At 28.5% G+C, this 118,065-nt stretch overlaps 3 protein-coding genes and 1 non-coding gene across 10 annotated transcripts; 2 read left to right on the top strand and 2 right to left on the bottom strand.

Annotated features, from left to right (window-relative positions):
* The first annotated feature begins 26,599 nt into the window (after nucleotides 1–26,599).
* On the top strand, nucleotides 26,600–26,671 carry Trnag-ucc (transfer RNA glycine (anticodon UCC)). The gene has a single exon. It is a non-coding gene; the product is annotated as a tRNA-Gly (tRNA).
* Nucleotides 26,672–32,415: 5,744 nt separating this feature from the next.
* LOC129989298 (E3 ubiquitin-protein ligase rnf146-like) lies at nucleotides 32,416–41,171 on the bottom strand. Of its 2 annotated transcripts, none has more exons than XM_056097738.1 (5): nucleotides 41,042–41,171; nucleotides 39,422–39,458; nucleotides 38,090–38,235; nucleotides 36,952–37,121; nucleotides 32,416–34,568 (listed from the first exon to the last, which is right to left on the bottom strand). In XM_056097738.1, exons 2-5 carry the CDS (start codon nucleotides 39,444–39,446, stop codon nucleotides 34,292–34,294), a joined length of 618 nt encoding a protein of 205 aa, XP_055953713.1. In that variant the 5' UTR covers nucleotides 39,447–39,458; nucleotides 41,042–41,171; the 3' UTR covers nucleotides 32,416–34,291. The 2 variants fall into 2 exon arrangements, with proteins under 2 accessions (XP_055953713.1, XP_055953714.1); XM_056097739.1 differs by lacking the exon at nucleotides 41,042–41,171 and adding an exon at nucleotides 40,707–40,816.
* An 11,738-nt stretch (nucleotides 41,172–52,909) lies between these two features.
* On the top strand, nucleotides 52,910–70,093 carry LOC129987435 (BTB and MATH domain-containing protein 42-like). Of its 2 annotated transcripts, none has more exons than XM_056095419.1 (2): nucleotides 52,910–54,494; nucleotides 69,560–70,093. In XM_056095419.1, exon 1 carries the CDS (start codon nucleotides 53,004–53,006, stop codon nucleotides 54,477–54,479), a length of 1,476 nt encoding a protein of 491 aa, XP_055951394.1. In that variant the 5' UTR covers nucleotides 52,910–53,003; the 3' UTR covers nucleotides 54,480–54,494; nucleotides 69,560–70,093. The 2 variants fall into 2 exon arrangements, with proteins under 2 accessions (XP_055951394.1, XP_055951393.1); XM_056095418.1 differs by lacking the exon at nucleotides 69,560–70,093 and adding an exon at nucleotides 65,225–65,406.
* A 1,987-nt stretch (nucleotides 70,094–72,080) lies between these two features.
* LOC129988075 (ATPase family AAA domain-containing protein 2-like) lies at nucleotides 72,081–117,813 on the bottom strand. Of its 5 annotated transcripts, none has more exons than XM_056096187.1 (26): nucleotides 117,642–117,813; nucleotides 116,494–116,599; nucleotides 110,355–110,451; nucleotides 108,880–109,262; nucleotides 108,264–108,441; nucleotides 104,269–104,391; nucleotides 104,040–104,160; nucleotides 102,292–102,390; nucleotides 102,045–102,156; nucleotides 101,774–101,915; nucleotides 100,658–100,806; nucleotides 99,111–99,359; nucleotides 97,708–97,920; nucleotides 95,809–95,983; nucleotides 95,245–95,407; nucleotides 93,999–94,173; nucleotides 93,099–93,284; nucleotides 92,210–92,342; nucleotides 91,486–91,676; nucleotides 91,182–91,341; nucleotides 89,634–89,756; nucleotides 88,082–88,345; nucleotides 85,989–86,539; nucleotides 79,315–79,381; nucleotides 77,482–77,672; nucleotides 72,081–76,430 (listed from the first exon to the last, which is right to left on the bottom strand). In XM_056096187.1, the coding sequence occupies exons 2-26, from the start codon at nucleotides 116,515–116,517 to the stop codon at nucleotides 76,383–76,385; spliced, it is 4,317 nt and encodes a 1,438-aa protein (XP_055952162.1). In that variant the 5' UTR covers nucleotides 116,518–116,599; nucleotides 117,642–117,813; the 3' UTR covers nucleotides 72,081–76,382. The 5 variants fall into 5 exon arrangements, 3 of the variants coding, with proteins under 3 accessions (XP_055952162.1, XP_055952161.1, XP_055952163.1); XR_008785625.1 differs by lacking the exons at nucleotides 72,081–76,430; nucleotides 116,494–116,599 and adding exons at nucleotides 84,103–84,187; nucleotides 84,300–84,391 and having other exon boundaries at nucleotides 77,643–77,672; XR_008785626.1 differs by lacking the exons at nucleotides 72,081–76,430; nucleotides 116,494–116,599 and adding exons at nucleotides 84,103–84,184; nucleotides 84,300–84,391 and having other exon boundaries at nucleotides 77,643–77,672.
* Nucleotides 117,814–118,065: the final 252 nt, after the last annotated feature.

Raw genomic sequence — 118,065 nt, 5'->3', positions numbered from 1 at the left:
GACTATTTTCGTTGCACTTTCGACAAAACCTTGGATGCTACGAATTCCCAGATTTTTATTTTCAGAATCTAGCGAATGAGAGTTTTGTACTATGTAGTTTGGAGATATCTTCTTTCCGATGTATTGAAACCAAAATTTGACACAGAATTACAATTTCAGAAAAAGATCCCATAATAATTGTCATTTTTTTTAAGTCATTGTGTCTTTGAATTATCGCTTTTATATATATGTTACGGCCAAAGCCCGAAATCGGCCAGATCGCGAATTGGCCGGCCAATTCGCGATCTGGCCAACGTTGCTGTAAACTTACCGGCCAATGTCCGATCTTTTCTTGATTTCGGGCTTTGGCCGGCCAATTCGCGAAATGGCTGGGGACGATCGGCCAAAGTAGAAAGAAAGGAATCAAGAGCACATTGTTTTACACCCTGTTAAAAATGAAGTATTTAAAAATGAGTACTTCTGTGTACTGTTTTTTTTTTAAGTGCAACTGTTTCAGAAACGAGTTCAAATATAAGTGACACGTCTGAGTTAAAAATAAGCTTGTAATATATAAAAATATGATCTCGTGTTATTCTGTTCTCATATTAAAGCCATAATAGAAATTATTTAGTGAACGTGTATACTTTAACAACGTGATAGCGTGAAGATTAGATTTGCGCCCTTCAAAATGAAATAATTATATCTTGAGCAAAGGCGTTGCGTATCATATATGAATACAAAGGCAAATTGAGTATTCAGTTTTCAATTACCTTTAGGGTGATCCCTAGTCTTTTTCTGCTCCATGGACCTAATGTTAAAAATCCCAGATCACATTGTCTCCCGAAATGTCGCTTCAAAAAATATGAAATTTTTTGCAAAGGCAAATAACAAAAATAAGGGCTAATTAAAACAAATATGAAGGACATATAGTTTTGTTATTAATATCAGTTAAAGACATTTCTTTGTTGGCGCCATCTGTCGAATTTCTCCTACAACATGTCCTTATTTATATTTTATACATGGATGTCATTATATTTATTTACCACTAGTCGCCTTTGGCGACCAGCCGGTTCACCAGTATTAATCAATTTTCAATTAATTTTCTAAAATTTTCAATTAATGTAAATTGCTCTCTTAGTAGCTTTTTCTGCAAAATATTTTTGAGCTTCATATTTTGGTAGTTATTTGATTCAGTCGTAGTTTTATGTAGGCCTTAAACAGTTCTGTTTCATTGTACTACTTTCCCTAATGTTCTGTCAGTATCCATAAAATTTCTACTTTAAACTAAAGTGGAAATGTTAAACTGCAATCAATATAAAAGCTTTTTATATTAAAGTTAACCATGTCTTTTTTTTAAATATGAAAACTGAAATCAGAGTCGTTCAGCAGTGAAATCTGACCGATTTATGAAGTTTTTATGCATCATTTTTATAATCATAGGCCAATCACTGTCTAGAAACCCTGCAGAGGATTAGCGTATCTTCATTGAGACAGTTGGTGAAGTGGTCTAAAATCGCCAGTTTTTATTTATAGAAGTGTGATATTGAAATTTCATTAATCAGTCAGTTTTAGTAATTGATTTAGTTGGTTAGAGTTTAACAATTTTTATTAAAAATATTGGTGTCTCAAGAATATTTTGTTAAATATGATTCAAAGGATAGAGGACCTATGTAAAAATTTAAAATTCCTGATTCATCGGAGCATTTATTGACTAAAGTTATATTAAATATAATCATTTAGTTAATTTAGACCATTTTGTTAGCAAATGTATGCCCCAAATTAGCTGATGGTAGCTGATTAGAATGATTATCCTAAGTATATTAAACTATGTTTGCCTTAAATTAAATTGTTTTATTGAATTAATAATATAGGTATTGTCAAAGCTCATAGAAAACTTTTCCTCCTTTTATTTTTCAGAAAATATCTTATTTCATTTTTTTTTTTTCATTTTATACAGACACCTGCAGAAAATTACAATTTTGTTTATTAAATTTGCAATAATAGTTGATTTATTTTTTAATTTAAACTTCTATCAATGTGATGGCAACACGTTGATAAAAGATATTTTTTTTAATTTGACGTGCTCATGCAGATTAAATTTTAGCATAATTTAATCTAAGCATAATTTATAAATTAAATTTTAAGCTTTAATTAAAAAAAGCTTTAATTTGATGCAAAAATCGATTTTGTGCTGTAATATTTTCTGGTTATAGCGATAAAAAGCCGAAATTACGCTTAATTTTTAATTAAAATTCTAATTAAAAATTTTTAAAAATCGCTCCAGGGTGCACATTTTTGAACTCCAAGGTATATATATGCCAAATTTGATAACTGTTTGTCAAACGGTTTGCACTGTAGAGCGCCAACACACACACACACACACACACACACACACACACACACACACACACACACACAAACAAACATACATTGAGCTTTATTTATAAGTATAGATTATCACATCGGGCTTTGGCCAAGGATTCCCGGCCACTTCGCGAAATGGTCAGCCAAAGTAGAAAATACAACATTAATTGCAAGTATTTCGGACTTTGGCCAAACCTCTTGGCCAGTTCGCGAATTGGCCGGCCAATTCGCGAACTGGCCGTATTTCGGGCTTTGGCCGTAACATATATATGCGAATGTACAGTAGATGGTCAAACTCTTGAACAATTTAGTTCAAAATTTTATAAAAGTCTACATCTACACGTTAGATGCCAAATTTCATTCATTTAGTTCTTTTACGTTTTGTAGATTTTGTGTTCTTTTTTATTCGGACATCCGAACAGACAGACTTCCTGCAAATGGATTTCGTTCAGAATTTGATAGAAATTTACGTATTTGATGAAAAGTTCACACACCGAATTTCACCCGTTTTGTTCAAAGCATTTTTGACCTTTAAAAGCCCTAAGTTTCAAATTTAATACCGGACTTTTAAATCGAATTGTACACTTTCAGTTGGTTTGTTTTAATATTTGGCTGTATGTATGTTACCATTGCATCGTGTTCTTTTGAACAAAAGTTAAGAAAATAAACATCAGCTGTCAAAAATGTTCAAATAAAATGACATTTGATTTGCATGCCTATTGAACGAGTGACTTATTTTTAAAAAAAGTTTAAAGCTAATAAATCTTTAACGCATTTTTTTTTCTCCAAAAAATAAAAATGCTTTTGAAGTAGGTGAGTATCTTATTCAATTCCTACTATTAGCTCACACTCTCTCTATATATATCTTGTTAAAATTTTCAATAGTTAATGAAATGCTTTTTATTCATCCACTCAAGTTCAAATACATTTTTTTAAACTTGTAGTGGATGACACTTGATGTTAATACAGCTTTTTTCAAATATTAATTAATTAATTTAATTTGTCCAGTAATTTCTATTTGGTTGCCAAAATCACCAAATCCGTCGCCAAATGGTCGCCAAGTTTGTCATCAATTTTGTAATTATTTAATAAAAAGTAACTAAAATAAAAAAAAATTGTTGACCTAAGTAGGAATTGACTCAAAAAATTTTGTTTTATATATTACTTGTTTTTACTATAATATGATTATTTTTAGAAAATGCCTCTTTTGCTTGTAGAAATTTTTGCTATTTTTTTGTGAGTATCAATTTTGATACTTCAAGCTTACTAAAATATGTATTGTGATTTTTTTTAAAATTATTTCTCTCTTTATCTGGTTATTGCAATGTACACATTGATATTTTTTTTAAAATTAATTTGGAAAATCAGGCTTCTAAGTGCTAAAGTATCATATTCACGGACATGCATACATAAATACACATAAACATAATTCCAAAACGTGTGTTTTTTGGACTTAGGAAGACGAGCAGAAAAACTTCCCAAAATGTGAAGATTTGTCTGCATTTCATTTTAGAATTTTTTCACCATTACAATATTTACTCTTTGTAACCGTAACTGTTTTCCTTGGCCCTCTAGCGGCCGCTGCAATAAACAGTTCTCAAGTCTTGGAAGCAAGCGGTAAACATGATGTTACCCCCGAGTATAATTTTAATTTACATTTGTAATTAAATGTTATTGTCTCAAATAGTTTTGTCCCCTTGTAAATCATGTCATTTTATTTCATTAAATGTATTTTACCTTAATTGGCATGCTTTATTGACTTTAATCGTTTTCCCTGACAGAATTTAAATTTTGGCGCCCTTGCCGTCACATCTTTAAATACTTCTTATACGATTGAGTAACAACTACCCACATTGCAGATTTGCTGTGTGATTGCTGATTCATGATAAGAATATTGAGTTGATTGAAGATTTGTCCTGATTAACTGTTACTTTGACTCCGTTTCATTGGATTAAGTCCCAGTGTGAAGGGACATGGTAGCTAGTTTGGAATACCCACTGTTTTTGCAGAAGGCTCTTGAACCATCTGTCATTTAATCCAATGAGGCTGCATTTACATTTTCCCTTACTAAATATTTGGGAAGAAAAATAACTTAAATTTTCCATCTTTTTCTAAATATTGTATTTATTTTATTTTTTATTTGAAATCGTGCTATTGAATTATAAAATGGTTAAACTATAAAAATTCAAAGAGAATTTTTGAAGTCTGCATCAATTGCAACGCTTTGCTCTTTTTGGCATAAAGCAGTTTTTTTTTTTTTCAAATACAAAAGTTTAAATATTAAACTGACAGAGAATAGAAGAAATTTAAGAATAAATTAAAGATATATGACTAAATATATTTTAAACCAACTGTCTTTGGCGAGCCGCTCATTTATTGCGAATATTAACTGCATTTAATTTTAACCAGCTCTCCTGTGTATAACTTGAAGTTTATAATTTCTTCCATAAAATATTTTCAAGAATCCAATTGTGATAGACATTAAAGCCATGTTATTTAATAGCCTTGCACCTGTTTTGTTTATTGTGCACATGACATTTTCTACTACAGATAAACTTCATGGCATCATCGTGTCTTTAAAAACTTAAATATAGGGATAATCTAATTGCTGTATTTTGTGTTTATGTAATTCTATTTTTCTCATATAGACTTTTTCGATAATTAGCAAAATCTTTTCTTTCTAAGATTTCAAAAATGAAATACATTCATGCGATTAAATACCTGATGAAACAATGAAAAGCATTTTGGATTTTACTGCGACAATGAAATCTATTCTTAAGAATATTCCAAAAGAATATTTTAAAGCCATTATCAAAATTCAAAGAAAATTAATATGAAAATTAAATTCATACCATTAAAATTACAACTTTTAAAATGGTGTAAAAATCAGTTTTGTGCAATTATATTCTCGGGATTATCGCAGAAAAACGCCGAAATCTGTCTTCATTTTTAATTAATTAAAATTCTTATCAAAATTTCAAAAAAATTATTACGAGATACGAATTTGCATAAATGTACTTCCAAAGTACATTTATGCAAATTTAGTATCTCTAAGTCAAACAACATGTGCTAAAGAGCGCCAACAATCACACACTTACTAATTTCTTTTTAGTAGAAATAAATTATATTGATATCACGATCGCTATTTCGCGCCAAAACATAAACGCATTATCGGGAAGTAAATTCAGCCATTCGGAACACTGCCGACAGATCAATTTCGATCCAGCTGGCGTACACCGCGCAAACGATAATCATCACAACGGATTTGTAATCTGTTTCACTTCAGTTCAGTGCCTTAAATTACTTTTAACAGATCGTTTGAAAAGTATTGTTTGTCTCAGCAAATGCAGTAACTTTTCAATGAGAACAGATTTCGACAGTTAACTACCGGATTACGCAAACATTTTTGCAGCGGATTTCATTTTACTGTAGATTTTTTGAAGAAAAAATAGTTAACTTCCAAAATTTGCTATTAGTACCGAGTTTTGAGGGCATTTCCTAAAGAATCCTTTTTATTTATTTACTTAAGGGTTTAAGCAGTTTTTCGAATACCAAATATCATGATAAATGAAAAAACATTTAAATACAGACCACCTTAAGGGATATATGTTTTAGTGTCTCGCGTGTAAAAAAAGTTAAATTAAGTTCCAGATTAATTTTATTTAAATTGATAAGAAAGATTATAACGATTTTTTCAGCTCAATATAAACACGCTAATACAAAAGTTGCCAGAACTATTGTTTTATGAATTGATCAACGATCAAAAAGATCGCAATGATCTAGATGCAAATTATGCGAAAATGATACAAAATCTTAGGAATAAGGCTCTAAAATTTAAACTATACACAAATGTTATTTAAATCGAATTAAATCGAACGAAAACCCGGAATTAAAGTATGTGACTATGTTCTTGATAAATGTTTTGAAAACCGCTTTAAAGAATTTATAGTTTTGAATATTTGCATAGGAAAGATTTTAAAAAATATATATGAAATCATTATATATCAGTTAAATGATGGAGTATATTGTATAAAAGGGGCTTTTTTGAGAGGTTTAAAGCAAATTTTTTTTAGTTTCAACGTTTATCAAATGATTTTCTTAAAATTTTATTGATAGCTTAAGAAAAATATTTTACCTACTTCCTGAATTAAAAAAATAATTGTATTTCTATTAACTCTTTAAATATTGAGGTAACTCTTTAAATATTTTAACTGATGAATAAGAAGAAATTTTCATTAAAAAAATTTTTTTTTTCATATTGTGAAGCATTAATACGACTGTAGAATATTTATAAATGTATACGTTATTTATTCCTTAGTTTCAGGAATTGCAGAACATATTAAGAAATTATTATACCAAATTTAAACAAAAAAATGTGCTTTAGATTATGATTTATGAAGTTTTTCCTAAGAAAATTTTCCCGAAGATTTGAATTTGAAAAAAATGATTTTAGCGTTGTAAAATAGCATCAAAACGTATATAAATCCAATTATAAAAATAAGCTAAAAAATAAATTTAGGAAAAAATTCAAGCTGTTTTAAATAGAAAATTTTTCAAACATTAAGAATATTAAGTTTAAAAAAAAATCAACTTTTTTCAAAAAATCGACACTTTTCAACGTAATCACATATCTTAAATTACCTTGAAAAATAATAATAAAAAAAATCTTGCCTTCATCGTAATCTGAGAGGCTTCTAGGCAATTACCTACTTTAAATATTTATACATCCGACTCTGCAATAAAAGTGCAGTGGTAAATCTGAGAAGACTCGACCGGATTATCGAATAATCAAAATAAATCATTGCCTAGGGACCACACGACTTTGGAGGGCCCGGGCCTTCAAGATTTTTCATTTCATTCATGAGGGGATGATCATATCAACTTAAAATTAATCGTTTAAGTATCAGAACAATATTCGCAAAATTTTGTTCATGTTTTCAAGTATGTTTTTTTTTTTTTTTTTTTTTTTTTAAAGTTGGTGGACAGATTTACAAATCAACAGCGCTAACAAATTTTGTACCTGAGTATTTAGAATATTTTTAAAAAAAAAAACAACCATTGTAATGCTTGCAATCATTTTGAGTAAAATTACTTTTAAATTTAACATTATTTTATAGGCGAGATACTGACACCAAAGGCATTAAAGGTTTCCAATGTTTTGCCATTTCAATTTGTTGTAGTATTCATTATTTGAAAACTGCTGAGGGGCCGCGGTGACCTGGTAATAAGGTGTAGGTCTCGGAACAGAAAGGCTTCAGGTTCGTGACCCGATTCCATCGAAGAACCGTCGTGTAAGGGGATGTGGTGCAAGTTAAATCCGTCCTGCCGCTGGTGTGGTGTAGTGTGGAGAGAGGGTGCCAGCTCAGGTACCGTCCCCGTCATCTGACTGTGGTTCAAAATTACGAGGTCCGTCCCAAAATAGCCCAAGTATTACTTTAACGGGACGTTAATATAACTCAACTAAACTTGAAAACTTCTGATATGATGATGTCGTGTCCGCGTTACCACGGAAAGGGGATGCAGTAGCTTCTGAGGATCAAGACCCCTGAGCACCCGAGGGCAGAAGTCTGACTTCTAGCTCATATGAAGATGAAACTCACACATTCGCTTGCACAATCCCTTTTTACAGTGGGCCAAATTCACACACCTCATAGATAGAACACAGATGAAGAACAACCATGCCCGAACCGTGATTCGAACCCGGGACGCTCAGATCACAGGGAAGATGCGCTACCCCTATGCAAGGACGCCGGCAACTTCTGATATAGAGATTAAATTAAAATCAACAACACAAAAAATCTGATTTTGAAATTTACAGAAGGAAAAAAAAGAGAAGGCGAAATTTGTATTGTTTAAATGTCCTGATGCGACCCTGAATTTAAGCACTCATTATCTATATCATTCTGGCAATCTTATATGAGAATCGTACATAGCAGAAGATATAAGTATTCATGCTATGAAATTTTTGAAATTAAGAATCGACAAAACAAAAAGCGTTGGTTGAAAAAATACAATTTTTTAGTGTTCAGTTGCAAAATAGATGATATGCACGATTAGGCCATTGTTGCCACTAACGATCGGCCCATTGTTATCACTAACTATAAAAAAAATGGTTTTGCTCTTTTTGCATGACAATGTGCGCGTCTTCCCTCAAGGTCTCGACATCAACTATCTCTGTACAGACAATTACTTTAAAACAACAGCATTTATTGCCAAAATTTTCCGGAACGGAGGCTCGTATTTTATATCGTAACAAAACCATGACCCTGAAAGAAATTTTAAATCATTTTTTTATTTGAAAAAAAAGATAAGTTTTTTTCTCTGTTTAAGCATGCTAAAATTCCTATAAAAATTGCAAGCAGTTGTAAAACAGGGTGATCAAAAAGTCGTGAAGACAAATAAAAATCATTTAAAAAATAGTAATAATATGGAAATGAGGTTAATATTAAAATCCTCTTAGAAAGGAAGGGAAGGAGGACTTATTTTATTTAGTTAATTAATTTTTTTAGCCAGTTCAGAAACTTTTGCACTGCCAACTAATTCACTTTTCATTTTCTTATTTCTTAATTTCTTCAATTTGTTTTTCAAAATTTATCGTTAAAAAAAAAGATTATGTGTTTGCGTGTCGTTTCTCTACAAAATGTTAGATGTGGAGCCACCAAACTTATGCAAACTTCCCTAGCACAAATATGCTTAGGGAAGTGGAAATGTGCACTTTGGAGCAATTTTTTTAAAATTTTAATTAATGAAAAATAAAACGATTTTTTTTTAGCTTTTCCACAATAACCTGCAAAAATACTGCATCTTAAAGATATATTTAACATTATTTTGTAATTTCGAAAATTATCCTTTCAATAGCATCCACTTTTTAGGTAAAACTTTTTTTTAAAATTTTTTTAATTAATTTTCAAAAGAATATTTCATTGTTGAAGTGAAAGTCAAATTATTTTATATTGTTGGTACTAATATCTCCGCCTGGCTTTCTTACTATTGCTGATAATCAAGATATGAAAAGTCAAATTATTTTTCCCTGTTGAGTAATTTCAGAATAAGGCACGATTTTAATAAAATTTTTGAAATTTAATAATACTTATAATTAAGGTTTAATTTCAGAATCAAGCAATGCTAAAAAAATTTTCAAAGTGCACCCAGTTTTAAGCACTAATTCTCTGTCCTGTGGCATAATTAGATGTATAAAGAAGTAGACAGAAAATTAAAATTACTCATACTACTTTAAACTTCTAAAACAGTATGAATTATATGTTTGTTGAAATTTGAAGTATAATAATATTGTTACGAAATTTCGTTTGGATAGTGGGAGTTATATGGTGTGGAGAACACTCAATCAGCAGGCGGCAGTAGAAAATGAAACAACGACGTTTATTTACACGAAGACACACAGGACAGTACAAAGACGACAACTATATACAGCACAGAACACGATTATCTTCAGCCGAGACGTGCAGCATACAACAGACTCTACTGCAGTCAGTAGCGCACAGCTTAGTTCAGCACTAGCTTCAGTCCGTCGCTGCTCCGCTTATCTCTGGAAGGCCAGTTCTTTACCGTCGATCCCGACTACTCTGGTTCACGACTACTCCCCGGTAGCTGCAGCTCCTTTTATAGGTCTCAGGAGGCGGGGCTAGAAGCCTCTCAACCAATCAGGAACGTTCGAGGCATATCTCGGTTCCTACTGGACGGTCCGGGAAAATTCTCGATGTTTCGGGTATAATCTATTTTGGCGCCAAAGTCTCCAAAGTCGCCAAATGGTCACCAAGTTTGTCGCCAAGCTTTGGGACCTCCTATGGAACCAACTATGCTGGGAAGCCGCATCACAGATTCGTAACAATATCCTGTTGAAGAAGATATTAAAACCAATTTACACAAAATATTTAATTGAAATTTTTAGCAAACATTAATCTTCAAGATCCAAATGATTGTCATATCAGCTCATTTTAAAAGTCTAAATAATACTGATTAAAATAATAAAAAATAGTATTTTTAAAGTACAGAGCATGTGCATTAACGCAATATTGGAGACAATACACCCTGAAATGATATGCACGGTCCAAATTAATTTTAGATCGCATTCTCATCTAACAGGAGAATAAGACAACGTGAAGTTAGATGTTAGATAAAGTGTGCAATTCCATTTGCTAATTACGTCTCCAAAATTGACTTTGATAATAATATATTTATAATTTGATTTTACTTAATAAGATAAGATTCTACATGATAAGAGGCATCTTTACATCCTTATAAATACTACACTTTTTTTTATTTCTTTCGTATATAAAGAGAAAGCAACGCAATAATAATAATAATAATAAAATAATAATAATAAAAAAAACTCGAGACTTTGACGAATCAGACTTCTCTGAGACCGAAAAACACTTTTTTTTTTGTATTGGATCTGTCTGTGAACACAACTCAAAGGCGTACTGAGCTAGAGCGATGAAATTTGGTATGAAGTTTTTAACACAAAAATTTCAGATTTCTATAAAAGTTTGGACAATATCCGTCGACGTGAAGGTTATCTGTTAGTTCATATAAATGGAATTTAATATACATATGGATGAGATGTGGTATACAAATGCCTCATCAGAATTGTAAATCCATATTAAATTGTGGATCAAATTTATCAAAGCGGGGGGGGGTATTTACTGGTCTGTACTTTCGCGCGTATGTGAACGCGATTATTTAAATGGAATAGATAAATGAATTTTGGTTTGGTGTTCACACATATTTGCAATTTCATGCCAAAATTTCAGATATGCGCAAAGATTTTGAAGACAGCTGGAGGAAAAGAAAATTGTTCGAAATGCATATACAATTTTCTTCGTTATAGTACGCTACACAATGCGTGTCGCCGGCGTCCTGGCATAGGGGTAGCGCATCTTTCCCGTGATCTGGGCGTCCCGGGTTCGAATCCCGGTTCGGGCATGGTTGTTCTTCGCCTGTGTTCTATCTGTGAGGTGTGTGAATGTGCCCCCCTGTGAAAAGGGGTTGTGCAAGCGAATGTGTGAGTTTCATCTTCATATGAGGTAGAAGTCAGACTTCTGCCCTCGGCTGCTCAGAGGTCTTTACCCTCAGAAGCTACTGCACCCCCTTTAAGTGGTAACGCGGACACGACATCATCAACAATCCGCGTCATACAGCGCATATAGTGATACATAGAAGTCAAAGTGGGTGGGTCACTTCAGCTTAAGGATGGATTCGAAGATTTGCTCCATTTTTTTTCCTAAACTACTTCAACAACGCTGTACCTGCAGGGGTTACAGAGTAGAAAAGAAGGAAAAGGAAAGGAAGATGTTAGATTGTCTAAGTGCGCAAATTGAGAGGGAAACACTGCTACTTGCTTATGAGCATAATTTTATAACACAATGAAAATAGAGGAAATGGCCTCCGCAAAACTTTATAGCATACTCTCTAATAAACTTGTCATGCCAGTACTGGCATGCAATAATTACGGAATATTAACTTTTGGCGTGAAAATAGCATTTTTACTGAATCTGGCGAGTTTTTTGGCGATTAATCACTGGCATGCTGTTTATAGTATCCGAAAATTGAATTTATACTTTAGACACGTTTTTCTCAACGGACTGAAACACAAATTCAACACAAAACTGCACTTGTTGTCCCAAAATCCTATACTAATTTGATATACTTAAGTCATTGCGTTGTGAATTATCCCATTTACATGTTTCTGAAAGTACAGAGAGACAGACAGTCAACCCATAGTTGGATTTCGCTCTAAATTTGATAGGTGTTTACACTATAGATGTTAAATCTGTGTACCAAATCTTATCTATTTAGCTCTCATTATAATAATCGTGTTAACTTATATTCGGACAGTTCGACAGCCAGATTCTCAGAACAGGTTTTACTCAAAATGTAACAGAAATCTGCAAATTTGGTGTAAAGATCGTATACCAAATTTCAACTGTCTATATCAAAGCACTTTTTATTTATCTTTGTCATAGACAGACGGACGGGCATTTCTAAAAGATTGTTTTTAGAATCGAGGGAAGTCTAAAACTTGAAGATGTGCCAAAATCTCGAGTTCAAATTTTTTGACGGTTACTGTACTTCTTCTGTACTGCGTACAAGTTGGAAAAAAAATCTAGTACGTTAAAAAAAAAAAAAAGAAAGAAAGAAAAGAAATGCTCTTTCCATTCACAAATTTGGTAAAAATGTTGTTATACGACTTCAGTTTTAATTCAAAGACCATATGCCAAATTAAATTCGCCTAACTCGTGCTTAGTACACGCGGGCAAGCAGACAAGTTGTACAAAATAGTCCAAATATATCTTTTATTATTATTATTATTCAAAGCGAACTAAAATGCGGAGAATTCGTGAAAATCTCGAAATCGAATTGTTTGGAGGTCATAATTACTTCTCGATGTATACTTCCATTAAAAGAAACTAAAAAACAATTCAAAGTATTGTTTCATATGGATTTGTTTTATTCATTTCGAAAATGTGGATTCGAGTTGCACGATTTCTGCTTATTTGCTCAGTATTTTCTGGAAGCCAATTATCATATAAATCAAGACATCGCCCAAATAACACAGATGAATCATCAAGTGATATTATGTTGTTCGGTTGTTGGTTGTTTATTTCATAATTGCATAAAAAGCATTTAAAAATTTAAACCATGTTCCTAATTACTGACTTACAACTGTCTTATAATTGTGTGATATGACACTACCTTAATATAGTTTAGCAATAATAAAACAGCGCACCAATGAAACAGTGTTGAAATTTATTATAATGCACTAGCACTGTTGAAATTTGTTATAAATTTCAACACTATGTTTATATTTACATAACAAACTTGAACTACGCTGAGCGATAGCAAAAATTTGCATCGCTTAAATTTTTTATCTATATAAAAATAGTTTTAATAATTTAATTTACTCATTTATTTGCTGTGTTCCCATTTTAGCGTGTTTTCATCAAAAGATTTTTTTTATTCAATAATTTAAATGAAATATTATACATTTGATTGTTAAAAATAAATATTCCCCATTTTCTTAAATTCATTTATACAGAATTAAAAGTTAGTTTCTTAAAAGTAAAAAAAAAAAAAAAAAAATGAACAATATTTTTTAATGTGTAATGTTAAAAATTATGTAATTTTTAAGAACTGATCTGGACATAAATCTAAATTTTACAACGAGTAAAAATTAATAGTAAGGGACAAAAATTGAAAAATAATAAAAGCTATGAAAGTTAATCATTTTTATAACGAAATAAATTGACTTTCAACTAAAAAATTTCATTTAATTTTTAAGTTTTAAAAATAATTTTAAAAAAATTTGCATTAGAAAATTTAATATATTTTTTTCTTTTGAAAAAAAAAATGCTTTTGAAATTTATTTTTGACTTCTTTTATGAAAAATAAACGGTATGAAAAAAAAAGAATTAAGTACTGCTTAACGATTAATACTGTTTGTTGCTACTTATGGAACTCGCCATAAACAAGCCCGCTGACGAAGTGCAGTAGCTTATGAGGGCAAAGGCCCCTAAACATCCGAGGCAAGAAGAAGACTTCTAGCTCATATGAAGAGGACACTCACTTGCACAACCCCTTTTTACAGGGGGGCTCTTATACACACACCTCACAGATATAACACAGAGTACTGAATAACCATGCCCAAACCAGGACTTGAACCTGATCGCGAGGAAAACGCGCTACCCCTAGGCCAGGACGCCTGCTTAACGATTAATTACTACACGAAAAGGATTAATATTGTTACGCAATTTCCGGGGTTCGTTTGGATAGTGGGAGTTATATGGTGTGGAGAACGCTTAATCAGCAGGCGGCAGTAGAAAAAAAAAAAACAACGACGTTTATTTACACGAAGACACACAGGACAGCACAAAGACAACTATATACAGCACAGAGAAGACAATTATCTTCAGCCGCGAGACGTGCAAACAGCAGTACACAACAAGACTCTACTGCAGACAGTAGCGCACAGCTTAGTTCAGCACTAACTTCACTTCGTCGCTGCTCTGCTAATCCCTGGAAGACCAGTTCTTCACCGTCGATTCCGACTACTCTATTCTGTCGCTTTCGACTACTCTTCACCTTCACTTCCGACTACGACTATTCAATTCACGACGACTCCCCGGCAGCTGCAGCTCCTTTTATAGGTCTCAGGAGACGGGGCTAGTAGCCTCTCAACCAATCAGGAACGTTCGAGGCATATCTCGGTTCCTACTGGACGGATCGGGAAAATTCCCGATGTTTCGGGTATAATCTATTTTGGCGCCAAAGTCCCCAAATTCGTCGCCAAGTCACCAAATAGTCGCCAAGTTTGTTGCCAGGCTCTGGGACATCCTATGGAACCAACTATGCTGGGAAGCCGCATCACTTCGTAAAACAATATATTATTTTAAAGAACAATATTTTTTTTAATAATGATAATTAAATTGTAGCATAATTCTTTGCATTGATTTTAATAATTTTAACAATGCTTTCTATTTGTTCTAATTAAATGAAAACCAATTTTATTGTTTCATGAAAAATTTTCACTAAATTTTATATTGTTACTGATAAAATTTTGATTATAATACTTTTTTTGAATTTAACTCCAAGACAGAATTTTTATTCATTCATTTCTTTCGTTGAAATGCGTACTTTTATTATATGAAACGATTTTAATTATTATTCGAAATTTGGAGGAAAAGTCTCCAAGCAACTTTGTCTCATACAGCCTTCTAAAAGTGTTATCCTCCTCTCTCTTCTTCTGCATAAAATTGGGAATTGGGTTCAGACTGCGAATGCAATGAGTGCTCAGATTTTATTTTTTAGGGTCTCGTTCGTGAGAGTTTTGTATTTTATTGTAGAATGTAGAAAACCGAGTATGTGTTTTTATTTATTTATTTATTTTTGTTCAACAACTGAAACTAAAATTTGAAAGAGAAGTACAATTTTAGCAACGATATCCCATATCTAATTCCATATATATAAATTGTGGCATTTTGAATTTATATGCATATGAGAATACAGACTGATAGAACGATCCAGTTCAAAGTTTCACACAAATCCACAATTTAAATGTTAAAATTTTGAGTCAAATTCTATCCATCTAACATTTTATGTTTTGTTTCTAGAACTCCGGTTGTCGCTTTACCAATTTTGGTGAGAGAAAATGAAGACCAAATAGTATCTAGACTCATTCCACATGGTCAAAGTAAGAAAATTGAAAGATGTTTAGCTGCTGGACGAAGGGTGTGGTGAAAGCTTATAAGCCAGTTAACAGCTACGCTACCCGAGCAATTGCTTTTGTATTGTGGTCATGTTACTGGACTGCGAACCACAAGGTCCCAGGTTATATCCTCGCTCATATCAATTCGCCACATTGGTGACCTCGAACGATAAAACTTCAACCTTCGTACAGCTGTTGTGGTGCCATCTGCCCGCAATCAAAGTCGCCAGACTCACTTGACGTAGCAAAACGCATCAGCAACCATTCACCCACACACGTTCGCCATAATGCTTGGCGCTACTCAAATGGGTACAGGCGCATTAGACATAACCACCATATCGTTCGTCTCACCTCTGACTCACTGGAGGGAGAGTCTGTGATGAAAGCTTATAAGCCAATTAACAGCTACGCTACCCGAGCAATTGCTTTTGTATCGTGGTGATGTTATTGGGCTGCGAACCACAAGGTCCCAGGTTCTATCCTCGCTCATCGCAAATTCGCCACAAGGGTCAGACAACAAGGAAGAGGTCGAATGAAACTCAAACGAAGAGTTGCGGCGACTTCGGGTCACAGTAATCCCTAAAAAGGGAAAAATCAAGCTTGTAAATTCTCTATCCAATGGGGAATTCAGCCAATCTGGATAAAAACCGATTGAGTATTGAGTCGGGAAAATAGGCGGTAATAATAATTACAGAATCTGAAATTATTACCTTCTTGTTTCATATTTTTATATATTGAATCTGTGTCGCCAGTGTTAGTAAGTGTGTGGAATGTATTAAATAATTAAAAGGTAAAAGGGCTGATTGCTTAGAATAAGCAACAACATAAATGTGTATTTGATAGAAGAGTTGCAGCGGAAAATTCTTCAATAAGTTCTTCAATATGTTTAAGTGAATGAAAATGTTTTTTCCCCAATCAATAGTTTATATATCAGTATTTAATAAATATTAAAAATTAACAAAGACAAATATTCATATCTCAGTCATGTTGTATAAAATTCAAGTGAAAATCTTGACAGATTAGCGAACAGTGTAATCTTGACAGAGATTAGTGAACAGTATTTCCATCTCACCAAATTTTCTTAAATCTGTTTATTGAATTGCCCGTTTATTGGATGAATCTTGATAAACTGAGTTAAAAAAATAAATTCACAAATTCTTTAAGGAATTTACTTTGCTCCTTAGCGGTGAAATCGGATTAATTTCCGATATAATCCAAGAATAGTAAAGCTTAATTTAGTAAAATCTCATATATATATATATATATATATATATATATATATATATATATATATATATATATATATATATATTTTGGCGAAGGGTTATTATGAAAGTTCATGAAAAGCTTAAAAACTGATGAAGCCATTTATACTGGATTCATTATCATATCAAGAAATAATACACATGATATTCATAAACTTGATGCTTATAAAAAAAAACCCTGCATTATTCTAGTAATTGAAGCATGCATCTATAGCATAAACAAAATATCAATAAATTATTAAAAAAAACATGTTTGTAAAAGCGAAAGATCTCACTTCATATTAATAATTGAAGCATCTGCAGCATAAGCAAAACATCAAAAAATCTGTAAAGAAAAAAAAAAGAAACATAAGGTTTGTAAATTTGATGCTTGTAAAAACAAAAAGTCTCACTTCATATTAGTACTTGATGCATCTACAGCATAAGCAAAGTCTAAAGGTGTAGTGATGTTTTTAACTAGACAATGTATATCAAGTTACACAATATTGGAATTTCAATGTTTATACTAATAACGCATTACATTTTCTTTTAAATTTTTAATTTACTGAAATTTAATCATGGAATTAATTATATATGCAGGGGTATTTAATATATTTAAAACTTTTATATAATTCAATATAATTATTAAAAGATTTAATTTTCAAAAATCTCATTTCTTATGAAAACCTCCTCGTTATTTTACTTCTTTTAGAGAACTACTGAAAATCAGCTCACTGTAATACCGATATTAGTTTGAATCTTATAGTTAGTTATCTAACTGAAGCTTTTATATAAGTTGTCCTTTATATCTGGCCTTGAAATTATGAAAGTAAAAATATGCTATGCTATTTTTCGCACATGCACAGTTAAAAATTATTTTTTACAAATACCAGATTTTGCTTGGAAATTCAAAGTATTTATTTCAGCCTTCAATACAATGCTACGTTGATATATTGGCATGTATTCTATAAAGTTTTGTAAAATTTAATTAAAAATTCTGAGCGTTAAAAGCAATAAATATGTAGGCAAATTGATGAATTAAAAAAAATTACGTTATCTAGAATATATGTGTTATTTTTGAAATATACATACAAACATTGACCATAGAATTAATGAACATTCCAAATCATTACCGGCTTTCTGTAAATGTTTTATAGACTTAAAGAAAAAATATACTTTTGAAATGTACATTTCCAAATCTTTACCGGCTTTCTGAAAATGCTTTAAAGAAAAAATATACTTTTGAAATATACATACAAATATTGAAAATAATTAATGAACGTTCCAAATCATTACCGGCTTTCTGTAAATGTTTTTGAAAAAAATATACTTTTGAAATATACATACAAATATTGAAAATAATTAATGAACGTTCCAAATCATTACCGGCTTTCTGTAAATGTTTTTGAAAAAAATATACTTTTGAAATATACATACAAATATTGAACATAATTAATGAACGTTCCAAATCATTACCGGCTTTCTGTAAATGTTTTTGAAAAAAATATACTTTTGAAATATACATACAAATATTGAATATAATTAATGAACGTTCCAAATCATTACCGGCTTTCTGTAAATGTTTTTGAAAAAAATATACTTTTGAAATATGCATACAAATATTGAACATAATTAATGAACGTTCCAAATTATTACCGGCTTTCTGTAAATGTTTTTGAAAAAAATATACTTTTGAAATATACATACAAATATTGAATATAATTAATGAACGTTCCAAATCATTACCGGCTTTCTGTAAATGTTTTTGAAAAAAATATACTTTTGAAATATGCATACAAATATTGAACATAATTAATGAACGTTCCAAATCATTACCGGCTTTCTGTAAATGTTTTTGAATAAAATATACTTTTGAAATATACATACAAATATTGAACATAATTAATGAACGTTCCAAATCATTACCGGCTTTCTGTAAATGTTTTTGAAAAAAATATACATTTGAAATATACATACAAATATTGAACATAATTAATGAACGTTCCAAATTATTACCGGCTTTCTGTAAATGTTTTTGAAAAAAATATACTTTTGAAATATACATACAAATATTGAACATAATTAATGAACGTTCCAAATCATTACCGGCTTTCTGTAAATGTTTTTGAAAAAAAATATACTTTTGAAATATACATACAAATATTGAACATAATTAATGAACGTTCCAAATCATTACCGGCTTTCTGTAAATGTTTTTGAAAAAAATATACTTTTGAAATATACATACAAATATTGAACATAATTAATGAACGTTCCAAATCATTACCGGCTTTCTGTAAATGTATTATAGGCTTAAAGAAAAGGTGATGCCAACATTATTTAAGAAAATAAGATAAAATTATAACGGAATTAAAATTGCAATTTGCAGTATTTCAAATCATTTGGCAGACGATAATGTTTAAAATCTTACAAATAGCGTTATATTCTTGTATGTGGCAGCTGGCAGCTAATAATAATTTCCTAAAACTATTTTTTTAAGTATAAACCAGATTCATATAGACGTAAATTCACATTAGAAGCTAAAAAGAAAGTGATGACGTCAACACTATTTATGAGCTAATTAGATATACAAGGCTGCAATTCATCTTTCATTAATGCAGGCTCTATTGATTTGCATAACTAGATTCAAGCCAAAAAAAAAAAAAAAAGCGTCCCCACGTATTGATTTTCTTGCAACAGGTGGAAAAGCACTTTCGCTCAACAGGTGGGACGTAGAGAAGTCCATAAATTTGCTTGAATTGTCAAAGCCTTCGTTGTTTGTATATGCAAAAATGAAAATGAAAAAAAAAAAAAAAAGATTTATTAAATCGTCTAGCAAATCCTACTAAACATGTCACAAAAATTTATTCCGACTAAAGCGTTAAATTGCATGATTGAATCCGAAGTATTTCTGAATTTGTAAAGACGCAGATGTTTCTTATTTCTAATTCGCAAATTTTCTTTTGTAAACAACTCGAAAATGAAATAATAATAATAATAAGGTTCCTTTTTAATATACCAAAATACGTACAGAAAAATAGTAATAGTAGTGTAATTTTCAGTTCTATTACTATAATTAATAATAGAACTGACAGTTACTATTGTCAGTACTAATACTAATTGTGACTACAGTGATTGTCAAATAATTCTGCCTAGACATTTTGACGAATTTTTATGTTTTAGACCTCTTGTCCTTGAGCTTGAAAAACTCATCTTCAGAATTATGTATGTTTATCTGCGAACACGCTTTGAACTAAACGGATGAAATTTGGTGTGTCAAATTTGTAAATTTCCTTCACAAAATACAATTCGAGGAAGTTTATCTCTTTATTTGTTTGAATATAAGTAAACACGATTGTTATAAAATATAAAGAACTACGAAAATAAAATTTGGTACACATATTAATAATTAAAGTGTACACTGTATCAAACGTTGAACCAAATCCGTTCAGAGATTGATCGTCTGTCAGACTGCAGTTTTATATGCATCTAAACGCGATAACTCCAAAGAATAATTTTTTTTAAATCATGTCCAATTATATAATTTTTTTTAATTAAGTTTTGCGCCGTTCTATCTGTGAATATGAAAAATCAGAAACACTTTGCACTAGATTGATAGACTTTGGTATATATGAATTTCTAGATTTTTAGAAAAATTCCATACACAGAATATCTGTGTGAAATAAAGTGAACGATAAATATTAAATGTGAAAAGCTAGATACATAAAATTTCTTAGAGAGTTTTAACATCCAAATTATATTATTATCACATCAAATTTGTATCAGTTCAATGTTCAAGAGAAATGCAGCAAAAAAAAAAAAAAAAAAAAGGTGTACCTTTCTACAGAGACAAGAAAATTCTGAAAAATAGTATTGATTTCTTTTATGCAGTGACATGAATTTGTTTTGTAAAAGAGGAGAAGGTACTGCACAAAATGTTCATTTACCGACGGACAGACATGTAGACAGTCAGCTGAAGAATTTCCAAAATGATGCAAATCTAATAATAAAAATATATGCCAATTTCAGCTATGTTCAGTAATAGTTAAAATTGGAAAAACTTTTTGGAAAAATTTAATTTTGGTGATTTGATTCCTGATAACAGCATTAGTAGCATTATAAATAGTAATAGTAGAATCATTTGATATAATATCACACAGCTATATATCATTTAAAAAATAATTTAACCCAAAATGTAATGCATTGAATTATATTCAATTATCTTAATTTTTTAAAAAAAATTATAACTAAATAACAAGAATAAAGGAACGCATCTTACCTAAGTCATTAGGACATTTTTTTTCCCTTTTGAATGTTGCCTATAAACAAGAATAGATATCCAATAAAATGGCATCTTGTTGTAAATAGAATTCAAGAACTGGCATCTTGTTTTGGAGCTGAGTGGATGTTTGTTTTTCTTGAGTGCTATCAAAATGGTCACTGCTTTTTGCATTCTTCCATTTTGTGAATTGTCAAAACATTAAAAAAAATGTACAGAGAGTTGACTGATCACCCAAAAAACAATGCAAAAATTTATTGTTGCAGAAACAAGACTTTAATTATAATGAAATTAGACAGAAAATTCGTAGAAATCTAACTAAAGACCATAATTCTAAAATTTTCATAAAGAAATTCATTCATTAATTAAAAGATGAAATTGTTAAAAGCAGAAAAAGTGTCCTACGATAAGTGATGATAAATTAATTAAATGACTGTGTTTACGTATTGGAAGAAAATCATTTCTGAGTATACTGGGTGAAAAGGCACTGTAAAATGTGATATTGATTGCACGGGCCATTCCACTCAAATTACAGGAATATAGTTTAAATGAAGAACTTCACAAAAAAAGGGGTCATTTTTAAATGTGAAAAAAAGTAGTAAGTATTAAACCATGCAAAATCCCTTTGTTAACCCTTTAAAGGACCATTTTTTTCTAGTCATATTATGTTAAAATATTTTTAGGCTTGAAATTAGAATATGAAAAGGGATTCATTTAGCTTATTAGATCAATTTAATTTGATTCATTCATTAATCTGGTTAATTAGTAATTAAGTAACAAATCAAGACGCATCATTTTGTCTGAGATAAAAAACTAAAGCATCTAAGTTTCTGACTTACTTTAAAAAATTGTCAGAACTTATTCCAACCTACATAATTTCATACAAAGATTGATAAATTTGGTGGGAAGCATACTTCCCACGGCTCTAGAAAGGGTTAACTATATAACAGATCAAAGGAATAGTGTGATCTGGATCGATGAGATCGAAATTTCACTATTTGGTAACGATGGTATAAAATGCGTAAGTAGAAGAATGGGAGAAAATTTCCTTTTTTATTTATTACTGTCTCGTATACATAATATAGAAAAATTATAGTAATTGTTAAAAAATTCGAACTCGAGATTTTGACGATGATTTAGAGCTTCCTGAGTTTAAATAACACATTTTTAGACAATATACATCTGCTTGTCTGTGGCAAAGATAACTCAAAAACGCTTTGAGCTATATGTGTGAAATTTGGTATACTTCCCGACACCAAATTTACAAATTTCTATCAAATTTTCAGTAAAATCCGGTCAGTTTGGTTTAGTTATATTAACGTCCCGTTGTGAAGCAACACTAGGGCTATTTTAGGACGAACCTCGTCATTTTGAACCACGGTCAGATGACGAGGACGACACTTGAGCTGGCACCCCCCTTTCCACACCGCACCACACCAGCAGGAGGACGTTTGGTCTGACGGATTTAACGTGCAATATACCCCCTTACACGACGGTTATTCGGTGGAATCGGATCACGAACCTGAAACCTTACGGCTCACATGCCGAGACCTTACCACCAGGCCACCGCGGACCCTAAAGCTCGCTTGTTCTAATAAAAGTCAACACGATAGTTACAAAATGATGCGAGCTAGATAGATAAAAATCGGTACATAGGTTTAATATCTATAGTGTAACTATTTGTCAAATTTTTGGCCAAATCTAACTGCATCTGGACCGTCTGTCTGTCTGTACTTTCAGAAAAATGTAAATGCGATAATTCAAAAACGCAATGACTTAAATATATCAAATTTGGTATGGGATTTTGTGACTACAAATGCAATTTTGTTTTAATTTTTTGTTACAATCGGTTCAGAAAAACGTGTCTAAAATACAAATGGCTTTTTGGATTCTTTTAACACTTGCAGTGGATTAATTGCCACATAACACACCAAGGATAACACGATAGATTCAGTAAAAATGCTAAATCCATGCCAAAGGTTCATATTCCATAGCTATTGTACACCAATGCCATGCAAGGCGTTTTTTGGCATGGCAAGTTTATTAGAGAGTGTGGTGGATTGGAATGGGCGAGGATAGAACCTGGGATCTTGTGGTTCGCAGCCCAGTAACATGACCACGATACAAAAGCAATTGCTCGGGTAGCGTAGCTGTTAACTGGCTTATAAGCTTTCACTACAGACTCTTCCTCCAGTGAGTCGGAGGTCAGACGAACGATATGACTGTTGAGTGATGATGTATTAGCTGTTGAGTCTATTGCGCCTGTACCCATTTGAGTAGCGCCAAGCGTTATGGCGAGCTTGTGTGGTTGCTGTTATTGCGTCAAGTGAACCCGAGCAATTGCTTTTGTATTGTGGTCATGTTACTGGGCTGCGAACCACAAGGTCCCAGGTTCTATCCTCGCTCATATCAATCCACCTTCGTACAGCTGTAGTGGCGCCATCTACCCACAGCAACCCAAAGTCTGTAGTGAAAGCTTAAAAGCTTTCACTACAACAGTATGCGAGAAAGTTTTTGGGAGACTACTCCGGCTGATTATAACTACTGTTAGTGTAATGATCTTGGATTATGCGACTGAAAAATCCATGGGAAGAATTAATGTAATTAATGGGAATATAAATGCTCCAAAAATCGTGTTCATTCTTAAACTGTTTGCTGCTTTCCACATGTGATTTTTTCCACAAATAATGAAGAGCTCATCAGCTTTCATCACAATGTCATGTTGTCACTGTATGCAAAACCTGGCTTCAAGACAAACGCATTTCACTGCTGAGCCTGAGAATAGCCCATACCTGAACTTAATCGATAATCAATAGAACAGATTAAAGAAACTAGTTCAAAAACAACCTAGCAATAAAACCCAATAAATGAAACAATAATTCAATCATGACATCACAGCTGAGGAACTAAAAGCATGGGAAGACGTTTGAAGGATATGATTGAAACTCAAATAAGTATTAATTACCATATGTAAGAATTTTTGTTTATAGCATTATTTTTATGTTACTTTCTTTCTTTATTACTGCTGTTCCAATGTAAATACCCATTATAAAATTATTTTATTAAAACCTTGATTAAATTATCTTGAAAATAATAATTTTATGATATTTCACCCAATAAAATTGTTGTTTTGAGCCATCGTATCTCAAGAATGTATTTTTCAAAAAAAAAAAAAAAAAAAAAAAAAAAAAAGATTTATAAAATTTTGGCCAATACTATAGCTAGTAGTATTTTTGAATGAGCGAGTTTATATGCACAGGGCGGACAGACTTTCTTTCAGTGCATCTCCTCCAAAATTTGATAGAAATCAACAATTTTAGTGATAAAATCGCATATTAAATTTCCTTTGAATGAAAACTTTTAATGAACTCTTTAATAAACTTGTCACGGCAGAGAACGCCTTGCATATCATTGGCGTATAATATTTACGAAATATTAACTTTTGGCGTTAACTTAGTAGTTTTACTGAATCTAACGTGTCATCCTTGGCGAGTTATTTGGCAATTAATCCCTGGCATGCGGTTAAAAATATCCGAAAATTGAATTTGGTTTTCAGAAGCGCATTTCCCAAACGATTTGTAATGGAAAGCTTATAAGCTAGTTAACAGCTACGCTACCCGAGCAAATGCTTTTGTATCGTGGTCATGTTACTGGGCTGCGAACCACAAGGTCCCAGGTTTTATCCTCGCTCATAACATCCACTACAGATTTAAAAAAAAAAATCACCCATACCTAATTTGATACATTTAAGTCACTGCGTTTTTGAATTATCGCGTTTATATGTTTTTGAAAGTACAGATCCACCGATAGTCAAGGCGTTGTTGATTTTGGCTCGAAATTTAACAGGCGTCTACACTATAGATGCTATATCAGTGTACTTAATCTTATCTATCTAGCTCTTTTCATTTTGTAGTTATCATGTTAACTTATAATTGAACAGCCGTACAGATGGACATCCTTGAATCCATTTTACTGAAAATGTGATAGAAATGTGCAAATTTGTTGTAAAGACCATATACCAACTTTCAACCGTCTAGCTTGAGTTATATTTGTGACCGACAGACATTTTACAAAAATGTGTTTTCTGAACTCAGGGAAAATCTTAAACGTGGTGATTCGTCAAAATCTCAAGTCACAACTTTTTGACGATTACTGTACTTTCTCTATACTACGTATATAAGAAAATAAAAAGAAAATGTTAAATAATGTATCATTCGTATAAAAAAAATTTTCTTCTGAATCTGAAAGCAAAGCATTTGCATACAGAATAACATTCTTGGTTAATACTATTCGAATAATATATTATGCACAGCTATAAATTTATATGAAATAAGAATGAGTTTATTTAAGATTGTATTGATTTTAATTTCATTTGAATTTATATGTCTGAGTTCAATATACAGGTCATCTGTCATAAATTTTGGTCTGAATAAAATAATCTCTATTTATGCATTCAGTGGTTTAAAAACGAATTTCAGACTGGTGACGGCACTTCTTTTATAGGTTTTCTATTCTAATTTATTACTTAAGCTGAGAATTTTTACGTCGACAGCTTCAAAATATTTTTTTTCTTGGAAGTAATTAAATTTAAACTTTCTTTAAACTTACCAAATCTCCTTTGCGGAATAAAATTGTGTATACTTTTAAGCTTGCTTAAAAGATAGTTAAAAAGGGTAATAAACTTATACGCGTATATAACAAAAAAAAAAAAAAACTTTAAAAGTAACTTATGTAAAAGTAAAAGAATAAAATCAAATGTACCTTCTTTGGGCCTTTTAACGTTATCTTATACGATGTATGCTTAAAAAAAGTAATGTGATCGTCAAAAATAAATAAATAAATAAAATCAAACTTGATATTTTGATGAATCTCCACGTTTTAGACCTACCGAGTTTACCATGGAACTTTTTTGGAATCATATCTATGACCACAATTTCTAAAAATCACTCTGAGCTAAACGAAAGAAATTTGGTATAAAGTTCATTTTATTGTTCATTTAATCATACGCTTTCACTCCTCATTGACAAAACTCTTTGTTACATAAAGTTTTTTTTTTTTCTATTATTTTATTTTTTAATTTTTTTTTATTATTGTTTTATGTTTTTGTTATTTATTATTATTTATTTATTTTTGTTCCAAGCCTGTGTCATGCCTGATTTCTTTTTTTTAGTGGACCACTGTTTGCTTTAAGCAGATTTTAGTAACTAATTTTTATTTGAGTGTTCGTGAAAATTATCAATAGAAAAGATTCCACATAAAAGAAAGGAAGCAAATTTTTAATGATATTAAAAATTTGTATCATAAATAATCTTTTATTTTTATTTGTTAAACACTACGTCAATATGCATGAGATTTTCTATTACAATTTTTAATATGTGACAATCGTATCTCAAATTTCATTAATAAAATAACAAGCCGCCAAAATGAATACATTTTATAGTTCCAATAATTATCCAAGCCAAGTGATTTAAATTATTATATTTCAAGTAGTATTTCTACATATGTTTCGAAGCGTCGGTGGTATAACGGTTAGCATAGCTGCCTTCCAAGCAGTTGACCCGGGTTCGACTCCCGGCCGACGCAGGTTCAATTTTTCTTTTTAAACTACTCTTATATTATAAAATAAATTCTCATAAAAAAATCTATTATGTACATTTAATTTAAAGAGCAAATATTGCTTGGACAATTTTTTAAGTGTGCATAATTTTTTAATTCTCAGAAAATCCAGTTGGATATTCCGCAAATAATAAATATCTAATAGCAGATCGATTTTTTTAAAATTTATGTCTCATTGTAAAATATATATTATCCAAAATGAAAACATATCATTATAAATTTGCATAATTATGATTTTCTTTAGATCGTATCTTAAATTTAGTTTATCGAAATTAAAAAATAAATAAATAAAACTTTGAAGTAAAGCAAATTAGAAATAGATGAAAATCGAATTTTTTTCTCACATTTTGTCCAAAAAGATATTTATTTATTGAAGTAATGTCTCACAAAGGAAAATAAATAGTTGGGACAAGATGGTACGAAATAATTTTTCCTCCATATTGTCTTTTTTTCCCCCTCAAAATTCATTAGATTAATTTCATAACATATTTGCTACAAAATAATTGAGAAAAAAAAAGTTGCACATATAAACAGAAAAAGAGTCTTCGTAGAATTGTCTTTAAAGAGTTTAAGAATATGGATTTTTTTTCCCTTAAATATCTGTATTGAAATATTATACATATAAAAACTCAAAGCAGGATTTAACCAATAGAAATTCATTTAAGATTTCCATGGCTTAGTAGTTTGTGCTGCCATCTCGTGGAAAGTAATAATACCATAAAAATTATGCCATGACGGATCATCCGTATCCGTAAGTATATTTTAATTATATTTTCCATTTACAAATTTTTATTTTATTTCCTAAAATATTTACTTTTAAAGAAATAATAATTAAAGCATAGTTCAATTTTACATTCCGAATTGGTGCTCTTGAGTTTGACTCCGATATCAGGAGTGATGATATCTGGTGTTAAAAGTTACATGATATCTCTAGGTAAAGTCGATTATTCGGATTAACATAAGCTTTGATTATCCGGTCTAATTTCAAATTAACTTCAATACTGAGTTACTCCTAACAAGCCACTAACTAGATTTAATAACTGAATCGGGCATTATCTAAAGTAGTCATTTATCCCATCTTAATTTTCATCAGGATCACACATTGGCTTGTTATTATTTCAGAATTTCATGTGAAGTGTCGAACCTGTGGCATTTTGTAATGTTCAAATATAAATTTTTAATTTTTAATCCATGGGGGAAATATGTCGAAAGATTATATTGGGTTTTAAATGTACGTCAACAAAATTATTTTTCTTTAAGTCAATGGGAGTAATTTCTCCTAACCTTCTCTTCAGCCTTCATTCTAAAGATGTTAAAAATTGTGAACTTCAGCAAAACCGTGAGTATTCACGAGTGCTCAGATTTTTATTTTTAGAGTTCCGCACACGAACGTTTTGTATTATCACTTAAATAGAAAGGCCGACAGATATAATTTAAAAAATGAGTTTTTAGGATTCTCAGAGGTTTCAAGGTGAAGATTCGTCAAAATTTAGAGTTTAAATCTTTTTTTTTTAAATGATTAATATTCTTTATCTTTGTTATACTTCGTGAAACAGAAAATGAAAGTTATATTATTTCATTGATGAAAACAACTACATGCTACAATTACTTTTAAACATGAAAATTTTTCACTTCAAATTTTTGAGTTATTCCAAATCTGGCCGGAAGAAATTTCGAAAATAAAAGCGCTTTAAATTCGAAATAAAATTTAATAATTAAATTAATTATTAAATTTTTATAACTCTTCGAGACGGAGTTATATTTACCCGGGAAAGACAATGACAATGAAAATATGAAACCCAATGGACATGCAAGTTTCACCCACCCCCCACACCCATCTTCAACTTTCAAAGCAAGATATTTTGTGCAGATTTTGTCTTAATCTCAATATAAATAGTTTTAAATAACAAATATTATGACAAGCTAAAATAATAATTTAAGAAATATTTTAGAGAAGGCAGTTTTCAATATCTTGCGTATAAAAAAAAAAAAAAAAACTAAAGAAAATGGGGGAGCGAATGAAATTTCTTTTAATACAATTTCAATAATTTAATACAATATTTATCTGGACTTAAAAGTCAATCAGTCTGCTCAAAATAAGTTGATTACACAAACCTATAAAAGAACTAGTAAGCACTGAAAATTTCTAAGAATCACGTTTTGAAATTTAAACGACACAATTTTAATTTGAATAAGTACGAATACACTGTTCTGGTAAATCAAATGAAAACACAGAAATAAATTATCTAGAAAATAATATGAAACCCAACAGGATAGACTTTCTCGAAACTTTCTTGTGTGCTCCTTATGTTATCACCGCTTCCTTCCGCATTAAGCGTGTCACGACTGCTCAAATCTTTATTTTCAGTTTCGCGTATGAACGTCTTGTGCTTCGTAATAAAAAGAAAAAAAAATTTAACTGGAGTCTTTAACGTCTTTTTATCGATCAATTAAAATTAAAATTTGACATATAACTATATTTTTAGTTACAAGATCACAAACTAATATATTTATCTAAATCGTTGCATTTCTGAGTTATCACTTTTACATGCAAGCGAATGCATTCAACATATGATCAGTCCCTGAACAATAATTTAATATAGAAATGTAGTTTAAATGCTAAAACTGTGTACTAAATTCTATCTATTTTTAATCGTTTTGTTTTTTCCCCGTGTTCACTTGCGATCAGTCAGACAGAGATTTCCTTTAAATGGATTTCCACCAAAATTTGACAGAAATTTACAAATTTCGTATGAAGACCACTTACTAAATTTCATCTGTCTATTTCAAAGCTGAGTTGTAAGCATAGGCACAATTCCAGAAATGTGTTTTCGAAAGTTTGGAGAGATGTTGATGATGGGTGCCAGCTGAGGTGTCGTCCACGTCATCTGGCCGAAATTCAAAATCGCATCTTAAAATAGCTCTCATTTTGCCTCAAATAAGAAGTTAATATAACTAAACTAAATTATCATCCATTTTTATTTCCTAATTTTGTACAGATCATCAATCGTCCTGTAAAAAACAAGTTAATTGCAAGGTTGATAATGCATGAGACAGTCTCTAACGAATGAATAGTACAATTATTCAAAGCTTAATAACTTTATCAGTTTTTGTCGCAGTAAAATGGGCTTTTAAAAAAAAATCGAATGTCTCAAGAATATATAATTAAATATAACGAACAAGACAAGGATATTAATAGAAAATTTTAGATTTTCTAATTTTTTCAACACTATAACAAAACACCGAAATAATAAAAAAAATATAATTCTTTACGTCATTTAAAGCATTTTTTTTAGCTGGAAGTCTATGCCTTATTAAGAAATTACAAAAATTTAATATGTCTTAAAAGAAATTAGCTAGTGAGCTCCAAAAATAATTTCAATAATTAGTTTTCAATAAAATTCGATCATTAATATTTATTGCATATTAGTATATATTGCATATAATCACTAATATTTATTGCATATTAATAGCCTTTGGCGATCAACTGATTCGCAAGTGATTTTGATTAGATTTAAAGTCAAATAAATCGTTTAGAAATAACTGACTTCATGTCCATGATTCCATTACAGCATCAGATATTAAAACCGTGTAACTTCAATAATCTTACACATGTTCTGTTCATTGTGTACATATACGTTCCTAATGAATATCAAACACATGATATTATAGCTTTATTAAAAATATAATTGTCCTTTTTATTTATTTTTTTAAAAATTTTTATTTGTCTTGTAAACTGCATAGGTATTAAACAAAATCCTTCTTCATTAGCTTTCAATAATGGAATAAAATCACAAGATAAAATATTGAATTGAAATAAAGAAAACAGTTTGAATTTCAGAGCTACAATATAATCTATAGTTGGAAAGTAGGCAAAAAAAATTTAAAATTGCTGAAATTCAGGAAAAAATTGCATGACTATTAAAATGTATCGTTAAAAATGCAATTCTTAAAATTTTGAAATGGCATAAAATTTAATTTCATGTAATAATACTTTCACAGAAAATTCTTAATTTCAAAAAATCACTCTAAGATGCACATTTCTATTCTGCACGGTATATATATGTCACATTTGATAGCTACTGGTCAAATAATTTAACCATGTAAATCCAACTCCTAATAATTTCTCAGCAATACTCCGTCAAGTAAATAATTGACCATTCCATATTCCACTTGTCATTATTACAGCAAAACGGAATAGTAAACAGAGAAGAAAAGTAAGTTTATAAATTAAAAGATATATTTAATGAACAATATTTTTATATTCACTGCCATTATAGATAGTTATCATTGCTTAAAATGAAAATATTTCTATTAAAATAAATATATATATAATCTTTTTAATGCAAAAATACTTTTACATAAAATAATAAATAAAATTCTAGTTTCATTATTAAATCTCATAGGTTTTTGTAAAATCAGAATATACCAAATAATGTTTAGAAATAGACAAAAGCTAATTTTTTAAAATGAGTTAATAATAATTTTTCAGAATGATACAAAATTTGATTAAGTAATGAGAGTGGCAACTTGAAAGCTTAAAAAAATACAATGATTTAAAATAACTATATTTTTAGTTCATAGGAGTGGCAGCACTGAGATTAAATAAATTTTCTACACATAAAAACTAAGTTTTTACTTACAAAATGAAAAATGAACAATTTGTCATGAAACCTTCAACCATTGAAACAAAGTGAACCATTATATTGTCATGAAAAATTCAACAATTGAATGAAAATGAACTATTTACTTGTCATAAAACTTTCAACCATTGAAAAAAATGAGCCATTTACTTGTCATAAAACTTTCAACCATTGAAAAAAATGAACCATTTAATTGCCATGAAAAATTCAACCATTGAAAAATCTGGGTCCATCTTTAATAATCTGGGATAAATTTTAGCCCATCTCATATTATAATATAAATATCCCACTGCCAAGCATGTAAGCAGATACATGGATGGCCTATGTTTCTGTCTTCAATAAATGACCGATTTTCACTGGGTGCCAACACTGTTTCATTCTATTTAGGAGGGGGGGGGGGGAGACTAACAAACTGTTGACTAAGTTAACAAGTGTCGAAATAAATTAAAAAAAAATTCCAGTTTTAGAATAAATTTCTTTGACTTTGTCCGATATTTTCCTTGACCATTAAGGTTTCCTGATGAGCTAACTACCTTGAGATATGATGTCTACAAATAAGCTCTCTTTTATTACAAAAAAGACTAACTATCTGAAGACGATATTTGAAAGAAAGCCATATGCAAGTGAAAATGAAATACTTTTTCTAGGAATTTAAAAGCTACATAAAGATTACCATGAAATGTAAAACTTCATTTCAAAAACAGTTTCATTAAGCAACATATCAATCAACTTTAAATCTAAATCATGGGTTATATAGCAGTTACTTTTAAATTTTTATATCGAGGATCATATTTAAAACCAAAAAATTAAGAGAAATCTCACATCCTGTAATTTTTTCATTCTATAACTTAATTTGTCAATATTTAAATCTAAATCATGGGTAATATTGCTGTTACTTTTAAATTTTTATATCTAGATTCATATTTAAGACTACAAAATTAAGAAAAATCACATATCTTGTAATTTTTCCATTCTATAACTTAATTAGCCAATGTTTATAGATACAAAAATGAGAATGGAGTGGGTGAAATTATGAAAAGAATAAATACAGCAAATTTGCAAGACAAGCTGTTTATTTAATCTGATACATAAAATATAAAGAAGAGATTAAAGTTGAATATACTCTGAAAAACATCAGAGAGAAAGACTTCCAACTTATGTACAAAAATTTTTTTTACATAAATTCCAATAACAATTCAAACTTTTATACAAAAATAAATAAGCCATATATCATAACATTTGCCACTTGGATGAAATTAAATATGAAGAAGTAACACAGCTTAAGTTCTCTGAGCCAAGAACACTCAGGCATAACTTCATAAAACACACTTGAAATTTATACAAAAATAGAAGATTAATTCTATGCTATAAAATAGTGAATAATTTTAAAAAATTCTATTGCCAAATAATAAGAAACGAGAAATTCAAAAGAATTTCATTTAAAACATTTATTAAAAGATATTAAATGGTTTATGATGTCACATCTATAGCAATAATTAAAAGATGAATTGTAGTTTTATTATTAATATGGAATTTTTATCTCTTTCCTGTTTGATCAAATTATAGAATTTTTAACAGAAAAATAAAAGGTTCATCTTATATTTATAAAAAATATTTATTATAAATAATAAATATCATACCCAAATATTTATATTTAAATTATTTGGGTATGATATTTATTATGCAGAAATTAAGAAAAACACAAAAATAAATATAAATTGTTTATTTTGGACGAGAATTTAAAGAAAAAGGGAAAAAAAAGAAGAAGAAAAAAAAAACCCAGTTAAACTGCTTAATAATACAATATTTAATTGCACATTGGACGGGATTAAAGGTATCTATCTTCTACTCATTATTCATGAGGAAACTTACATTCAACGGCAAATAAATCAAAACAAATGAAAACCACAATTTCCTAGAAATTAATATCTAAAAGACTTCCACGATTAATTCAAAATCAACCCATTTTATGTATTTAAGAGATTATTATATTTAAATATGAGAAAGAGAGAGAGAGAGCAAATAATTAAAAGATTTTAAAGAAACAAGTTGCTATTATGAAGTACTATCACCAGTATATCACTTGCAAAAAAACTATAATGAAATAAATCACAGATCATTTAAGTAAACCATTCAGAAAAAATAAAATAAAGTAATTGAATTAAATAATTCAAGATATTGGCGTGTCAGACAATTTGCTTTTGGCACTTAAGATATTAATTCGATAAAAGTATTATTATGAAATTAGAAAAAAAATTTCATAATTTTCAAAATAAAATTCAAGCAGTTAAGAACACACATCCAATATTAGAATAATCTTTACTGAATATTTTTTTTCTAATTTATAGATTTAAGGCATCATATTTTAGAAAAAAATGCTACTTGAAGTCTAATAATCAATTAACAAAACAGAAAATGTAACTTTCATCTAAGTTTCAAAGTGGTGATATTATAAAGCACAGTGTGGTTGAATTTACTAATCAACGTGGTTTAATTTAATATTCTAAAAATCAATATAAAATTTCAGAATTAGGCATTCTAATAAAAGCAATTTCTTAAAATATATGCATTAAAGTATAAATTTAGCAAGAAAAAAAAAATTGAACTTCACACATATAATATTTATCTAAGAATGTATGCATGAAACTTTTATAAATAATTGATATATAAAACAAAAGAAATCCTAATCTTTTTTTTTTATATTTAATCTGTGCATATTTTGTGAAGAAATAAGTTCATGTTTTTAAAGAGATTTTCGATTTGTTCTCCATTTTTTTTAAATGCATATATTCTGCATTAATTTAGTTATGAAACAAAAAAAATCCATATATAAATTTTTTTAAAAATTAAGATAAATTTAATGCAAATAGTTTGAATACATGAAACAGATTAAAAGTCTTTTTACTTATTCATATCTGTACATTTTAATGAGCAAAAAATGTTACTAGCTTTCACTGTCATTTGAGCTATCATCAACTTCAGGATCATTCTGACTAATGTCATCATTAGATAAATTATCTGCAGTCCCATTGTTATCACCATCTCTATTTACATCAGAAGTAGAATTTCCAGGTACATGCCTTATCCCAGCAACACCTTTTTTTGGAATTGTAATTAAATCTCTCTTAATGCGACGCTTCCTATAAGGGTCACACCTTCTAACTTGAAGGTTTTTCTGAAAATCTATTATGTACAAAAATCCTGCAATAAGAACTTCACACCTACAATTAAACAAATAAATCAATTATTTGAACATGAATAGGTAAATATAAAGTTCAAAATAACAACAATGCACACACACACAATAAATCAATTATTTGAACATGAATAGGTAAATATAAAGTTCAAAATAACAACAATGCACACACACACACACACAAAGTATGCAGCAGCTATATCTACATACCAGTTCAAAAATTTCTAGAATACATTTAAAAGTAACATGTTGCAATAAGTCAGATCAGATTTCGTAAATCGCCAAGTTGGCTGAACTGACTTTTTCTATTTTCAAGTTTAATTCAAAAGTAGGTTATTTAAAAAAAGTAAATCTTAAACTAAGTGTGAACTTATAATTTTAAATAGCCCAATTCTAATAAATTAAATAAAATCAGTCAAAATAATTTACCAATATAGATTAAGATGTCCAAAAAGGTAGTTTAAAAAACCACAAATACTTATAACACACATAGTAGTAAATAAAAATTGTATTGCGTAGCATTTAGAATGAAGAAAGTCTATTAAATTTGCCAAATATCTATTTTGAATTCAATTTTCCATTAATCATCATTAATTAATGGAATCACTAATTCATTATTCTTATTCAATTTTCAATTTCAGAATCACTGCTAACTTTTCCTATCAAAATTTTTCCTAACATATTATGATTAAGAAAAGATTAAGTTGCTCTAGATTACAATATTTATGAATGAGTAATTATAAGAAGAATATCTGATGGAATTAAATGTGATAATTATTGCAGAAAAACCAACTCGGAAATTTACAAGCTTTATACAGAGCCAAATATTATTAAATTTATTACAATACAGAAGAGAGCTGGATGGGAATTGAGACACTAAAAAAATTATTTTTGGATAAACCATTTGATACACAAAAAAGAGGAAGATAAAAACTTAAGTAGGCTGACCAACTTAAAAGAAACTTGAAAACTATTAAGGTCACAAACTGGAAAACATTAGCTAAGAACAGGACAGCATGGAATGGAATTTTGAGGGAGACAAGGGCCCTCTGATGCTGTTGTACCAGCGAAGATTAGAATATTTAGATGAGGAAGAGGGGGCTCAATGAGGAATTTCTTTACTATAAAAATCAAAATTAATTTAATACAGTGAGAACCCAATGATAATTTCAAGCCTTCCTCCAACTTAATCTCTATGCCAATAATAAGACTAATCACTCACAAGTAGTTCAATATTTCCATTAGACATCCCAAACTTAGAGGTTGACTAACAAATTGCATATATCACATAGAACTACAAATTGAATAAATACATAATAATCAAAATAGTCAACATTTTATAGCTGAACATTTTATAAAAATTAGTTATATAATTAAAAATGAAACAGACTTCTACAAATTATATACAATAATACTCACTGAAACATATATAATTGAAAAAGAGATACAAGCCTACAGGTTTAATTGAATCTCTTTTTTTTTTTTATGGTGTTAAAGAAATGATACAATTTTGCATTTGGTTGCACAAAAATAGGTGTAAAAAAATAAGTACAAAGGCTTAGTTGTAGAGTCATTCGAAAAGTTAATGCAAAACTCAATCCAATATTATTTAAATTCAATATCAATTTTTATTTAGTTAGTACTCTTTTAGAGAATTTTAATGCTTACATCAGTCATTACATATGACATTAACTCAGCTTTGAACAGTTTGTATCTGTAATTGATTAACATATTCGTATAATTTGTTATAAGTCTTCAGGACTAAAGTGCCCATTCATTAATCATTACTACTAATTTCCATGATTATAGAACAATTAAAAAAATTTTAAAGCCTTCACACCAATAAGTTGAGGCTGCAAATTAAAAAACAAACATGTAAACTCTTTAATCCTTTTCCACTTTTGCATAGAGTCAATAATGTAACTGAAATCAAATTTAAACAATTCAAACTAACTTTCAGCAATGACACAAGAAATTTATTAATTGACATGAAAAAGTATTAAAATACTAAAAATTACAACACTTACTTTCAAAAAATCCTTGCAAACCTAAGCATGTATCTGATATTTTCAGAACAACCCAAAATTTCAATGGAGATGTTAATGATTTTAACGATATTGGGAGAAAAAAAACGTAGCAATAACAACAACCCAAAGTGATTTATAAAAGAGGCAAAATATAGGAAGTCACATGGATGTATAATTATAGCCACAACAATTTGAAATATCAATACAAAGATTCTAAAAACCACAATATGAAATAAAAATATATAAAATGCATACAAAGACCTTAAAAATAATGGTATACTATAACTGTTGCAGAATGTTAAGAATGAACATATGAAGTTACAAACCATCCAATGTTAATGTATTTAAATTTCATTACATGTATTAAAAGCGTAAACTTACTGCGGTTCACCCTTTTTGAAGGCAGCCTCGATTTCAGAACTTGTGCGATCATCGTACTGCCACCAGCCATTTCTTCCTTCATAAAACCACTGGTAATAACCCTCAAAGGCTATGCATGACTCTGAAGCGGCAATCAAATTGGGATTATCTAAATAATTTGCAGGGATTTCCTAGTAAAAGAAAATAAAAACAAAATGTTACAAAAATAATACAAGAGTATCAAGATTAAATTTTAAAATTAGCCAATCAAACATGGTTTAAAATAACATGATTTGCATAATTTTTTAAAATTTATATAAAGCCTTTTATAGAATAATTCAAGAAGGAATGAATATAATACCAACATTTCTTTTAGCTATCAATTATCTGCTGCTGTATTTATTGAAACTCTTCAGCACACTGATCATCTTCAAACCTAATCTAATATTGATGCCAGTAATTTTAAATATTGCAGAAGATTATATATATTTAAATATTGCAGAAACAACATATGAATTCAATATACTTAAATTAATAAATGATAAAAGTTTCAAATCATTATAAATAATTATTAATTCATTAAATACATGATAAACAGAATATATAATTAATATATATAATCTCTCTATATATATTAATATAATACATACATATAATCTCAATTTCTCTGCTTGTTTGTTTGGTGTTTTTTGGTGCAAGAGCCATATTTGGCTATTCTGCACCAAGCAAATGGTGAAGCTCAATTTATCTGCATTCTAAATAATTATTTTCTAATCATCTGATTTCTAGTTTCTCTTCTGAGCTGAATGTGTTCTGAACCAAAATGATATTTTAACTATATAATTTTCTGAAACTATATAAGTTCCGAGTGCTTTTGCATTACCTCTTTCCCACCCCTTTCTTCTGCAGATTAGGACTATACCAGTATATTGTCATTGTTCTAACACAGAACATCTCCAAAACCAAAATTTTCTAATTACAGTGAAGAAAAGGAACAAAAATGTGAATTCTTATTAATCACATCTATTCACACTTCTATAGAACAATATTTCACATACGTGCATACATATTAAATAATAAGAAAAGATTGTAATTTTAAGAATAGATCAACTGTGCTAAAGTATATAAAATAAAGATAAAAGATTAAAAAAGTGAGTACCTGTCGGCACATGGCACAACGTTTACTTTGATGTGTCACACCTTTTACACAAAGGTAACAGAAAACATGACGGCATGGCAGCTGTACAGGCTGAACACAAGGCTGAAGGCACACTGCACATTCCAATTTGCTAGCTAGATCATTATCTATAAAAAAGTGAAAAAATATTATACACATGAAAAGAAGAAACAAATGTTTTCTTTCTGAAAACAGAATTTTAAAAGAATATTTCTCCATAATAATAAATTCAACTCACTATAATAGAAAATTACATAGTTCAATTAATGTTAAAACAGTTAAACAAGAGCATTAATCTATTCTATGATATATATTATAAATGCTATAAAGATGGAACACTACATTTTGTATGATTAGTCTTTTTGAGTTCAGAAAATCACACCACACACAATGAAATCCATTATGTTATTCTGTGTCATTGGGAGCACCTATTTATCAAAACCCTCTAACTAGTCATATATTAATGGAAAACTGACTTCCCATTCACATTTTCATGCTCTTCTTTCACTCAAAAAAAAAAAAAAAAAAAAAAAAAGGTCCGATATTTTTCCTTTTTTTTTTTACAAAATAAATAATTATTATTTAAAAAATAGATGAATAATAATTTTTCATATTAGACTGACTAAATTCTGAAAGGAAAACTTTAGAATTTATGCTTCTGTACGCAATCAAAATAAGCATTTAAATAATCAAAAAGACTGAATTTTGATCAATCTGTTACATGTTTGGAATTAATATTTAATTAACATGAGGACAAGATGAATTTTATAAACTTTACTAAAAAGCAATTCTAAATAACTTTATGTAAAATAATTGTACGAAAAAGATATTTCAGACAAAAATAGAAATTGCATAAAATAAACAATGCATATTTCGTAATTTTATAAAGTAAAGCAACAATACTGCCAGCTTTTAAATTTGATTCATTTTTGATTTCAAACCTTTCCATACTTAAATACAAAAAAAAAAAAAAAAATCATATAAAAATAGACAAAGTAAAAGATGAAACAAATAAAGTATAAATTTATACAACCAATATTATGTCATAAAATATCTAGGAGAATATTCAATATTCAAATAAAAAATTGCAGGATCATAGCCAAATTAATATGCCATTAATTAGAATAAATCTATAACATGTTATTTAATTAAGTTATAACTTGAAAAGAAATCTGTTTCTGTTCAAAACAGTATATACGTAAAAATTCAAAAATACCAAAAGATATCTAAAGAAAGAAAAATATTTAAGTGATTCAAATTTTTAAAAACATATAAACACACGAGTCAAAATTAAAAAGAAAATAACAGATTTACCTTCAGTGGTCGAGTCAGCTTCCATTTCTTCAAAAAACTAAATAAAAATATGCATACATAAGAAAAATATTTACATATCTAACAAATTTTAAAAGCACTATTAACATTGCTCAGTATTCAATGTACATATTTTTGAGAGTGACAAAGTGAAACATATTATAATAGATAATAGTTGAAATCGAAATTTAAGGCAAACAAATATTTGTACTAACTGTACTATTTATAAAAAGAAAATAAAAATATTCAAATGGAACTCAAAGCAAAAATATCACACAATAAGCATGAAAATCTCAGATCATAAAATTGATTCTATACACAAAAATTAAGATAATTTTTTAAACAGCCAAGTCAAAAAAATTATCATCAAAATATATAGCCTAAATTATTTTCTCTCCTGGCATATAGTATTATTACTGTAGAAGTATGAAGATTTCCATTCTTTTTATATAATTTTTTTTCCCAAGAGAACAATTAATTAGTATCAATACACAAACAAGTGTCACTGGCAATTCATTACTTAATTTTTTTAAAAAAATTAATAATGTATTTACACTTCTTAATGAAGCTGTACTATGATAATAATAGTAATATATTTATTTATCTTTATTACTAAATATCATCTGTATTTTACATCCACAAATATTTGCAAAAATGAAATAATGACAATAAATTAACTTTTTACTTAATATACTAGATACTGATCCATTTCAAAAATCATTTAGAAATAATATTTTATAATAATAAATTTTAATAAGAATTTTTAAACCAATTTTTTTAATTTTCTAATGAGATAAATGTCATTTTGTAGAACAAGAATAATAAGGTTTTAACTATGTCCATTGAAAATAAAATAATTATATCACAAATTTTATTTTCAGGCTTCTAATTTAATACAATTAATATTTCTACAGTTATAATCAAATAGTTAATAATCAAATTCTACTGCTATCTGAGAAAAAATTCTCAATTTTTCTTTACATAATTTTAACTGAAATAATTCCAATTTTGAATGAGAATACAATACAATAAAATTAAATTACTTAAATAAGAAAGTAGGGAAAAAAAAAAGGTATATGCTTATCTCTCTCTATATATATATATATTTATATTAAGGAACATTTTATCAAATATTTACGTTATTGCTTTCTTTTTTGGACAAAGGTCGAAAACATTAATGATTTAATAATACAATTATAAACAATAATACTGAAAATGATGAAAAACAACTTGGCGAATACTTTAAAATACAATCATTATATGAATAGTACAATATTTTTATACATACACTATAAACTACGAATTCTAAAACTTGCTTTTAATATGTAGGCATAAGTGTAACCTACATTATTTGATCAGATATTCTTTTACAGCGGATTTAATAAACAGATAACTAAAAGATAGTTAAAGCGAAACCTTTTTATCGCTATAGATATCGGAGAGCATTTATTTTCAGAGGCAAAATAAATCAGTATCATTTGGCATAAAAGTTTAAAAAGATTTTTAAGAAAATGTTTACAACTGATTCTTTTTCAATCCACAATAAAATTGGTATTTTTTGAAGTCAATAATAAATATTTTATGTATCAATAAATCTTTTAAAAATAAATAAATCCGTTTTACTTTATTGGGATAATCTATAGAAGAGTAAAACAATGAATTCTATCATCCATCCATGACAATTACACTAAAATCTCGGCAACCAATAACAAAACAAGCGTCTGTCTACACGTAGCAAAGTACCAAAAGAATCCCAAACTCCAATTGGTTAAAAGACAATAATTTTAACACTGCAACTTTTGAGAACCTTTAATATTCGGTTCACATTGAATGAGAATGGAAAAAGAAAAACGGATTCGATCAATTCCGTTCTGGAATCCGGATCCCAAAGTTATCTAGAATTATGATCAGACACCGTTTTAAGATAATTTGATTCAAAACTTTATATTCAAATATATTATTCATACATTGTAATCATATTAATAATTATTAAGATTTATAATTTTTATTACTTTTAATCCAAAATTTCCGTAGCTGACATCTTTAATTAATAAATAATATTCATTTTAATTAAACTTAGTTTATATTTAAAATTAAAATAAAAAATAATGGTAATATTCTTAATATAAATTAATCTGCGAGTTTTTGTTTTATAAAAAAATTGACGAAATAAAATAAATAATGGGAAAATATATTTAAAAAAAATTCAGAAACTCTAGTCTTGCATAATTACATTGTAATGTTAATTTATGCTATAAAATTATAGTTGTTATATAACTAAAAATATCATTCCAAATTCAATGTAAAGTCAGGATTTTGTAATTAAATGTGTAATGCTCGATATTATTGCTTACATTTTATTAATTAACGTAATAATAAAAATATAGCAGGGAATTTTTTAGTTGTATTAACGCCCCGTTTTAAAGCAACACTATAGCTATTTTGGGGCGGACTTCGTAATTTAGTCGCTGTCAGATGACGAGGATGACGTCTGAGCTCGTACCCGTTTTACAAAGTTCCACGCCACACCAATGGGAAGACGTTTGGCCTCGATGGATTGAGCGTGTACCAGACTCACGTACACGACGGTTCTTTTATATAATTGGGTTTCGAACCTAAAACCCTCCTATTTCGAAGCCGAGACCTTTCCACCAGGCCATCGCAGTCTTTCTAGTAGCCTTTCTTTGTTTGTTTGTTTGTTTTCTTATGGCACTTGCCACTGACAAGCCCGCTGTCACGAGGACAGCGATTTAAGCCTGAGGGGGAACGTCTCTTATTTTTTATAGCAGCGCCAACTAGGGCCAAGAGTACGACTTTGCCACTCACGCATCACTCATTCGCTTGCACAACCCCTTTTTACAGGAGGGCACATTCACACATCTCACAGATAGAACAACCAGGCCCAAACAGGGACTCGAACCCGGGATGCCCGGATCACGGGGAAGACGCGCTACCCCTATGCCAGGACGCCGGCAGTAGCCTTTCTAGTATTCATTTTTGGATAATTAAAATTTGAAATAAAACTAGGTTTTTTTTTAATAAAAAAATTGAAACATTTTTTTTTTTCCATTCAAATTACATAAATTTTGTAATGCTTGGTCAAATAGAATTTTTCAATAAAAGAAAGAATAATTACTTTGCTTAAATATTAATTTTAACAAATAATTTTCGACTTGTTATCGTCTTTCACGTCTTTTTCTTATTTTTTTCTGCCAAGATTTAACTATCATTAGCTCATGCAAGTGAGGCATATTTATAAACATTTTTAATGGAAGTTAATTATTAATTATGTAGCTTAAACATCTGATATTTCGTTTAACATTTCGAATTAAGTTGCTGAATAAAAATGGGCTTTATATATATGTATGTTAAATATAAATCTGTTATTTATTTGACTGTTGACATGCACGGTTGTAATTTATGTAAGTGTTTGAATAAAGATTTTATTTATGTATGTAAGTTAAAGATATCTTTAAAAATTTTGTGTCGCTTTTTGTAATGTAAGCTTTACATTCTTGTATATATAAAGTGTACAAAAAAAAAAGTGTTGTAATTTTCGAAAAATTCGAAGTCGAGATTTTGGCGATTCTCGACATTTTAGACCTTCCTGTGCCAGAAAAACACATGGTATTATGTCTGTCTGTCTGTGATCGGGATAATTTAAGAACACTTTGAACTAGACAGCTGAAATTCAGTATATAATTTTTACACCAAATTTGTAAATTTCTATCAAATTTTGAACGAAATCCATTCACATGTAAGCTGTCTGGCTGGCTGTTTGAATAAAAGTGAACACGACAACTACAAAACATAAAGAGCTAGATGGATAAAACTTGGTATGTAGACTTAGGATTTATATTGTAAATCTTTATCGTGATATTTGCTCTCATGTGTCCATAGATCCATATTAAATTTTGTACCAAATTCGGAAGGGGGTTGATCGTCTGTGGTCTGCACATCTGCACGCATGTCAACACGATAGTTCAAAAGCATAACAACTAAGATAAATTTGATATGTGTAAATAAATAAATAGTAATTCTCTGTCAAATTTAAGTTTCAATCGATAGATAAAATAACATAGAAAATGCATGCCCACCTCTCTTTACTATTCCACGAAGCACGAAATGCTCATGTTGGAACATAGAAAATAAAAATCTGAGCATTTGTGACACTCACAACCATACCCAAGTCCACAGTTTTATGCGGGAGAGACGAGGTAGCAAATTTATTAGAGAATATGTCAGAAGATTTTCAGCGAGATCACTTCTGTCGGTTTTTCAATGTGTATTGACTGTTCATTACAATAATCTGATCAAATATTAACCTCCTATCAAGACTAGATAGATCGCCGAGAATTAATGGTCTTTGAAATTTTCAGTTAAATACTTTATGTAAATTGGTTTTAATGGTCTTTTAACCAAAATATTTTTTGTTTCAATATTTGATAGTTATATAACTCATACTATTTTAGGAACCTTATGCCATTTTCTTTGTTCTATTGTACCTAAATTTAATAATAATTTTCTAAATTTAAGCTAAATTTGGTATTTTTAGCTTAAATTTAGATTTAAGCTAAAACTTTTTTTTCCCTAAATTTAAGCTTCAATTTGAAATAGAAGTGATACTACTAATATGAAAGATGTTTTGTCGAAACCTAACATGTTTTTTTCTTCTTTTAATATGAGGACTGAAAAATACAATCATTGAATATCTTACATATTATTAAATTATTTTTATACTTTTTATAGAATATTTATGTAATTTATGCAATATCTCAAATGATTATTCTAAAAAAACCGTCCAGGTTCAATCTAAAATTCGATTTTTTATTTCAAAAGTCTTTATATGCGTAAAAGTTATTACTATTATTAATTTGTTTGTACTTCTGAAAAAAATATAAATTTAAATTTAATGCAGAGTTTTGGTCCCATTAATAATATTCAGTAAAGTATTGTTGGCATTAATTTTTAAATCAAATAAGCGGTATTGGTCTCCCTAAAACTTTCTCGCATATTCTCTAATAAAGATATTATTCCCTCCCCCCACCCTTGTAAAATTATGGACTTTGGGCAAAGCCGTGATCACTACAAGGCCATAATTTTTTTTTTTTTTTTTTTTTCAGAAAATGCCATTTTGTACTATAATAATAAAAGTCAGTATTTGCGTACAAATCGCTCGCCATTGGCGAGTAATAGTTATGATAGAGCCAATTAACGAGTGTTTTTTGGCGATTTATTGCTCGCATACAGTTTAGATGCGAGAAACCAAAAGTATGTTGGACGTCTTTGTTTCAGCAAATTGAAACTAAATTTGACGTGGAACAACAACTGTAGTCACAAGATGACATATGAAAATTCATTATTTAAGTCATTCTGTTTTTGAGTTATTGCTTTTGCTTACATGCAAGACAGACTGGCTCAACCCTTTGATTAATTTAGTTTAAAAGTTGGCAAATTCTAAAACTGTGAACCAAATTTTACTTATCTAGAGTTTTTTAAGTTTTGTAATTATCGTTTTCACTTGTACTCGAACAGATGGACAGGCGGATTTCCTCTGAATAAATTTTATTCAAAATTTGATAGAAATCTTGAAGTTTGAATAAAAATCACGTTCCAAATTGCATCCACTTAGCTTACAGCGCTTTTGAATTATCATATTCACAGACATAATTTCAAAATGTGTGTTTTGGACAAGGAGATTTAAAACGTTGAGGTTCGTTAAAATCTAAAATATTTTTTAACGATTATAATACTTTCTCTTTCATCGCATACGAGAAAGTGCAAACATTTAATCTTATTTAACCAAATCTGACCGAGTTATGAGACCTATTATTATTTTAAGACAATCAGCAATTTTATTATTTCAAATAAATCAATCTTGTGGAAACTCCGGACGTTGAACGGCGAATTTTTTTCAGGACGCCAATGAAGTGGTCTAAAATCTCAAGTTTTTATGATATAATAAAATTTAAATTTTTTTTAAAATCATGTATATTCAAATCAGTTTTAATCACAATAGAGTGGACATTTTTTAATTTAAAATATTAGTGTATCAAGAATATTTGATTAAATACGATCCATAGGATTGAGAATCTATATAAAAGTTTAAATTAGTAATTCATTTATTTGAGAGCATTTATTGACTTAGAATACATAAAATATAATTCATTTAAATCATTTTTCCAATTAGATGCATATGGTTAATATCAATGATTCAAAAATTATCTTTTGTGCTCTAATTAGAGTGTATATCCAGGACATATTAAATCTTGTTTACCTTTAAATAATCTGAGTCTCAGAGAGGGGGGGGCACCTTGTAATTGAGGATGAGAAGTTTTCGGCGTGGTGGTTGGTTCTCACCACCCTGTGGGTACACGAAAAGGTAGGTGTCTGACTCCTCCCATCGATGACGGGACGTACTTCCTTCGGGGAGGGTTGTACCGTGGTCGGTGATGGTCCTTAGGACTCAACCACAGTTCCCGCCAGAGTTGCTGTTGCAGCGGTCCGGTCAATCAAGTTTTTCTGTGTGCTTTCGGGTGTGTCGGAGTACACAGTTTGTGATTAAATAAAAGAATTACTGATAAATGATACTGCTATTTTAAAAAGCGCACAAATCATTTGTTACATCTATTTATTAGTTTTGTAGAAAATACTATGTTTTATATCTATTTTTTTCTTCATAGAGACATGTGCTGAAAATTATAGTTTCATAGGTTAGTATTACTATTATTGAAATAGATAAATTTTGATTTTTAGCAGCAAAGGCTGTTATACCCTAATGGCATAGAGTAAAAGTTAATAAATATATATATAAAAAATTCAATGAACGAAGAAAAATTTGAAGAAAATGCTTATGAAAAGCAGTTTTTTGGATCAGAATTTCAGGAGACGAAATTTCTTGGTGATTGAAAGTGAAGTTGCTCTAAAAATAGATTCTTTGAGTTGAATACTTCAAACAGTGTCAGTTTCTTGGGTACAGGAGAGACAGTCCGGATTATTATAAAGTCCAAATTCACTCAGCAGAACTGGGGTGATGATCATCCAGGTAGTAAGACGTGCTGTTATCACATCTTTTCTTCCATTTTAAAGCTATATGATAAGATAAAGAATACATGGAATTTCGCCGAGAGCTTTTTGATACTTCCCATTTCAATAAATTTGGAGCATATTTTAAAGAGAGGGATTTTGATAATAAAAGATTAAATCTTCAATAGCAATCCCCTCAAAGTATGGTGTAACATTCCCCATTTCCCAGTACTGATAAGACATTTACAGCCAGCTATGTCGTCGCTGTTACTTACTAAACCCCTCGAGATAGCCAGACGGTGGATCTTTTCACCTGGGTGGTCTCGCATCTGTTCATTAGCGAGTACAGTGAAAGACCACATGTGGAATTCCTCGTCCAAGAGGTATTGATAGTACCTTCAAAGAGAAAGGGGTGTCCAAACATCTGGATGCTAGATGTTACTCTTTGTGAAAGGACCTTCCCACGACCCACTGGCGCCCCTGACAGAGCATATTTTTGAATCCCGATTGGCCGAAGGAGAGCTCAAATGACCAATATAAATTAAGAGACGGAGATTGTCACCGAAATAAAGCGCGGAGATTTTTTTTTTTTTTTTTTTTTTTTTTTTTGGAAGAGAGAAGAAACGAATTGCTGGAGACGATTGGACTACGCCCACGAGTTCGGAGTCTGAGAAACTACCCCTGGAGTGGTCGTGTTGACGTGATGGAGAACTAAGTTTAAAGAACAACCTTCGACTTTGACTGTTGTATCTCCTACTACAGGTATAAATAACTATTTATTTAACCAAGATTAGAACAAGTTGTTCTTTTGGGCTGTAAAATAAAGAATTGTCTGGAAATTCTGCTTCGTTATTTGATCAGTCTAGATCAGGACATTACAATGGCTACGACTCCCTGATTATTTTTGCGAAATAATCCACTTTTTCATTCCAACTAATGTTTAATACCCGGGAGTCCATGCCAATAAGATTTTTTGGTCGAGATTCGTTCTAATTAGAATTTTTTTGGATATTCTATGAATATGAGATTTGAAAGATAAATTGTTCAAGGCTTGAAGGACATAAAAACTATCTGTTAACAACAGAATTTTTTTTTCTTTAATCGCGAGCTTATCAATGGCAAGATAGACTGCTAAAGCTTCAGCTATAAAGAAGGTATTAAAAGGATGAATACGATATCTAAAAGATTGAGTGTTTGAAAGGCCTACGATAGAAGTGATAAATTGCGATTTAGATGGATCTATGGCGATTACAAAATAATCTTCAAATTATTTGTTGAAAATCTTTTTACGAGAGAGAAAGATAATTTTGCTAGTTTCATAGATTTATTTCATAGCGAGAAATAATTTAATATCAGCTTTTATCAATGTAATGGCAACATGTTTTTCTCACGCACACATAATTTGCTCCCATAGGTTAAAATTTATTTTAATTTTATATAAAATTTATTATTGGAAAATATGCTTAAAATATTTTTTGAAAAATTATTAAAAGTAGAAAAAGTATTCAACGGCAAAATAATAATTTCATTGAAACGATCCTATCTCGAATTTTAAAATGGCGTAAAAAATAACTTTGCGCTCTAATACTTTCTAAAGTTATTGCGGAAAAATGTCAAAATTTCGCTCAGTTTATAATAAATTAAAAATTTTTAAAAATTCACTCCGAAATGCACATTACAGTTTTCTAAAATGTATGTCTAGTTTATTACCTCTAAGCCAAATGGTTTGACTTGTAGAGCGAAAGCACAACAAATTCATCGTTATTATAAGTAGAAATGATTTATTTCTCTTATTCATAAACTGGTACTTAGAGCAACAAAAATTAACCAGATATTCTAATCTTCACGTTTTATTTATTTATTATTATTATTTTGCAAACTGGCAGGGATGAGCGATGGTACGAGTGAAAGAAACCCTTAGAAGGTTAAGAAACAAATTAGCAAAATTGTTTCTTTTAAATCGTTTTTTCCCCAAAATAATAGTAAGTAAATTTCTTAAAGCAAGTTTTATGTAATATTTATTTACTACTAAATAAAAACCAACAAAAGGGGTCTCCGCTAAGCTTTTTTGCATCAGCTTTAATGAAGATGCTGTCTTATCCCCGCGTTACGGTAGGGGCAGTGTGAACATTTTTGGCTGTTGCGTCATTAAACAACAAACCAATCAACCCACCCTTACATAAAAATTATGTACCATGTGCAAGAATGTGAATATATCAAGTGCTCAGATTTTTATTTTCTGTGTCCCGCATATAAGCATTTTGTGCTTCATGGTATAGTGAAGGTAATTGGGACAATTATACAGTAGAGTGAAGACAACAGAATATGCATTTTGGATGTTATTTTATCAGTCGAATAAAATTAAAATTTTACAGAGAATTATGACTCTTAGTAACAAATTCATATAACCAATTTCGTTTATATAAATCATTGTGGTTTTAAGATATCTCGCTAATATGCATTGAAAAGTACAGATAGACAGACAGTCACCACTTTGACAGATTGGGCTCAAAATACTATGGTACAGATCTACACTTTAAATGTTAAAATTGTATTCTAAATTTAATTTATTTGAATCGTTACTTTTTTGAATTACTGTGTTCGATTAATCTCGAACAGACAGAGAGACATAATTTCTGTTAATATATTTTCTTAAAAATTTGATAGAAATCTACAATATTAGTTTAAGACAACATACCAAACTTCATCCATCTAGTTCAAACTTTTTTGCATTATTTTGTTCACAGATTAACAGACCTAATTCTAAAAATGTATTTTTGTGACTCACTCAAGGAGATGTGAAACGTGAAGATTTGTTGATTACAATACGTTCTCTTTTTATACTTCATAAACGAGAAAGTAAAACTATTTTCATTCATATAATTATTAATCCAATTTATAATCTAATAATAATTATAAATATTAATGATCATAAATATTAATTACTATTTTATAATCTATTCATTATAATCTATTTAATACTAGAAAATAAAAATGTTGAAATTCTTAAGAAAAGTTTATTGTAGCAAGAACATAAGTTTGCGAAGAAATTTTTATGCCAACAAAATGCTAACGATAATTTTGTTCAAATTGAATAGTTTCAAAATAATTTTATTTAGTAAACTTGCTGCTTATTGTAATAATATAAATAATTCTAAAACATATTTAACAAAATTATTCTGCTTTATATAAAACGTTTTCTTTACAGTATTTACCAAAATATTAATAAAATATTATATTGTTTTATTATTTTTAACTTTGCGAAATTTTTTATTTTATGTCCTTTAAATAATTGAAAAATATGCAATGCTTTAGAATATTTTCTTATTTCAGAAAATATTTAAATAAAGTTAATAAATAAAACTAATCAATTACATAAATATTTTAAAGTATCTCTAATAAAAAAATTAGATTTTTCCGCTATGTATCTTCTTAAGAATCTTTATTTTATAGCTCTTTAAGCTATTTAGTAAAGAATTTAATCAATTTCTTTATACAACATAATTTAATAGTTTTTTGATACATCTTTATATATATCCAAAAACTAATCCTATAAAAATGATTTAAATCAATAATTTTTAATTTAAAAAATGCTTAGATAATTTTTTGAAGAAAAAAGTAAATTGATTTAAATTATGATGTTAATGAGGCGATTATTCAAAAAGTATTTTCTACCGGATTCGTTTTTTACAAAACAGCTATTTCAATGACACTAAAGAAAGATTTTTAGATTTTTATTGCTATGTTTATATATTATAAATTTAAAAAGAACTAAAATACAATTTTAGAATAATTTTATAAATAATTTTTCTAAAATTAGTTTCTTCGGATGTGAATTCAATTAAGCTCTGCAATTTATTTAGTTGTTTTTTTCTGTCTTCAGAAATCCACAAATTTTATAAAACTATTTAAAATTTATTTATTGCTAGTTAATACTTTTTTTGAATTTCAATTCATTCTTCGTGTAATGCATCATTTTCTTGATGGTTTTTTTTTTTTTTTCACGTACTGTGTCTTCTGCAAGATAATTTAAATATCAAACAATAAATTTTTCTTAGTAATTTAGATCAGAATACCAAACTGATTCAGATAATCTTAAGAAAGAAATAAAAAGCCAAAAATTCCTTATAATAATTCCCAAATTATATAAGAAATAATTCCTAAAATTAGAAAATATGTCAATTCAGTTTATGATGTTTTAATTATTTTTCAATAGCTGAATAGTTCAATTTTTATCTCAAATATATATAGTAAAAATAATGAGCAATCAGTACTACGTATTAAATGAAAGTGATCCCTTTCGTTGGCCTTGAAAAGGTGTCAAAGGTCACCACGTGTATTGAATATTGGCGCATGGCCAGAAATCCTATGTTATATAAGACTAGTGATCATTTGTTCGTCCTTTTTTGCCTTCTGCTTTTGTGTCGCACTGCGCCTTCTTGTAAATAATCATACCTGCCACTCGGAATAGAATAAAACGAAATTAAAACTACAAAGTCTCTTCACTGCTTCGAACCTGCATTCTGCTTCAACCAAAATAATGTTACATATTATTTAGCGGACAGGATTCAAATAACATTACATATATATATAAACCCTGAGACTACATTTTATTGCTAAATAAAGTAACAACAACAACAAAAAAAAATATTTACAAATACAAAAAAAAATCATTCTATTATACAATTATTTATAAATGAAACAAATGGTCATGAACATTATTTGGTTTAGTTTTCATTCAATAAACGTATAGTTCCTTAATAAAATATATTAGAGTAATATTCAATAAACGAATAGTTCCGTATATGTTCCCTTCTTAGTAGAACTCCACAAAACTTTCTCGTATAATATATAATGAAAGTGCTATCGCAGAGAGCACCTTGCATAACATTGGCACACAATAGTCATGAAATATTAACCTTTGGCGTCAATTTAGCATTTTTATTGAATCTATCGTGTCATCTTAGGCGAGTTATTTGGCGATGAATCCCTGGCATACGTTAATAGCATCCAAAAATCAAATTTGTATTTTAGACACGTTTTTCTGAATCGATTGAAACAAAAATTTGACACAAAACTGCACTTGTAGGCACAAAATCCCATACCAAATGTCATATACTTGAGTCATTGCGTTTTGGAATTATCGTGTTTACAAGTTTTTAAAAGTACAGACCGACATACAGTCAACCCGTTGTTGGATTTGACTCAAAATTTGACAGGTGTCTACATTATAGATGTTAAATCTGTGTACTGAATTTTGTCTATCCAGCTCTCACCGTTTTCTAATTATCGTGTTAATTTAGATTCAAACAGCCGGATAGATGGACAAACAGCCCTCTGAACAGATTTTGCACATAATTTGATAGAAATCAGCAAATTTAATGTAAAAACCATATACCAAATTTCATCCTTCTAGTTCAAAATGTTTTTGAGGTACAAGGAGATTAAACGTGGTGATTCCTCAAAATCCCGAGTTCGTATTTTTTGACCATTACTACGTCAAGTAAAAAAATTATATTAAAATATAGCTGCGAATATTTAATTGATAAAATGTATGGTAAAATCAAACATAACAAAGGATATACCTACCTTTCTTATTCTTGACTATTCTTTATATTTGAGACGCATTGTTTCCAAATTTTATCTATCTAGTTCTCTTCATTTTATAGTTATTGTGCTAAATTATATATAAACAAGCGGACTGACAGACTTCCTCTGAACAGATTTTGCTGAAAATTTGATAGAAAACTACAAATTTGATTTGACATAAAGACTACCCTACGGGGGGGCACCTCGAAATGAGGATGAGATGCTTCCGGCATGGTGGTTGGATCTCGCCACCCTGGAGGGTACACTAATAGGTGGAGGATCTGGCTCCTCCCATCGATGACGGGACATAATTCCTTCGGGGAGGGTTGTACCGTGGCCGGTGATGGCCCTTAGGGCTCAACCACAGTTCCCGCCAGTGTTGCTGTTGCGGTGGTACGATCATTCAATTATATGGTTTAAATCCGGGGGCTTTCATGGCGGGTCGGAGAGTTAGATGGTTGACTTGACATAAAGGCTGTTTACAAAATTTCATTCATCCAGATCAAAGCGTTTTTGAGTTATTTTTATTACAGACAGACAGACAGATGGATACTTCCCAAAAACGCATTTTTCTAACTTAGGCAAGTCTAAAACATGAAGATTCCTCAAATCTCAAGTTCGAATTTTTTTGACGATCATTATACTTTCTATATAATACGTATACGATAAAGTAAAAAAAAAAAAGCTGCCTTGTCTAAATATTTAAGAAGTCCCTTAATCCCGTCAACTAACTTTCTTATCAGTTTTTCAAATAAAAAAAAAGTTCGTAATCAATTTCCGTTTCTTAATGTTTCAGCGCAAGCCCAGTTGGCAGCCTTTTAATATCACATGCTAAAGATAAGACTAAATAGATAACAGAAAAACACGGAAAGACGCTTGTACTTCTTTCTACATAGCAGCTTTCCTTCCTTTTGAGCTGGGACAATACACGACTTGTTTTTTCTGTAATCTTCCATTATTTCGGAAAGGAATGGCGAACGAGAAAAAGTGTTTCACTTTCATCTGGAAAATAGAAAACGCAAGTTATTGTTCGCAAAAGATCGGTAAATTTGTTGATAGCCCTCGTTTTGTAGTGAGTGAAATGAAAGGAACGCAATGGTTGTTGAGATTGTATCCTGTTTTTAATGGAACTGTGTTTCTCTTAAACTGCCTTACATTCGCTTTGATTAAATTGTCAGTCAGAAAAGAAGCGAAAACGACAGGAATTGAATGGCAAATCGATCTTTTGGCATCAAATGGCACAGTTCTGTTATCATGTAATCGGAAAAAAGATGATTTAGGAACTAATGAGTTGGATGTATACAGCGATGTTACATATGGCCGTTCAGAAGTGTTTGATACAAAAAAATCTGAATATCTACCGCAAGGCACTCTTACTGTGCGTTGCAGGATATGGAAAAAAGATGGCGAATTCTCGGAAAATATACAGTGGACAGGTCGCACTTGCTTAGTGGTTAAGACAAGGTCATTCTTGTGGGAAGTGGGAAATTTCAGAAATCTAGAATCGAAGGAAAAACACACCTACGAAATCAAATCATTTGAGACTGATGAAAATTTAATATCTTTGGATCTGTTTCCAAATGCTGAAGAAATTAATTTTGCTGTCACGCCAATAAATAAAGAAATAAAAACTTGTAAACTCGAGTTATTTCCTGTTAATACTTCTGGAAGCACATTTGATCATCAAAAAGATGAATTCGATTTTGATGTGCCTGGTGGCAGCAATCAATCATCAATATGTCTTAAAAAATCAGAATTGATGGAAAAGAGCGATGTTCTTTCCTTATGGTGCGTGTGCAATTTCTCCACGGGGACCATACTGGAAGAAATAGAAAGTGTCTGTATTAGCACCATCTGTTTTGAAAACAGTGAAACAAAAAATCATTGCTTAGATGCCGATAATAATTTTAAAGATGCCTTAATTGATGATTTCAAATCAATGTTGAATGATGCCATTCTCTCAGATGTAAAACTAAAGACGAGAAACAACAGCTATCCTGCCCACAAATGCATACTAGGCTCCAGATCTCCGGTGTTCAAAGCTATGTTTTCGAGCGACATGAAAGAAAGAATTAAAGATAGTGTCGAAGTTGAGGATTTGAGTGAAGACACTGTCTCGAGGATGCTTCGTTATATTTACAGCGCCGAAGTCGGAGAATTGGAGTGGGCTGCTGCAACTCAGTTGTATGAAGCGGCCGATAAATATGAAATCCTCACACTGAGGGATGCATGCTCGTCCTACCTGAAAAAGAACTTGTGTTTAAACAACGCGTGTGAAGCTCTGGTATTGGCCGATCTCCATCAAGACGGGAATCTGAAAAGTTTTGTACAAGACTTTATCTTAAGACATGGTAAAGATATCATCAATTCTGAAGAATGGGAACATTTGATGGAGACGAATGTGAAATTAGCCGCTGAAACGATGCGTCTCAAGTATAAAGAATAGTTAAGTATAAGAAAGGTAGGCATATCCTTTGTCATGTTTGATTTTACAATATATTTTATTAATGAAACGTTCACAGCTATATTTTAATATACTTTTTTCATTTCTCCTAAATGTAGTATAGTATAGTTATCGTTAAAATAAAATTCGAACTTGACATTTTGACGAATCTTCACGTTTAAACCTCTCTGTATCTGTATATAACAAAGTTACCTCAAAAACGCTGTGAACTAGATGGATGAAATTTGGTATACGGTCTTTAGATAACATTTGTAGATTTCTTTTAAATATTCACAGGAAGTCCGTTTGTTCGGCTGTTCGAATATAAGTTAACACGATAATTACAAAACGAAAAGAGCTAGTTATATAAAATTTGGTACACAGATTTAACATCTATAATGTAGACATCTGTCAAGGCAAATCAAACTACAGCTGACTGTCTATCGGTCTGTACTTTTAGAAACATTTAAACGCTAAATATTTCAAATTTGGTACGGGATTTTGTGCCTACAAGTGCAGTTTTGTGCCAAATTTTTGTTTCAATTGGTTCAGAAAAGCACAAATTAAATTTTTGGACACTATTAACGCGTTCCAAGGAAAAATCGCCAGATAATTCGCGTGGGATGACACAGTAAATTCAGTAAAAATGCTAAATTAAATAAATTAAAGTAAATAAGTAATACAGTGCATAAAATGTAAGTTATTCGTAGACATTTTTTAATATAAATAAAAAAGAATTCTTAATATTTTTTTTAGTTTAAATGTTTTAGTTTTAGTACAAAAGTTACTATTTCGTAATTGTTGTACACTATTGCCATGCAAGGCGTTCTCTTGTATAAGAAGATTATTAGAGAGTATACGAGAAAATTTTGGGGAGACCACTGCCCTGGTTTATTTTAACTGTTATTTATTACATTTTTGTGTAGGAAGTCAACGAATTTTAATTGTATAGAATTCGACCACGAAATTTCAATAAATCTCTATGCTTCAAGCCTTTTTGAGACTGAAAAATACGCTTATGCAATTATGTCTGTCTGTCTGCGAAAACAATAACTCAAAAAATGTCTTCAACTACATTGTAATGTCTTGATCTAGACTGATCAAATAACGAAGCAGAATTTCCAGACAATTCTTTATTTTACAGCCCTATATATAAAAAAGAACAACTTGTTCTATTCTTGGTTAAATAAATAGTTATTTACACCTGTAGTAGGAGATACAACAGTCAAAGTCGAAGGCTTTCTTGGAACTCAGTTGGTTCTCGGACTCCGAACTTGTGGGCGTAGTCCAATCCGCCTGCAATTCGTTTCTTCTCTCCTTCTAAAAAAAAAAATCTCCGCACTTTATTTCGGCGACAATCTCCGCCTCTTAATTTACATTGGTCATTTGAGCTTTCTTTCGGCCAATCGGGGTTCAGCAATATGCTCTCACAGCGGCGCCAGTCGGTTGTGGGAAGGTCCTTTCACAATGAGAAACATGTAGCATCCAGATGATCGGACAGCCCTTTCTCTTTGAAAGTACTATCAATACCTCTTGGACGAGGAATTCCACTTGTGGTCTTTCACTGTAGTCGCTAATAAACAGATGCAAGACCACCCAGGTGAAAAGATCCACCATCTGGTTATCTCGAGGAGTTTAGTAAGTAGCAGCGACGATACAGCTGGCTGTAAATGTCTTATCAGTACTGGGAAACAGGGAATGTTACAACATGGATGAAACGTGGTCTTTACACAAAATAAGTAAATTTCTATTAAATTTTTAACGGATCCATTCAAAGTGGTCTCATAGGCTGTTCGAATATAATTGAACTCGATAATTTAAAAATGTAATGACTTTGATAGATGAAATTTGGTGTATAGTTTTAGCATAAACGAATTTTTGGAGCATACTGTGTAGATACTTGTATTCCAGTCAAGTCAAACTCTGAAATGCATGTATGAGAGCAATATAGCCGTTGGAAGTTGTAAAATGATTGTCAGTGCTAACACCTGTTCTTAATTTTTATCTTATCGTATACGAAATGAAGTATTATAATCGCTAAAAAATTTGAACTTAAGATTTCGACGAATCTTTACATTTCAGATCTTCCCAGATGTAAAGATTCAAAAATAAATAAATAAAGCATTTTTTTTTTTTTTTTTTTTTTTTTTTTTTGCATTATGTTTGTCTGTGCACACAATAAATTAAAATCAGTTTGAGATAAATGACTGAAATTTGGTATATGGAATTACGACCAAATTTGTAGATTTCTATGAAATTTTGAACGAAATCCATTCTCATGAATAAAAGTAAACATGATAACTTTGAAACAAAAAGAGCTAGATGGGTAAAACTTGGTAACACATTTTAAATGAAATCTATGTACAGGAAGTCTGTCTGTCTGTGAATGCAAGTGAACATAATAACTACAAAACGTAAAGAGCTAGACTGATAGGCAGTTTGAACGTCGCATGTATCGATCCGTGTCAAATTTAAAGAATATCCGTTGCTTACTGAACGTCTGTCAGTCCATGCAATTGCAAACGTACTTTTTTTTTTTAGATTTCCTAGAATCCAACACTGATATTTTTGAAATTGTGTTTGTCTGTTCATTTCTCTGTGAAAATGAGAACTCAGAAAGTTCTCAGTTTCTATCTTAATTACGCAGAAAGTTTCTAGTTGAATGAAATTTGCCGATAAAAATCTGTCTTTAAATCTAAATTATAGAATTTTAAGAGGCAGGGATAGCCTGGTTGGTAGGGCGTTGGATTTGCATCCCTTAGGTTGCGAGTTCGAACCCCGCTGGCTGAAAATTCTCCGTGTGTGTGTGGTGGCTGGCGCACGCATAAATCTGTCGTGGTCACAAAGTTCTCCATGTGAGAGTAATACCGCTGGGGATACTGGAACAGGGGTGATCGTTCTCTGATTCAGGTCAAGATTACGATCTGTGGATGAGTGAATGAAATGCATGCATGAAGTGCGCCCCTTAAAAAGGATTGTGACGTGTGTGTAGATAAGTCATACTTTTGACCCTAGATGGCGCTACTAAAACACAAGACACTCACTCTTGGCTTAAAATCGCTGACTTCTAAAGTCAGTGGGCTTATCGATGACAAGTGCAATTAGAAACAATAACAAATTTTGGTTAAAATTTTTTTGGTTGTGAAATTTATTTGCCGGTATATTTACTCGTAACAAGATGAATTCAAAAACATAACAAACTAGACAGATTACATTCAGCATGCGATGTTAATACCAAATCGTAGATCTGATTTAGGACTGGATATCCATGATTCTCTCAAAGATTAGTTTTAAACATTAGATTAGTTTTAAGCAGTTTTAATCTACGATAAACATTGAGACTATGTTATTTTAACAATCTCACATCTGTTTCAATTATTTTATTAAAAAACATTTCCAATTAAATCAAATTTGAGTGATTTCTGTTAAAATGTACCCGCCCAATTCATCTATTTTTTAACTTCGTCACTATTTACTGAAACTTCAATTTCTCTTGTAAAATGTAATATCACGGATAGTACACACAATTTTTCCTTTGTATGTAATAATAAAGCAAGTAAATATCCAATGAAACAATATAAACGATTTAATTTCCCTGGAACAATGGAATATATTATTAAAACAGAATGTAAAAGATCGTTATAAAAATAATCGGAATTCAAAAAAAAAAAAAAAAAAAAAATTAAGCTACCAAAAAAAAAAAAAAAAAAAAGGTTTTACAAAAAAGACATATATTTTTTTAAATTACAAAATAGTGTAAAAAATCTTTTTTTTATCTGATACTATTCTCGGAAGTGAGTGCGAAAAAACCCACGTAATCTAGCTAAATTTTTAATTAATTAAAAATTTTAAAAATTGCTCCGAAGTGCTCATTATTACCCTCTGAAATATATCTGTACCCAGTTTGGTACCTCTAAGTCAAATGGTGCGCTCTATAAAGTGCTACGCATACATATAAGCGCGCACGCGTGCCCACACATTTATCTTAGTTATTGTTAGAGACAGAAATGGATGAAAAATTATTTTCATTGATGGTATTTTTCTCAAAAATAGCAGAAGTTATTAAAAACAGCAGAAGTTATGTTCGCTTTATGGTTGAGAATATGTGTCAATAAGAAAATAAAAGACCATTTATAATAATAACTAGCTGTCTTTGGCGATCAGCCGGTTCGGCAATCTTAATGCTCGTTAAAATTTTAATAATTAAATATTTTATGTAATTCTTACTTTTACAGCTTCTTCATCAAAATATATTAAAGCTTCAAATTTTGATAGTCATATAATTCTCTCATAATATTATAGAGACCTTCAGCCGTAACGTAATATGTATCTCTCTAATTTTCTGTTAGCTCCCATAGAATTTATGCTTTAAATTAAAGTGGAAATAATTAAACTGCAATAAATATAATATTTTTTTTTACTAAAACGAAGCATTTTTTTTGAGTACTGAAAACAGAGTCGCTGAGTATTTAAACCTTATGGGCACTAAAGAATATTTTTCTTAATTTATATACTATCTCAAGAAGTTTTCAACAAAATTTTCTCTGATTCATCATGAACAGATCGATTAATTAATATTGTTTAGTTTTAAACGCATCATACACTAAGAAAATAAACAGAATCGTTTGAAATAATCGGACGAAAACATGTTACGCCTTCAAAACCAAGTCCGTATCCGCGTTGAAAGTACGAGTGGTCAACAATCAGAAACAATGCACATGCGTGAATTTTCTACGCCAGTTGAGGTAACACTACACAGATTAGAAATTTTTATATCCTTTATTATGTTTTATTTGAACTCAAAAGTACATCAGAATTAATCTGAAAGATCTATTAATTAACAATGTTTAATTTTAAATGCATCAAACACTAAGAAAATAAACAGAATCATTTGAAATAATCGGCCGAAAATATCTTAGTTTAATCTCGTTAGCGTGGGGGGAAAAAACTGAAGCCTTACTCATTTGGCGGTGGGGAAATGAAAAGATTTTTTGGCGGGAAAAGTTAGTTTTTAATTAATAATTGAAATTCTAATGAAAAATTCAAAAAAAGGGACCCCAGGTACACATTCCCGACCTCCAAGGTATGCATGTGCCAAATTTGGTAGCTGTAGGTCGAACGATCTGACCTGTAGAGCGCCAATACACACATTGAGCTTTATTATAAGTATAGATATAGATTAAGGGGCTTCAATCCCTGCTCGTTTTCGATTGCCAATCGATGTTGTCCTCTAGTTATGCGTGTTAATATCTAAATATTGATTCAATTTTTCAATTTTTTCCGCCAACGCAGCAGCTTCACGATCAGCTTTTCTTTTCAAATTGTCAGATTCCAACTCGGCGTTTCTTCGGATTTTTCTACATTTGATATCGCTGGATGCTCCATTACTATTTTTTAAAAAATGTATGGTTAATACATGTATTGTTTAGGTATTTGGACGATTGTTATTGAAGGAAGAAAAATTACCGTAACTCGATAAAGTTAAGCAAAAAAAGGAAGCTATTCCTTAGTGTTGCCACAAATGGTGCATCTAGAAGTAGAATTAACAATTAATATTGTTCTAAACTCATTTGTTGTTAACTTAGTGTTAATTATGGCTTTACTTTTCTTTTTCATCGCCATTTCACCATCAAGTTTAGTATAAATACCTATAACGATGTAATAATAATTTTCATTAAATATTACAAACAATGTTGGCAAAACAAATCTCAAATGTCGTGGGTCAGGTGAATCACTATGTAACAATCACAAAGCGGATAAAAAGCGAAGTTTACATAATATATATATATATATATATATATATATATATATATATATATATATATATATATGTAATGATATTTTAAACTTTTAATTTCAATTTAATTAATTTCCAAGATTTTATCTTAATTTAGCCCATAGTAACTTCATTCTAAAATATTCTCTTATTTCGTGATCCAATTCCACTTTCTCTACTTAATTAATTCAAGAGAAGCTTTATAAAATTACTTAGTCAGCTAAAAGCCGATACTTTCACACGTTCGGCATGAAGGGGTAAAAATGTCCAGTAAGCACATTCTTTCTTAAAAGATCCCTGTGTTTCCCTTACATGTGATTGACATGCATCAGAAATCCCTATCAGAATCTTAATAATATATTAGCACTGTGGACAGATATTTTCCCTATCAAAATCTAAGGTTATATAAGGCGAGGGATAATTTATTTCGGCCCTTTTTTTCCCCACTCTGGCTTTTGCACTGCGCTGCGGCGGACGTCTTGTCCGCGTCTCTGCTTGTAAATAATTATGCTTACCCGATGGATTAAAAAGAATTTAAAAAGATAATAAGTCTCTTCATTGTCTTCAAACTGCATTATGCTTCACAACAAATAATATTACATATATATATATATATATATATATATATATATATATATATATATATATATATATATATATATATATATATATATATATATATATATATATATATATATATATATATATATATATATATATATATATATAAATAAAGAAAAGATAAAAATAAATTAAATACAGATAAAATAAAATAAAATAAATAATAGAAAAAAAGAATAAAAAAGAATTTGCATGTGTGTGTGTGTGTGTGTGTATTGGCGTCCTACAGGCCAAACCCTTTGATTTACAGCTATCAAATTTGGCATATGTACACTTTGGAAGGTAAGAATGTGCACATCGAAATGATTTTTTTTACAAATTTTAATTAACTAAAAATTAGGATAGATTTTGGTGTTTCTCCACATTAATTTCCGAAACTATTACACCATCAAAATAAATTTTACGTTACTTTAAAATTCATAAAATTATATTTTCGATTATACAATTTAGTCATCATAAAAATAATCTTTGTTTAGGTTTAAGTAACTTTCAAAGACGATTTACAACAATTTTGTTATTATTGCAAATTGAGCCATAATCGTTTGCATTGCTGCTAGTAGAATTTCATCATTATGTTTATTACCGTATTAAATAACTTTATATTATTTCTCTTTTTTCATAATTAGAGAAATTTTCATTGAATAATCCTTTAATAAATTATATAAATCATGAGATATATTAAAAATAGATGCAAAACTTCGATATGGGATGATTATTCTCTTTGCCATTATATATATATATATATATATATATATAATGTAACAAATTCGAATCCTGTCGGCTTTTTATCTTTTTAAAATTCTTTTTAATCCATCGGGAAAGCATAATTATTTACAAGCAAAGACGCGGACATTGTGCGTCCGCCTCAGCGCGGCCAAAAGCGGAAGTTTTTAATATGTAACATTATTTTATGTGAAACAGAATGCAGTTTGAAGACAGTGAAGATACTTTTCATTTCGTGACGTCGTTTTATTTTATTTTGAAGAAGCACGCATATGTACAAGCGATGAGACACAAAGCGACACAGAAAAAGAAATGAGGAAAAAGATCTTGGACATTTTATCCCTGCTCTTATATAACCTATGATTTTGATAGGGAAATTATTTCTTTACAGTGCTAAGGTATTAAGAGATTTCAATAGGGATTTTCGTTACATGCGCGGAGAAGGTAGGAGAAACACAGGGAGATTTTAAAAAAGAATTTGCCTGATCAGCGGTATTTTATCTCTTCACGCGTAGTGTGGGAAAGTTAGTTTTAGTTGATTCAGCAGTTTAACAAAGCTTCTCTTGAATTAATTAAGTAGAGACAGTGGAATTGGATCACGAAATAAGAGAATATTTTAGAATGAAGCTACTATGGGCTAAATTAAGATAAAATCGTGAAAATTAATTAAATTGAAATTAGAATTAAAATATCATTATATATATATATATATATATATATATATATATTCAAACGTATATCGAATTCAGCAAGCATGTTATTAGCTTTTTTCAAATTGAATCATTTCCCGTTTAAAATACTTCAGTTAAACTTCAAAGTCAGTCGTTTCAGTTAAACTTCAGAGTTTAACTGAAAGACAGAAATTCAGAGAGTTATAACTCAATGCACATAGCTGCATAAGATTCCTAAAATAGCAGAATTACGTGATTATAAAATTTTGAAGTTTAAAGATGATTTGCAGAGGAGTTCATTAAGTCTAAGTTAATACAAAAGACTCAATTATAATTTTACATGTTCTATAATTTCAGTGTATCAGCTTCACCAAAAGCATCTAGTATTAAATAACATAATTAATCAAAAATTTCATCTTCATATTTCGAATGTAACAAAATAAACGTTTAACTAAAAAAATGACAATGTTGCTCGAATTTAAAATGAGTATATGTTGGGTTTACAGAATAAATTTAGTAATCATATATCTCATATCTGTACATATTCTATTTCCTTTATTTGAACAGATTTTAAACTAGCTGCCTTTGGCGACCTATTTCCTTTATTTGAACCGATTTTAAACTAGCCGCCTTTGGCGACCAGTTGATTCGTCACAAATAATATTCGTATTCATTTTCATTAAAATTTTATACATAACTTGGTGCTCATTGTTCCTTCAGGGAAACATTTTATATTGTGATAGGCATTAAAATCGTTTTCTTTTAATGCCCTTACACATATTTATTCATTACATATAGTATAAAGTATCTTAATGGAATCGAATTCCATGAGATCATGGTTCTATTAAAAACGGTTCATATATCTTCTAATTTTCTCAGATATGTGTCTTCACTTTTCTATTCGTTATGTAATCTGACTGAATCAAACAAAATAAATATTTCTTAAGGTTTCAACAATAATTTGATGAATCAATGAAAAGTCTTGAATTTGAAAGCTGTAATGCAGTCTGTTAATAAAAAATTATTATTCTTTAAAAAATTATTATTCTTTAAAACTGGTCAGCCAACATCCTGAAAAAAATTTACAAGATTTTTAAATTGGCATCATTAAAAAAATTGTTTTAAAAATTTTGAAAAATGCCACAAAACGATTTTTTTTGGGGCATTAATATTTTCGAGAATTACTGATGAAAAAAGGCTAACATTTCCTCTAATTTTTAATTAACTAAAATTTCAAATTATCTTTTCAAATTCATACATAATTTAATTATCAAAAATGTTAGGAAATTTCGGCATTAAGGTTATAAATTCCAAATTATTTTGTCTCCCGTACTTTATTAAAAAAAATGATGCAATGCATTTTGAACTTGCTTTTGTGCGTCATTAGTATGAATAAATCACTTCACGTGACATTAAACATTTAACTATTTAATCGGTATCGTATCTGATATTTATGTAACCTAGCAACTGTAATATAAAAACTTTAGAATTAAGACATGAGATAAATACGTGTCGTTATGTTTGTAAGATGTTTTGTTTCGGTATTGGTCTCAGGTCCTGTAATGACCGTTTATGTTTTTATAAGTTTTCCCCGTTATATCTGTAAATAGTTCATCATGTGCTCAATTCTATTCTATTCTATTCATCATCATTTCCACTGCAATACTCTAATATCAAACGGCTGAATTCCCAGCAGTTTTATAAAATATCATTGTAACAAAAAAACCTACTTTTTAATTAATTAAAATTTTAAAAAATTCACTCCGAGGTACAAATTTTCACTTTATATAATATATATGCGCCAATTTTGATCATTCTAGGTCTAACGGAATGCATTGCAGGACGCCAACACACACACACTCTCTCCCTCTCTCACACACACAAACACACACACAGATACAGACATTCGTTTTTATTATTATTAGAAACAAATATAAAATTGTAATTCCGGATTGTCATTTTATTAGTACTAAATTTCTTTCATGATAATACATTATTTCTTCAGTAATCCAGCCGTTGTTTTACCAGAGGACTGCAGTATCAGTGAAGTTCGTTAGGAAAGATACACTTCAGCGGCAAAACCTATAAATATAAAATGGCCGCTATAAATAAGGCCTGATAGTTAATTCTAAACCGTTAGAGATAGGCATATTCTTCCGATCGAATAAATGCTCTAAATGCTGTAAAGAATTATCTCTTATGTTATCAATAAATATTTTTCTGAAAAAATTATGGAAATGAAGTTTTTATAAAGGCCTTGGTATTATTTATCATATTTTATAAAATAACCTTGATACACTAACCTTTTGACTAAAAGAATTATCATCGTCCTGCAACCTAAATTGCCTGAGTTATTAAACTTTGAATGTTACTATTTTAGACTTGAACGACCAACTCGAAATAAATCTCTAGTCAACGTCCGTTTCTTCTTTGAAGCGGCCGTTGATTGTCTCAAAATTAAGACATTTTTTTTTTTTTAATAAACATAGATAATTTTGCTGGCTTAAAATGTCTTTACTCCATTCGCATCTCACCAATCAGATTTTTTGTTTTTTTGTTAATGTATTTTGTTCGCTGTAAAAATTAAAATAGCTGTTAATTTCTTAAGGCGGGATCAACTAAAATGGTTGATTAATGAATTAATTTAATAAATTGTGAAAATGCTTATCCTTTTAAGTGAAACAAACCTTTTAAGCCATTTCCATTGACACCAGCATTGTGAAAATGCGATAATAAATAACAAAGATACAGAGGGGAAACAGCTTTTTTTCTTGACGTCCGAGAAAACTATTTTTAATTCATTAATATTTATTAAAATGAATTACAAATTAAATACTAAAAAACAGAGAATAAATCAATGCTACTTTTTTAAAAAATGCATATGTTCTTTTTTTTTTTTTCATTGAATTAGTTCTTTTATACATTGTTAATTGGATGTTCGTGTTCCTTTCTTTCAGAATTGCGTTTTGTTTGATGTCTCATGATTTATGACGGTTCTTCCATTGTTGTGCTCTGATTATTCCATTGTAAATGATGAAGAATTTCTATATGTATAAATTTAGCTTGTTTTAATGCATGAATTTGTGATGAATGTTGCCAATAAAGATATTCAAATTAGCCGGGGAATATTTTTTCTAAATCAATGTTATTGTCGGTTTTTTTATACGTTCGCTAATATTGCTTGATTTGATTTTTATTTGCTTATTACTACTTATGATTAAAATATCTATATATATAATTTATAACATTAATATTTATTAACTATATATATAATTTATAATATATAACTATATATAATTTCAAATTTGGAATTGTATCGTAATGTGACGATAAGATTTGCAAATTTTTGTAGCAACACTTCTTTCTAGAGATATTCTTTATTTTTTTAATTATTTCAATATTTTTTCAATGTGTGATAAATCAAATGAGGCTTTCCTTTTTCTTTCTATCGATTTCAAATTTTACTCAAAGCCAGACAAAAGTGAATGTGTCGGATTTTTAAATTTGCTCCTCAGTGAATTAAAAAATTTTTTAAACATTATGCAACCCTCTCCAGAAATTTTTTTCAAGAGTGGTAAATCCATTAATGAATTTGTTAACGTCTTCAACAAAATGAATACGATGGCATTGTGAATTCGAACTTTTAGAATTCCACAAATGAATCCTTTCAAGATTTCAATAAAGAAAAGATTAATCGTCACTCGAATATACATAATATGAAATATACTCGCATGGATAAAATTATATTTACTTCCCAGGATTAAGTAATTTTGTTCCACAATTGCTTAATTTATAAATCATAGTAAATATTTCAGATACTATGTTATCACGTAGAACTATAGTATAGAACTCAATGACACACAAGAGGTAGAGCTAAACCAATTTATTAACTGAACTCAGAACTGAGAATACAGTGACTGACAAATCTTTAGCTTTTATATTAGCAGGGAAAGTTCCAGAATACTATTCTGGAGAAAGTAAGAAAAGTCCAGAACACTTGTTCGGTAAACTAAAGAAATGCCCAGTATCTTGTGGAACATGAAATAAAGGAAAACATAAATCAAGTAATTCAATATTTACACATACTATGAATCCTATCGTCTCTAGCGGATTCGAACTCAAGGTCCCTTAATTGTGAGACCAGTGCCATGACCATTCGGCCATGGAGATTCGATTATCACTTCAATGCGGCAATATACTTACTTATATGGGAGAATATAACTTCCCGTTTTCATTTACACATTTTTCCCACTACAGTCTCTTTGCTTGAGATTGCTGAAGAGTTGACTAGATATAACAAAATTGAACTTGTTGGGAAGAGGCTTTTCTTAAAACAAAATGACATCACCTACTCTTGTTACTATGCTTGAAAATCGCATGTCTGGGGATATAAAGATTTGGCTTACAAATCAAAGAATACAATCCTTTATGAAGAAGCGACATTAATGTTTAAACTGCATCGTTCTTGAGTTTCATGCACCCCCTCAAGTGTTTGCAAAAAAGGAATATATATATATATATATATATATATATATATATATATATATATATATATATATATATATATATATATATATATATATATTATTTGTGTGGTGAAATTAATGCTGAAATATGTCAAGTTCTACAAAAATGTATAAATTTTCAAGGCGATCATTCGGTAACATTTAAGGAGTGGTCTTTTTATATTAAGGAACAAAACATTATGAAATTAAAATACAGAAATCATTTCACAGTTTCAGAGAAGAGGCATATTTACAATGAATCGGCGAAATCTAACTATGAGGCAATTGCAAATACTCAAAGCAAATACTCTGTCGAATAATATTAATTAATAAATTAATGAAAAGAGGGAAACCATAGTGTTCAAAACGAATGAAAAGACTGAATCACCAATCAGACATGTAATGTTAAAATGAAATAACAAATACATAAGCTCTTTGGAATGTTCGAAAAATTAATAAAAACGCTTTCACAAAACTTGGTCACTATAAATAATCTTGGCACCGATATTCTTTCTCCATCTAAAAAGAAAAAAAGCTTTTGACAAACTTAGAAAAGCATCTGGTATTCCAATGCAATTGATTAAAGATTCATTTGGTTAGACATTTAGGTCCTTTCCTTTCTTTCTCCATTTTTTTTTTTTGGGGGGGGAGCGGTTTATTGTGTGCTCAAACTTTTTCTTTTGTCCATCATTCTTTGTGAGTATTTGTTTAAAATTTTTGTTTGTTTCCTGTAACGACTTTCATTCAGTGGAACTATAAAGATCTTTATGGCCGCCGGGATAGTCTAGTTGGTAGGACGCTGGATTCGTGTCCCTTGGGTTGCGAGTTCGAACCCCCCCCCCCGGCCGAAGATTCCCCGCGTGTGTGGTGGCTGACGCGCTTTTCGTGGTCGCATAGTCCTCCATGTCGAGAGCAATACCACTAGGGGTACTGGATCGGGGGTGATCGTTCTCTGATTCAAGTCTAAATTACGATCTGTGGATGAGTGAATGAAATGCATGAATGAAGTCCGCCCCTTAAAAAGGATTGTGACGTGTGTGTAGCTAAGTCGTTCTCTTTTCCCTAGATGGCGCTACTGTAAAACGAGAGACGTACCCTTGGCTTAACCTAATGGCTCTTGTCCAGAAAAGAGCCGTTAGAAACAACATAAAGATTTTTAAAAATTAGCTCTAAGTTCTTTTTTCACTATCTGAATTTTCCAAGAAACGTTCTTCTAGCATGATGATCACTTCTTCCTCTCAGCTCGGCCTGTACGGATTTGATTACAGAAATTCCAAAACATTCATTAAACAGGATCATCCCAACTAGCTTCTCACATAATACCAATGAGAAAATTTTTGCAGTTAGTTTTTTTTAAATGACGATTTAAATTTTATTAACTTATATGCTCCTCAAGGACTAAATATCGAGACTAAGAATTGGAAAAAAAAAAAAAAAAAACTTTTTCGTACCTGTTTTATTTTTGGTAATTTTAATCCCCACCTTCCTCTTTGATGATCAAATCCTTTCCACAAAGTAATGATTTTATTGAATAGCTCCAGTTTTTCAAATTCTAGTTTTATTTTCCTTAACACTTTGAATCCTGTCTATGTTGCTTGTACTAGATTAGCTTTGGTACTCGATCTCGCAGTTTGCTCTACATTTATATCTTTCTGTGGTGAGTGATGTATTTCAGATTCGAATTTTGAAAGCGGTCATTGTCCGCACATTGTTAGATAGTCAAATCTGGAGCACATCTCAAAGAATATATGAATGTTTTCATAAATGATGTAATTATTGGAAACAACAATTTTTTCCAAAAAATGCTCTATAAGTGATCTATCAAAAAAAAAAAAAAAAATGCATCCGACTCCTCCACTTACAAATGCTAGCTTTCTTCTCCCTCGAAAACAATATAATAAATATTAAATATCAATTCTTTTTTCAAACTAAACCAAAATGGTGTTATATTAAAAATGGCGTTACATAAAAAAATAAACGATTGCTTAAAGGAACATTGTCTAAGTCATTCAAAACTAACATATTTGTAAACTATGTAACAATCATTTAATGAAAGAATTTTTTTTTTTGAAGAACATTTATTCATACGAAATCTCTGGTCTGTAAAATATGTAAGAACAATTTTTGCTTCAAATGCTACTTTAAGAAGATTTTGCCCCCCCCCCCCCCCCCAACTAGAGAAACATGTGAAATATGTAACAGTGTATTTGTTCATAAAGTTTTTTTTAAAAAGATATACATACAAAAAGAAAAAAAATTCAAATGTATGAAATATGTAACAGAGTATTTGTCTCAAAAAGAATACTTCATCATACAAATAAAAAAAAATCTTTATCGTGTAATGACTGTAATAAAACATCCTGTAATAAACTTTATCGTGTAACGACTCGTATAGATGAATTAAAGAAGCTCAAGATTCCAGTTTGTAATAAATATTTTCTAGAGAAAATTATTATTTCATACAGAAATGGAAAGGACTCAATGAATCAAATGAGTATAAGAAAGCCTTCATTTTAAAATTCAGCATCTTACATATACGGAATAAAATATATATGTGTGATATATCTGCAAGAAATTATTTTTCATAAATATAAATCTAAATTTGTCATTTATTCGTTTGTACAAAAAGAAAACAACTGTATTTAAAATATCAAAGAATTGTCTTGCTTTTAACAGTAGCATCCTACTGTTCAACACGAAATAAAATATAATTAAATATTACCTAAAAGCATATTTATGTGCTCATTAGACAATGAAATCTTTATACGAGTTAATTTTATTTTTTAGAATATATCAGTTCTCCTCGATTCCGATGGAGGTATCAGCGAAACGTTGCTATACAAGTCCTCACGTGTCTTCCACATCTAACAGCGAATTGTGAGCCTATTTCGCAGTGCAAACTCCGGGCTTCCTTTTAAGAACACAACAGTGCGTTTTGCAATTTTTTGGAACAGGATGCCGGATCTCTTCAAAACGATTGTTTATTCCAATACCATGAACGAAGAACCGATTCGTCCACGCCCAGAAATGCGAATTCGAAATCTATTTCAACCACGTCCTTACCTTTGCAATTCGCGTTTTTTCGCCAAGTACATTCCTATGTTGTTTCGACTTCGATTTCCGTTCGGATACAGCCGCAGTTTTCACAAAGTTTTTCCTTGTCATATTTACTACGAACTCGGAAGTTCCAATTTTCTACATAAACTGCTCACATTTTCCAAGGTCCATATGAAAGTAAACCATATTTTCTTTTGCCACTTTTACACGTTATTTGCCAACTACTATTCTATCCTCTTGAAAAGCAGTGAAGTTATTTGGAGAAGCGATACGCTTCTTTCAGAAACGATTCTTCCACTATATATGCCCAGTTGAATGCAGGAAGTTAAACACGCAAGTACTGCGCATGCTCATTAGAATAGCATTCAAACAAACATCCATTCCCTCCTCCCTAATACAATCGAAGATAACACGCCAACAAAAAGTATGATATTGTCATGAGTAGAAAAATGAAACATTTTACTAAAAAATCCTAGAGCATTTCAGTTTTAGAAAATGCTTTCATTCATTTATTTTTTAATAGGCATATCGCAAAAAATAACAAACGTAATAAAATTCTTGAAAATTCATTATAATTATTAGTTAATGATTTCCTCACTTAACCCTTAATAAATAACGATGTAAATAAAACCATTCAATTACGATAAGTTTTAAGAAAAGAAACTTTAAACAAATATAGGCATTCAGAATTATTAATTTACAGGATTTATTAATTGAAATGTAATAATAATTTATATAAATAATTAATATTTCAATTCATTTTATATAAGTAATTAAATTTTAAATATTTAATAATGATTTCAACAACACAATATAAGCACACATTATAATCCCAATATTTTAAAATTTATAGAATTTCATTTTTTACAAATTTGGCAATTAGGCTAATATTTTAAAATTAACCTGTTTACATACCCCCACACCCAGCAGTTCAAGGCCACCTTTTAGTAGAAAATTCAGCACTTACAAACATGGAATAAGATATTTGAGTTTTTTTTTTTTCCTTTTCCTTTTTATTTTCCCACATACAAAATAATATAATCGTCAAAAAGTTAGACCTCAGTATTTTTATCAGATGTTACTCTTTGAACCTGGAAAAATAAAACTCACATCAGAATTTAGACGGCTTGTCTACAATCATGAGATAACACCACAAATTAGTCAGATTAAAGCTGGTTATTATATTTAAATTGTAAGAGGGAAATTTTGGGCAAAATACATCTAAGAGAAATTTGTTTATCCAAATGAACGTAAATATGACAAATAAAAAAAAAATTCCAAGCTAGAAAGACAATATTAAGCACATTGTTTTATTGTTATAATTGAGATCTCCACCAAAATTTTTTTAATGTATAAAAAGACCTAGATAGATAAAACTTAGTACTAGTGTTGCCACCAAAGAAATTAAATATGTAGTAGTGGTGAGTAATGCTGCTTATAATATCTAGTAGAAATGGGGAAATTGGTAAGGTTCAAAATGAGTCATATTGAATAAGCATGATAGAACTTAGAATGGTAATTTATTTTCACAAGTTACCAATCTTATTTGGTAATCTGCATATTCATCAATACTGTTGGTTATGTTTAGTTCCAAAAAAGTTATAGCTTCGTCTTCTAGGTTCTTTTGGGAAAGTATTTTTTACTTCCTTTTTAGAAACCTTACAATCTGCTTATTTATCATGAACTTAAATGACATATCACAGCCATCTGATAAATATAACGCTATGTGCCATTTAACATCTAACTCTCCGATGTATTAAATTATACTATAACTGCACATTACTTTGAATCCATGGCAGATCTTAAATGAAAAAAAAAATAATTATATTGACTTGTATCACTTCAACATAAATTGATTAAACAGCTGGTTTGCAATCTCACTTAAAATTTGAGTTAATTTTTATTCTTTAGAGTAGTTATTCTCCGAGTCTATTATTCAACAATAATCTATATAAATCGAGAGAAAGCCACACATTTTTTCTTAAAATTTTCCTCAGTTTCATGTAAATTATTTTCATTTGTAAAACATCTCATGATTAAGCATTTTGGAAACTAAATGCATGCATTTTAACACTTTTTCTATTTGCAAGGCATCTTTGAAACTCAGTGCAGTGCATCTTTATTTACAAAATAAATTTTACTTTTGTTTCTCAAAACTGGACGGACAATCCTCTGCTTCCAAACAAATAAGTAATGCTTATATAAATATAAAAAATAATGCAGAATGCGCTAATATGAAATCCATTTTATTTTTCTCTTGAGCAATAAAAATATTAATTCACAATTATTAAAAATAAGAGAAAAAAAAGCACATTCAAAACAAATATGACAAAACTAGATGTCAGCCAGACCAAACAGAAGACAAATCTCAAAGTGCAAAATTTTTAAGCTAAACCAAACACACTGATTATTTTGCAGATTCCATTTAAATAATATAAATAAATATACATTACAGTAAGATAGACTTCAATTATATCAGTTACAAAAAAAATGAAAGTACAGAAAGTATGGCAGTGATAATTCTACAAATAAGTTACAACTATTTTTAAAAATATAGTTTAAGAATTACAAGATGTTTTCTTTTAAATACATTTATTATTTTTCAAGACGATACTTATTTATAAAAGTATGAGCTAAAAAAATATATATGCCTTTATTATAATTAATTTAACTATATGCATATATACATATATGCAATAGAATGTTCATATGAAATACGAACTACTGCAAAAATGATTATTAGTATGAACTACCCAAGTATTATAATTTCAGCTAGTAGTTAAACATTCCTTTAAATAACAGGCATATCCCTGATATTTACACACATTGCTATCAGTGTAGGAAAATCAACTTTTAAACACTGCACAAATGAATGTATTTTCAAAATTTAAAATATGTTCATTACCCTTTAAAAAATGACCACAAATAGTATGGAAGTTCAGACATAAGATTTCACTTAAAGCATCTGATTAACCATCATGGTAATTTATTTGCACTACATTTAAAATGCTATATCTTCTAAAACATTAAAAATAATACATTTACATACTGTTTTTATTGAAATAACTCGGAAATATTAGTTAAAAAAAATTCATCTAGCAATTTTCTTTTAATTCTTTATTCATGAAAATATCAAGAGTGATTGCGATCCTATTTGAATTGCCATTGTAAAATTTGAAATAATAGTTTTCTAGGTAGAAATCTAGAAACTCAGACATTATATTGATATTTTCTAGATTATTCACTCAAAAAATTTCATTGATTACTACAAATATTGTCACACAATTGAAATTAGCAATATGCAGAATGAGAAAAAAATGAGACAACAACATGTATTTATTCCATCAGAACAAGTATTTCTCATTTTCTGTGCATGTGTTATCTTACCAATCTAATGTAAATGTTCTTTTATTAAAAGATATTAGAGATGCCTACATGCAAGGAATATATTTGGAATATAATAAACTTCATTAAAATGTTAATGAAATACCCAAAAAAAATTTGTATACATTTTTGATAAAGAGAATAAATAGCATTTCACTACCTGTTCTTAAAGTTATAAAATATTAAGCCTTTGACCATAATACACCTAAGTAATTAATCAATGGTGCTTTCGCTCGATAATAATTTTCATTTAATACATATGGAGTTTAGAATGTAAAAAGTTTGTAATGTTGGATCGCAATCACTTTTGATATACAATGAATTAAACACAAGAGTATTTTTCCCATTACTTTGCTCTCATAAAATTTTAGAATTTTTCTTTAACCCATCGACCAGCGACTATCCAACACCTGAAATTTACCTAAAAGACAATGCTTGAATGTACAGAGAACAATTTTCTACATTCCAGATATTATTGCTGAAACTTGTTGGGATGACTTACTATATTCCAACTGGTTAAAGGGTTAAAAACTAAAGTTTCCCCCCAAAGACATCGATTATTTTATTAAGCTCTTTTTTTTCTCTTTTGTTTTTAAAGCTTATATAACGATTCAATAGTTGAAATTCATCACTGGTAGTTATATGATTCGATTATTATACACAACTATCAAGGCTATATTTAACACATTCGCTACCATGATTTACGCCCACGATTCTGATCACAAATTCAATTAAATGACCCATTCTTTGCTACAGCTTAACTGTAGTAGAGAGGAGGTCATCTAATTCAATAGCACAAATGATTCACAAATAAGCGACACAGTGGCCAATGTGTTAAATTTAAGGAAACGTGCCCTTTTCTTCCACTTGCTAAGACAAAAATTAGATTAAGACAGACACATTGACATATAAATGTATAATAATTAATAAACAAATATCAATAAGTTAAAATAAATACACTTTTACAAAAATGAATGAAATATTAATACATCAATCAACAAAATATTACTCAAAAAGATTACATTTTCCACTACAATAACAGTTTTCCAAAGAAATAGAAAATAAGGTATTCATCATAAGTGGGAAAAAATAATGAAAGAAATTTGTCGATATACAGGTACATGAATAACTATCACAAAAATATATGAACACGTTACTTAAAATAATCTTCAAATATGACAAAAGGGAAAAAAAGAAAAGTGATCTATGCACACAAGATGTCTTGCATCTTATTAAAGTGAATAAAATAATGAGGGGGGGGGGGGGGAATTCTCACTTAAAAATAGTCCTGAATCACTGAATGTGATGCATCTTTGGTGCTGTGGCAGCTTTGAAGAGGCAGTGATGGTATTTTATAAGACATTTTATCAACAAATATGATAGGAAAAAGCCAGGACAAAAACTTCACGATTATTTTATCATAAATCTTCATTTAACAATAAGTTATACACATGGAACAAATTATTGAAGTATATTGGCCTCAGATCATAGTCTTTTTGATAATATAATTTAAAATACATTCAAACCTTGGTTTAAGATTTGTGTTTTGAGCTTTTAAAGTATTTTAATGCTTTAAAGACACAAAGGGGGGGGGAGATCATTTTCAAGCAATAAATATTTTAGTTCTTACTTCTATTATCAATTTTCCTCAACACAGACTTTAGTAAAATTAATTTTTCCTTTTATTATTGGCAATTAAATTTACATTGGTCCTGACTTTCTCCTAATTTCGTATATCAAATAAGATGAGCAATAAAATAGTAAACCAATTTTAAGATAAATAAAACGGTAAATATCTTGTAAAATAATCCTATAAATAGTTCATACATATCTTTTAGAGGTAATTTCCACAATCACTTGAATGAACTGATTCAAGATGAAATTAGTATTACATGAAAAAATGAAATAATAAGTGCAACAAGTCTCCTTCCACTGAAAAGCCAACAGATTTATATCCACAGAAATTTACTACATAAATGTGAAAATACAATGACCATAATTTTTAAAAAAATTATGAATTGAAATATCTTTTAGGACCAGTAGATGTACATTTGATAGAAACTGACAGTCGATGTTGAATTTCCAATTAATGAACAATTTTTCATTGCAATAAATTTCATTGAATTAACAAATTGGTAAAAACTTTGACTAAGTGTGAAAGTGAACTTTGAAGCAAAATTATAATTTTGGGTCAATTATAGCTTTAAAATATAAAATAGTGAATGGATATTTGTTTAAAATACAATTTATATATAACTTAATATGAATTATTCTCAAACTAAATATTGGACAGACAAGGAAAAAAAAAAAAATCCTTTTGCAAATTAATTATTTGTACTATGTGAATATTTACACCATTCTTTAAAAAATGTATTAGTAACTAGTGAATAATTTAATAGCCCCCAAAAAGATTTTTGTCCTAGAAATCACTAATCTAGAAGAAATTTTAATTAATAGAAATTATATGAGAGGTCAATAAATAAATATAAAAGAGGAATTGAGAAGAATATAGACTATTAAAGAGAAAATCTATGTTTAAATATAAACTTGCAGGTAAATAATTTATTATGCAACACATATGAATGAATGAATGACAAAAAATAAAAATAAATAAAATAATGAAACAAATCAGTAATAATTACAAAAAAATATTTCAAAAGAATTAATTCTCTCTGGTGCTAATCTATTATTAATCCTTTAAATATTAGGTCAAACAAAAAAATTAAATAAACAAGACTTTTACATTGTAAAATATAAACATTTAAAAACTAGTTTTACATTAAATACAAGTAAATCACTAATACAGATGCAAACTACTTGTGCTTCGAAAAAAAGAAAATGTGATGACATCATGGAAAGAATCTTGATTTCCAACATTAATTTCTTAAGACCCTTCTGGGCTCCAATTAAAAAAAATGCTCTCAAAAAAAAAAAAAAAAAAAAAAAAAATTAAAATTTTAGTTTACATTCCCTTGGAAAAATTACATGATGTAATCAAAATTTCTTCTTTCAAGATGAAACATTAAAAAAAATGCCAAAATTTTAAATAAGCTTTGTATTTTACAATAAAAAATCACATTAAAATAGTGGAATAAAATCCGGGCAGTGTAACTGGCAGTGTCCTGTACAAGTTCATTAAAAATTGAATGGAATAAGGCTTCATCTTAGACTAGGATGGTTTATAACGCAAAAAGCAATCCAAATGTCTGTCAAGTTCCTAGAAATTGGAAATATTGAAAAAAATATTTATGCACTCAAGATCAAGCAATTTAATAATAAATAAATTAATATTGATAAAAAATAAATCACATACAATTATATGCTACACAAATATTAATGGATAGTTAAGTTCAGTATAAAGTGGACAAAAGAAAGTTCGAGAAACTGTTCCATAATATAATACTGAACAATAATGACATTCAGGAATTTATTTCAAATTCAGATGTGTTAGTTCCAATTTCCAGGAGTAATTATTTTTTTAAATATTTAATTAAGGGAAGGAGATGATTTCTATTTAATTATTTACGTGAGTTCAAAATAAGAATACAAATATTTATATTTTCAGGGTATCTTCCAACAGGCAAACAACAAATATAGTAACCTCAGTAATTAAAAATGCCAAGAAGAAACAATTAGAATAAAAAATGATATGAAATTCAGACATGATTCATGCTTGGAAGAAAAAAAATTTTTGAATTGGAATTGTGGGTGGTTTTGAATTCTAAGGATTATGATTGGTAAGAGTTACAGAAATTTTCCAAAAGTCATTTCATGAGAACCATTGCAGTAGGTAGTCTTCTCATAAAGAATCTACTCATGAGCTGGTAAAGATATGTTCAAAACGAAGACAGACGTGTTAAGTCCTGAATATTTCATTAAGAGTAACAAGACATTAAATATAATGTAGATAGTGATATCTTGAAATAAATTTGCAATAACAAGATCGATATAATTACAATTTGACGCAATAAAATTCTACTAATAATAAAGTTCAAGATATTTAGAACTGAATCATTAAAGAAAAGTAATGTCATAGCCCCTTTAATAACATACATTTTTTTTTAATGTAGTACAAATTAAATCAATTACAAATAAAAGACTATCCTACTATTCACTTAGTACATATTCCTACATATGGCTAACAAAGTTCTTCATTAATAAGAAACATAATTTCGTACATGTCCTTAAGCATAGAGAAAAATGCTCACATTTTATTACAATAAATTATATATAAATACAAATTATATATAAATATGTGTAGTACTTACTTTCAATAAATTTTTCTTATCAAGTTCTTTTCTATGATTATAAACACACTGTTGCAATATTGAATAAAGTTGCAAAAGTTTTTCTACAGTATAGTCCTCAGTTACTCGCACAACTCTAATTAGAAAATTGTCTAATGCGGCAGTGTCGATTGTTATTTTCAAACTTAGAGACTCGGATACTTCTGGAGAGCCTAGAATAAAGACACATAATTTATTAATATAACATTTTAAAATGCCTATTCAATGAATTTAGGATTACTTTCAAAATACTTAGAACTATAAAAAAAAATCACTAATAGTTAAAAAAAAACTTCACATATTTTTTATTTGATAAATCAACAGCCCACACAGATAAATTCAATGCAAAGTAAGATGAATTATTATGAATAAAGGCTACATCTTTATACTTTTATGCATATATATCAAAAAAGATTATTTCCAGTATGTAGAAGAAAATAAAACTTTTTGTAGGACAAAACAAAGATACTATGATAAAATTATAGCGAAACAGTGATTAGTAATTTCAACTAAGTTAAAAAATATTTTTATTAATAGACTCAAACATTTGAAAACAGATAGGTTTTTACAATAGAAATTTACATTACTGAAGATAGTTAGCTTTATAATGTACAGTTATGATTATGTGTACTGCCACATAATTATGAATACAGAAACAAATATTAAAAGGGAATTTTAAACCACTTCATAAAAAAAAAAAACAAAAAAAAAACACTATACAACTTTTTAAGCAACATTTGTTTTTATAAAATTATATATTATAAAATACTAATAATGCCATACTTTACAATTATTGAAAAATGAGATGTGTAAATTTCTAAGTAATTAGATTAAATAACTTGATTAATCAAAATATATTGAAATAACCAACGAGGAACTATTATCAGGAGAATGGACAATAATATATGATTTCTTCCGAGAGTTTTCTGAAAATCCTAAAATAGTTCAATAGGATTTTTTTTTAAAGTCTTAAAATACTTATAGCCAAAATTCAAAAGGAAAATCATACATAAATTTACATTTTAATTAAATATCAAAAATATATGAAACATTTTATGGAAAACAAACGGTTCAATACACATTTTTTTTACAAACCAAAGTTTAATGCTAACTATAAAAGTTAAAATAACGTATCAATTGCATAAAACTATGAATATTCAGCTTTAAATATTTATATTTACGAATTTGGAGACATTTTAAATTGATTCTACTTCACACAACAGACTGCTGGACCTAGAACTATTTAATTTCGTAAAAAAATACACTGGAAGAAATAATGCCCATTCCAGAATGAATGTTTTAATATTTCAGGGTTCCCATTTCCTTCCTTTATAAAAATTTAGAGCCCTTTTAAGGTTTTTTAAAAAAAGACTACTCTCTCTATTTTTAAAACAATTTGGAATATACTGATTTGATGCACATTTACCAAAACAAGCTGTTATAAAAATAGTTATACATTCAATTTCTATCTAGATTACAATCATATTTTGAGTTTGCCTTCCTAAATAAAGAAATAAAATTTAACTATAAAGAAAAATATGCAATTTGACATTCGAAAATTTATGCTTTAATTTAAAAATGAATGATTTTTTTAAGGATGGAACTTTATATTATGTCTATAATTTTTGATAAATTTTTAATAATTAATGGAATGAATTTTTTTTTCATTTAGTATGGTATTTGCTTATTTTATGCTACTTAAAATTAAAGCATGATTATAACAATTCATATGCTGAACACTATTTAAAAGATTAAATTTTTTGATAGGAAGACCTGACTGTCATTGAAAACAACAGATTAATAATAAAGGCTCACTTTGTCTTCTTGCAGGTGGGGACCCAATTTCCATTAGAGCAGGAGATTTAGGACTGGCAGTAGATTTCTATAAAATGAAATAAGTAAAAATAATATATTAAATAAAAGAAACACCAGAAAGAATTAAACGCATTACAAAAAAGTCAATTTACAAATAACATGATATCCTAATCTCACACTTCTTACTTTGTTTATATGTTAGGAAATTATATATATATATATATATATATATATATATATATATATATATATATATATATATATATATATATATATAAAAGGATAAATCTTTTCATCTTTTGATTACTTCTAAGCATAAAAATCAAGAGAAAATGAATAAAATAAAAATGAATTAAACAAAGCAAATGAAACATGTTCCTTCAAATAAAAAGTTGAAGTAAAGGGCAATGATAAAATAACTTTCAAAAAATTAATCAATATTAATGAATAATTTTAGCAATAGAAAGTTATTTAGATTTAAGTTAGATAGATTTCCAAAGTGTAATATGCAGTATTTGTATATTAGCCAAATGACAGTAATTAAGCACCGAAAAAAATTGTCAAAGAATTCAAGTTCTTTGTGATTAGTAATTAACTGTCAAAAATGTTAAGTTAACTTATTGACTATGCACCCCAAAGATATATGGTTAATACATAAGTATCCAAGCAGCAACTCACTATAAAGAATATTAATGCTTCAATATATAAAGAAAATAAAAATGACCTAAATTTATTTGTAATTATTTTGAATAGATTATCAATTTTGTAAAATTTGAAAATATATATACATAAGTAATTCAATGAAAAGATATAATGAAACAATTTTTCATTAATATTTATTGCTTTGCAAGTGAAATTTTGAAAACGTTCGAGACTCATAATGATACTTTGAATTATTCAAAACAACACTGAAGAGTCAGAAAAACTGTTGCAGGTGTGCATATGCAAATTAAGGAGCTTTGAAACAATTCAGCATAACGTGATATGGTTGTCAGTGACCATGTAAGGCAACAGGTTTCTGGAAAAGTTGCGATATCAGTTCTTGCAGCTAAAATGGCAGGTATAAAAATTTCAGTTATCTAGAACATGACATTAAAGTCGATACACTAAAGAAGCAACACAGCATTTTCCAAGTAGTGAAGCAATTTGAACTCTCGAATATGACAATTTTACAAGTGTTCTGTGAATACCGAATACATGCAAAAGTCTTTAAATGGGACAGTCGAGCAATACTTTCTTAAACTATCATGATTTTCAATGTTTGGCCATCAAAAATTGTCAATCTGTTCAATGGATCATCATCAATACGGACTTTTGGAGCCAAAATCCACTTCTGTACCATTTTGACTGCACAGCACAAAGCTTTATGCCTTCTCTAGGTTTACCAACACCACAAATGGACTTGATGATTTATAAAGCATTGTCTTGTCTGAGGAATACCATTTCCAATTATATCAAGCAGATGGGCAGAAAAGGTTATGGAGAAAACTTCAAGAATCCATGGACTTTACATGTCAGTAGGGAACTGTTCAATTAAGTGAAGTCTCTAGAATAGTACAGGTAACATGATATGGAATCCCCAATATATCAACAGATGATTCTGACAAGCAACAGATATGTAAATTCACTTACTCATATTCATGCCAATTGTACATTCTAACAATTCCAGCAGGAAAATGTGAACCCAATACATCAAGAATTGCTATTGAGTGATTCTTGGAACACTCTTTTAATTTTAGACACTTTAGGAATTAGTCACCTAAATTCCCAGATATAGACATTATTGAATATATCTATAATACTTTTTGTTCAGAAGAGATCTTAATCATATTGAACTCTTGATAGATTTGTCGACTGCCTTTTGGAATTATTGATGTGAATTGCTTCCAGTATACGTTCAAATGTCAGTCGAGCCTATACCACATTTTTGTGACACTTCTGCATATTTATAAGAGTTCCCTCGTGATATTAGGTAGGTGCACCAGTTTTCCTGGTTTTTCAGTATATATCAAATATTCACTCTAAAATAGTTTATAATACATCTGATATGGAGTGTCAGATTAATGGAAACATATGTTCAAAATTTTCAATTCATAATTTCTAGAAAGTTTACTTGTTTTAATCTGCACAGTTTCTAAAAGAATAAATGTAACACAATTCTTTAAAAAAATAATTCATTCATTTCAATATGTTTACTTATTAATTTAAATAATCAACTTGATACTACAAAATGCCTTATTAGGATGTTTAGGAAGCTCTAATAAATTATAATCTCAACATTTTTTATTGCTATATCTATACTTATATATAAAGCTCAATAAGTGTGTGTGTGTGTGTGTGTTGGCACTCTACAGGCCAGGCCACTTGACCTACAGCTACCAAATTTGGTATATGTATACCTTAGAGGTCGGGAATGTGCACCTGGAGTCCCTTTTTTGAATTTTTAATCAAAATTTTAATTAAAAACTAACTTTTCCACCAAAAAAACTTTCATTTTCCCCAGTAAGGCTTCAATTTTTTCCCCCCAACAGTAATGAGGCTAGGGTTAACATTTTTCAGCCGATTATTTCAAACGATTCTGTTTATTTTCTTAATGTTTGATGCATTTAAAATTAAACATTGTTAATTAATCGATCTGGTCATGATGAATCTGAGAAAATTGTTTTTGACAAATTCTTGAAATATTACATAAATTAAGAAAGATATTCTTTAGTGCCCGTAAAGTTTAAACGCCCAGTGACTGCTCTCAGTAATCATATTACCAAAAAAAAAAAAAAAAAAACTTTGTTTGAGTAAAAAATATTATTATATTAAATGCAGATTAATCATTTCCACTTTAATTTAAAGTATAAAATTCTACGGGAACTAACAGAAAATTAGAGAAATACATATTAAGTTATAACTGAAGGCCTTTATAACATTATATGACTATCAAAATTTGAAGTTTTAAAATATTTTGATGAAGAAGCTATTAAAGCAGGAATTGCATAAAATATTTAATTATTAAAATTTTAACGAACATTAAGATTGGCGAACAGGCTGGTTGCCAAAGGCGGCTAGTTACCAATAATTGCAACTCAATTTCAAAAATGCTCAAAAAGTTTAAAATTCCATTTTTCACAATATTAAATAATTCAGAATTTTAAAGTGATGTCTTTATATTTATTTTCAGTAAGTACACAGTTGTGTGAAAAATAATGTATAATATTATAATAGTGAAAATTTACAGTGATGTATTCATTTTTGCATTCATTATGTAAAAATTTGCACAAATAATACAAAATATGAATAGTCTTAGAAGACAAGTCTGTTGAATAATTACTTTAAGAACTCTGAAGGTTTGTATGACATAAGTCTTACTTGGCACTGTATCTATCACATTGTGCACAACTTATAATGAATGATTCCATGAACATAATATTTTTGCATTACTGAAATTTTATATTCCATTAATAATTTATAATTGGTGTATTCTTTTGGACATGGTTCACAAAATGAAAAGCGGATAAGTGAGATGGCAACACGATTCAGAGTTATGACAGAATAATTAAGGAGTACATCATACTTCATGCATAGCTGATTCATCTGTTTGTGTTACATTAAAATGAATTTAACATATAGCAAAGATGAATACACTCAGAATGGAACAATATACAGTTTTTAATAGTAGATGGTGAATAAAATGTTAATATTTATCACAAAATGGCGATTGCTCACTGTCAGAACTGTTTAGGAATTAAGTCACCGAACAGTTGTATACAAATAAAGTAGGAGTTTTCGTTTAAGGGCAGAAATCAGTATCAGATCTGCATAGAACAAGTCATCCAAACATTGCAATCAAGACTAAATCTATTGTTTCATTTGAAGAAATAATTGGAAGTAATCTGAAGATTATAACATGTGAAATCTGCAAGCAGTAAGTTTCCATAAAGGAATGGCTCAATCTAAACCATCAATATATGCAGGTACAGTGAAAAATATGCAGACTGGTACCACAATACTTAACCATTAATCACAAGATGCAATGCAACATCTGACTTGTTTTTTAAAGATCCAGCATTCCTGAAATTAATGTATGTTATCAGATGGTGAAATATTGTAATATCATTACTATATATTTGTATCAAAGAGAATGAATATGCAATGTAATCACACATTTCTGACACTAAAATAAAATTCAGTGCCAGTTGCAAGGAATGATTGATGTTAATGTTATTCTTTGATCATCACAAAGCACTTTTGATTAATTTCTGGTCACAAATTTGCACTATCAATTCTTCAAAAAATTGGAAGAAAAATTTGGAAAAATTGAAAGCAAAAAATTGGAATCTTTTAAAATTTTTGCAGAGGAAATATCCATATCTTCTCTAACAGGAAATGATAATTTTCATAATGAAGTACATAGTACATATGAATGAATTTCATGAAGTACATATAAAAGAAGATATTACATATCTTCCCTTTTCTATCTATGTAACACTACAAAAATACCATTGGGAAGTGTTGGAAACCCAATACACAGCCCATGATTCTCATCATGTGACAATCACATTTTTGGGCCATATAAGAAAAGTTTGCAAGGGAAATTTCCCCATTCAGATAATGAAGTGAAAGAAACAATGTAATAATTCCTCAAACAAACTTAATTATTCTACACCAAGGTCTCGGATTTGATGCTGACAAAATATGACAAAGAATTAAACAATAATAGTGATTTGTTACTTATAATAAAGTCATTACTTTTTCTCAATTTTATATTAAAGCAACTCTTATAATAAATTTGCTCACAATTGCCTCTCTTCTCTTGTAGCAATTGCCTTCCACCTTTCCAGCACCTGTTCTTTATTTCTACACCAAGGTCTCAGATTTGCTGCTGACAAAATATGACCAAGATTTAAACAATAATGGTGATTTCTTACTTATAATAAAGTCATTACTTTTTCTCAATTTTATATTAAAGCAACTCTTATAATAAATTTGCTCACAATTGCTTCTCTTCTCTTGTAGTAATGCCTTCCACCTTTCCAGCACCTGTTCTCTGTTTCTGTACATTTGATTTTACTCTTAAAGCTTGTTTCTTGAATTTCACAAAATTTCCAAGCAAAAGAAAAAGAATTTTAAAAAGTAAAGTTAAGTAAATAATTACTAAATCATTTTACTTTCTAATTTCACAGCATTAAAATAATAACAATAATTGCCAATTTAAATTTGATGAAAGAAAGCTCAGAGAAAGTTCCATATAGTGTATATTATAAAAATCTTATGTAATAATCAAAACATTTTGACTTCTGACATAATAATAGCTTTTGCTAAAAGCTTCAAGAACTAAACCTCCATCAAACAAACTAAATATGTCTTATTTGCATTTTTTTTAATGTTGCTATATCTGAAATCTTTAAATTTTTATAATAAAATACATAAACCATATTTAGAGTTGGATATATTTAAGATTTTGTATTCTTACCAAATGACCCACCGGATTTTTTTTTATCAATTATTCTCATCTCAAAGATTGTATCTTATAATAGCCATTGTGAAATAAATTAATATTGTAGTTGTTCCAATTTCTGAAAATTCCCTTTCTATGTCATATCAAACACATGTAATAAACAACAACAATAGTATAGAATTTAAAATACACTAGAATAAAAAATGATAAAAATTTATAATGCCTGAGTGCAATGTTCTGAAAATTTTAATTTCTGCACAATTTTGTGATTGAAATGAAAATTTGATGCATCAGAAATTTATGAAAATAGATTAAAAAAAAGAGCATTACAGCAACCTGAGATATCAGCAATTCTTAACAGAAGGCGACATTAAGTATACATATTAAAGAAACAATGATTACATAAATAGGTGAAATCAGAGATATGAACTTTTTAAAAGAAAAAAAAATTATAATTTGTGTGAGATATTCAGTTTTTAAATAAAAATGTTTATGTTTCAAATGATTTTCCTCCTTTGTTTAGATTTTATATAATTAAAATTTATAAATTCTCTTTGTTAAAAAAACAATTTTAATAATATAATGTTTGTTTCACAAATTGCAAGTCTGTGAAAGAAAATCCAAAATTTCGGCAACATTAGCATGAAAAAAACTCCAGCATATTTTATAATTTTTATGGTAGCAACATTTATTTTTTAATACATTGATTTATTAAAAGAAGGTATCCTTATACCTATAAAGGGCGTTTTAGTTATAAAAGAAAGTCTTAGTCTTAAGAGAAATACAAAAAGTAATTTATCAATTCAAGAAATTGTAATTTCAAATATTTAGTGAAATATATAGTATAACATATTTTTTTGAAACATAAGAAACATTTAGTAATCTAAAAAAATACTTCACATAAATTTCCAATGAAGAGTATCTTTTTTCTATTTCGAAAAATGGTAATTTTATTTGAAAAGTGAGGAAATTTCAGCATCTAAATTTCTTAAGAGAATTCTTTCATAATGAAAAAAATTTGTAATCCTAGCCCAAAACTTGAGACTAATATAAAACTTTGTGACATTCTGTATTTTAACAAATTGCATACACAAAATTCAACATTATGATAGAAACTATAGACCTGCTCCTGCACACAGACTAAAATTTCAGAATCGAACACTTGTATTGAATGTTCAGCTAGAACACTCATTTGAATATATGTAAACAATTAATGCCTACAAACCTGCTTCGAAGGAGAACGATGCAAAGCACTCACAGGTGGACTATGTAGAAGTATACTTTTTGAGCAATTGGACTCTTTCGATGTATCACAGGAATTATGACGTTTAGATGGCGAGGTAGGATGTGAAATGATATCACTGGCTGTAGTCTCACTAGCACCAAAACAAGAGTCAAGAACACCTTCGGTGGAGAGGCAGTCACTTTTTTCTGTAGCACCATTGGTGTCATGAAGAGAAGAGACAGCTTTAGGTGATACAACAGTCGCGGAGGAATCGGTTCCAGACATATCTTTTTTCTCCTCAGCACTTTTAGCGACAATATATTCTATGTTGTTAATCATGGCAGCTTCTTCTGAAGGCTGGGTTTCTTCTTGAGTAGGCTGAAGTGGATCGGAGGTTTTAATGAATTTGGCATTTGGTTGAAACTTCATATTTTTAGAACGGTTGTTAACGCCTGCATTGTTTATCTTGCGGCGGATCAACCGCTGCTTGCAACCACCGTAAACTGGGTATTTCTTCTTTTTCCTCCATATCATGTAGCGTACAGACCGAGCTACAAAAAGCAGAGAAGCATTCAGCAGTGTCATTTTTGTCTATAAGAATATTTTAAATTGTACACGGATTTACAGTAGAAGACAGGTTATGGTAAATGAGAAAATTCTAAGGAATGCATAAGTATTCCATATACAAAGCAGGTTTAACTTTTATAAAATACTCTGCACCTGAATACAATTTGTGCTAAAAAAATTAATTTGCTTAAAATAATAAATACATTTAAAATAAATCAAACTCTTTGGATTTCATATATATCTATTTTTAAATATTTGACTAGCCAGAATGAAAAATGTCTACACAATTCCAATATGGTATAACATTCCACAATATGGTAACATGATTGTATTATATTACATGAGTGCTTAGATTGCTGTTTTATTTTATTTTACCTTCTGCATCAATATTTTAAAATTAGTTTTGACTCCATTATTTCTAACCAGTATGTATACTTTTAAAACCAATGATAACCATACACAGTATATTTATTTTACACACATTAAGAGTTGTTTTTTTACAGACACCATTAACTTTTACACATTTACTGACAAGTACAACAGGATGTTAGGATGTTCTTTATTACTTTTCTTAGAAATGGAAAACATTTCTAAGAAAGGCAACATAAAGCATCTTGTTGTACTTGCTTTAGCAAATATATAAAAAAAATAAGGAAGCAGTTTCGTAGACTGTGTATAATACATATTTAAATAAATCAATTTTTTTTTATAAAAAGAAAACATTTTTTTTTAATTTCATAGATATAACGAATGATACTTTCATTATTAAAAGAGAGCACTCAACATTTCACAAGGAGTGGAAGATAGTTATTAATTACATATGGTAATCTATCCAGTCTACAAATATTCAAGAAATATTTCATTTTGCATACCAAAAAATATAGTACATTTCTCAATGCAAGTCAAAAGGATATTGTTTTCTTTAAAATTTTACTCAAAATTCAAAACTTAATTGTTTTAAAGCTTGCACAGTTTTTCTATTTGTTTACAATTTTCTATACAAGCTTTTGTATCTATGCCAATTTTATTTTCTGTGCTTTTTTTACATGTTCATTGGAAAATCAGCAGGGGGAGATGTTCTTATATAGCAAATCTTAAACTACAACTGATGATGCAATAATTGAATTACAGGTGACTGAAAGCAAATTTTGCCAACATCAAGTATTTTGTTTTGGCAAAGATGCAACAAATTATTAGTAATAAACAATTTTTGGGGGAAAACTTCAGCTTTGAATGACATTTAATTAAAAAAAAAAACATTTTTTTCTTCTTAAAACTAAAGAAATGTAAACTACAGAAATTAAAAATGCTATATTTGGTGTTATTTAGCCTGACAAAATTATAAATCACTAACACAAAAGTATTTTTATTTTTAGCGAGATCAATGGAACAACTACCCATAATTTAGCTCTAGAAAAAAAGTTTCAAAATTTCTTGGCTTATAATGAAATAGACAGTAAGCATACTGCACAATACCTGTCTTCTACTATAAAAAAGTAGTTAAAACTTTGTGAAAAATAACTTACTAGGATATTGGTAATTTTGTTTTTTTGAATTAGGGCTTTCATTTGATATAGTTGATGTAGTCATTTCTCTGATACGTTTACTGAATCTTGTAGGTGAAGACAAAGACTCACTGTTTTCTTTCCGATCGCTCGGTTTTTCTGTTGTGTCAACTGCAGATCTCGTTCTTCGAATCTCACCAGGAACAGCTGCAGATGAATTGCCGTTTGGGAGATCTTTATGCACCGCATTATTCTTCTTTGGAGGATATGGAGCAGGTATTTCACCTGTTGAAAATAATTCAATGTAATATATCTGTCATTTGATTCTTCATTAAATTTTTATTTTTATGATTAAAAAAAAATTCTATTAACCTTTAGAGACTACAAATATGGGGGAGTAGAGTGATTTCATAAGATGTCTCTTAATAGAAAGGAATTTTAATATAGGAAGCAATGCCTTACTTTTCTCCCCCCCCCCAAATTACTACAAGAACAATAATTCACACAATAATCAACAATTTATCAATAATTCATGTCAATAACCAGGGAAAAAAACTTATTACACACTTTTATCCATTCAAATTTTTTCATCTTTATACAGATCAAATTTATTTGATTTTTCAATCATATCTCAATTTGCTAGAGCTTCAAAATTTGGAAAATTGTTTATCCACGTTGACAATATATTTCATTACCTTCAGAGTTTAGTTATCAATTAATCCATAAATTTTATAGTTTCGATTTCATTCCCATGGTACCTACTAGGTAATGATTTTGAGAAAATAGATTGAGATTTTGTAATATTTTTTAACAATGAATTATAAATTAAAGATTAAAAAGCATAAGATTTAATAAAATATTTTTATATTTAAATACTTGAAAAATAAAAAAAGGGGTTTTAAAAAAGCTGTTTTTATTCAGTGCATTACTGGCATTCTCTTTATCAAATAATCTAACCAATACAGTTGTAATGATGCAATAAATAAATAATACACATGATAGTTGCAGTATTTGTTAGATATAGCTTCTTGGTAATTGCTTATAACACTTTTATTGCTTATAAAAATATCAAATAATATTTTGTTTATAATATGAATAATCTTTTATATAGTAATTCTATGCTTTATATAATCATTCCTCATACATGATTTAGTAAATCTTATGTAAGATACACCTCAAGTAAGAAAAAGGAAAATTGGGTTTAATGACAGTTCTAGGGTGACAATTACATTAAGGAGTTATTTGTTAATGGTCCTTTCTCCAATAGGGAGATATTAAAAACAATTGCAAAAAGTACAAGATTTCAGACGTAAATGCTGAAATTTTTTAAAAATATATTACAGCATTACGAATTATCAATTTGTGGTTAATGAATTTTGTATATGCATGCTAAAAATTGCTTAGAAGTTTGGGAATGCATATTGCCTTGTATTTCTATAATAAATTAAGAATGTCAAATGCAAGTTACATATTAATCTGCAAAATGATAAATGATACTTTCATAGCATAAAATATTATAGCAGACCATAATCAGCACTATATTCTACTAAAAAAACTTAGATAATTGTACTACCTCTTTCTCTTCGAGCGTTTTGAATGTCTTGGCACATTTTCTCAAATTCTGCATCCAATTCAGTTAAAACAAGAGCATGAGCAACATCCTTTAAAGAACACGCTCGGTGTCTTATTATCTTATCTACAGAAAAAGTAGAGACATAAAGATATTAAAAAAAATTTTTTTTCTTTTTGAATATACAAACAGATTAGGAAATGAAGCACACAAGGAAATTTTTAACACCAAATTCAACATTCTGAAGCAAAGCAGTTTATTTTTTATGTAAAAGATTTGCCAAAATCTATTAATTTGAACAATGATATATAATGAATTTTTTCTTCCTGATATGCAATGGCTATATAAGCTCCCCTGCCCGAATTTTTTTAATTAACATTTTGTTTAAAAAACAAATATATTGAAAAAAATATATACCCCCTCCCCCCCCCATGGTACCTACTAGGTAATGAAGCAATAGAATTTACAAAACATCAAAACTATAAAATATAACAATGTTAACTGATATAATATTCAGGTTCTAGATTGAATTACTTTCACTGCTTTTATAAAAACGAGATTCTTGAAAATTAATTTTTTTTTTTTTTTTTTTTTACCTAAGACAAAAATTTTGTTTTCTTTCATTTATTTACTCATTCATCAATGTAATAGTGACTTTATAAGATCATTTTACTCAGCAGCACAAAAATGCATTTGAATTCAAGCCAATCAGATACTGAATATTAATTCAAAATTTAAGGGGGGGGGGGAATCCCAATAATTGAATATATAAGAAAATTTCTTTATATGTTTAGTTTTCAAATATTTTTATGTGTCCAAAAGATTGAAGACTGATACAATAGTATCAGATATAATTAGGATTTAATATTATACTTCATCTCCACACCAAAAACATCCCAACTTTCAAAGAAGCAAAATCTTATGAAAATTAAAAAAAGAAAGTGCATATAGGTACAAATATTATTATGTATTGATTACTGACAATAATGAAATATGTCACATATTTCCTAAGCAAACCGACAAAGTATGAAATCAATTTCTGATGCAAGAAAAAGGGCCCTATTTAAAAATAACTATTAAAAAAAAGGATTAAATTATTTTTATTGGTGGATTAAATGAATATGATGATGACACACTTAACGAAGAGATTTCCACTTCTGCTACTTGTTCCGAGTGTTTAAATGAATGATTCAAATGCATATATAAAAATTAGTCAAAAATTTCTTATTTTCAATGCAAAGCTTGTGCTGATAAAAATGATGCACTCTTTGTTTTTAAATTAATATGATGTTTGAATAATAGTGTTATCATGATCTTATTATTATTTTTTTTTCATGGACTAAATAGCATTTGTCATTCTATAGAATGTCTAGGCTTTATATAAGTATAAGTATATAATAATTTCACATTTGATATTTAATCTAAAAACGTCTAGCATTCTGTAACATGTCTAGATATTCTATACAGTGCCAACATTTCATACATTGCCTACAACATGTCCATATAGAAACCAGATACTAAATCAATACAATATCAGAAGTAGAAATTTACCTGATGGGTCCCTATCAGGATTATAATCCAGTGCATTTTGACAAACAAGATCTATATCACTTAAAAACTGGCCAACAGTTTCATATCTTTGTAGGTCAATTTTCGTCATCATGGTTTCCAAGTCCATTGGATTTTTAATTACATGATGATAATCTGGAACCTGTCACACAATCATAAAAATTTAGCATTAAAAATCATTCTTTTTTTTTTTTTTTTTTTTTAGTAATCAAAGATAAGAATATTTTAAATTGATATTTAATAACTCAGTGATTCTAATATGAAAGAATACTTAAGTTATACAGACCTCAGCAGGATCAACAGGTCTGGAAAAAACTGTAAATCGGCGATCTTTTGCCAACTTAGTCAAAATATCTCTAAGAAATAAACGTAGCTCTCTTAGTGTAGCTTCCTCCCTTTGTCTCAACTTGTTCAGTTCTGCCGGGGTCAGTTGTCGGCAAGCAGGTGGTGGTGCTTTAGGAAGCTCTTCTAGTGTTGCTGTGAAATGAAAGAAAAATAAAATTTACAAAAACATTAAAGCAAATAACACCAAAAAACTACCGACTCCAGCAGAAATTCAATACAAATTTTCACTGTAAATTATATAACTAAATATAGACACAAAATTTATTATAAATTATGAAAAATTCATGGCAATGAAATAATTCTTCAAAAAAAAAAAAAAAATCAGTAGATAGTTTCATATAGAGTTTTTTTTGGAAAACTATTTATTTTAAAGACCAATTATTCGAGAAATTTTCCATTTGGCATTTCTTGAAAATCTGATCGATTGGATTAATCTACCTAAACTTAAAAATCTGACTTAAAATAGACAGATAAGCAGAAATTAGTGTAACATTGATCTTCACAGTAACAAATTGTACTGCAAAATTTCTAAAAGTAATATGAAAAGGAACTTCAAAACATGCTTTAAAATTTAATTTTAAATAAATAGACTATTTTTATTTTAAAACAAAGTTAAACAGAATGAAATTCAACTAAGATTTTAATCAAATGTAAATATAGTATACCTTTTTGAACAGGTTTGTGAGGCAATTTATAAATTTCTTTAATTAGCTGTGAGAAGAAAGCTTTGCGTTCATCAGCTGTTGGATTACGCATGCTAAATACCTGATCGGCACAGCCACCAAAAATCTCTTGAATCTGCAGGATGAAGAAAATATTTTATATTTACTTATTTTCCATATATCAAATCTATATTATGAAGATGTTAAACTATAAAAAGATACAATTTAACATAAATAAGTCAAAGTAAAAGCATTAAAAGAAATTGAGGAGACAAAAATATCCTCCAACTACAAAGGAATTTATGGGCTAAGTGGATTGTGCATATACATAACAGATTTCCAATATATATAACAGTGAATAAGTAGAATGGAATTAACTCTTCAATATATATTATTATATGCATTTAAAATAAAATTTCATCATTTAGACAAGACAAATAAAAGATGGATTAATCCCTTATTTAACAGATTTTATTAGAAACAAGTCCACAGAACAGAAAAGAAATGCAGTAAATGTGACAATAAAGGTGGATTAAGTAGGAAACTGGGAGCTCTGGGGAATGAAATGCATAAAATTATTTTGGTTACTATTTTATCTAAAAACTTGTTTTAATAGTGTAATTAACTACATCAGAAATGGTCAACATTCAAATTAGAGATATTTAAAAAATGGTATAAATTTTTCTTCAGCATATTTAAGATATTGGTATCTTTAAAAATAAAGACATTAAAAGGTGATAAACACCCAAAAGTAATTAAAAATAACCCTTGATCTGAAATCATCTAGTAAAAAGTTAATACTGCAAATTATATTCTTCAAATTTAAGATACTCCATCTCAGTATTGACTCTAAAACTAATATAATAGCCTATAAACGACTTTTTCCCCTCACCTTTATTGGAAGTTGGTAATAGATAACATCACTGGTAGCAAACAACATTACAGGAAGGGATGGATCTAAATCCTGTAAAAGAGATAAAAAGGTAGCCCGAACAGTTTCAGACAAAGTTTCCCACCAATAGCCAATGTGAGGAAGAAAGATAACACTGGGCACATTTCTCTGAGCTTCATGGAAAATCTGAAAAAGAAATACACAAAAATCTTTTAAAAATGTATTAAGCAACTAAAGTCAACTATAACACTTCAATTATACAACCACGGAATGTAAAATCGTAGTAAAATAAAATATGTATATTTACAAAAAAAAAAAAAAAAAAAAAAAAAGATAAATAAAATAAGAGATAAAGAACATACACAGTGTTTTCTGATTGAATAAACTTCTTTTGGTCATAAAATAAATTGTGCAAATGTTTCATACACTTCAATGACCAGCTATTCTACTAAATATGAAGGTTTTATTGAGCACATTGCTTATATTTAAAGAATTTATATATTTGCCACAAAATAATTTAAACACAACAAATTTTACTTTGATAGCTTGAGAAAAAAGTGCTGTAAAGAAACTAGATTTTGAGAGAAAATGGTGTGTTAAGGAAGTTTCAAATTCTAACGAAACGAATAGAAAATAATGAACATTGTGATAATTGATATGTTCAGCAGATAATTCTACAAATGTAGAAATTCAGTCTATTTGCTGCTGTATTTCTTTAATGAATTTCTAATATATGCAATTCCTTAACATGAACAAAGCTTTTAAAATAATAATAAAATGATGCACTATGATGAAAAATTAAGTAAGAATAAGGTTTTAATTGATTTAATTTCCAGTGGAATTTATGAAATACATGCTACAGAAATTTAAATAACGAATAAGAATAGTAAATGGATATACCTGAGCACATGCCTCCTCTGGAGCTCGTGTTGTCACAGCATATAAAGCAGGTATATCTAGCCTGTGGATAGTAACATTTTCAAAAAGGTGCAACAGAGCAGGAGCTAGGCTCCCTTGTCCCTGGCCTTCTTTTCCAGATATCAAAAAATAAGGTCGATGAACAATTGGAACAAAACTAGAAGGAGGAAAATATTTACAATATAAAAACAGCATTTGAAAGTATACTAATATGATATATGGTAATTTTTCTAAACATGATGCGTTACTTTAATGAAATTGAAACACTAAAAAAGCAACAAATAAAAAACTGTAAAATTCCAATTATATTTCAAAATAACCAAGTATATGTGTGTGTATAAATTATAAATCAATAGAACATTTTATTACAACTGCACTTTATTTCTACTTTTACTACTGATTTAAGATTTATTTTCACAGTATTTGTTGAATCGCACATGTTTATCTTTCTCCCTTCTTTTTCATATGTTATGAGCACTGCACCTTTCAAAATATACAAACTAGAACTTTCATTTTCTCAGTTTGAATGATAGTTCCCCATAAGTTACCAAAGGATCTTCAAGATATAGAATTTTTAAAATACATTCTCTTAATTATAGGAACTCTCCATTTTAAAATTACAAAAAATGTAGGTAATCTGACAATATTTTTTTACAATTTGTCAAACCAATAGTACTATCACTTTATTCCAAAATGGTCACAGACTAGGAGCCATCTAAAATATTTATAATTCTAATTGTTTATGCTTCTTCCACTGATTTTTAGGAAAATGTAAACTAAACTTAAAAAAAAAAAAAAAACCTTTTTGTAATCGTTTCAGTTATTGGAAAAGAATTTTAAATTTACATCAGACAGAATTTTTTTTAAAAAAATGAAGTTTAAATATTTTTAGTTTGTTAATACTATTGCATGATAATTAAATATGATAATAAAATATCAATATTATTTACTAAATTATATTACGTTTTAATAAGCCTATATAATTTTCTTTGTTCACTTTTGTGATAATTTAATGTTGTCCTTGTACTTATGCCAACAAATAGTTTCCAAAAATTAATCATTTTTATGTACACCATATAATTTTCTAATTATAAAAAGTGATTTTAATTTTAGCAATTCAACCTTTCCAGTATCTTCAATTCTGTTGAATAAAATTATGAAATTCTTTTTAAAAGTTTAAATATCAAGCACAATATTTAAAATACTAAACCTATGCTATTTAACTTACCTAGTTAAATGTGATTTAATATCTGAAAGCCTTAGCCGAGTTTTGGGTGAAAGAAGACATGTATTATTCAGTTTTGGAACATCATCAAAATAAAGGCAACTCTCACTGTCATCTGAATCAATATCAACAGATACATTCTTTTCACTAGAATTTACAACTTGACCTAAAATGGATCAATATATTGAATTAATAAAAATTCTCACAAAGATTAATTAAGGAAATATTCCAAATATATATTCCCCAGAATGGAATAAATTCTTCCTGATATGCATTTGGAGATTATGATCACAAATAAAAATAATTTTTAATCTTCCAAGTAACAAACTATTAGAAACTTTTTTTTCCCACTTCCAAATTTAATATCTAAATACATTGTGAAAATGTATGAATGTTCATGAAACTATTATTTAGTTTTAAAACTCCATTAAAACAAAAGCTCAAAAACTAATTTTATTTTGGAAATATTTAGCAATCACAATTCAAAATATGACACCAAATCTTATCTGATTAACAAACCAACTAAGAATTTATTCTATTAATTCAATCTAGAAAAGGTAAACTTACTTGTGGTCAGAGTAAGGAAAGGGAATATCTTGGAAGCTTTCTGAGAAATAGTTCGCAAAACAGGCTCTAACAATGGTTTAACTACAGTTGACAAGGGTTTAGAAGACACAACTGAGCATCTCTGAACAGATGGTTTCATTTTCTTCAATGCATTTACAAAATCAACAGATTGGACCTAAAAGTTAAAGAAAACTTTTACTTTGCAACAAGTATTCTGCAACAAGAATTTTAGTTTTATTCTGCAACAAGTTTGCCTAAGCATGAAAATTAAAAAAAAATTTTTAACAAACACATGGACCGAAGTTCAAAGAGCTCTTATGCATGATATTATTCAATACCATCAAATAAAATATATTTTATAAGAAAGAAAACTATTTTCAGAAAATTAATCAAACAAAGAATTAAATATTGCCTGGTTTGTTTGATTTTTCAATAACTCTTTTAAAACATCATTCCAAATGGCAAATATTTCATGTTACATAAAAAAAAAAAAAAAAAAAACTTATATGAAATAATCAAATGAAACAATATTTTCTTGACAGAAGAGTCTTATACACATTTTTTATAAAATTAGAGATGTTCTATCTGTGGATTCCGGATCAAGATAAGAACTCTTTAAACGACTGAGGCATAAATCTTTCATATAATTTTAGTAACTCAATGAAGATGCTGATGAAATATTACAGGGCTAAAAAGTTATTTAGAATTCAATTTTCTTTTCTTAGCAAGGCATTAGACAAAAACACGTCAAATCAAAATTATAACTCATCAAATTACGTTAATGATAATCAACATAATACTTGCCATAATTGGCAAAGTAAAATTTTCTTTAATACGGACAACTTTTCAATCAATTCTTTTAATTTTTAGCACTAGTTTCATGAGATTTAAAAAAAAAAAAAAATTAAAGGAACTTGTGGTAAACTTTGCTTTAACTTTCTTCAATATTCAATCTTCTTTTAAATAATGAGCTTGTAATATTTCTTTAAAGAAAAGAAATTAAAAAATTACATACTTTTAAAGATTACTTTCTTCAAATTGAATAATTTATTTAAATGAAAATATTCCAGCAAGTCATTAATTTGCCAAAAAGGCAAGGCGAAAATTTATTTGAATCACTATGCATTTTAATATCAGTACCAAGTTAAATACTTTTAAATTAATTCTTTAGCAGTGAAAGATGAAGGAAAACATAAAAAATAGCATGAACATATATAAATATACAGACTTGGAAAAGATACAAATGGACATTTTTACAATACAAGTACATTTTTTTTAAGTGTAGCTGGTTAGATTAAAAATGAAAATAAATAATAAAAGAAAATGACTACTTCAGGAGAGGGGGAGGAGGACATAAGCAGATCAATTACACGACTTTATTTTTTTTAGTTGACCCATAAATAAGTTTTTTAAAAAAATACAAATTTTAAAAATGATAAAATATTAAGATAATATTAACATTTTATCATAATTGGCCAAATTCCTACATGTTTCATTACATTCACTTAGTTATTAGAATATTTATAATAAAGAATATCTGTTTCAACAATACTATATACAAATGCAGCTGAAATGCAGATAGTTTTTATTAATCTATCATAATTACAAAAAAAAAAAAAAACCATTCATAAAGTTAATAACACACACACACAAAAATATTATCCTAAACTAAATCATTAATGTGTTGAAATGTGAAAATGTTTCAATCATGTTATTAAAAAGACTCATAATAGGCAATGTCTAAAACAGCAAAGTACCTAAATCTACCAATGGCAATTACTATAAAAGAAATTAAATAATTGCTTTAGGAATGTTAAAGGACACTAAGCATTTTTTCAAACGGTAACAAATTAATGATATAAAAGTATTTTAATTCCAGAAATGCAGAAAAAAGCTTACTTGAATAGTTTCTACATCTAACAACAGCTTTTCTTTTGAAGAATATATTTGAGGATATCGACGGCGAAGTGCAACAAGAGCTGCTTCAGAACACAATGCTTTCAAATCTGCTCCACAATATCCAGTGGTACATGCTGCTAATTCTGATAACAATGTCTCAGACAAAGGTGGAATCCAATCTTTTGTTATTATACGAAGTATCTGTTCCCGAGCCTGCAAAACAAATTTTCTTTAGAAAACATCAAATGATAATAAAATTTCAAGTTTACTTCAGTACAATTTTTTAAAATGACCTTTCCCAATGAACTGCTTCAAAATATACTGTATTTCATTGTCTGTAAAAAATTGTCAAATTTTATTTTTCCTTTTTACTAGTAAATCTCATGCACATCTGTAATGAAATTAATCTCTCTTTCCTGTCATATACCTTAATGTTTACACATATATGCTTCATGTTATATACTACAAATTCATGAGAAAAAAGAATAATAAAATGTAAGTCATATGTAATTTTGAGAAAAAATATATAATACAATGTTTTGAATATTCATACTGTTTGAAGATTTTAATTCTTAGTATTTTAAAATACACAGTATTTGCATCACAAAATCAACAAGTGTACAATGAATCTTTTAAAAATTTGAGAAATTGCCATTTTCTCATTTCAAATTTGTCCAATTTATCAGATCTCCATTTAGAAACAGGCTAAAACTGATAGTATATTATAACAGATACAATTCCATATTGATATTAACAATGATACACATTCATTAGATAGATCTATATATAACTTTTTCTACACATTATTTCTCTCTCTTACAAGAATATTGAATCTCTTAAGAATTAAAACAAATTGGTAAAAACAAAATCTCTTAAAAAATAAATGCCAAATTTTACAAAGGAAATAATTTCAGATCTGCTAAAGAAACTTCTTAAAACCAAACAAAGGAGAATAAAAGAATATGCGTTTTATAGTTGTGAATAGTAAAGACAAGCACACCGACCTTCATATTTCTATACAAAAGCAATCTCAAGATGTATAAGCATTCGAAGTTTTAACATGAATAACGGGGAAGTTATAACTGAAAACATGAACTCCTGAATACATGTTAGATTTATTCACTATTATCGCAGATTTATGGATAAAAGTAATATGTGATGCCATTGTTGCATTTACAAGAGACGAAATAATTCACTACCAGAATCACACAAATTAAAAATTGTTTTAGAATGGTTAGGGAGTTTAAGAAATGTTATTCAAACATATTTAAAATTATATGAATATTTGTAAATTCTTAATGATATCCAGTCCTTATTAAATATATCAGTACATGGGCTAGCAAATAGCTATGTTTAATCAATGTTACATAAAAAGTTCAGATTCAAAAAAACATTTATATTACCTGATATGATGGTAAAGGAAAGAGCAATTCACGGTCAAAACGACCTGGTCTGCGCAGAGCTGGATCAATGGCATCTAGTCTATTTGTAGCACCAATGATAACTATTTCACCTCGATTGTCCAAGCCATCCATTAGTGCCAGTAGTGTTGAAACAATAGAGCTATGTATTTGATCCTGCCGAGTTGACCGAACGGGCGCAAGACCATCAATTTCATCAAAGAAAATTATAGATGGCCTCATGGAATATGCCTTTAAAAAAAGAATTAATATTAATAATTAATTGACATAAATGGATACTTCTAACTAAAAGCAACTATAATAATATAAAACAAAATACATCAAACAGAAAGCGAAACATTGACTTTCTTCTAATCCTTTCTTCTCATGTTCAAATAAAAAAGCAGAATTACATATCATGTATATAAAATAGAGATTTACTAACTTCTTTCATGGATTTAGTTATAAGAAAATGATGCTTTGCTTCATAAGCCAATAAAATTGTTACATTAATAAAAAATGGATTTATATATAAAAAAACATTTAGAGCATTTTTTTGACTGCTGTCCTCATGTTCACTCTCTTTTTCTGAAATCAAATTTTTGAGTGAAACAGAATTTTTCAATATTTTATTTTTGAATTATTTTGAATTAAAAAAACTAATTTATTAAGTATTAGCTAAATTAAGAACTTTAACATCTGAACTTTAAAAAAATTTGATAACATTTTTATTAAAAGAAATCAAAATTCATATTTTGTTACGACACAACAAAAATCCAAGAAAAAAAAAATCACAAAGAAATTGAAATAGTAATACTTTGGTAATAAAACATAAAATTAATTATTCTGTTTTAGTAAAAAAAATAAGTTTCTTAACACTAACACTATTCTCATAAAAGTCTATTTCCATTAACAAATTTCCCAGTGATAAAAAAAAAAAGGGGGGGGGGGCAGGAGTGTTTAAGAATAAAATTATTTTATGGCTTTAAATAAAAATTCAGGAATCATATAATTGGTAGATCTTTTATCTAAAATGCCATGACACATAAAGTTATAAAAAGATTTATAATATTTTTATTTTCAGATTTCTTGACTTCAAAATTCATATTTATGATGTTTAAATATTTCTCAAATATAAATAAAATCCCACTGAAATATCAACATTCATTCAGAATCTCATGCACTTAAGGTGTATTAGATTCTTAGTAACTAAGCAGATATGAAATGAGAAAACTGCTGAATTAATAGAAATTCATTTTTTTTTAAATCACAAAACATATGTTTACAAAACAAAATATTACATTTATAATTTAATAAATATTACATAATATATTTAAATATATGAGCAGCTACCTATTGTTAATATTGTACTGAGCTCAGTAAAACCTGCACGCAATGATGCTGTTCATGTAACGTTATTTACTCTATTGAGAATGCTAAGTTACAAAAGAAGCTGAATTAATGAAAAATTTACAGCATCTTGCTAATAAACATTAATTCTAGAATGTTTCCATATTCTTAGAAAAATTTAAAAACAAACACATGCTCACTTGATCAAATAAAAGTCTCAACTGTCTCTCAGATTCGCCTACCCATTTGCTAAGGCAGTCAGCACCTTTCCGCATAAAGAAAGCCACCCGTTTATCACCTGTACTACATTCATTTGCAAGAGCTCTGGCAACCAATGTTTTACCCGTGCCTAGAAAAGAACAAATAAATTTTTTTTTGTATTTATGATAGAAAAAAATTGTGCAAGCAATTTTAATATTAATTCAACAGCATAAAATTTAATTAATAAAATCAAAGATAAAACTCCAGTCATGTAAATTAAAAATTAAACAAAATGTTACTCATTTTTCTTTTATGCAATGCAGTAAAGAGATTATCCCCTTACACTATTTTAGAAAATTAAATTTTAAAAAAATTCTTAATTTTTTAAAAATTTTGATTATACACAGTGCATTAAGAAATGAAAATACTCTTCAGGAAAAAATGCATTTTATAATGGCAGAATAAAAATAAAGATAGAAGTAATAAAATATCATGGAATAAAAAGTTTCATTTTATTTTAAGAAAACAATTCAGTTTTTGAATAACAGAATTTATGACTCTTTATCACAATAAAATGAAAAGAATTGATGCAGGATAAAACCTTGTAATATTCAACATAATAAGCTGCAAAATTTTAGATATAAAGCCCCCCTTTTTATACACATTACAGAAGACAAATAACAATTATATAAGCATTAAAACTATCTGTGAAAAATGCCCATTTTTAATAATGAATCAATAATTATCAAAATATAAAAATTATTATTGTTATGTTAAATTTTTTAAATGATAAAAAGAAAAAGAAAATGTGATAAATAATGAAAGAAAAATATCACCTACCAAGAGATATCCACTTAAAGACCAAAACATGCATATAAACTAAATTTGAAAGATCACCTGCGTATTTCCAGATGAAATTTCTACTCACCTTTCCATACGAAAATTTCATCTTGTATTAAACTTACAGCACATTAGTTTGAATTAATAAAATATTTAGCTATGAAAATGATACTTAAATAGAAAACTAAATCCAAAAATGTTAAACAATGCAAAAAATAAAAGAAACATAAGAATAAAATGCTTTCTATATTTTATGGCAATGCAGAAACAAATACCTGGTTGTCCATAGAATAAAACCCCGCGGGGAGGTGAAATTTTAAATCGCTGAAAAACTTCAGGATACATCAAAGGGAAAAGAATCATCTCTTTTAAAGAACGAATATGTTTATCCAAACCCCCAACATGATCAAAAGACACCTGTAAAGTAAAATATATTTGCTCTAAAATTCAAATAAAAAGATTAAAACTAAAGCTTAAGTGCACAGATGTAGGAAATAGGCGATTGATAAAAATTCTAGATAAAAGAATTTTAATAGATTGCATTACCGTTTTATCAATGCTCATAGGATCAATATCAGCTAAGCTACAACCTATTTTCATTCTATCACGTAATGCACCTTTGGAAAGATCATCTTCAATAAAATTAAGAGGAAGGCACCTAAAAAAAGATAAATGCATATTTAAAAATAGCATTTACATAAATAGATTTTAAGTAAATAAGTACAAGGCTTTAAGCATGATCAATTTAAATATTAAAGAACAGCAATATCAGCAAGAAGTATTATTGAAATACCTATTTCTGGCTCTAGCCATACTCATTGCTTTTCGTTTTTCAAATCTCCTTTCATCATCACTAGAGCTACTAGATGAGCTGTGAATGGCATGTCTTTTTCTGAAAAAGAAAGAGACAGAAAAGATTAAATTAATACATTTTCTACTTTTACATAAGTATACCAATTTAACTCTATTTGGCATTGTTTTTTGTTTATTAAGAACTACATTAAATGAAAACATGTACTTGGGGAACTTACAATCATCCATTTTATGTTTAGAATCCAATTATAGCATATCAACAAGATGCAATTAGCATTTCTATATATACAAAATAATAATAATAATTTTCATCAAATTTTTATTTGCAAATATTAAATTCTTCCTTTAATTAAAAATTCTATAAAAGAGAATGCAATAAAAATCTGCCTAAAAAGTTGCCTAATGTTAAGACCTTTTGTATGTTGTTTTGACAATCTCTTTTTAAGGGAATCAATGTATTCAAACTCATTGTGAAATATAAAATTAACAAAAAATAAGTCATGTACTCCAGAGAGTACAAAGGTATATTTTAATACTCCAAATGAAACAAAATTTAACCTTTGAAATATATGGACAAGCCTTTATTTTTATTTTTCAACACAAAAGTAAATTATAATTATATATATGTTAAGTACATTCCTTCCCAATTTCACAAAATAAAACACCCTTATAGCTTCGAAATTTTAATTGCATATAGGAAATTATTTTATTTTAAATTCCATTTTTTAAAAAAGCAATTTTTAAAGATATAAGTGTCAAGCAAACAATTGCTTGGATGGTTTAAATAACAGATAAGTCGAACAATGTGCAAATTATTTTAAAAAATAAAATAAGCATTTCCAATAAGAAAAATTTAGCATAATGTAGTAATATAGCAAATAAACATTAAAAAATTGTAATGTTCAATATGGCTACATATAAAAAAGTAATATGTATGTATATATTTCCTTATGTATATGTTCCCTTTTCAGTAATGGCAATATGTATTTTTTTTTAATCAAAAAATATATAACATGGACAGAAATGCAATTTTTTTAAAAACCTTTCTAACAGAATCAGGCAAATAAGGACTTAAGCTGTTGTGAAAGGGAATGGATGATCCCTAGCACATCAGAAAAAAAAATAATAATAATTATCTCACTAATAATTGTGGTGATAAAAATGATAAGAGATTCACAACAATCAAAAGGCACTTATTTTTGTTGCTGAACAAAATGTGACAGTTTATCATGACATTTCTATGATGGAATATATTTGAATCCTGATATTAACAACAGTACATTATGTATAAGTAATTATGATTTTTTTTTATTAAAAAAAATTAAGGCATCATTTAATTATATGTTGTTAAAGTTTTGGCACACTCAAATAAAAAACATTCCAGTTTTTTTTAAGTATGTAGCTATTTTTCTACATGAAAGCAATATAAATATAATTAGATATGATTAATATCAAGTATTTTTTTAAAAAAATCACACATTTCATAAATCAAATAACTGTGACAATTTTAAAAGAATTAAATTAATATGTTTAATTCACAAACCAACAGAAAAACATTATACAAGTTTTTAGCTAATGGATATGCTTTCTAAAATATAAATTGCCGCAAATCAAAATCTTTTAAAGTAAAATTTTATAAAAGAAGAAATTAACGATTTAAAATATGATTTAGTACATATAACAAAAACTTAAATTCTTTTAAGGAAAATAAGAAATTAAAATAGTAACCTTCTGTACAAATGAGATCTGTGTGCTGTACTTTTAAAACTCTCTCTTTCCCTTGGTCTGGCATGATGCTGAGTAGCTTCAAAAATAGTGGTGGTAGCAGACCGTCGAGGCCGAGTTGTTTCTGAAATACATAGACAATGATGTTTAAAAGTCTGCTATTGCATGAAGTAATTCAAATATTGAGATCAATAAAAAAATAATAGATTCATGAAATAAATTTTAATCATACTTATAGGGAACTGAAATCTTTCAGTTATTGGCTTTTTAGGTCTTAGCGAATATTTTGAACCATGACCCACGCTGTTTTCTTGCGATTCACCCACTGATATACCTGGAGGAAACTCAGCTTGAGCTACAGAAAAGGAAGAAAAAAATTGTACCATTATAAAACACCATATTTAATCTATTAAAACTTCAATATAAATTTCATTATTCAATGGGAAAGTTTTCAAAATCTCATTCTTTACATTCACTTGAAATCAACTTTTAAAACCATAATAAATTTGAAATAAACAAGGTATTATGAAACTTAGCTATCACAATGCTCACTTCAAAGAAATTGAGATAAGATAAACAAAATATAATTACAATAAAATAATTTTTTCCCCATTATATTATTATTTCCCATATGTTACAGCATCCTTTCATAAATAAAACCTTATTCAGAATGTTAGAAATTTATTATTAACTTAAAAATATATAAACAATGAAAAAATTCCATTTATTATACTTGGCAAATTTTTCAGATGCTAGATAAGTATATTTATAACAGCAATACGACATTTGATATTTCACAACATTCAATAAGGAATACTTTCAGTAAACCACAATTTCTACATACTGAGGGTACATTACATAAAAAATACATTATTAAGTGAAAATTTTTGTAAACCTGTACACTCAATATGTATCTGAGATTTAATAAGATTTAAAATTGATCTGTAGTATATTACATATAATTACAGAAATTGCAAATCCATTAAAAAATCTTCCAAGAAAATAAACTGTTAGCAAATATCAAACATAATGCTTTAAAGCATTACAGCAGGAGCTGGTTATATTTCTAAGTACAATCTACAAATAAATACTCAAAACTTTAAAAATATGTTTAATAATAATGAAATTTATGTATATATGTAATAATAATAAGTTAAATTATAAAATGCATTATATGTTTGATAATAATAAAAACCTAATACATAAAACAAAATGTAGTTTGACTTAAAGTTTGTTAAGATTTCAAGTATTTGGTTAATTTATTATTTTTTTTTATAAATATGGAAAAATTAATATATATATATATATATATATATATATATATATATATATATATATATATATATATATATATATATATATATATATATATATATATATATATATATAAATCTATATTTAAAAAGAGCCTTGCAGCTTCTCTTCATTGCTTTGATTGATTCAAAGTTTTAATCAGAAATTAAAAAAAGTAATACAGATTATTACTAGCCGCCTTTGGCGACCAGCCGGTTCGCCAATCTTAATGTTCGTTTAAATTTTAATAATTAAATAGGTTTAACCGGAGTTTAACCCCCTTCTTCGCCAAGTTGCGATAACGCACCAAAGCTGGCAATCTTTATTATGCACTATAATTGAACATCTGCTTCTTTGCTTTTGAACATTTCGCAAGGCCGTTGTTTGCGATTTTTAAAAATTTCGCCAAGCAGGGGATAAAACTCCGGTCGTACCATTAAACATTTTACGCAATTCCAACTTTAATAGATTCTTCAGCAAAATATTTTAAAACTTCAAATTTTGATAGTCATATAATTCACTCATAATATTATAAAGGCCTTCAGTTATAGCGTGATATATATCTCTCTAATTTTCTGTTACCCCTCGTAGAAATTATGCTTTAAATTACAGTGTAAATGATTAATCTGCAATTAATATAATATTTTTTACTGAAACAAAGCATTTTTTTTAATAATATGATTACTGTTAATAGAGTCACTGAGCGTTAAAACTTTATGGTCACTAAAGAATATCTTTCTTAATTTATGTAATATCTCAAGAATTTGTCAACAAAAATTTCTCAGATTCATCATGAACAGATCGATTCATTAACAATGTTTAATTTTAAATGCATCAAACACTAAGAAAATAAAATGAATCGTTTAAAATAATCGGTCGAAAACAGGTTAAAAAAAATCTACTTAAAAAACGATGTACTTAAAACTATAAGCATATACAAAAAATATATAACTAACATAAATACATTTTACTTACAAAAGCATGCAACTAACCTAAAAATAATTTAAATCGTCCGTTGGTTGTCATGCCAACAATCAGAACAATGCGCATGCGTGGATTTTCTTCGCAGTTACGTCAACGCAAATGCGTAAATTTTTCTACGCCAGTTGGGGTAACGCTATGCAGATTAGACATTTTTAATTTCCTTTATTCTGTGTTATTTTAATTCAAAAGTACTTCAGAATGAATGTGAAACATGGATTAATTAACAATGTTTAATTTTAAATGCATGAAACATTAAGAAAATAAACAGAATCGTTTGAAATAATCCGTCGAAAAATGTTAACCCTAGCCTAATTACTGTTGGGAGAAAAAAACAACTGATGCCTTACTTATTTGGCGATGGGGAAAATGGAAGATTTTTTTGGCGGAAAAGTTGGCGTTGGGAAAAATGGAAGATTTTTTTGGCGGGAAAGTTAGTTTTTAATTAATAATTGACTACCCCTAACATTTAGGGGGATGAAAAATAGATGTTGGCCGATTCTCATAGATACCGGATATGCACAAAAAATTTCATCAAAATCGGTCAAGCCGTTTCGGAGGAGTATGGCAACGAAAACTGTGACACGAGAATTTTATATATTAGATATGTATTAAAGGACAAGATTGAAAACTGCATTGCAATAAATACTGGGTGAATTTTCCTTCTATTATTGAAATAAAAAAAAAAATTATTCCTTTTTTTTTCCAGATTTTTTGATGCATCCTAACATTTAATTATTTTGAAATCAATTTGCTCAAAGAAAAAGATTTCATCATTTCATTATTAATATCACATATAAAGTGTTGAGAACCAGTGTAGTATAATTTTCCTTTAATTAGTGAGCCTAAACATTCACTGAAGTGAAAAACATGTTTTCGTCTAAAACCAAAGTGGACGTAGATACAAAATTTTCATTTCAAGTGATTATAAAATATGACATTTACTTCAATTTCTGGTCCATAACCACATAATTAAAATTTTCTCACACACTAAATATCAGGAAAAAATTGTAGTCGACAAATAATTCAACCTTAAGATTTTGAAAAATTTCTATGTTCAGACCATCTCTCTGAGTCTGAGAAACACATTTTTGGCATTATATCAGAGATCATGATAACTCAAAAATGCTTTGAGCTTACTGGAAGAATTTTGGTAAATGGATTTATAACCAAATTTGTGCATTTCTATCAAATTTTGAATGAAATCCATTCACAGAAAGTCAGTTGAGTTGGCGGTTTGAGAACAAGTGAACTTAATAACAACAAAACACGAAAAACTAGTCACATAAAATTTAGTACATAGGTTTAGCAATCAAACTGTATATTCTTATCAAATTTGTTAATTGATTGATTATCTGTTGGTTTGTATTTTCACATACATGTAAACACATTACCTTAAATCAATGAAAATATGTTATCTTGTGACAACAACTATAGTTTGTCAAATTTCAGCAACAATCAGTTTGTAAAAAAGGCATTCAAAATACATATTCTCAAGATAACATATTTAGTAATTCATGCCAAAGATTTATATTTCATAATTATTCACAATGTCATATAATTCGTGGACTTACCAAAAGTCCACAATTTTATGTGGTTAGAAGACGCTGAAAATTTAGTGGCGAGTATAAGAGAAAGTTTCAGGAAGACACTCTACCTGGTTTTATAAAAAAAATCTAAACCCTAATTATCAAAATGCATTTTTATGATAACGATAATACATTCAATGGTAAATTTTCTCCTTCTGCATGAATAGTAAATGGGCAAATATGAGTTCATTTTATTAATAATAAAACTGCACCTATTATTAATATAGTTCATTGAAATATTTTATCACCTTTCATTGGGTAATCAAATGCAAAGTTCATAAAGATATTACCCACAGATTTTTAAAAATTATTAATTAAAGTAATATATATGCAAAAAGAAAAGGATTAGAAGTAATTATATTACTTCTTTCAAGGTCACTTTGATCTTCTATAGTATCTGAATCCGAAATCCCATTCTGGTCTTGATCAGTATCTTCAGTGTCTGCCATGCTCCCACCATCTCGGGAAATTCGTCTTGTGTAAAAAGTGTGTACAGTCTTCCTTCTTTTTCGTTTCACTCGACTGTACATATCTTCAAACTCCTAAAAGAATTCATTTTTTACTATTAACAACAAATATTTAAATCAACTTTTGACATAAAAAAAAACAATTTTAATGAGGAAAGGTAATATTTTCAACAAATGAGGTAAAATAAATGGAAAATTTTGAAATAATAAAAGCAAGGAAACTAAATCAAAATGAAAATATTTTTACTTTCTAAACATATCTGAATTCTAATACTTTTTAATTTATTTCTAATTTAGTTTCTAATCTTTACTGGAAATCAAGATTAGAAATTTTAAACCAATCTTTTTAAAATCTAAAATTATTAATTCGAAAACAAATTGAATTAAAAAGATAAAATCTTGTTGTAGAGCTATATGCTACACACATTTTACAAAAAAACCCACTGAATTGCAATTATTTTATAACTTAACATATTTAAAAAACATGTTTAATAAATATAAATATTTTTTTACCAAGCCATCATTTCCCAAGCCTAGCCGTCTCAGTTCAGAACTGTGATTTCGCTCTGACCTTCTAGGCCGTACAGTATCACATGTGGACTCATCCTGTGGACTTCTTTGCTCCGAAGTGAATAGGGACTCGAATTTTGAAAATTCGGGTATACTTGAGGCTAAAAGCCATGTTTGGTTGAGATTATCATAGGTGAATTTCCTCTGTCGAGTGCTGCGACGAACATTTTGCTTTTCATCAATGTGTTCTCCCCCATTCACGAACATTTCATTTGAATTGGAATGTGAAGAGATTGTGGCTAAAGAAGATTTCTGGTCTGTGTCTCTACTATTTTCATGCTCCTGTTTTATACCCTGCGATAAGTGATTTCCAAGTCTCCTTAGACCTGAAATATTTAAAACAATTTTAAATACTACAATACTTTTATTACTTTTCGATTAACAATGTAGCAGCAAAAATATACATACTATGTCTAATATAGCAACTTTATGCCACAATATTTTTCCCAACGCATCAAAGCTACTCTATTATGGAATCATTTACATTTAGTAATAATTATTATTCCACTAAATGGGGAAAATATCAAAAAATTTAGCAGCATTTCTTAATACTATTTCAGAAAAGTATTCTTTTTTTTTCGTTAACATATCTTTAGTGTAAATTTAACAATTTAGGAAGGATATAGCTTAAATTGTTTGTTAATCTTTACAAGAAATTTCAATGTGAAAACTTGTCATTCCATGAAAAAGCAAAACCTATTAAAAACTTCTCTTCAGCTTCGTATTAGTGGAAATTGGCTTCATGCAAAGTAAAATGACAGAAAAATAAAATTTTGCTCTAACATCCCTATTGAAGTTATATTCGATAAATGCATTCATCTTCACATATTTTATATTTAACACAGCTTTTTAAAAGCAGAATGAAGGGGAAAACTTACAGTTTCAAGTATATTTTTAAAATTTTATTTTTACTTTTTTATTACAAATTCTTTCTAGTGGTTCAATTTGGATAAATTATTTTTCACAGAGGAAACTAAATATATTTTAAAATACAATTATACATTAATGTTAAATGGGAATGCAGCAGATTAAATAAATAACAAACTCTGCAAATTAAAAGCAGAAAATTTAGCATCTGCTCAATTGACTGTAAAAATATTAATTTACCAAAAATAAAAAGACATTATTTCAAAGGAGGATATCTAATCAGGGCTTGAAAGCACTTTTTTCCTCCAATGCAAAAGTTGCTATTCCTTAAAATTATAAATTTCCACAAAATGTAATACAAGTTTTAATAAGGGCATAAAATAAATGAAATTGTTCAAGTATATTTTTTAATAGCATACAACCTTAAAATAATTCATAGAAAATTAGATTAAGAAATACTTAATAAGGTGGAATACCTTCAAAAATCAGAATCTCTGCAAATCAAAATATATATATATTCAAATAGTTAAAAAAAAACATTATGCATTTACCATTCCTCCCAAACTGGGGCAAATGATCATTTACTTTATTAGGAATCTTCCGTCTTCTAGTAGAATTTGTATAAGAGCTTTCATCTGTTTCTGTATCCTAAGAGTATATTTTACAAATCAGTCAGCGTAATCTAAATTCATAATAACTACTAAAATACAGAACAAAGATTTATCAAACAAATTGAAAAGACATGTACAAAGTTAGTAATAAGCTTTATATGCAAATAAAAACTACTGACAAGATTTTTTAGAAACTGATAAGACTTTTAAAGGACTATACCAATAGGGTGTAACATTATTTTGTAGTTATTGTTTCCCAGATACGAAGTCAATTCATCTTTTAACAGCTGGAATTTAAAACCACAATATATCGCTTTTATAAAAATTAAATCTTATTTTTGCTCCAGTAAAAAGTTTCCGATAATTAATGCTCAAGTAAAGATAAAAATATAGTGAGGACCAAATAGCATAATCGCAAGTGAAAATGAAAAATGCAGCAACATATAATTCAGTCTGTTATAAGAATGCTCCAGGATTTATTGCATTATTTTAACATGACCGAAAGTATAAGATTTTTCGCCAAATTGCAAAACACAACATTAATATAACAAAATTAAATTAAATCCTTTACTGAATCTTGTAATCCAACCATTATTTAAAATGATTAAAAAATTACAAATGATTATTTTTATTTCTTTATATTAAATGCACATAAACAAATAAAATGTATGCTCAAAATTCTTTTTTGAAAAAAGCCTTAAATCTTATAATTTTTATTGAATTTAACTATTTTGGTTAGTTGGATGCGGTTATTTCCTGGCACAAAATCCTTTTATAGGATATGCAGAAAAAGTAACAAGAGAAAGACATTAAAATATTACACATATTTACAGGATCAAAGCTACATGTTTAGGTTTCAATTGTTAATATTTTTGGTACTTATGTACTACCGAAACAATATTGGCGATATCCAATAAAATTAATTTTGTCAATATTAAAATTTCAAATTCACTGCCTTAGATACATGTGAAAACAGGATTGCCAATTTGGTGAGTTATCCTGAAAGTTGGCATGGTTGCAATAGTATGTAAGTGCCGTATTTTTTTAAAAATTCAAATCAGTTTTACTAAGAATTAATAAAATAATTTTTAAATAAAAAAACTTGTTATAAGTAATATTTGTACTTTAATTTTATATCTTAAGAACTATCTAAATCAAACAAGCAATATAAAAGAAAACATAAATAAAGCATTAAAATACAGCATTTCAAAATAAATTTAGATGATAAAACTCTTTAATCTTCCAAGTGGCTATTGAACTAATTTTCCCTTCCTCTTTCCTTGCTTAACCCTGCACCAATTAAGACCTAGTTCTTAGAGCAGTTTGTAAAAATTAATTCAATAAAAATAATTTAAATTCATGATGTAGCAGCCATGAAACACAAATGCCCTGTATCAGCATTAGTGACAACAATGGATGACAGAACATTAAGGTATATGCGACTTTTTTCAAGTCAAATATGATAAAATGGTTTTAAAAAAATACTATGGCATGGGTATTATTTACACTTTATAAGGCACTGATGATCAATGGGGGATGAATAATACACTATGCTCAGATACCACTAATTTAAATTATCAGGCTGCAAGTACTCGAATAAAATCAAAATAAGTAGCCAGCTTGGCAGATTAAAACAACTGAACTCAAAATAAATAAATTAAAAGGTATTATTCCATTAGCACAGGATTTGATTTTAAAAAAAAATATCCTATCTCAATGATAATTTGATAAATTTTAATGACAACTCTAATTTTCAAATTTTAGTCATGAATCTTGGTGCTAATTGAGCTCTGCTAAAAGAATAGTACAATTTAATAAATAAAAAGATTTTTATTAGTTCATGAAACAAATTACACAAACATAAAGCAATTTATTTGGACATAGCCTTAAATTATATTATATATATATATACACACACACAAAATGAGCAGTTTTCACATTACAAAATCTAATAAAACATATTTATTTTCTTTCTTATCATGCATACAAAAATCAAGCAAGATCATTTTAAGTAATACATGCTGTGCATTCAGATAGGGAAAATTAAATAGATTCAGAAATTAAACATAAAAAAAAATTGAAGATAAGAGTTAAAGTTGAAAAAAAAAATCAATCAAATCGCAATATCTTCACAAAGGTATAGTAAAGTCATCTACTGCATTATAACCAGCATCCCCCCCCCCCAAATGACATTGAAGAAAAAAACCTATTTGATTTTTTTTTCCCTCTAACAATTCATATAATTACTGAAAAGTTATCTAACAAAATCAATAAAAAGAATGAGAAGTAATGAATTGAACCAACTGAAAAAGATGCAAATCAGCATAGTTTTGGAAGATATAAATAGCTTCTATATTAATTTTTCAAAGAAAATTTGTTATCATAATACCTTAATCTGTAATAAAATCAATCTGCAGCATTTTTAATACTAAGCAAATGATCGGCTATTAATGCTTGATTATAAATGTAACAAAATGCTATAAAGGAGCGAATGAATCATACTCGATTCCAAACAAATTTATAAAACAGTTCTATTTCTAAAATGCTACAATAATCTCATTTAACCAACAAAATATAGTTGCTTCAATTTATAGACATTAAATTTCCGTAATCTTCAATTTTAAAATCTGTATTCTTCTAAAAAAACATACCTTTATTAAAGTTTTATAATAAATGTTTTAAACAGCCTATTTAGTTTCAACTTAATGATCACTATAACAAGAGCGTAAGCTCAAAATAACTTATTAATATAGTTCCTTTATTAAAACTAATTAAAAAAGGTTCTCCTAAAGGCACAATGTGTTAATTCATTATTATTAGCTATTTATATATTAATGCTTATTTATAAGGATAGCTATATTTCACTTTTGTAGTTAAATTGAAAGCATTCCATTGTCTTTGCTTTGGGATATTTGACAAGCCAACATGTAAGCCCAAATTGCTAAACAAATTTCAACTAGTATATATTGTCCATTAGGTACATTTATTTATTAAATTTATTTTTTAAGTAATGAAAGCAGTTTAAAATTAAACCTTATTTTTTGATATATTTTAAAATAACTTTAAAAATTATTATTAATAATTTGAAATAATTTTTCTAAAAAAAAAAAAAAAATTAAAGTTTCTTCTCCTAATTATCACATTTTTGGTGTTTTTAATATAAATTGGAAGAAATTTAATGAAATCTAAGCTTAGGAATTAGTAGGTAAAGTTACCTACTAATTCCTAAGGTAAAGTTACCCATTAATTCATAAGATAGACTTCATTAATTCCTTATTCTAATGTCTGATGATGTGAACATTATGGTAATAATGTAAAATCTCATTTGAAAATTAGAAACAAGTCATTTGTTTGAAAATAAATAGGCTTTTTTGGATTAAAGTATATAAAAATGTTATTTAAACTTAAAGAATTTAATGCTTATTATCCTTCATATCATTTATTCTAGTATCAAGTTGTTATACTATCTTCACGTTGTTATCCTAATATCAAAATTATACAAAAATTCTGGTGTAATTTTCCCCTCTTTCACAGATTCTTTTTGAAGACTATTTAAGATTCAACAGCAAAAAGGCCCAGTTTTAAATTTTAAAAAAAAAAAACTATTAAGAATGACAAGTTGATACCACTTATTATATATTTGTCAAATAAAAGAAATGAAGTCAAAGCAGAATTTTTAATCTTTAAAAAAAAAAAAAAGTCATCACAGAAGAATGACACTGCAAATACATATCATGAAATCGTAATTATAAGCATTTGGAAAAAATACTTTACTTTAAAAAAAAAAAAATCATTTATTTATAATAGGGCTTATTTCAACGAAATTTGCAAGGAAGTCCAAACCATTTCTATTTAGAAAAAGATATACAAAATGCTTCTTTGAATGTATATCTCTATAATGTATGCAAATTTAGAATATTATTGAAGCATTCCTAGCTATTAAAAAGCAATTTGGAAATGTTTTAGTCAAACAAACTTTTACTCATTTTAAAGAAAAACAATCATATTATTTGTAAGGTTGTAAAAAAGAAATTTCTACACAGGGCATTAAAATAAGATAAAATAAAGTACATAGTATCGAATTTTAATAACTGTTTTATATCCAATAAATAAGTATTTAGCTCTCTTCATTTTCCCTACATTTTTTAGGTTAATTTTGCAATATTTTTGGAGGAAATTTATCATTACTTATGCACTTGTCATTCTGCTTTCTTTAATGAGATGGAGTCGTCGAAATGTGGTTGTCTCAGTATCCATTTATGAAGAGTATATAGTTTACAATTCAAATCGCCAAACTGGAGAAATTTTTTCTAGGTGCTTTTTGGTTGGCGTTACAACTGACAAGCACAGTTCATTTTACAACAAAATTTGTATCCTTTGTATTTGAAAAGTAATTTTTGCCAATCAAGTGTATTCAATATGTATACACATCAATCCAAATCTTCACTTTGGCAAGGTCGATGAATAATTCTTTTATCTAATAAAAATAAAATCTTATTCGAAGTATTGTTATTTTTAAAAATTTATTATGCAACCATCTGTATTACATTCAACATGCAGATCTGTCTTCATGTGACTTTAAAAAGTGGAACATGAGGGATTTTAAAAAATAAATTCTGCAGTTAATTGATTAAAAAATATGGCTATCACAAAGTTAAATACTCTTAAGAACAATATTTTAATTTTCTGCACAAAATAAATGAACTATTACTTCTTAACATTTTTGAAATTCTCACCAGTCTTCTGATAACTTTTCTAATAATTATTTTTCAAAAAATCTTAATTTCTATAGAAACGAAAACTTCAAAAATGGGTTCCACTTCTACCATTCCTTTTCCATTTTAATTTTATTGTGTCATTTTTCTTTAAAACAGATTAGAAATTCTCAACTTATAGTATACTATACCATCAAAAATATATTTTATTTATATTATTTATTAGTGACATATTACATTATTTTTGGTAGTATAATTGCCAGAAAAAATTGTAAATGAATGTTCAAAACGCATATAAAATGGTACCCCCTTTTAACAGTTTTAATATTTATTATTCAGAAGTATACATATCCCCCCCCCTCCACTTTTGGCAACAATGGCCCAACAGAGCATATACTAGAATGCTGTTTAAATTCAAGAAAGATGTCAGCTTGTAAGATATTTTATGCAACAAAAATCCCAAGGATGAGTTAAAAAAAATTACTCATGCAAACTTTATTTGAAAAGACACGAATATCAATGCATTTTTGAAAAACAGATAATTTTTAAAGCCTTTCAGTACATTACAAATTAAATTCAGTTCCAGAGATACAATTTTACATATATATAACACACATTCAAAATTTAAAGTTGACTTTTACTTGAAATGTATAAATATAAAGCAAAATATATCAGAAACTGATTATGAAACAAGCTAAGCTATTCACATTAACTATCATCAATAATTTCTTTAAAGTTGTTATTATATTAACCACTATTTGCTAAAATTAATTAATATTATTATGCATTTCATTATGATGTAAAATGTTTCTTGATAAATGCTACAAATTTAAAATGTTTTATTCTTTGATTATGAACATCCAGTCAAGATGTATTGATTCTTAATGTTTTTATGATAGTACATATATTTTTAATTCAAATTTATGAGGCTCAAAACTTTAAAAGATTGAGAACTTCTGATATAAACACAAAGATTTAGAATTAGAATAGAAATGGATATGTTTCTGGCAAAGAAGGCTAAAAATTCTAATTTTCAATGAGGTACTTAACCCTAAAACAATGAGTAAACGTATTTCTAATGAGATTCGAACACTTCATGCTTAAAAAACAAACATAAAGTAATATTTAATGCAATAAAACAAAATGAAGGAAGGAAGGAATCACTGCAATTAGATAGCAAGTGCTTGATCAATGTCATGGTGCAAAATAAGTGCATGCTTTGGAAAAGGATTGTTAATCTTGAAGAAAGAAATTGGAATATAATAAATTGAGATATTATCCAAATAACAAGCAATATATATAATTAAAATATATATTGTCTGAAATGAAGATCAATATCTGTAAAGATACAATTGTACATTTACCCTTTTAATGTTTGATGTATGCATTTGACGCAAAACAAAATACTACAAACGTTTGTCTTTTGAAATTCAGTTTTGATTACAAACTAAACACAGACAGCAGGATAATCTAAAACAAACAAAAAGGTGATTGAAAGCAAATTTAAAAAAGCATTAGGCTTCAAAATTAGCAAGCATATTAAAAATTAGAGCTTTGCAAGCAGGTAAAATTGAAAGCAATTCTAATATAAAAAAATAAAGCATTAAAACTACTTTTGAGTAATATATAATCACAACAAGCACATTTTAGGATGAAAAAAAATATTTAATTTTATTTTATTATTTTGTTTTTTGTTAAAATTAGCAAATATAACTAATGAGAATTTAATAGACATTTAAATAAAAGGTTTTTTTATGAATATCTTTTTTTAATTTGACCAATTTATTAGAAAAACAGCTTTTAAACAATTTTTTTTATTTTACCAAACAGGAAAAACAGATATCACAATAAAAAATTTCACAGATAAAAAAGTGGCATAAAAATGTTCAAATATGAATTAAACTTTGATCTAATGAATTACAATTTATTTTAGATCATAAAATACTCTTACAAATATATTTTTAATACAATTTATTTATTTTTAATTAAAAGGTACATGTTGAAATTAATGAATAGAAAAATAATTATTACAAATTCCATAAAATTAATTTAAATACACAATTATTAATATTTCTTAATTATAACTTGCATTTAAATTATAAATTTTTTTTTATTAGATCATATTTAATATTTGCGCTAAAAATAAAAATCTTTGAAAATTTAATCTATCTATTTCATGTAAAAATTTAGAAGAAACTTTACATAAAGTTTACTTATATTTGTAAAAAAAAAAAAAATCGAGAAGAGAGAATTAGTTTTTTTGACAAGCACAAGAAAAAGAATACTGTAATTTTTTTTTACACAAGAACAAAGCTTAAGCCTTAATAAACTAAAAGAGGTCAGATAAGAAGAATTATAAAGATTAATATTTCTAATATTAGTATTTTCGTAAATAGCAACAAAATTTTAACTCATTCATTGACCTTTCATAAAAAAAAGAAAATGTAAGAAAACACTTCACAGGTCATTATTGTTTGGTTCAATTTACATAGAGTAACTAAAAGAAACTCACTCTATCATCGTCTTTATCAATTCCTCCTCCACTTGATCGAGTTTTCATTCTGAATTATTATATTGGATAACAAAATATATCATATTTTTAAGAACATGTTGGCTTTTGTTTTAGTTGCAGACTTTAAACCTAACATAAACATACCACCACGGCCTCATGTGCAGCACAAAAACATCACACAACTAGTCTACAGGGTTGCCATAGCATTAAAACAACCTTTGCGAGATATAGGTGGCAGGGTTCCTGGTGTATTCGTAAATCCTTAAGTTGATTTCACGCTAATTTCAAAGATTGCATTGCATAAAAAAATTTGAAAAGTGAACAAAAAAAGAACATGCAACTTTTGAGACTTATATTTACTAATATTTGAGAAGAAAGTACACTTGAAAACAGTTTTTTTTTCTGGATTTTTATATTTTTCGAT

This window comes from Argiope bruennichi, chromosome 10 (genome assembly GCF_947563725.1).
Source record: "Argiope bruennichi chromosome 10, qqArgBrue1.1, whole genome shotgun sequence".
Lineage (NCBI taxonomy): Eukaryota > Metazoa > Arthropoda > Arachnida > Araneae > Araneidae > Argiope > Argiope bruennichi.
This window is presented reverse-complemented; position numbering and strand designations above follow the sequence as displayed.

Bases quoted from the DNA above. Each gene is read 5' to 3' on its own strand.
- LOC129989298 (XM_056097738.1), bottom strand. From the start codon at position 39,446: ATGGAAGCTGACTCGACCACTGAAG. The intron at 37,122-38,089 runs GTACTCACTTTT...TTCTTTTACTAG, and splicing joins GTTGTGCCATGTGCCGACAG to GAAATCCCTGCAAATTATTT. The intron at 34,569-36,951 runs GTAAGTTTACGC...GTTTAATTGTAG, and splicing joins TTCAAAAAGGGTGAACCGCA to GTGTGAAGTTCTTATTGCAG.
- LOC129987435 (XM_056095419.1), top strand. From the start codon at position 53,004: ATGGCGAACGAGAAAAAGTGTTTCACTTTCATCTGGAAAATAGAAAAC.
- LOC129988075 (XM_056096186.1), bottom strand. From the start codon at position 117,689: ATGAAAACTCGATCAAGTGGAGGAGGAATTGATAAAGACGATGATAGA. The intron at 102,391-104,039 runs GTTACTATTTTA...TTTCTTTTTCAG, and splicing joins AGATCTCATTTGTACAGAAG to AAAAAGACATGCCATTCACA. The intron at 92,343-93,098 runs GTGAGGGGAAAA...TTCATCCTGCAG, and splicing joins ATTACCAACTTCCAATAAAG to ATTCAAGAGATTTTTGGTGG.